Genomic DNA, 144,179 nt, shown 5'->3' on the forward strand with positions numbered 1-144,179 from the left:
CATTCCCCCTCCCCATATCCTCAAGTCCAATTTCTAAGTCTGGGTCTTTATTCTTGTCCTGCACCTAAGTTCTTCAAAACCTTATTTTAGATTGATATATATGTATTAGAATATGGTATTTGTTTTTATCTTCTGACTTACTTCAATCTGTGTGACAGATGCTACGTCCATCAACCTCACTAAAAATAATTCAATTTCATCTTTTTTATGGCCGAGTAATATTAGATTGTGTATATGTGCCACATCTTCTTTATCCATTCATTTGCCGATGGACACTTAGGTTGCTTCCACGTCCTGGATATTGTAAATAGAGCTGCAATGAACATTGTGGTACATGACTCTTTTTGAATTATGGTTTTCTCAGATATATCCCAGGAGTGGGATTGCTGGGTCGTATAGTAGTTCTATTTTTAGTTTTGAAGAAACCTCCATACTGTTCTCCATAGAGGCTGTACCAATTTACAGTCCCACCAACAGTACAAGAGGGATCCATTTTCTCCGTACCCTCTCCAGCGTTTATTGTTTGTAGATATTTTAATGACGGCCATTCTGACTGGTGTGAGGTGATACCTCACTGTAGTTTTGATTTGCAATTCTCTGATGATTAGTGCTGTTGAGCATCCTTTCATGTGTTTCCTGGCTATCTGTATGCCTTTGGAGAAATGTCTATTTAGGTCTTCTGCCCATTTTTTGATTGGGTTGTTTGTTTTTTTGTTATTGAGCTGCATGAGCTACTTGTAAATTTTAGAGATTAATCCTTTGTCAGTTGCTTCACTTGCAAATATTTTCTTCCATTCTGAGGGGTTTCTTTTTGCCTTGTTTATCATCTCCTTTGCTGTGCAAAAGCTTTTAGATTTCATTAGGTCCCATTTTTTTATTTTTGTTTTTATTTCCATTTCTCTAGGAGGTGGGTCAAAAAGGATCTTGCTGTGATTTATGTCATAGAGTGTTCTGCCTATGTTTTCCTCTAAGCGTTTTATAGTGTCTGGCCTTACATTTAGTTCTTTAATCAATTTTGAGTTTATTTTTCTGTATGGTGTAAAGGAGTGTTCTAATTTCATTCTATTACAGTAGCTGTCCAGTTTTCCCAGCACCAGATATTGAAGAGTCTGTCTTTTCTCCATTGTATATTTTGCCTCCTTTATCAAAGATAATGTGACCATATGTGCCTGGGTTTATCTCTGGGTTTTCTATCCTGTTCCATTGATCTATAGTTCTGTTTTTGTGCCAATACCATACTTTCTTGATTACTGTAGCTTTGTTGTATAGTTGAACTCAGGGAGCCTGATTCCTCCAACGCCATTTTTCTTTGTCAAGATTGCTAATAGGAGTCTTTTCCATTTCCATACAAATTGTGAAATATTTTGTTCTAGTTCTGTGAAAAAAGCCATTGGTACTTTGATAAGGTTTGCATTGAATCTGTAGATTGCTTTGTGTAGTATAGTTATTTTCACAATGTTGATTCTTCCAATCCAAGAACATGGTATATCTCTCCATCTATTTGTATCATCTTTCATTTCTTTCATCAGTTTCTTATAGTTTTCAGCATACAGATCTTTTGTCTCCTTAGGTAGGTTTTTTCCTAGGTATTTTATTCTTTTTGATGCGGTGGTAAATGGGAGTGTTTCCTTAATTTCTCTTTCAGATTTTTCATCACTAGTGTATAGGAATGCCAGAGATTTCTGTGCATTAATTTTGTATCCTGCTACTTTACCAAATTCAGTGACTAGCTCTATTAGTTTTCTGGTAGCATCTTTAGGATTCTGTGTGTATAGTATCATGTCATCAGTAAACAGTGACAGCTTTATTTCTTCTTTTCGGATTTGGATTCCGTTTATTTCTTTTTCTTCTCTGACTGCTGTGGCTAAAACTTCCAAAACTTATGTTGAATAAGAGTAGTGAGAGTGGGCAACCTTGTCTTGCTCCTTATCTTAGTGGAAATGGTTTCAGTTTTTCACCTTTGAAAACGATATTGGCTGTGGGTTAGTTATATATGACCTTTATCATGATGAGGTCTGTTCCCCGTATGCCTACTTTCTGTACGGTTTTTTATCATAAATGGGTGTTTAATTTTGTTGAAAGATTTTCTGCATCTATTGAGATGATCATATGGATTTTATCCTTCAGTTTGTTAATATGGTGTATCACATTGATTGATTTGCATATATTGAAGAATCCTTGCATTCCTGGGATAAACCCCACTTCACCATGTTGTATGATCCCTTTACTGTGCTGTCGGATTCTGTTTGATAGTATTTTGTTGTGGAATTTTGCATCTATGTTCATCAGTGATACTGGCCTGTAGTTTTCTTTTTTTGTGATATCTTTGTCTGGTTTTGGTATCAGGGTGATGGTGACCTTGTAGAATGTGTTTGCGAGTGTTACTCCCTCTGCTATATTTTGTAGGAGTTTGAGTAGGATTGGTGTTAGCTCTTCTCTAAATGTTTGATAGAATTCACCTGTGAAGCCATCTGGTCCTGGGCTTTTGTTTGTTGGAAGATTTTTAATCACAGTCTCAATTTCAGTGCTTGTGATTTGTCTGTTTATATTTTATCTTTCTTCCTGGTTCAGTCTTGGAAGGTTGTGCTTTTATAAGAATTTGTCCATTTCTTCCAGGTTGTCCATTTTATTGGCATATAGTTGCTTTTACTAATCTCTCATGATCCTTTGTATTTCTTCAGTGTCAGTTTTTACTTCTCCTTTTTCATTTCGAATTCTATTGATTTGAGTCCTCTCCCTTTTTTTCTTGATGAGTCTGGCTAATGGTTTATCAATTTTGTCTTTCTTCTCAAGTAACCAACTTTTAGTTTTATTGCTCTTTGCTATTGCTTCCTTAATTTCATTTTCATTTATTTCTGCTCTGATCATTATGATTTCTTTCCTTCTGTTAACTTTTGCTTTTTTTTTTTTTGTTCTTTCTCTAACTGCTTTAGTTACAAGGTTAAGTTTTTTATTTGAGATGTTTCTTGTTTATTGAGGTAGGATTGTATTGCTATAAACTTCCTTTTTTGAACTGCTTTTGTTGCATCCCATATGTTTTGGGTCATTGTGTTTACACAATGATTTGATTTCCACTTTGATTTCTTCAGTGATCTGTTGGTTATTTAGCAGTGTATATTTTAGCCTCCATGTATTTTTAATTTTTATAGATATTTTCCTGTAATTGATATCCACTCTTGTAGTGTTGTGGTCAGAAAAGATACTTGATATGATTTCAATTTTCTTAAATTTACCAAGGCCTGATTTGTGACCCACGATATGACTCCTCCTGGAGAATGTTCCATGAGCACTTGAGAAGAAATTTTATTCTGCTTTTTTTGGATGGAATGTCCTATAAATATCAATTGTCTATCTTGTTAAATGTATCATATAAAGCTTGTGTCCTTATTTATTTTCATTTTGGATGATCTGCCCTTTGGTTAAAGTGAGGTGTTAAAGTTCCCTACTATGATTGTGTTACTATCGAGTTCCCCTTTTATGGCTGTTATCATTTGCCTTTGTATTGTGGTGGTCCTATGTTGGGTGTATAAATATTTACAATTGTTCTATCTTCTTCTTGGTTTGACCCCTTGATCATTATGTAGTGTCCTTCTTTGTCTCTTTTAATAGTCTTTATTTTGAAGTCTATTTTGTCTGGTATGAGAATTGCTACTCCAGCTTTCTTTTGATTTCCATTTGCATGGAATATCTTTTTCCATCCCCTGACTTTCAGTCTGTATGTGTCCCTAGGTCTGATGTGGGTCTATTGTAAGCTGCATATATATACGGGCTTAGTTGTTGTATCCATTCAGCCAGTCTATGTCTTTTGGTTGGAGCAGTTAATCCATTTACATTTAAGGTAATTATCAATATGTATTTTCCTATTACCATTCTTAGTTGTTTGGGGTTTGTTATTGTAGGTCTTTTCCTTCTCTTCTGTTTCCTGCCTAGAGAAGTTCCTTTAGCTTTTGTTGTAAAGCTTGTTTGGTGGTGCTGAATTCTCTTAGCTTTTCCTTGTCTGTATAGGTTTTAATTTCTCTGATGAATCTGAATGAGATCCTTGCTGGTTAGAGTAATCTTGTAGGGTTTTCCTTTTCATCACTTTAAATATGTCCTGCCACTCCCTTCTGGCTTTCAGAATTTCTGCTGAAAGATCAGCTGTTAACTTTATGGGGATTCCCTTGTATGCTATTTCTTGCTTTCCCCTTGCTGCTTTTAAATTTTTTTCTTTGTATTTAATGTTTGATAGTTTGATTAATATGTGTCTTTGTTTGTTTCTCCTTGTTTCTGTCTTGTATGGGACTCTCTGTGCTTCCTGGACTTGACTGACTATTGTCTTGCCCATATTAAGGAAGTTTTCATCTTTAATCTTCAAATATTTTTCAGACCCTTTCTTTTCTCTTCTCTTCTGGGACCTCTATAATTCGAATATTGGTTTGTTTAATTTTGTCCTAGAAGTCTCTGATACTGTCCTCAATTCTTTTCATTCTTTTTTTCTTTATTCTGCTCTTCAGTAGTTATTTCCTCTATTTTATCTTCCAGGTTACTTATCCATTCTTCTACCTCAGTTATTCTGCTATTGATTCCTTCTAGAGAATTTTAAATTTCGTTTATTGTATTCTTCATCATTTTTTGTTTGCTCTTATTTCTTCTAGGTCCTTGTTGAACCTTTTTGTATTTTCTCCATTCTATTTCCAAGAGTTTGGATCATCTTTACTATCATTATTATGATTTTTTTTTCAGGTAGACTGCCTATTTCCTCTTCGTTTGTTTGGTCTGGTGGGTTTTAGCCTTTCTCCTTAATCTGCTGTGTGTTTGTCTGTATTCTCATTTTGCTTAAGTTACTGTGTTTGGGTTCTCCATTTTTCAGTCTGCAGGTTCGTAGTTCCAATTATTTTTGGTGTCTGCTCCCAGTGGCTATAGTTGGTTCAGTGGGTTGTCTAGCCTTCCTGGTGGCGGGCACTGCTGCCTCCTTTCTGGAGGATGAGGCTGGATCTTTTCTTTCTGGTGGTCAGGACCATGTCTGGTGGTGTGTTTTGGGGTGTCTGTGACCTTATAATGATTTTAGGCAGCCTCTCTGCTAATGGGTGTGTTTGCATTCCTGTCTTGCTAGTTGTTTGGCATAGGGTTTCCAGCAGTGTAGCTTGATGGTTGTTGAATGGAGCTTTGTCCTAGCATTGAGATGCAGATCTCTGTGAGAGCTTTTGCCGTTTGATATTACTTGGAGCTGGGATTTCTCTGGTGGACCAATTTCCTGAACTTCACTCTCCCTCTTCAGAGGCACATGCCTGACACACAGCTGGAGCACCAGGACCCTGTCAGCCACATAGCTCAGAAGAAAAGGGAGAAAAAAAGAAAGAAAGGAAGAAGAAAAATAAAACTATTAAAATAAAAAATTAAAAAAAATTAAAAGTAATAAAAAAAGAAAGAAAGAAGAGAGCAATGAAACCAAAAAACAAATCCACCAATGATAACAAGCACTAAAACCTATACTAAAACCAACAAAACAAACAAAAAGAACGGATGGAGGGAACCCTAGGACAAATGGTAAAAGCAATGCTATACAGACAAACTCACACAAAGAAGCATACACATACACACAAAAAGAGAAAAAGGAAAAATATATATGCATATCTATGTGTAAAAAAAAAAGGAAGAGAGCAATGAAATCAATAAACAAATCTACCAATGACAATGAACTCTAAATACTAAACTAAGATAAACTAAAACCAGAAAAAAATTAGAGGCAGAAAGCAAACCCTAAGCCTACAGTAGCTCCCAAAATTGACCGAATCAATTTTGGGATGATTCGTTTTCTTTCCAGGTATTCCAGAGATGCAGGATACATCAAGTTGACTGTGGAGACTTAATCCACTGCTCCTGAGGCTGCTGGGAGATATTTCCCTTTCTCTGTTTTGTTTGCACAGCTCCTGTGGTTCAGCTTTGGATTTGGCCCCACCTCTGCATGTAGGTTGCCTGAGACCATCTGTTCTTTGCTCAGACAGGACGGTGTTAAAGTAGCAGCTGATTAGGGGGCTCTGGCTCACTCAGGACGGGGGGGAGGGAGGGGTACAGAAGGTAGGGCGAGCCTGCGGCGGCAGAGCCCATCAAGATGTTGCAACAACCTGAAGCGTGCCATGTGTTCTCCCAGGGAAATTGTCCTTGCATCCCAGGACCCTGGCAGTGGCAGACTGCACAGGCTCCTGGGCAGGGAAGTGTGGTTAGAGACCTGTGCTTGCACACAGGCTTCTTGGTGGCTGCAGCAGCAGCCTTAACATTTAATGTCTGTCTCTGTGTTCCTCACTGATAGCCGCAGCTCATGCCAGTCTCTGGAGCTCGTTTAGGCGGTTCTCTGAATCCCCTCTCTTCATACACCCCCAAAACAATGATCTCTTGCCTCTTAGGAATCTCCAGGCATTTTCCTGGACAACCTCCTGGCTAGCTGTGGCACACTAGCCCACTTCAGGCTGTGTTCATGCAGCCAACCCCAGTCCTCTCCTTGGGATCTGACCTCTGAAGCCTGAGCCTCAGCTTCCAGTCCCACCCGCCCTGGCGGGTGAGAGACAAGCGTCTCAGGCTGGTGAGTGCTGGTCGGCACAGATCCTCTGTGCGGGAATGTCTCCGCTTTTCCCTATGTACCCCTGCTCTTGTGCTCTCCTCTGTGGCTCTGAAGCTTCCCCACCCCCATCTCTGCCAGTGAAGGAGCTTCCTAGTGTGTGGAAACTTTTCCTCTTTCACAGCTCCCTCCATGAGGTGCAGGTCCTGTCCCTATTCTTATGTCTCTGTTTTTCCTTTTTTATTCTTCCCTACCCAGGTATGTGGGGAGTTTTTTGCCTTTTGGGAAGTCTGAGGTTTTCTGCCAGCATTCAGTATGTGTTCTGTAGGAGTTGTTCCACATGTAGATGTATTTCTGATATATTTGTCAGGAGGAAGATGATCTCCATGTCTTACTACTTCACCATCTTGAAGGTCTCCTGAATGTGGCATTTCCTACCATAATTCTCTGGGAATGAAGAAAATATTGACATGAGAACAAAGAAAAGATGAGACCTGGGAGTCAGCACTGCATTGTACGTGCCCAAGAGAGGAAATATTGTCCACAAGACAGCTAGTTTTTTGCTGTTAAAAAGAGGTCAGATGACATTGACTAGAATTTTTGCTCAGGAGTCCTAAATTCAGTAGAAAAATGAACCAATAAACAGAAGGTAGAGGAAGGCAAATATTTAGCTATTTAATATAAGGAAAATAACTGGGAAGTTGAATGAGTTGTCTTGGGAGATCATGAGCTCTCAATTATTGGAGGCATCCAAACAGAGTTTGTATAGTCATAAGGAAAGATTGTTGTATTGGGAGTTTTCTGATTTATTTTGCTAAGAACAGTTTCTTTGAATGAAGGTCTACATGGCTGCTTAACCCAGAATATAAAACAGGTAAATGCAGCTCCTTTAAGAGCCCTGGGAAGCAACCTAATATGGAAGTAAACACCATCCATGCCTTCTGAGGCCTTTTTTGCTCACTATTCTTCTAACCCGAGGTACCCGAGGTGGATTTGGGGGTTAGGTGCTTAGAGGAACTGGGCCAGGCTCATTACAATGGGTCAATTCGAAAAGCATAGGGACTGGCAGTGACAGACACACAGGACGTTTTGGTAACAGACTTGTTGGTCAAATAGTGAAACTATCAAGTACAACTAAGCCAACCTTAAAACTGGAAAAGTCCCACCTAAGTCATCTTCCCAAATGAAGGTTATGAATGCAGCTGTTTTCTCTTAAGATTTTGCTGACCATGCCCAAAGAGTGTCTTATTGATTACTTTGTTCATCATTCATTCATCTAGCAAATGTTTATTGAGCACCAAGTCTATATGAAGTGTTGTGCTAGGCTCTGAGGCTACAATGGGAAGCAAGAAAGATGTGATCCCTGAACTCAGAGGGTTTCTATTATAAGCTGTGAAGACAGGCAGTTAAACAAGGAATTTCAATAAACTCTGGTTAAATACACATTGTGTTTCGGGAGCACATGGAAGGGCCACCTAACTGAGAAACACAGGAAGTCAGGGAAAACCACTTGGAGGAAGGGAATTCTAAACTGAGACCCAAAAGATGAGTGGTAAGAATAATAGAGTGAAGAGTGTTTGAGCCAGATAGAACAACATATAAAGTCTGGAGGTAAGAGAAAGCATGTAGTACCTTGGAAAACGGACAAACTGATAGAACTCCAGTATGGGTGGAACACAGAGTATGAGGTGAGGAACGACAAACAGTGAGCTAGAAAGATTAGGTAGGAGGAGCTAAATTACAAAGGGCCATATAAGCCATGCTAAAGAGTTTGACCTTTATCCTAGAGAAAATGAGAAGTCATTAATTTTCTCAATATAACAGTTATAATTTTCTTATACATAGGAATACAAAGAAAGAAACAAAAGTCAGTATATATTCACTTTCTAGATAATCTTTAAAAAAACAATTAATGTATGAGGTTTGAAAATTCAAACAGTTCAAAGTAAAAAATGAAATTCATGCTCCTCCCCAACTAGGTCACTCTCCCTGAAGGAAAACCACTGTTAAAAATATTTTTGTGATGATTTCCAGAAGAAAAATTCCTTATTCTCCTATATAAGTATATACATAGAAGTATGTGTGTGTGTGAATGAAGGAAACACAAAATGCTCATTGTTCTGTACCTTATCTTTTACTTAATGATATATCTTGGAGATATTTCCATATGTGCGCATACACACACACACACACACACACACACACACACACACGCGCGCGAGGAACATTTCACCAGTTTAAATGTTATCCTTACCCGAGAGCCCTGTTAATCTCCATATTACTCTAACTTCAATCAATAAGGCAAGCACTTTGGAGGATTTTAAGTAAGGGGAAAATATACATTTGTGTTTTGGACAAAATAGCTTTGGTTGTTATTTGAAGAGCAGATTTTGGGAGGCAAGAATGAAGACAAAAAGAACAATGAGGAGGTCATTACAGTGATTCAATTAAGAGATGAGCATGGCTCAGATCACGGCTATGGCAGTGGAGATGGAGAAAAGTGGGTGGATTCAAAAGATATTTAAAATATAAATATGTCAAGATTTGTCAATGAAATGGGTGTGGATAGTGATGGAGAAGGCAGGAATCTTGGATGACATTCAGATTTCTGGCTTGAGAAATGGGAGTGGGAGGGAAAATGATATCATTCAGTCATTTATGAAGCTTATCCTGACACACACCTATTGAAAATGACTTCTTCCTGAGATTCCCTGGTGGCGCAGTGGTTGAGAGTCCACCTGCCGATGCAGGGGACACGGGTTTGTGTCCTGGTCCAGGAAGATCCCACATGCCGCTGAGCGGCTGGGCCCATGAGCCATGACCGCTGAGCCTGAGTGTCCGGGGCCTGTGCTCCGCAACGGGAGAGGCCGCAACAGTGAGAGGTCCGTGTACCACAAAAAAAAAAGAAAAAAAAATGACTTCTTCCTTCTCTTAATTGTTGTAACACTTTGTATAGGCCCCCCTTCTCTCACTTACTATGTTATTTTATACTAATTAAAGGCTTTTTATTCCTTCATTGTTTTATCCTTCTTACTTGTTGCCAGCTCCTTAGTAGCAGAGGTGGTAGGCTGGAGTGAGAAAAGTAGAGAAAGTAAGGAAAAAGAGACTAACACTTACTGATATCTTACTATGTGACAGGTGTTGCACTAGGCCTTTTTATAGACATTTTTACATTTTATTTTCACAGCCTGATTTTACAGATGACAAACTGAGGCTTGTGGAACTCAGGTACCTTCCCACGATCACATACTTCAGGGAGAGGCAGAGCCAAGATTCACAGATTCACTGTCTGTGCCCATAGCCCACAATCAGGAAGCCACATGAGAATATAGAGGAGAGGTGGAAGGAGAAGCTGAGGCCATTTATAGAGCTGTTCAAAGATGGCAGCCAGAAAACAAGACATATTAACTGAGTGTGGAGGAGAAAGGGAAGTTTACTCAGGCAGGCAAGAAGGGTCTGAGGTAAAGGGAGTGGGCAAATAGGTGTTGGAAGGACACTCAGGGAGACTGCAGATGAATGAGGTACCAGAAAGCTAAAGGAAATATACTTTTTGACCTAGAGCCAAATATTGGATACCTGAGTACCAAGGCTGTTGAGAGCTGTCGAAATCAGTCTACAAGTGCAAGTTAGCTGGCAGGGGGGTAAGCTTCAGAGCCAGAGTCCCTTAGCCCTGAGCAGTGGTTCTTAAAGTGTGGTCTTCAGATGAACAGCATCAGAATCACCTGGGAACTTGTTAGAAATGCAAATTATTGGTCCTCACCCCAGATTTACTGAAGCAGAAATTCAGTTTCTTAACAAACACTCCAAGGGATTCTGGTGCATGCCCAAGTGTGAGATCCACTGCCTTAGAAGACTTAAGAAAGCAACAAGTCGAATTCAAGAACCACAGCTCAAGAACTAGACAGTGTGCCCTGAGGGAGCCAAGGAAACACATCACAGCAGTGTAGATCAATCCTTTCAAAGCATGATAGAGCCTGCTGGTGAGAAGTGGTGGTGGGTAATGAAAAGGGAGAATGGTGTCTTCAGAGGTGTGGTCTCTAGGGGAAAACCCCTTCCTCTCTTCCTCCCTGCATCCCTCAGTCTTTTCCCAGAGTCCCTCTTTTTAAAAACTGCTAAGGGCAAGTTCATCAGAGTCCTGAGATAAAATGGTAGACTGGCTATGCCAGGGCACTGCTCAAGGCTTTTTATTTTCACAAGGCAACTAATGCTGCCACTAAATTTCACTGTGGGGAAGATGGGAAGAAAAGGAATATCTATTGACAGTCCCTAAGTTATTGAGCACTGTTCCAAGGGTTCATGCAAATTGCAGCTTATTTAATCCTCACAATGTTTCAGTCATGGAAGTGTTATTGTTCCAGTTTTACAGATGAGGTACCAGAGAGCCGGAAAGGTTAAGTGACTTGCCCAATGTCACACAACTCAGAAGGAGCCAGCCAGGATACCAATCCTGGTGTTTTTGACTCCAAACCCCATGCTTCTCACACTGGATAGCCTTTCCTTAGCATGAAGTTCCCTGTGATCTTCTCATCTTTGTAGACATCCCAGGGCCATGCCCTTGTGATTGTCCATACACAGATAACATGGAAATATTGACTGAGTAAATGAAAAAATGAAGGGATGGGTTAGTGACAGAATTTAAGACTTGAAGAATGCTTAAGCACATTCTGGTCTTGTGCTACTCAAACATGCTTTTAGTGTTAATGAAGGTCCTTACTTGTGCTCCAGGGTTAACCACATTGTCTGCATGGGCAGGTATACAAATGAGTAGGTCCCTGGGTATCCTCATCCCTGCCCATTTCCTTTCTCCCTCCTAACTTGCCTGTAGTGCTCCACAGGAAAGATGAGACTTCCATAGATAGTGGAGGTTTACTATAAGATTCTCTTTGGGGAAATAGTTTTGCCACCAAAAATACTTTTGAAAAATGACAAGTCAAGACTATCTTCTCCATTTTACAGGTGATGGAACTGAGTCCCATAAAGGCAAAGTGACTTATCCAAGATCACTGTGTTTTCTTTTGTAGCATAACTAAAACTTAAAACTAGGATTCTTGAAACACTCTTCCTTTTCTCCCTGAATTAATACAACTTATTTTCTAAGAATCAGGACAGAAGAATTTAGATTTCTTTATTAAACATTTTAAAATGATAACTCATTTTTGAGCATTTACTATGTACCAGTCACTCTGTTAAATAGTTCACATGTAAACTTTTATTTCAGTCCTTATAACAGCCCTATAAAATAGGTACTATTATCCCTATTTTACAGATGTAAAACTGAAGTTTAGAAGAATTAGATGACTTTTCCAAGGTCACAGAATCAGGAAGTGTCAGAATTGGGATTTCAATCTAGGATGTCTGATTCTAGTTTCCACACTCTTAATAATGTTGTCTTATTGTAAATGTCTATATTACAGTGGTTTTCAAACTACAACTCATGGGCCAAATCTGGTCTGCTGCTTGTTTTTGTAAATTAGCTTTTATTGGAATATAGATATACCCCGCATGCTACAATGGCCTATTTTAATAGCTATGACAGACAGAGACTGTATGTTCTGCACATAAGATATTTACTAACTGGCCTTTGACAGAAATAGTTTACCATCCTAGTCTATAGGTATCAACTTAAACCATTTTTAGGTGATCCTTGAGGAAAGGCACTAGAAATATGCCCAGGATTTGCAGAAGTAGGTACTCTGTGCCCTTTCAGTGAATTGCTGAATGAATAATACAGGCTCAGAAACCTAGCCTAGCTGGCCTCCTGCAGTCTTCACTATGTTGACTCAAGTGTGTCCATAAGACCTGTTTATTGTTGTCTTTTGTGAGTCAGAACACAGGCCTTATCCCTACCCCTCCCTGTCATAAATGCCTTTAAGCCTGGACTTGGATCCCAGCTTAATGGGTTTGGTCTCCACATTCCCACTCTAGCTTCAAGGTCTACATCTGTGCTAAGTTGGGGGAGAGACAGATCGGGCTGCTGTGGCCTGATCCAGCTTCCCTTGATCACTGATAACTTCTGAAGGAGCTGAAGAAATGTGCTTCCTGCCTTCTCCCTATTGGTGCTTCTACTTGGGTTAGCCTGGGGTGCAGTCTGTGGGGGCAGCTCCTAAATGTCTAGGCACCTTTAAGCACCTTCATTGGTTTATGACCCAGACTTTGCCCCACTGGCTCAGTCTTTGAAACTCCTCCTCCCTGGACCCTGCTCCAGACACTTTAAATCCAGGAGAGAAAAATGTGTTGAGACTGCCTGGGGAACAACATCTGCTCCTAGCCAAGATTACCCCATCACAAAGTAAGGATACTAGGTGGTGGAACTGCCATCATACCTTTCTCCTTCCTATACCTGGTTCTGGTGGGTAGATGCAGTCCTTTCTAAAGAGGCATGGAGTTCTCTACCTTTTCTCCACGAATTACTCTGCACCCATTCTTTTCTTACACTTTGCATCTTTAAAATCTCTTTTTCTTCTACTCTTAATATCAAGAATGTGCCTTCTGGGCTTCCCTGGTGGCGCAGTGGCTGAGAGTCCGCCTGCCGATGCAGGGGACACGGGTTCATGCCCCGGTCCGGGAAGATCCCACGTGCCGCGGAGCGGCTGGGCCCGTGAGCCATGGCCGCTGAGCCTGCGCGTCCGGAGCCTGTGCTCCACAACGGGAGAGGCCACAACAGTGAGAGGCCCGCGTACCGCAAAAAAAAAAAAAAAAAAAAAAAAAAAAAGAATGTGCCTTCATGGAATCCTAGATATGTAAATTTATAGAGCTGAGAGGGTCCTTACCTAGTTTAAGGTCCTCATTGTACAAATGGAAAGACTGAGGCCCAAAGAAGAGAAGGGCCTGAGCCAATGCCACATATCTGATTACTGCAAGAGCAAGCGGGGGTTGGAACCTAGGTCACTTGACTCAGACCAGTGATTTTTCATTACTGTCTCTTTCTAACAGGAACAAAGATGGACTCTGGTTTTAAACAAATCCAGACTCCAGCTTCACCCAGAAATTTTGGGCCCCGTTTTGCTATTTTTATTAGTTCCTTTTTTATTAAATTTAATATTTCCAATTCTTCTGGGTCTTCTTAGTTTTTAGGATGTTGACTTATGTTAATCCAGGCTATCTTGTAGCTACATCCGGTCTCCTCGTTGGAAAATGTGAGTAATACAGCCCTGGGGTTTCACCCTAGCAGCTGATAAAAACGGCAGAGGCAGAGTTAATGTACATTTAAAAAAATCTAGCAGTGACTGGTGGACTGCAGGCACTCAATAACTGTGAAGTCACTTCCTTCCTTGCAAAAGGGCTCTCTGTGATTCTCCCTGAAGTAGCACAGTGTGGTCGTGTGGTGGCTAAGAGTCTAGACAGACCCAGTAAAATTCACCCCCCACCCCCCCACCCCCCATCCCCCACCCCACCCCACCCCGCCTTTTACTTCTTAATTGTTTGACTTTGAACTGTTACTTTCTCTCTCGGAGTCTGCTTTCCTTCAGCTGTAAAATAAGGAGAATTAGCATATTCATTTCACAGAATAATTGTGAAACTTAAATGAGAGAATGCATGAAAAGTGGTTAACATAGGGACTGGCATGTAGAAAGCTCTTTGTTTTATTACCAGTTTTATTTTTCTCTATTACCAAGCAACCATGGCCTCAGAATATTAGGAGGGCTGATAACTGTACTTCACAACAAGGGAAAATGTTGATGGGGATGGGGGCTCTTTTCACATCTTGTAACCCTTGCAGAGGGCCCTATCCCTTAAATGAGGCTGTTGGAATCCTGTGAGTTTTGACTGGCTACAGTGACAGTGCATTTCCTTCCCCCTCTCAGCAAATACCAACTAGCAAGCTGAGATAAGAGAAGTGCAGCCCACCCTCTTGTAATTCCTCTGGAGATCCTAACCGGGATTTGGAAAACACCGGATATGGTCAAAGAACCGTCCCGGGTTTTGTACCAAACCAGGCCCAGAACAAGACATTCCAGCAGTTTAGTTTCTGGAAAAGAGGTCACCTAGAACTGCCCCAGCCTCCATTCACCCCTCTCCAGTAATACCAGCCAAATTGGAGCCCCGGACTTTATTTATGAGAAAGGCTCTGTAACCCAGGATACAGACTGAGCAGGGCTGGCAGACTCATGCTGGGGTCTGCAGCTTAGCATCACTAGGCCACTGACATGAATATGGAAGTGTTTTCTGCAGCAAAGGTAAGCTTTTTTCCCCTCTCTTTCCAAACCCTACCTTGCCTCCCTTTCTTTGAAGAAAACCTTTATTCAGCTTGGTTTAGGGGAATCCTGGGCCACTAGAAGAGAAAGTCAGTGGCTGAGAAGTTGGAGGAAGCATGGCTTGGTGTGCAGGAAAGTTAAAGTGGACAATACGCTCTCTTTGTTCCTCTCACCAAAATGTCCAGGACCACACTGGCTCAGCTGTTTCAGAGACGATCCTGGAGTTGTAGAGAGTAGTTAATTTTCCTGTTGAAATAGTGTGCTCATTTTCTGTCTCACAGTTTGTGGGGTTTATTGAAGTAATGGATCTGAGGACTACATAAATGGGAAGCTCAAGCACTTAAAAATGATCATTTAGTTTCATACTTTGAGATCCAGATTGGCACAAAGTAAGGCAGTAAATTATAGCTGAACTAAGCTATCAGCTTAAAATCTGAATTATTTCTCACACTTAGTGCCTAAGTAGAAGAAATATTTTAGAAAATATGGGTTCAAATTCTGGCTTTGCCAGTAACTGGCTGCTTGACTTTGAGCAAGCCCCTTCATCTCTCTGGTCTCAGTTTTCTATATGTCACATCAGGGATTGAAAAAATATAGTTTCTAAAGGTCTTTGTGGATGTATGTATCTAAAATACATTCAGTTTTTTACTGAGCATCTACTGTATTCTAAGCCCTTTGCTAGGGGCTCATATATCCATTATTTTGTTTGAGCCTCAAAACAATCTTGTGAAATAAATATTACCCCCAACTGGATGAGAAAACTGAGGCTCAAATAGGTGAAAGTGACTTGTTGAAAGGTCACATAGCTATTACAGGCAAGAAAGAGAATTTGAATCCAGCCTTTCTAGTTTCAAATCAGTATACTTTCTATTATACCACAACTGGGGTGTGAGGAAATAAAGAAACCTCCTTAATACAAATGCAAATATGTAGTGAAATCATATTGTCCCAGGAACAGTATGGTGATAATATACTGGACATGATTGCCAGGCTAGAGGATCTTAGGTTCTAGTACTAGCTCTCAGGATTTCAGGTGAGTCTCTTCCTCTGTGGGCCTCCATTTTCCCATCTCTGACATACTAAGATACAGTGACAATGATTAAAAAATAATATAAATTGTACTTGTACTACTCTTTTGAGACTTTAAACACTCTCCCCATTTTCCCTTCCAGTAAAGTCCCATACCCTCTGAAGGTGAGAAAATCCCCTATTTTGAGTCACAAGGTAAATAAAAAACCACACAGCATTAAGAAAGTGGAGGACCAAAAGGTCAATCTTGATGGAGGGTTCTGTTAGTAAGACTTCTGAAATTGGAGATGAAACCTCAAGGATAGCTCAGCATTTCTGTGTCCAGCTGAGTGATCCTTTGTCTAGGATGAGAGTGTCCAGACCAGTCTATTCAAACTCAGAGTGAAGAGCATTGTCTCATTAAAGGATCAACTTGCAAATTCTAGGGAAAACAGTGATGAAAACTATCATGGATGATGGAGACCAGGCCCAGGTAACATTGGGATGCCAGGAAAGGAAGTTTTGACTAGTCTCAGTGTACACTGACTAAACTATGTCTAATTAGAAGTATCCCAGAAATCCCTTCTCTCTCTCTCTCTCTCTCTCTCTCTCTCTCTTTCTCTCTCCTCCTTTGAGCACCTCCTCCTTTTGCCCTCTTTTTTCACTTTCCTCCAGGATTCTTGCTCACTTTATTTCATTTCTCCTTTTACCTTTCCCTTTTATTTTTCCTCCTCAGTCTGGCCTTTCTATAAGACCTCCTCCTGTGGGCTCAGCTGAAAAAAAATAGCCCTGTCCAAGTGAAAAGTTTATATAGGGCTTTCAAATCCTTCATCTCATTTTATCTTCATAGCAAACTAATAGGGAGTCTGAAGCAGAGATTATTTCCATTTAAGAGATGATGAAATCAAGGCTCAAGAAACTAGGTGACTTTTTCCATGTCATACAACTAATAAATGATGAATTCATAACTAGAATCTATTTTCCTAGAGTCTAAAGACTTTCAATTTTACCATGAAATATCCAAGTGATTCTAAAAGAATGTTATGGGCTTTCCCTTTCTTCTGTTTTATAATGATAAACCAAGTTTAAAAAAACAACAATAAAAGTAGCAACAACAAATGCAGCTTTGGGAATAAAAAGGGAAGTTAGTGACTAGAAGAAGTGAAAACTTATACTTATCAGATACCTACTAAGTCCTTGGTGCTATTTCTTTCAAACGCAGCTGAAAACAGCACTCAAACCTAAGTTTATCTGACTCAAAAGTTCTGGTTCTTTTCATATATCATTTTCCTTCCAAAGAAATTAATCTCAGCCATATACATGTGCCTATATGCTTACAATGTGCTATTGTATATAGGAACTTATGAGTGTGTATGTGCTATGGCTATCCATAAAATGTTAAAGCTTTGTGAATCTGGCAATTTTCATTTCTAAAGCTATTTCCTTGTCTGTAATAATCATAGCCACTAATACTTTTTGATCTCTTGTGCACTTGAGTACTTATTTGTGTTCTATTCATTTACAGATCTTAATTCATTTAATCCTCACAACTACTCTGAGATGTAGCAAATAATATAAATTCTATTTCAAAGATCAAGACACTATGGCTTGAGAAGTGAAGCAGTTTATCAAGTCACAGAGCTAGGAAAAGCGAAGCCAGGATTTGTTTAGGCAATCTGATTCCAAAGCCTGTGTCCTCAATGCAAAATGGGGAAGAAAATCCTTATCTCACAAGAATGTGAGAATTAAATAATATGGAAGATATGAAAAACATACTGTACAGTGGAAAGTGCTAGGCAAATGCTAAGTTGCATTTTTTCCCAGGTTCTATTATCTAGTCCTTTTGGTCATTAGTCACCCTTTGAATGATTTTTCATTTATTGCTGAAGTTCTATACCAGTCTTTTCTGGGAATATTTCCAAGTTAACAATGTGCTTCTTCAATTGTGGAACTCTTACCTGGGACAGTTTTCTCTCTACGTTAGTTTAAGGCACAACAGCCTTGCTGACACCTCTTTGATAAGGAAGCTTGAAAGAGGTGCATGTTGCATTCAGATTCTCATTGAATCAAGGACACTCCCTCCTTGCTGAGGACATGATATTTGTGTATCCATATGTGGTACTATATGTTGGTGCATGTGAATGCACCTGTATTTCATCAGTGAATGTGAGAGCTAGAAAGACTCTTTGAGAGCTCTTTATATAAAACATTTTTGTAGTTCTGTGTTTTTGCATTTCATTATATTCCCGAAGATCCATGACCCCCCAAAAGTAAGTTATAGTCCAGCTCTATTATATTATAGATGAGAAAACTGGGGCTCACTAAGGTTACTCTTTGAACCAGTGGCGAACTTGACTAAAGTCAACTGGTGGGAAAATGTATGTCTATGTTGTTTTATGTCACTTTAGCAGTAGCTGTTTATGTTACACCTACAGGGCCCCCATCACCATATCTGCCAGTAGTTACACAAAGACCTCTAAGATGTGACATCCACGCTCAAGGAGTTTATAGTCCAATCTGGTAAATAAAGACAGTTCATGAGGCAGCTTATGAGACAAAGAAAATAATAATACAAAGTTTCACTTCATGTATTTGGGTGTTATAGAGAGTAAATAGTTCTTCAGAGAACAGTGATATGGAGAGGCTAGAGTGGGTCTTCTGGAGCAGTTAGGATTTAAGTTAGCCCTTAGAGTTGAAATATAGAACATAAGATGTGTGGGAGACAGTAAGGATAAATTAACAAACTGTCACCAGGATGGAGAAGGAAGAGGAAGAAAACCAACATTTACTGTCTGTTATGTTCTAAGCACTAATTGTACTGGGGAATTTACATGTAATTTTCTAATTTACTTCTCCAAGGCTTATATTATTAGATATATTTTATAGATAAGAAAACAGGTCCAGAGTGGCTAAATATCATCCAAGGCTACACAATTGGTCAGTAGGAAAGCCAGGTTTTAGGAAGAGGAATCCAAAAACAGGTCCTCCCACATATCAAGGGCTTTCTTCCAAATGTCATATGAAGACTGGGGATTACACACTTGGGCCACTACTTTGTGTGGAGGGGTCTGAGAATATGTAGGGAAATCTGTAGTTCTGTTTATCAATCAGGGTAAATATCTGGGGATTTCCTATCCACGTGTGAGTCTGTGCATATTTTTGATTTTCTATTTTTGATTAATTGTCCCTAATATCATGTGCTTAGGTTGAGGATTTAGTGAAATAATTTATATATAAAAAAGTGAGCATCACATTTAGTGTGTAGTAATTTCTGCATGAATGATAGTTACCATCATTATTATCATCATCATGAATTATATTGATTAGATGTATCTCTGCCCATATGAATATATGTGTCTGTTTCTGGAAGTGATCACAACTACATATGATTGCATGTTTCAGAATGTATGGGGTTTTCTCAGATATAACTATAGCTATAGGCATATACAAGCATATCTTGGAGATATTGTGGGTTTGGTTCCAAACTACAGCAATAAAGTTAATATCATAATAAATCTTCACACAATTATTTGGTTTCCTAGTGCATGTAAAAGTTATCTTTATATTATAATGTAGCCTATTAAGTGTGTAATAGTATTACATCTTTAAAAATGTACATACCTGAATTTTAAAATATTTTACTGCTAAAACATGCTAAACATCATCTGACAATACAGAATTGCCACAAACCTTCAATTTGTAAAAAACACAATGTCTGTGAAGTGAAATAAAGTGAAGCACAATAAAGCAAGATATGTCTGTACATGTTTTCTGTGTATGCAAGTATATTTTGTGAAAAGTAGTATAGTATGGTAATTACGAACATGTATACCTGAAACTAACGTAATATAGTAAGTCACCTATACTTCAATTAAAAAAAAAAAGCATAGACACTGGACCTATACTTCCCTGAGCTCACAACCCAACTCTACTGATTGTTAACTAGGTAAACTTGGACAAATTATCTTATACTGCTGTTCTGCGGTTTCTCCTTCTATAATATGGGGATAATAATGGCATCTGCTTCATAGTGTTGCTGTGAAGATTGAATGATTTAATCTGTAAAGCACTTAGAACAATGTCTGACATGTCATGCACACACTATAAATATTTATTTTTATTATTTTTTAATTGAAGCATAGTTGATTTACAATGTTGTGTTTCTGGTGTACAGTAAAGAGATTCAGTTATATATATATATATATATATATATATATATATATATACGTTTTCAGATTCTTTTCCATTGTAGGTTATTATTATTTTGAAAGTGACTAAGGTTCTGTGTGACACTGTGGTTCTAGTGTGGATGAAAGTGTCTGCATCTCTGCTTTTAGATAAGACTGCATGTGTCTATGTATATGCATGCAAGTGTATGTATATTTGTGTTTATGTTATGTCACCTGTGTTTCTGGGATTGACTGTGGCTGTGTATAGTATGACTGAGTGCTTCATATCAGCCCCCAAAAGTCTAACTGCCTGGCTGATGTATCAGAATGAAAGGTTAGAAGCTTAGTTCTAACTCTGACTCAAGATTGGACACATTAAATGGATTTGTGCATGGCAGAGAACCAGCAGAGAACATTTCTTCTGATAAATGTGCTAAGTTCACAGCTCAGTGTATTTTCACAAACTGAACGTACCCATGTAACCAGTAAGTAAATCAAGAAACAGAACATTTCCTAGAAGCCTTCCTCCTCTGCTTTACTAGTCACTGATCCCTACCTTAAGAGAAAACATTATCCTGGCTTCTAACAGCATAGATTAGTTTTGCCTGATTTTGTACTTTATATAAATGAAATCATACAATATGTACCCTTTGTGTCTCGTTTCTTTCTGCACCATTGTATTTGTGAGAGGCATCCATATTTTCATGTATAGTGTTAGTTTGCTCATTACCATTTATATAGAATTCCATTATATGAATAAAATATCATCTACTCATCCATTATAGTGTTCATGGACATATTGACTGTTTCCAGTTTGGGTCTATGAACATCCTAATAAATGTATTTTGGTGAATTCTCATTTGTTTTTAAACACAGTTCATAGAGGATGGAAAGTGACAATGGTGAAAACAGAGACACAGGGAGAATTAGTGACCTGATTTGGGTACCGAGTGAGTCAGTGGCTCATTCGGGCTACTGATGCCTGTTTCCTAATTTTTGGGCTAGAGTATATTCTTCTTTCTACATTGCTGAAGAAAATGGATCCAGATTTCTCTTCTGAAGAAAGTGATACACAATTGTCAGTACAAGTGATTTTTAACTTTGCCCTCCAAAGTCCAATGTGTAGAGATCCTTGAACACTTGTTGAAAGGAAAAAGGTAAGGCAGAGATTCTAGGCTAATCGGTTTTTGTTTTCTCAGTCACTCAGTCTGGCTCTTGCCTCTTTACTTTTCGAGACACATGCAAAGCCCCTTTGTTCTCTTTCTTCTATACCGACAGCTATTCATTTGCCTGTTTCCCAGAGTAATGTGGGCCATGGAGCCAGGCCATCTTCTATGGGCTCTGCTGTTCGTGCAACCCTTGTGGCCCCGACTGACTGATGGGGCCACTAGAGTCTACTATCTGGGCATCCAGGATGTGCAGTGGAACTATGCTCCTAAGGGAAGGAATGTCATCACGAACCAGCCTCTGGACAGTGACACGTAGGTTTAATCTCTTGTGGAATTAAAGGTGGAGTTAGGGAGGGGCACTCTTGAGGTCAATAGGTAGCTCTTGAAGACCTTTCCCCAGGGTGTGGTTGCAGCCAGCTCCTGATCTCTCTGGGCCATAAGCCCAGTGATACATTTCCTGAGAAGACAACTAGTTGACTCAGGAGCCAGTATCCCATATGGAGTTCGCTTTTCCACAGTGAGATGCCTAAGTATTTTTAGGGTCCTAAAGGTCATTCCACATTGCCTTGGTTCTAAGGTGATATCCACAATACTCTTTTAATAATAGGTATTTAGCTTTTAAGCAAGAAAAAACATGATATATATACAGTGTTTGTAAGATGTGTGTAGTATATGTATGCTGCCATAGTTCAGTGGAACTATACTGATTTAAGATATGTAAAAATGAGAAAAAATAAGATCAGCCTTACAATCAAGGAAATAACAGCAATAGCTATCACTTATGTAACACTTTGTGACAGGTACTGTACTAGAAATTTATATACTTTGTCCCACCTAATTCTTACAGAAACTTTAGGAGGTGAGTATGAATATTCTCATCTTATAGATGAAAAAACTGAGGCTCAGGGAGATCAAATGACTTGCTCAAGTCCAAGAGCTAGTAAACGGACAGCTAGGATTTGAACCTGGGTAATGTGGATGCAAAGCTGGTACTCTTCTCACCATTCTGCCTCTCACAGATCCTACAGGATTACCCTTTCTTTTTTTTTTTTTTTTTTTGCGGTACGCGGGCCTCTCACTGTTGTGGCCTCTCCCGTTGTAGAGCACAGGCTCTGGACGCGCAGGCTCAGCAGCCATGGCTCACGGGCCCAGCCGCTCCACAGCATGTGGGATCTTCCCGGACTGGGGCACGAACCGGTATCCCCTGCATCGGCAGGCAGACTCTCAACCACTGAGCCACCAGGGAAGCCCAGGATTAACCTTTCTTGATTTTAGAGCTTTGCAGGTGTTCCACAAATGCCCATTGAAAAAAATCGAATTTATGTATTAAAAAATCTTTTGTGATCATGAATTGATTTGTCTCTCCAAAGCCTCAAAGTTTTCCAAAGTTGACTGTAACATCTCAGAGCTCTCTAGGAAGAATTAGAGTAAGAAAAACAGCTCTCTTTTTTAACAAACCATTTTTCTACTCATCTAGTTTTGGCGTCACAGAGTCTGTATTAAAAGTATCTTTGAGGGATAACTTTGTTATCCCCTTCTCCAATACCTTGAAGTAATAGTTAACATTTATTAAGATTTTACTATTTTCCAGGTACTTTTCTAAATTCTTTATGTATTTTAATTATTTTAGTCACCAGTAATAAGTGGTACCATGGTTATCTCCTTTTACAGATGGAGAAAATATGCATAGAGAAGTTAAGTAACCTGCTCAAAGTCCTACAGATTTGGAAATGGCAATATTGGCATTTAATTGAAACTCCCTGGCTCCAGAGTTTGTGAACTTAACCACTATGTTATAAGACTTCCCATATACAGAAGGGCAGCACTAAGTTAGGCCACCTGGATAGGGAGTTGATCACTTAAAAAGAGTCTGTCCATAGTTGGTTGCCTCCACATTATTATATATTAGGATTTACTGAGTGAAATTGTCTATTTTGTAGGTTAAAATTGCTCAAATATCAGCAAATTCATATGGTTTAACTTAATACTTCTCATTGTCTAACAATTAGATTCTAACGTAAAGATTTCATGTTTTGATCAGTACAATCCCATTTCCTCTTGTTTTGCCCTAAACAAAGATGGACACATTTTGGTCAGCCACCTCTGGAAAAAGGCAAAATTGTGACTTTCCCTTTCCTTCCTTCCCAGAGTAGCTTCCAACTTCCTGAAGTCTGACAAGAACCGAATAGGGAGCAGCTACAAGAAGACCATCTACAAGGAATACAGGGATGGTTCATACATGGATGAAATGGTTCAGCCAGCCTGGCTGGGCTTCCTGGGGCCAGTGTTGAAGGCTGAGGTGGGAGATATTCTTCTTATCCACCTGAAGAATTTTGCCACTCGTCCCTACACAATCCACCCCCATGGTGTTTTCTATGAGAAAGACTCAGAAGGTAAATCAGCCCATCCTTTTTCTCCTACCTACAACAAATATCGCTTTTTCTTTACTGCCATGGGAGAGGAGCTGGGAATGAAGATAGTGTTCCTTTTTGATCTGAAATGGCAGGGACTCTCCTCAGAGAAAATATGGCTGGGTACTGTTATCAGTTCTGCTATTCACACACTGTCACTTTGGGCAAGTCACTGTCCCTCTCTGAACCTCAAATTCTTCATTAAGAATGTAGAGATTCAATTTACCTTTTATCACAAAGAATTACTTGAATGGCATTTCCGTAAAATATTTGACTGTGTTTTGAAAAGAGAGGGGTGTTCTGTGAATGTAAGGGAGCATTATTCTTGTGCCACAGTCTTCCAAAAGGCCCATTGTTTTTCTTAAGAGGGAGATCAGTTTACTCATCTGTATCTCCTACTATCCCAGGCCCAATGGCCTATAGTACTGACACAACGGTGAGTGAGGGGAATAGAGAGCAAACTCAGAAGGTCTTGACTTGACCATTAACTCCCTGTGGACAAGTTATTTTTCCTCTGTTTTCTCTTTCATAACGTGGGAATAGATCAATTGATCACTAAGTTGCTTTTAAATGGAAATTCTGTGATTGTCTGCTTTCTGTTTTTCAAAGTGAGTGCTTGAAGGAAGGGAATATTTTCTTCTCTCTTGCCTCCATTGGCTTTGCACTAGAGCCTTACTAGGTTAGGCTGTATAGCACTTTCTATGGTCATAGCTCCTTCCCCAAGGGCTGCTAGCATTCTACCCACTGTTGATTTGAGGTCTAGGTTTCTTGGCTAGATATTACCTGAATCTGTGCCTTCCTTAGGTTGTGAGGAACACTGTGCTGAACTTTAGAACTCTACCTTCCACAAGACTGGAACTAGGTATTCCATACGTCCCTCTCCTGGCTTCTACATCTGCCAGGCTCCTTCTCACTCACCCTGGGACTAAACATATGCAATTTCATTTTCTAGGATCCTTATATCCAGATGGTTCCTCTGGTTGGCTGAAAGCTGATGACTCTGTTCCCCCGGGAGGCAGCCACATCTACAACTGGACCATTCCAGAAGGCCATGCACCCACTGATGCTGACCCAGCGTGCCTCACCTGGATCTATCATTCTCACGTAGATGCTCCACGAGACATTGCTACTGGCCTTATTGGACCCCTTATAACCTGTAAAAGAGGTATAAGCCCCAAATGTGAGCTGTGAGATACAGTTTGGGATATCTAGGGGAAGCAGTGATATTGTTGACTCACCTACATATTAAGCAGCAGGCTGGGGAGTGTTAATTTAGCACCCTAGTTTATTAACAGGAATAAATCCTGCCAAACTCCCTTTTTCACTGTTTTTTCTATTTCACTACTTTTTTTCTAAAAACAAACAAAAAACAGAAACAAAATACTTAAAAACACTTTGCTACTTTCTTTTTTTCTTATTTTACTTAAAAAACTCGAATTAGTAATGATGGATGTCAAGTTACATAAGACTAAGGTATGTGTTAATAGCCTGTTGGATAGGATTGAAAGTGTAGTCATCAGAATTTGGGGAGGATTGTGGGTTTCGTTTGAAATATGGTATGTTTAAGGTGTAGTCAGGCCTGAAGACCTGTGTGTTACAGGAGTGTGGTTAGATCAAGGCCCTGAGTTGAAGACATAGGCAGGGATGGTGGGAAGGAATTATTCTAGATCCTATGTACCTCATCTTCAAGTCACAGGCTCAACTGAATTGGTGGTTTCATGTGGAGAATTCAGAAATACAAATTAGCAGCAGAAGTCTCTACCTACTTTTCTGTTGCTGATAGACTCTTAAGGCCCCTCTCTTTCTATCCTTTACTTATGAGTACCCCTTACAGCTAACTGTTGCTAAATAAAGGTTTTTTTAACATCTTTATTCTAGTATAACTGCTTTACAGTGGTGTGTTAGTTTCTGCTTCATAACAAAGTTAATCAGTTATACATATATATATGTTCACATATCTCTTCCCTCTTGCAACTCCCTCCCTCCCACCCTCCCTATCCTACCCCTCTAGGTTGTCACAAACGACCGAGCTGATCTCCCTGAGCTATGTGGCGGCTTCCCACTAGCTATCTATTTTACGTCTGGTAGTGTATATATGTCCATGCCATTCTCTTACTTTGTCACAGCTTCCCCTTCCCCTTCCCCATATCCTCAAGTCCATTCTCTAGTAGGTCTGGGTCTTTATTCCCAACTTACACCTAGGTTCTTCATGACTTTTTTTTCCTTAGATTCCATATATATGTGTTAGCATATGATATTTGTTTTTCTCTTTCTGACTTACTTCACTCTGTATGAGAGACTCCAGGTCCATCCACCTCACTACAAATAACTCAATTTCGTTTCTTTTTATGGCAGAGTAATATTCCATTGTATATATGTGCCACATCTTCTTTTTTTTTTTTTAACATATTTACTGGGGTATAATTGCTTTACAATGGTGTGTTACTTTCTGCTTTATAACAAAGTGAATCAGTTATACATATATATATGTTCACATATCTCTTCCCTCTTGCAACTCCCTGCCTCCCACCCTCCCTATCCTACCCCTCTAGGTTGTCACAAACGACCGAGCTGATCTCCCTGAGCTATGTGGCAGCTTCCCACTAGCTATCTATTTTATGTCCCGTAGTGTATATATGTCCATGCCATTCTCTTACTTTGTCACAGCTTACACTTCCCCTTCCCCATATCCTCAAGTCCATTCTCTAGGAGGTCTGGGTCTTTATTCCCAACTTACATCTAGGTTCTTCACGACTTTTTTTTTCCTTAAATTCCATATATATGTGTTAGCATACAGTATTTGTATTTCTCTTTCTGACTTACTTCACTCTGTATGACAGACTCTAGGTCTATCCACCTCATTACAAATAGCTCAATTTCATTTCTTTTTATGGCTGAGTAATATTCCATTGTATATATGTGACACATCTTCTTTATCCATTCATCTGTTGATGAGCACTTAGGTTGTTTCCATCTCTGGGCTGTTGTAAATAGAGCTGCAATAAACATTTTGGTACATCACTCTTTTCGAATTTTGGTTTTCTCAGGGTATATGCCCAGTAGTGGGATTGCTGGGTCATATGGTAGTGCTATTTGTAGTTTTATAAGGAACCTCCATACTGTTCTCCATAGTGGCTGAACCAATTCACATTCCCACCAGCAGTGCAAGAGTGTTCCCTTTTCTCCACACCCTCTCCAGCATTTATTGTTTCTAGATTTTTTGATGATGGCCATTCTGACTGGTGTGAGATGATATCTCATTGTAGTTTTGATTTGCATTTCTCTAATGATTAATGATGTTGAGCATTCTTTCATGTGTTTGTTGGCAATCTGTATATCTTCTTTGAAGAAATGTCTGTTTAGGTCTTCTGCCCATTTTTGTATTGGGTTTTTTTTTTGTTGTTATTGAGCTGCATGAGCTGCTTGTAAATTGTGGAGATTAATCCTTTGTCAGTTGCTTCATTAGCAAATATTTTCTCCCATTCTGAGGGTTGTCTTTTGGTCTTGTTTACCATTTCCTTTGCTGTGCAAAAGCTTGTAAGTTTCATTATATCCCATTTTTTTATTTTTGTTTTTATTTCCATTTCTCTAGGAGGTGGGTCAAAAAGGATCTTGCTGTGATTTGTGTCATAGAGTGTTCTGCCTATGTTTTCCTCTAAGAGTTTGATAGTTTCTGGCCTTATATTTAGGTCTTGAATCCATTTTTAGTTAATTTTTGTGTATGGTGTTAGGGAGTGTTCTAATTTCATACTTTTACATGTACCTGTCCAGTTTTCCCAGCACCACTTATTGAAGAGGCTGTCTTTTTTTTTTTTTTTTTTTGCTGTATGCGGGCCTCTCACCGTTGTGGTCTCTCCTGCTGTGGAGCACAGGCTCCGGACGCGCAGGCTCAGTGGCCATGGCTCACGGGAAGAGGCTGTCTATTATCCACTGTATATTCTTGCTTCCTTTATCAAAGATAAGGTGACCATATGTGCATGGGTTTATCTCTGGGTTTTCTATCCTGTTCCATTGATCTGTATTTCTGTTTATGTGACAGTACCATACTGTCTTGATTACTGTAGCTTTGTAGTATAGTATGAAGTGAGGGAGCCTGATTCCAGCATTTTTCATTCTCAAGATTGCTTTGGCTATATGGGGTCTTTTCTGTTTCCCTACAAATTGTGAAATTTTTTGTTCTAGTTCTGTGACAAATGCCAGTGGTAGTTTGATACGGATTGCATTGAATCTGTAGATTGCTTTGGGTAGTAGAGTCATTTTCACAATGTCGATTCTTCCAATCCAAGAACATGGTATATCTCTCCATATCTTTGTATCATCTTTAATTTCTTTCATCAGTGTCTTATAATTTTCTGCATAAAGGTCTTTTGTCTCCTGACGTAGGTTTATTCCTAGATATTTTATTCTATTTGTTGCAGTGGAAAATAGGAGTGTTTTCTTAATTTCACTTTCAGATATATCATCATTAGTGTATAGGAATGCAAGAGATTTCTGTGCATTAATTTTTTATCCTGCTACTTTACCAAATTCATTGATTAGCTCTAGTAGTTTTCTGGTAGCATCTTTAGGATTCTCTATGTAGAGTATCATGTCAGCTGCAAACAGTGACAGCTTTACTTCTTCTATCCTGATTTGGATTCATTGTATTTCTTTTTCTTCTCTGATTGCTGTGGCTAAAATTTCCAAAACTATGTTGAATAAGAGTGGTGAGAGTGAGCAGTCTTGTCTTGTTCCTGATCTTAGTGGAAATGGTTTCAGTTTTTCAACATTGAGGACGAAGTTGGCTGTGGGTTTGTCATATTTGGCCTTTATTATGTTGAGGAAAGTTCTCTCTGTTCCTACTTTTGCAGGGTTTTTATCATAAATTGGTGTTGAATTTTCTCAAAAGCTTTCTCTGCATCTATTGAGCTGATCATATTGTTGTTTTCCTTCACTTGTTAATATGGTGTATCACGTTGATTGTTATGTGTATGTTGAAAACTCCTTGCATTCCTGGAATAAATCCCACTTGATCATGGTGTATGATCATTTTAATGTGCTGTTGGATTCTGTTTGCTAGTATTTTGTTGAGGATTTTTGCATCTATGTTCATCAGTGATACTGGCCTGTAGATTTTTTTGTTTGTGACATCTTTGTCTGGTATTGGTATCAGTGTGATGGTGGCCTCATAGAATGGGTTTGGGACTGTTCCTCCATCTGCAATATTTTAGAAGAATTTGAGAAGGATAGGTGTTAGCTCTTCTATAAATGTTTGATAGAATTCGTCTATGAAGCCATCTGGTACTGGGCTTTTGTTTGTTGGAAGATTTTTAATCACAGTTTCAATTTCAGTGCTTGTGATTGATATGTTCATATTGTATATTTCTTCCTGGCTCACTCTCAGTAGGTTGTGCGTTTCTAAGAATTTGTCCATTTCTTCCAGGTCGTCCAGTTCATTGGCATACAGTTGCTTGTAGTAATCTCTCATGATCCTTTGTATTTCTGCAGTGTCAGTTGTTACTACTCCTTTTTCATTTCTATTTCTCTGTGTCTTCTCCCTGTTTTTCTTGATGAGTCTGCTAATGGTTTATCAATTTTGTTTATCTTCTCAAAGACCCAGCTTTTAGTTTTATTGATCTTTGCTATCATTTCCTTCATTTCTTTTTCATTTATTTCTGATCTGATCTTTATGATTTCTTTCCCTCTGCTAATTTTGTTGTTGTTGTTCTTCTTCTTCTTCTTTCTCTAATTTCTTTAGGTGTAAGGTTAGGTTGTTTCTTTGAGATGCTTCCTGTTTCTTAAGGTAGGAATGTATTGCTATAAACTTCCCTCTTAGAACTGCTTTTGCTGCATCACATAGGTTTTGGGTCGTTGTGTCTGCATTGTCAATTGTTTTTGATTTCCTCTTTGATTTCTTCAGTGATCTCTTGGTTATTAAGTAGTGTTTCATTTAGCCTCCAGGTACTTGTATTTTTTACAGATCTTTTCCAGTAATTTATATCTAGTCTCATAGCATTGGGATCAGAAAAGATTCTTCATACGATTTCAAATTTCTTAAATTTACCAAGGCTTGATTTGTGACCCAAGATATGATCTCTCCTGGAGAATGTTCCATGAGCACTTGAGAAAAGTGTGTATTCGGTTGCTTTTTGAATGAATGTCCTATAAATATCGCTTAAGTCCATCTTTTTAATATATCATTTAAAGCTTGTGTTTCCTTATTTATTTTCAGTTTGGATGATCTATCCATTGGTGACAGTGGGGTGTTAAAGTCCCCTACTATGATTGTTAACTGTCGATTTCCTCTTTTATGGCTGTTAGTATTTGCATTATGTATTGAGGTCCACCCATGTTGGGTGCATAAATATTTACAATTGTTATATCTTCTTCTTGGATCAATCCCTTGATCATTATGTACTGTCTTTCTTTGTCTCTTGTAATAGTCTTTATTTTAAACTCTATTTTGTCTGATATGAGAATTGCTACTCCAGCTTTCTTTTGATTTCCATTTGCATGGAATATCTTTTTCCATCCCCTCACTTTCAGTATGTATGTGTCCCTAGGTCTGAAGTGGGTCTCTTGTAGACAGCATATATATGGGTCATGTTTCTGTATCCATTCAGCCAGTCTGTGTCTTTTAGTGGGAGCATTTAGTCCATTTACATTTAAGGTAATTATCAATATGTATGTTCCTATTCCCATTTTCTTAATTGTTTTGGGTTTGTTATTGTAGGTCTTTTCCTTGTCTTGTGTTTCTTGCCTAGAGAAGTTCCTTTAGCATTTGTTCTAAAGCTGGTTTGTTGGTGCTGCACTCTCTCAGCTTTTGCTTGCTTGTAAAGCTTTTAATTTCTCCATCAAATCTGAATGAGATCCTTTCTTGGTAGAGTAATCTTGGTTGCAGGTTTTCTACTTCATCACTGTAAATATGTCCTGCCATTCCCTTCTGGCTTGCAGTGTTTCTGCTGAAAGATCAGCTGTTACCCTTATGGGGATTCCCTTGTGTGTTATTTGTTGTTTTTCCCTTGCTGATTTTAATATGTTTTCTGTGTATTTAATTTTTGATAGTTTGATTAATATGTGTGTTGGCGGGTTTCTCCTTGGATTTTTCCTGTATGGGACTCTCTGTGCTTCCTGGACTTGATTAACTATTTCCTTTCCCATGTTATGGAAATTTTCAACTATAATCTCTTCAAATATTTTCTCAGTCCCTTTCTTTTTCTCTTCTTCTTCTGAAACCCCTATAATTTGAATGTTGGTGCGTTTAGTGTTGTTCCAGCGGTCTCTGAGACTGTCCTCAGTTCTTTTCATTCTTTTTTCTTTATTCTGCTCTGCAGTAGTCATTTCCACTATTTTATCTTCCAGGTCACTTATCCGTTCTTCTGCCTCAGTTATTCTGCTATTGATCCCTTGTAGAGTATTTTTAATTTCATTTATTCCGTTGTTCATCGTTGCTTTTTTCCTCTTTAGTTCTTCTAGGTCCTGTTAAATGTTTCTTGTATTTTGTCTATTCTATTTCCAAGATTTTGGATCATCTTTACTATCAATATTCTGAATTTTTTTCAGGTAGACTGCTTATTTCCTCTTCAATTTTTATGTCTGGTGGGCTTTTACCTTGCTCCTTCATCTGCTGTGTGTTTTTCTGTCTTCTCATTTTGCTTATCTTACTGTGTTTGGGGTCTCCTTTTCACAGGCTGAAGGTTCGTAGTTCCTGTTGTTTTTGGTGTCTGTCCCCCATGGCTAAGGTTGGTTCAGTGGGTTGTGTAGGCTTCCTGATGGAGGGGAATAGTGCCTGTGTTCTGGTGGATGAGGCTGGATCTTTTCTTTCTGTTGGGCATGTCCGTGTCTGGTAGTGTGTTTGGGGATGTCTGTGGCCTTATTATGATTTTAGGCAGCCTCTCCGCTAATGGATGGGGTAGCGTTCCTGTCTTTCTAGTTGTTTGGCATAGGATGTCTAGCTCTGTAATTCGCTGGTCCTTGAGGGAAGCTTGGTCTTGGTGTTGAGATGGAGATCTCTGGGAGATTTTCGCCATTTGAGATTACATGGAGATGGGAGGTGTCTTGTGGACCAGTGTCCTGAAGCTGGCTCTCCCACCTCAGAGGCACAGCACTGACTCCTGGCTGGAGCACCAAGAGCCCTTCATCCACATGGCTCAGAATAAAAGTGAGAAAAAGTAGAAAGAAAGAAGGAGGATAAAATAAAATAAGATAAAATAAAGTAAATTTATTTAAAAAAACTAATTATTAAGGGAAATATTTTTTTAAAAAAGTAAAAAAAATATCATACAGAAGGATGGAATCCTAGGATAAATGGTGAAAGCAAAACTATACAGACAAAATCTCACACTGAAGCATACGCATACACACTCACAAAAAGAGGAAAAGGCGAAAACATAATGTAACTTGCTCTGAAAGTCCACTTTCTCGATATGGGATGATTCGTTGTCTATTCACATATTCCTCAGATGCAGGGTACATGAAGTTGATTGTGGCAGTTTAATCCGCTGCTCCTGAGGCTGCTGGGAGGGATTTCCCTTTCTCTTCTTTGTTCGCACAGCTCCTGGGGTTCAGCTTTGGATTTGGTCCCGCCTCTGCATGTAGGTCGCCTGAGGGCATCTGTTCTGTGCTTAGACAGGATGGGGTTAAGGGAGCAGCTGATACGGGGGCTCTGGCTCACTCAGGCCGGGGCAAGGGAGGGGTACGGCTGTGGCGTGAGCCTGCGGCGGCAGAGGCCAGCATGACGTTGCAGCAGCCTGAGGCGCTCCGTGCATTCTCCTGGGGAACTTGTCCCTGGATCACCGGACCCTGGCAGTGACGGGCTTCACAGGCTCCCAGGAGGGGAGGTGTAGTTAGTGACCTGTGCTTGCACACAGGCTTCTCGGTGGTGGTAGCAGCAGCCCTAGCGTCTCATGCCCATCTCTGGGGTCAGCGTTGATAGCCGCGGCTCACGCCTGTCTCTGAAGCTCCTTTAAGCAGCGTTCTTAATCCCCTCTCCTCGCATACCAGGAAACAAAGAGGGAAGAGAAAGTCTCTTGCCTCTTCGGCAGATCCAGACTTTTTCCCGGACTCCCTCCCGGCTAGCCGTTGTGCACTAACCCCTCCAGGCTGTGTTCACGCCGCCAACCCCAGTCCTGTCCCTGTGATCTGACCAAAGCCCGATCCTCAGCTCCCAGCCTCCGCCCTCCCCGGCGTGTGAGCAGACAAACCTCTGGGGCTGGTGAGTGCCGGTTGGCAACGATTCTCTCTGCGTGAATCTCTCCACTTTGCCCTTCACACCACTGTTGCTGTGCTCTCCTCCGTGGCTCCAAAGCTTTCCCCCTCAGCCACCCACAGTCTCTGCCCACGAAGGGGCTTCCTAGTGTGTGGAAACCTTTCCTCCTTCACAGCTCCCTCACACTGGTGCAGGTCCCGTCCCTATTCTTTTGTTTCTGTTTTTTCTTTTTTTTAAACCCACCTAGGTACATGGGGAGCTTCTTGCCATTTGGTAGGTCTGAGGTCTTCTGCCAGCGTTCAGTGGGTGGTCTATAGGAGCAGTTCCACGTGTAGATGTATTTCTGACTTATCTGTGGGGAGGAAGGTGATCTCCGCGTTTTACTCTTCTGCCATCTTCCTCCGCTTCCAAGAAAGAAGGTTCTTAAAGGCTCTTTTCTTACTTTCCCTAGGAACCCTGGATGGGAATTTCCCTCCTCAGCGGCAGGATGTGGACAATGATTTCTTCCTCCTCTTTAGTGTGATAGATGAGAACCTTAGCTGGCATATCAATGAGAACATTGCCACTTATTGCTCAGACCCTGCCTCAGTTGACATAGAAGATGAGACCTTTCAGGAGAGCAATAGGATGCATGGTAAGGTGGGAGTATGTGGCCACACTATGACAGTGAACATTGATGGAGGGTCTCCACTGGGCCTAGCATTTGGTGGATGTTTTCACATACCTTGTTCCTTTTAATTCTCACAAAGACCATGAGTAGTAGATGGTTTTCCCGTTTCACTCATGAGGAAACCGAGGCTCTAGGATTACACAGAAAATAAATGGCACAGCTAAAATTCCAACCCTGATATGTCTGACTGCGTAGGCTATGCTCTTGCCATTAGGTACCCTGCTTTCTAAAGTGGAATAGCCCAGGTTGTGGACTCCAAAGTCATATGCTATATGCTCAGGTCACTTTGGTGAGGATTGCCTACTGATATAATTAGTGAACATTTCTTTGTTCTAAAAAGGATGCAAACTGTTAAAATTACACATTTTGTAGAGAAAATAAATGATTTCCCATAAGGGAGTTGACCATCTTAATTAAATTTAAAACAAACTAAAGGCACGAAAGCCTGGGGCATGGACAGAGAACTGAGTTTAGAAATGAAAGTAAGTGATTTTGCTTTCATTTATTTTTGGGAGTGATTTACTTGGTGACAGAGGTGGGCGCAAAATGAGAGAGTCCCAAGGGGAGGTGAAAACTCAGAGGGAAGATGCAAAGTATGGCTTGGACAGCTCAAATTTCCCTTAGTTTTAAACCAATTGCTTGTAATAACTATGATAATTAGTTAGCTAACTTGACAGCTGTCCTGTGGAAATTTCAGAAGGAAATTGGTTTAGATGGACAGAAAGTTTGTAAAATAAACTCCATTTCTTAGAAAGCTTCCTCAGATTTCTGGGTTGGAATCCTGGCTCTACCACATAATAGATTTGTGGTCTTGGGAGAGAAGTAACTTTAGCTCTCTGAGCTTTGATTTTCACTTTTTTTTACATAATAACAGTGAATTCTGCCTCTTTCCCAGGGATGTTTGTGAGATTTATATAAGATAATACATATGGTCAGCACAGTGTGCTCTTTGAATCCTCATCTAAATGTTATCTATTATTATTGTCTGATGGTAAGGCCTCTCTCATTGGGCTGTCCTTTCCTAACTCTGATATTTTCTTTTGCAGCAATCAATGGCTTTGTCTTTGGAAACTTACCAGATCTGAGCATGTGTGCACAGAAGCGTGTGGCCTGGCACTTGTTTGGCATGGGCAACGAGGTAGATGTCCACACAGCTTTCTTCCATGGACAGATGCTGACCATCCGAGGCCACCGTACTGATGTGGCTCATATCTTTCCAGCCACTTTTGTGACTGCTGAGATGGTACCCCGGGAACCTGGCACCTGGTTAATTAGCTGTCAAGTGAATAGTCACTTGCAAGGTGAGATCCAACATCTCTGATCTTTCAGATACAGGACATAGGTGGCAGTGATGATTATCAGGAGGCTGGGTTTCTGACCTGGAGACATAAAATTGGTCTTTCAGGTGAGATAGTTGGATATAAATGATGAAACATTAGACTAGAATTCTGGGATTCCAGGTTCTTTCCTGGCTCAGCCATTAAATTGCAAGTTGACCTGGGGCATTACTCTCTGAGTTTCATCTTCCCCATCTCTAACATAAGGTGGTATAGGAATGGATGAGTGAACTTTTAAGCTGCCTTTTTTTTGCTCAGAATTCTAAGGAATTAAGACCTGATAGTATTTGCTGCTGATTGAACAGGGAGTGAAGGAGTAATTAGTTAAAGAAGAGTAAGGCTTTTTCAGGAGATCATGGAGTATTGTGGGCAAGTAGTGACACTCTAGTTAGAATCCAACAGCAATAGGTTTAGAAGGTTTGGTTTTTAGAAGAAGAATGGTTGAGGTAATGGCCCTGTGCAGTGAGAAACATCAGAGGACCAGAGGAACCTATGAGACAATGGAAAGAGCATTAGGTAGGTGATTAGAAGGTTCAAGTTGTCTCAGCTCTGTGGAAAACTGAAGAAATCTCTATGTGATTTTGGAAAAATCCCTTCCCACTTCTATGCTTCATTTGCTATATATATATATATATATATATATATATATATATATATAATGCGGGATTGGGTTTAAATAGTTTCTAAGATCTTCAGCTCTCACTTTCTAGAATTATTTGAAGTATGGTAAATCAAGTGAAAGTCATGAAAATGATATGTGAGTATGTGAAAGTCGATTTGAGTAGGTGAGGAATTATAGACTGGTGGGATATTGATTCTGGAATGGTAAGTTTGACCCAATAGGAGCCAGGTATTCATGTTCCATTGTCCAGGGTCTGCCCTCTGTACCAGATGTACCTGGATAAGAGAGTATGAATGTGGATGGAGGTTAGGGATGCAGTGCAATAGTGAAACAAACATAAGCCTTAGAGCCAGACAAGCCTGGATTCAAAACCTGGTTCCACCAGTTAGTTACCTTTGATAAGACATATCACTTTTTTGAGTCTATATTTCCTCATGAGGATTGCAATAATGATTCCTACCATATAAAGTTGTAATGAGGTTTCAGAGAGATAATGGGATTTTGAATCTTAGAGATGGGGGAATGATGAGACCAAGATCCTGGATACAAGAGAAGAAAATGAGTACTCAAATTTGCAGTTAAAAGATAGGCACTTAAATCTCAACTGTACCTCTGACTAGCTATGTAATCTTGGGCAATTTACTTAACCTCTCTGATCCTTAATTTTCTTAATCTTCAAAAAGGGACATTAAAAGTCTGCTTCATAGGCTAGTTATGAGGACTGAAGGAGATAACATATGTAAATCACCTGACACAGGGCCTGGCATATAGTACACATTCAACAAAAATGAATATCCTTACCTCCTCCTTCTTCATACCTCTGATTTCTGATTTCAAATTTCAAATCTCCTTGGGATGTTGTGAGACTCAGATGAGATAATGTACCTGAATGACCTCTATAATTAGCCAAGCAAATATAACACAGCATCATCCATTACCATTATGCCTCAATGTAACATCTTCCACATTTGGAAACACTACTTAGAATCTGAATTTTCCTGACAGTCCCAAGTGTGAAGCTTCATCTTCATGTGTAGATGATGTTCCATTACTTTGGGAGCTTCCCACTTTACAAATAACTTACTCCTCTTTTTAAAATTTGATGCTCCCATGGGCCTAGTGTGGTAGATTTCCCTATTCTCCCCATTTACAAATCAGGGGTTAAGCTCAGGTCTAGGAAGTGACTTGCCTAAGGTCCTATAGATAAGGATAAGTCTTGGACTTGAACTCAGGTATTTTGACTTCAAGCTCTGTGATGTTGCTACAATGTAAGCATTTTGCAGAGGCAAGAGCAAGGGTCTGGTAAATGAGTCAATGGTGGTGAGCAGGTGGAGATATTTGAATTCCCACATAGGCTTTCTCTCTCCCAGCTAGGCTCTTTAGGAGTGAGAGAAAGTAGCCCATTTGGAGGCAGGGGTAAAGAGCCTAGTGGAAGGTGGAAGGGGGAAACATTAGGAGAAGGAGAAAGCTGAGTCAACTGGGTAGAAGATGTTTTGGGTGGAATGGAGCTAGCCATGATGTTCTTCCTGCAGATGGCATGCAAGCACTCTACAAGATCAAGTCTTGCTCCATGGCACCTCCCATGAACCTACTCACAGGCAAAGTCCGGCAGTACTTCATTGAGGCCCATGAGATTCAATGGGACTACGGCCCAATGGGGCATGATGGGAGTACGGGGAAGAATTTGAGGGAGCCAGGCAGGTAAGAGGTAGTGTATTCCCTCTCCCTACTCCTGGGCCCAACAACACACACCTATTATTCCCTCTCAGAAATCTCTCACTTCACTTGGGGATCACAATCATTGTTTGTCTGAAGTTACATGGCACAACTGATAGCCAAATTCTTGTAGCCCCCAGAAGTGCTTGCTCTTGGGGAGCTATAAAACTTTTTGTATGGTTATGTCATATTCCCAGCAAAGAGTCCAAGCAAAGAGTCATATTCCCAGCAAAGAGTCCAAGCATTAAAAAGGTCCAGGTGGGACCGGATCATTTAAAATAATTTACTAATTATTTACGTCTTTGCTCCTTCCTTTCTTTACCATAGTCTGAAGGAGACATTTAAGTTGAAGTGTAAAATGCACTCTGAGAAGTGTAGGAAGAGGGGAAGCAACCTGCCTGTGGCCATTCCATGCTCATCCTTTTGGAGGAATTTCTCCAAATTCTCATGCCTCATCCATGACTCAGATGTGGGCAAGATAGAGTAGAAGGTTAGTGCCCTAATCAGTTGCTAAGCCTTAAGTTATACTTACTCACTGGTCTATCAGTGATTCAAGGTTTTTCAAAAGAGGCACTTGATAGATGACTAAGAGAGTTTATGGAGAAATATCCTAGGACACCCAATCATGTTTATTCTTCCAGTAGGACATAATGGAATGAATCTGCAGAAAACATAGGAAAGTAGGCACTTGGGTGTCAGCATGGCTTCTAAGAATCTGCAGCTCGTCTTGTTAAGTTAGTGGGTTTTCATTTTTGAAAGAAAGATATTATTGATTAAGGGAAGAAAGGATCTTGAGTACCTGAGGATGATTAAGGACAGATGTAAGACTACTTAACTCTGGAGAACAAAACTGATCCCAGTGTCTAGAACTTACAAGCAAGAAGATTTCAGCCTATTTCTATACAACAGTAAAAGGAATTGCTTTCTCTGAAAATAAGTTCCCTGATCTTGGAAAGGCTCAAGCAGAAGCTGTGTATTGTTAATTTGTGTTGTCACCAGAGGAAATACCTTCAGTGGGTGGAAGTTAACCTGGATGATCTCTGAGGTCCTTCCTAATCACAAAGATCCATAACTTGATGAGAAAAAGGGTGAGATGGAAACCTATTTGACACATGGCTAAATAATTTGAAATTTGCCTCCTTATATGCCAGTGGCTCAGATAAATTCTTCCAGAAGAGCTCCAGCCGAATCGGGGGTACTTACTGGAAAGTTCGATATGAAGCCTTCCAAGATGAGACATTCCAGGAAAAGGTGCAGCTGGAGGAAGATAAGCATCTTGGAATCCTGGGTGAGGAATCCTTAACTTGTGAATTTAATTGACTAGAGCCAGAGAATTGGGAAGGGCTTAGAAACTGGAGGCTGATGACAGCTCAGAAACACACTCTAGACCAACATTTCCCAAAGTGAGTCCCAAGAGATGAGTGTTTTGTGAGAAAGTGTTATAGGTCTGAATTTGTCTGCAAAACACTAAGTTAAACAGTTAAATAGTGTTCTTTGATGCAGGGCTTCCCAGAGCCTTGGATTTATTTTTGTTCATCATGAATCTCCAAGATGGGAGTAGAGTATATAGCATTTCTATATTTGCTTTGCTACTGAAACCTTTTTTCATTGAACATCTTCTGATAGCAGTGTTGTACATATCACACTTTTTTATTTTTATTTTTTTTTATTTTGCGGTACGCGGGCCTCTCACTACTGTGACCCCTCCCGTTGCGGAGCACAGGCTCCGGACGCGCAGGCTCAGCGGCCATGGCTCACGGGCCCAGCCACTCCGCGGCATGTGGGATCTTCCTGGACGGGGGCACGAACACGTGTCCCCTGCATCGGCAGGCAGACTCTCAACCACTGCGCCACCAGGGAAGCCCCATATCACACTTTTAAACGTTATTCTCTAGGTGTATTTCTGAAGGGCTATATAAGGCAGTAAGACTGTTCATGTTCTTGGCAATACGGGACCAGGAGCAGATTGGCATGACATGCAGACATGCTTGCTATGGTGAGGGATGTGGAACAAAGCTTAGGGCCTGACCTTAGAGAAGGTATCTAGAAGGCCTAAATCACAGTATAGCACTGAATTACTATAGGAAGGTTTGGTGTGGCTTAGTCACTTGGTAGAGCAGGAAATAAGATAGATCAGATGGGAAAAAACTTTGAAAATGAAATAAAGTAATGGACCATATTCTGGGGATAGGTTTGTGCCAGTTGATTTTAGGAGACCTGAACATGGACAATTGCTGTTTCATTAGCTGGATAGGGAGATATAAGGAGAAGAAACCCACCTGGGTTTGGGAAAGAGGGTGGGTGGCGAGTAGTAAGGAGCTATCATTAGCTGGTATTCAGTGTTGGTCCCCAGTCCTTGTTTTTCTTCAATATTTTATTGTGGTAAAATATGCATAACATAAAATTTACCATCTTAACCATTTTAAAGTACACTGTTCAATGGTAGTAAATGCATTCATAGCATTGCACAGCCATCACCACCATCCATCTCCATAACTCTTTTCATCTTGTAAAACTGAATCACTATACTCATTAAAAAATAACTACCCATTCTTCCCTCCCCCCAGTGCTTGGCAACCACCATTCTACTTTCTGTCTCTATGATTTTGACTACCTTAAGCACCTCATATAAGTGGAATTTTACAATATTTGTCTTTTTGTGACTAACATTTCACTTAGAATAATGTCCTCAAGGTCCATCCATGTTGTAGTATATTGCAGAATTTCCATTGTAGTTTTGCTTATCCACTCATCTATTAATGGACACTTGGTTTGCTTCCACGTTTTAGCTGTTTAGAATAATGTTGCTATGAATATGGGTGTACAAATGTCTCTTTGAGACATGCTTTCAATTACTTTGGGTATATACACAGAAGTGGAATTTCTGGGTCTTATGGTAATTCTAGTTTTAATTTTTTGAGGAACCACCATGCTGTTTTCCACAGTGACTGCACCATTTTACAATCCCACCAACAGTGCATAAGTGTTCCAATTTCTACACATCCTTGGCAACACTTATTTTCTGATTTTTTTCATAGTATCCATCCTAATGGGTGTGAGGAGTTGGCTTATTGTAGTTTTGATTTGCATTTCCCTGATGATTAGTGACGTTGAGCATCTTTCCATGTGCCCATTGGCCGTTTGTATATCTGCTTTGGAAAAATGTCTATTCAAGTCCTTTGCGCAACTTTAGTTGGATTATTTTTTTGTTGTTGAGTTTTAGGAGTTCTCTATATATTCTGGATATTAATCTCCTGTCAGATGTATGATTTGCAAATATTTTCTCCCATTCTGTGGGCTGCCTTTTCACTCTGCTGGTAGTGTCTTTTGATGCACACTTAAAATTTTTTTTCATGAAATACAATATGTTTATTTTTTTAGTTACCTGTGTCTTTGGTGTCATAGCCAAGAAATCATTGCCCAATCCAGTATCCTGAATATTTTGCCCTATGTTTACTGCCAAGAGTTTTATTGTTTTAGGTACATTTAGATCTTTGATCTACTTTTATTTAATTTTTGCATATGGTGTTAGGTAAGGGTTCAACTTCATTCTTTTGCATATCGAAATCCAGTTTTCCCAGCACCATTTGTTTAAAAGACTATCCTCATATGTGCAAGGGTTTATTTCTGGGCTCTCTATACTATTCCTTTGGTCTCTATGTCTGTCTTTATGCCAATATCACACTGTTTTGATTACCATAGCTCTGTAGTAAGTTTTAAAATCAGGAAATGTGATGTCTTCTAGTTTGTTCTTTTTTCCCCAAGATTATTTTGCTATTTGGAGTCCCTTGAGATTACATATGAATTTTAGAAGGGGTTTTTCCACTTCTTCAAAATCATCATTGAGATTTTGATAGAAATTTCACTGAATCTATAGGTAGTATTGACATTTTAACAATATTAAGTCTTTTGATCTATGAACATGCAATGTGTTTCCTTTTTTTGTGTGTGTGGTATGCGGGCCTCTCACTGTTGTGGCCGCTCCCGTTGCGGAGCACAGGCTCTGGATGCGCAGGCTTAGCGGCCATGGCTCACGGGCCTAGCCACTCCATGGCACGTGGGATCTTCCCAGACCAGTGCACGAACCCGCGTCCCCTGCATCGGCAGGCGGACTCTCAACCACTGTGCCACCAGGGAAGCCCTGTTTCCATTTTTTATATCTATTTTATTTCAGCAATGTTTTGTAGTTTTCATTCTACAAGTTTTTCACAACCTTGGTTAAATAAATTCTAAGTATTTTATTCTTTTCATGTTATTATAAATGGAATTCCTTTTGTAATTTCTTTTTCAGATTTTTCAATGTTAGTGCAACTGACTTTTGTGTGTTGATTTTGTATCTCACTACTTTGCTTAATTCATTGATTCTAACAGTTTTTTGTGGGCACTTTAGGATTTTCTAAATAAGTATGATAAAGATCTTATCATCTGCAAACAGATAATTTTACTTCTTCATTTCCAATTTGGATATCTTTTATTTCTTTTTCTTGACTAATTGATCTGGCTAGAAGCCCCAGTAATATGTTGAATACAAGTGGTAAAAGCAGGCATCCTTGTTCTTTCCTGATCTCAGAGGAAAACTTTTCAGTCTTTCAACATTGAGTATGATGTTTGCTGTGGGTTTTTCATATATGGCTTTTATTATATAGAAGTAGACTCCTTCTATTTCTAGTTTCTGGATTTTTTTTTAATTATTAAAAGGTGTTGAATTTTGTCAAGTGTTTTTTCTGCATCAATTAACATGATCATTATTTCCCTTCATTTTTAACATAATATATTACATTGATTAATTTTTGTAAGTTGAAACATTCCTGCATTCCAGGAATAAAACCGACTTAGTCATGGTGTGTAATGTTTTTGTTTTTTTTTTTTTTTTTTGCTTTTTTTAGAATTGAATGTATTTTTATTTTTTTTAACATCTTTACTGCAGTATAATTGCTTTACAGTGTAATATTTTTAATATGTGGCTGAGTTTGTTTTGCTAGTATTTCATTGAGGATTTTTGCATCAGTGTTCATAAGTAATATTGGTGCGTGGTGTTCTTGTAATATCTTTGCCTGGCTTTGATATCAGTGTAATGCTGACCTCATAGAATGATTTAGGAAGTATTCCCTCCTCTACAATTTTTTTGGGAATATTTGAGAATTGGTATTACTTCTTTAAATGTTTAGTAGAATTCACGAGTAAAGCCATCAGGTCCAGGGCTTTTCTTAATTCCCAGATTTTTGATGGCAGATTCAATCTCTTTATAGGTCTTTCAGATTTTCTATTACATTATGATTAATTCTTGGTTGGTTTTCTGTTTTAGGAATTGTCTATTTTATCTAGGTTTTCCAATTTGTTGGTTTACAAACAAATTATAATCTTTTTATAATCTTTTAAATAATATTTCTTATAATCTTTTTATATAATCTCTTATAAACATTTTTTTCTTTACTTCTGTAGAATCAGTAGTAATGTCCCCAATTTCATTTCTGATTTTAGTAATTTGAATCTCCTATACTTTTTTCTTACTCCATCTAACTAAAGATTTTTCAATTTTGTTGACCCTTTTGAAGAACCACTTGTGGTTTCATTGATTTTTTTAAATATGTTTATTGGAGTATAATTGCTTTACAATGTTGTGTTAGTTGCTGCTGTATAACAAATTGAATCAGCTATATGTATACATACATCCCCATATCCATTCGCTATTGCATCTCCCTCCCACCCTCCCTATCCAACCGCTCTACAGTGACACAAAGCACAGAGCTGATATCCCTGTGCTCTGCAGCTGCTTCCCACTAGCTATATATTTTACATTTGATAGTGTATAGATGTCCATGCTACTCTCTCACTTCACCCAGCTTACCCATCCACCTCCCCATGTCCTCAAGCCAATTATCTAGGTCTGTGTCTTTATTCCTCTCCTGCCCCTAAGTTGTTCAGAAGCATTTTCGTTAATTACACATATATTTGTTAGCATACGGTATTTGTTTTTCTCTTTCTGACTTATTTCACACTGTATGACAGTCTCTATGTCCATCCACCTCACTGCAAATATCTCAATTTCAATTATTTTTATGGCTGAGCATTATTCTATTGTATATATGTGTCACATCGTCTTTATCTATTTATCTATCAATGGATATTTAGGTTGATACCATGTCCTGGCTTTTGTAAATAGTGCTGCAATGAACATTGTGGTATATGACAATTTTTGAATTATGGTTTTCTCAGGGTATATGCTCAGTAGTGGGATGGCTGGGTCATATGATAGTTCTAGTTTTAGTTTCTTTAAGGAACCTCCATACTGTTCACCATAGTGGCTGTATCAACTTACATTCCCCCCAACAGTGCAAGAGGGTTCCCTTTTCTCCACACCCTCTTCAGCATTTATTGTTTGTAGATTTTTGATGATGGCCTTTCTGACTGTTGTGAGGTGATATCTCACTGTAGTTTTGATTTGCATTTCTCTAATGATTAGTGATGTTGAGCATCCTTTCATGTGTTTGTTGGCAATCTGTATCTCTTCTTTGGAGAAATGTCTATTTAGGTCTTCTACACATTTTTATATTGGATTGCTTTTTTTTTTTGCTGTTGAGCTGCATGAGTTGCTTGTATATTTTGGAGATTCATCCTTTGTCAGTTGCTTCATTTGCAAATATTTTCTCCCATTCTGAGGGTTGTCTTTTCATCTTGTTTATAGTTTCCTTTGCTGTGCAAAAGCTTTTAAGTTTCATTAGATCCCATTTGTTTATATTTATTTTTATTTCCATTTCTCTAGGAAGTGGATCAAAAAGGATCTGCTGCAATGCATGTCACAGAGTGTTATGCCTGTGTTTTCCTCTGAGGCTTTTATAGTGTCTGGCCTTACATTGAGGTCTTTAATCCATTTTGAGTTTATTTTTGTGTATGGTGATAAGGAGTGTTCTAATTTGATTCTTTTACATGTAGCTGTCCAGTTTTCCCAGCACCACTTATTGAAGAGGCTGTCTTTTCTCCATTGTATATTCTTGCCTCCTTTGTCAAAGATAAGGTGACCATAGTCCATTGGTTTATCTCTGGGCTTTCTATCCTCTTCCATTTATCTATATTTCTGCTTTTATGCCCGTACCATACTGTCTTGATTACTGTAGATTTGTAATATAGTCTGAAGTCAGGGAGTCAGATTCCTCCAGCTTGGTTTTTCTTTCTCAATATTGCTTTGGCTATTCGTGGTCTTGTGTGTTTCCATACAAATTGTGAAAAAAAAGTTCTACTTCTGTGAAAAATGTCATTGGTAGTTTGATAGGGATTACATTGAATCTGTAGATTGCTTTGGGCAGTAGAGTCATTTTCACAGTGTTGATTCTTCCAATCCAAGAATGTGGTATATCTCTCCATTTTACATCCTACTACTTTACCAAATCATTGATCAGCTCTAGTAGTTTTCTGGCGGCATTTTTAGGATACTCTATGTACAGTATTATGTCATCTGCAAACAGTGACAGTTTTACCTCTTCTTTTCTGATTTGGATTCGTTTTATTTCTTTTTCCTCTCTGATTGCTGTAGCTAAAACTTTGAAAACTATGTTAAATAATAGTGGTGAGAGTGGGCAAACTTGTCTCGTTCCTGATCTTAGTCAAAATTGTTTCAGTTTTTCACCATTGTGAATAATGTTGGCTGTGCGTATGTCATATATGGCCTTTATTTTGGTGAGGTAAGTTCCCTGTATGCCTACTTTCCAGAGGGTTTTTATCATAAATGCATGTTGATCTTAGTCAAAGATTTTTCTGCATCTATGGTGATGATCATATGATTTTTATCCTTCAGTTTGTTAATATGGTGTATCTCATTGATTGATTTGCATATATTGAAGAATCCTGCATTTCCAGGATAAACCCCACTTGATCATGGTGTGTGATCCCTTTAATGTGCTGTTGGATTCTGTTTGCTAGTATTTTGTTGAGGATTTTTGCATCTATGTTCATCAACAATATTGGCCTGTAGTTTTTGTTTGTGTGTGTGTGTGTGTGGCATCTTTGTCAGGTTTTGTATCAGGGTGATGGTGGCTTTGTAGAATTAGTTTGGGAGTGTTCCTCCCTCTGCTATATCTTGGAAGAATTTGAGAAGGATAGGTTAGTTCTTCTCTAAATATTTGATAGAATTCGCCTTTGAAGCTATCTGGTCTTGGACTTTGTTGGAAGATTTTAAATCATGGTTTCAATTTCAGTGCTTGTGATTGGTCTGTTTATATTTTCTATTTCTTTCTGGTTTAGTCTCGGAAGGTTGTGCTTTTCTCAGAATTTCTCCATTTCTTCCAGATTGTCCATTTTATTGGCATATAGTTGCTTTTCGTAATCTCTCATGATCCTTTGTATTTCTGCAGTGTCAGTTTTTTCTTGTCCTTTTTCTTTTCTACTTCTATTGATTTGAGTCCTCTCCCTTTTTTTCTTGATGAGTCTGGCTAATGGTTTATCAATTTTGTTTATCTTCCCAAAGAACCAGCTTTTAGTTTTATTGATCTTTGTTATCGTTTCCTTCATTTATTTTTCATTTATTTCTGATCTGCTAATTTTGGGTTTTTTTTTTTTTGTTCTCCTTTCTCTAATTGCTTTAGGTGTAAGGTTAGGTTGTTTATTTTTCTTGTTTCTTAAGGTAGGAATGTATTGCTATAAACTTCCCTCTTAGAACTGCTTGTGCTGCATACCATAGGTTTTGGGTCGGTTTGTTTTCATTGTCATTTGCTTCTAGGTATTTTTTGATTTCCTCTTTGATTTTTTCAGTGATCTCTTTGTTATTAAGTAGTGTATTGTTTAACCTCCATGTGTTTTTAATTTTTAGCCATTTTTCCTGTAATTTATATCTAGCCTCATAGAGTTGTGGTCATAAAAGATACTTAATATGTGTTCAGTTTTCTGAAATTTGACAAAGCTTGATTTGTGTCCCAAGATATGATCCATCCTGGAGAACGTTCAATGAGCAGTTGAGAAGAAAGTGTATTCTGTTGTTTTTGGATGAAATGTCCTATAAATATCAATGAAGTCCATCTTGTTAAATGTATCATTTAAAGCTTGTGATTCCTTATTTATTTTCATTTTGGTTGATCTGTCCATTGGTGAAAGTGGGGTGTTAAAGTCCCCTACTATTATTGGGTTACTGTCAATTTCCCCTTTTATGGTTATTAGCATTTCCCTTATGTATTGAGCTGTTCCTATGTTGGGTGTATAAATATTTCCAATTGTTATATCTTCTTCTTGGATTGATCCCTTGATCATTATATAGTGTCCTTCCTTGTCTCTTGTAGTAGTCTTTATTTTAGAGTGTATTTTGTCTGATATGACTATCAGTACTCCAACTTCCTTTTGATTTCCATTTTCATGTAATATATTTTTCCATCCCCTCGCTTTTAGTCTGTATGTGTGCCTAGGTCTGAAGTGGGTTTCTTGTAAACAGCATGTATATGGGTCTTGTTTTTGTATTCATGTAGCCAGTCTTTTGGTTGGAGCATTTAATCCATCTACATTTAATGTAATTATTGATATGTATGTCCCTATTATGATTTTCTTAATTGTGTTGGGTTTGTTTTTGCAAGTTTCTTCCTTTTCCTGTGTTTCCAGCCTAGAGAAGTTTCTTTAGCATTTGTTGTAAAGCTGGTAGGTTGTGCTGGATTCTCTTAACTTTTTATTGTCTGTAAAGCTTTTAATTTCTCCATCGAACCTGAATGAGATCCTTTCTGGGTAGAGGAATCTTGGTTGTAGTATTTTCCCTTTCATCACTTTTAATATATCCTGTCACTCCCTTCAGGCCTGCAGAGTTGTTGCTGAAAGATCAGTTGTTAACCTTATGGGGATTTTATTGTATGTTTTTTGTTGCTTTTCCCTTGCTGCTTTTAATATTTTTTCTGTGTATTTAATTTTCGATAGTTTGATTAATATATGTTTTGGTGTGTTTCTCCTTGGATTTATCCTGTATGGGACTCTCTGTACTTCCTGGAATTTATTGACTCTTTTCTTTTCCATATTAGGAAAGTTTTCAACTATAATTCTTCAAATATTTTCTCAGTGCCTTTCTTTTTCTCTTGTTCTTCTGGGACCCCTATCATTTGAATGTTGATGTGTTTAATATTGTCCCAGAAGTCTCTGAGACTGTCCTTAATTCTTTTTGTTCTTTTTTCTTTATTCTGCTCTATGGTAGTTATTTCCACTATTTTATCTTGCAGGCCACTTATCTATTCTTCTGTCTCAGTTATTCTGCTATTGATTCCTTCTACAGAACTTTTAATTTCATTTATTGTGCTGTTAATCATTGTTTGTTTGCTCTTTAGTATTCTAGGTCCTTGTTAAACATTTGTTGTATTTTCTCCATTGTATTTCCAAGATTTTGGATCATCTACTATCATTACTGTGAGTTGTTTTTCAGGCTGAGTGCTTACTTCCTCTTCATTTGTTTGGTCTGATGATTGGTTTCTATCTTGCTCTTTCATGTGCTGTGTATTTCTCTGTCTTCTCATTTTGCTTAACTTACTGTGTTTGGGGTCTCCATTTCACTGGCTGCAGGTTCGTAGTTCCCATTGTTTTTGGTGTCTGCCTTCAGTGGGTAAGGTTGTTTCAGTGGGTTGTGTAGGATTTCTGGTGGAGGGCACTGGTGCCTGTGTTCTGGTGGATGAGACAGGATCTTGTCTTTCTGCTGGGCAAGACCACATCCAGTGGTGTGTTTTGGGGTGTCTGTGAACTTATTATGATTTTAGGTGACCTCTCTGCTAATGGGTGGGGTTGTGTTTCTGTCCTGTTAATTATTTGGCCTATGGTTTCCAGCACTGCAGCTTGCTGTTTTTTTGAGTGGAGCTGGGTCTTAACATTGAGGTGGAGATCTATGTGAGAGCTTTCGCCTTTTGCTATTAGGTGCGGCCGGGAAGTCTCTGGTAGACTCATATCCTGAACTCAACTCTTCTGCCTCAGAGGCTCACGCTGGAACTCCAAGACCCTCTCAGCCAGTCAGCTCAAAAAAAGGGAGAAAAAAATAAAATAAAGAAAAATAAAATATTTAAAAGAAAAAAATATTAAAAATAAAAAGTAAAAAATATTTTTAAAAAAGAGGGAAAGAAGAGAGCAACCAAACCCAAAAACTAATCCACCAATGATAACAACCGCTAAAAACTATACAAAAAGAAAAAGAGAAACGGACAGAGAGAAGAACCTTAGGACACATGGTAAAAGCAAAGCTATACAGACAAACACACACAAAAAAGCATACACATACACACTCACAGAAAGAGAAAAAGGAAAAAATATATATGTTAAAAAAAGGAAGAGAGCAACCAAATCAATAAACAAATCTACCAATGATAATAAGCTCTAAATACTAAACTAAAATAAGCATAAAACCAGAAAAAAATTAGATGCAGAAAGCAAACCCCAAGTCTACAGTTGCTCCCAAAGTCCACTACCTCAGTTTTGGCATGATTAATTGTCTATTCAGGTATTCTGCAGATGCAGGGTACATTAAGGTGATTATGGAGATTTAATCCACTGCTCATGAAGCTGCTGGGAAAGATTTCCCTTTCTCTTATTTGTTCGCACAGCTCCAGCTTTCGTTTTGGCCTTGTCTCTGTATGTAGGTCTCCTGTGGCCATCTGTTCCCCACCCAGACAGAATGGGGTTAAAGGAGTGGCTGATTAGGGGGCTCTGGCTCACTCAGGCCAGGGGGAGGGAGGGGTCTGGAATGCAGGGTGAGCCTGAGGCGGCAGAAGTTGGTGTGATGTTGCAACAGCCTGAGGCACACTGTTTGTTCTCCCAGGGAAGTTGTCCCTGGATCTCGGGACCCTGGAAGTGGCGGGCTGCACAGGCTCCTGGGGGGAGAGGTGTGTGTGTGTGGATAGTGACCTGTGCTTGCACACATGCTTCTTTTTTTTAACATTTTTATTGGGGTATAATTGCTTTACAATGGTGTGTTAGTTTCTGTTTTATAACAAAGTGAATCAGTTATACATATACATATGCTCCCATATCTCTTCCCTCTTGTGTCTCCCTCCCTCCCACCCTCCCTATCCCACCCCTCCAGGTGGTCACAAAGCACCAAGCTGATCTCCTGTAGCAGCAACCTTAGTGTTTCATACCCGCCTCTGCTGTCCACACTGATAGCTGCAGCTCGCGCCCATCTCTGGAGTTCGTCTAGGCAGTGCTCTGAATCTCCTATCCTCGCACACCCCGAATCAATGGTCTCTTGCCTCTTAGGCAGTTCCAGACTTTTTCCCAACTCCTTTCTGGCTATCTGTGGTGCACTAGCCTCCTTTAGGCTGTGTTCATGCAGCCAACCTCAGTCCTCTCCCTGGGATCTGATCTCCAAAGCCAGAGCCTCAGCTCCCAGCCCCCTCCTGCTCCAGTGGGTGAGCAGACAAGCCTCTCTGGCTGGTGAGTGCTGGTCAGCACTGATCCTTGTGTGGGAATTTCTCTGCTTTGCCCTCTGTGCCCCTGTTGTTGTGCTCTCCTCCATGGATCCAAATCTTCCCCACTGTCCACCCACCATCTCTGCCAGTGAAGGGGCTTCCTAGTGTGTGGAAGCTTTCCCTCCTTCACAGCTCCCTCCCAGAAGTGCAGGTCCCATCCCTATTCTTTTGTCTTTTTTTCCACTTTTCTCTTTTGCCCTACCCAGGCACATGGGTAGTTTCTTGCCTTTTGGGAGGTCTGAGGTCTTCTGCCAGCATTCAGTAGGTGTTCTGTAGGAGTTGTTCTACATGTAGATGTATTTTTGATGTTTTGTGGGAAGGAAGGTGATCTCCACGTCTTACTCCTTCACCATCTTGAATGTTCTCGATATTCATTTTCATTGACTTTTAAAATTGTTTTTCTATTCTCTATTTTATTTATTTCTGCTCTAATCTTTATAATTTCCTTTCTTCTGCTAGCTTTGGGTTTTGTTAGCTTTTATTTTCCTAGTTCCTTAAGTTGTAAAGTTGGGTTGTTGGTTTGTGAACTTTCTTGTTTCTTAAATGTGTTTATAGGTATAAGTTTCCAGCTTAGCACTGCTTTTACTACCTCTCATCTTTTGGTATGTTGTGTGGTCATTTTCATTTTCCTCTACATATTTTGTAATTTCCCTTATGATCCCTTTTCTGATATTATGGTTGTTTAAAAGTGTGTTGCTTAATTTCCACAACTTTGTGAATTTTCCAGTTTTCCTTCTGTTATTGTTTTCTTACTTTATCCCATTGTGGATGGAGACAATACTTTGTATGATATATTTTTAAGTCTATTGAGATTAATCTGTGGCCTAACTTATGGTTTATCTTGGAATGTGTCCTCTGTGCACTTGAGAAGAATGTGTATTCTGTTCTTGTTGGGTAGAGTGTTCTGTATATATTATATCTAGTTGGTCTATCGTGTGTTTTGTCTTCATTTCATTGCTTATCTTTTGTATAGTTGTTTTTTCCATTATTGTAAGTGGGGTATAGGTTCCTAGTCTTTGAACAGAAGTGCAACATTAGGAGTAGCAATTGAGTAAAAACTAAGCCAGAAACCCTGAACTAGGGTTAGAGCCACCATAAGTACTCAAGGTATTGTCTTGGTATTTCTTGTTGATCTCAAAGTTGTTCCAGGCTAGGTTAGATGTGGTAGGTAATGGAAGAAAGGTAAGTGTAGAAGTGATGGCTAGACTACCTAGTCCAGGACCTGACTAGAAGTTATAATAATTTCATCTGTTTCAATTCAGTTTAGGATTGAGGCAAGCTCAGATTTTTAGTTGAGTTCTACCAGGAAATGCAGTTGTGGGAACTGGGGAAATGGGATTGGACCTGACAGTGGAGTAGGAGAAAACCCTGACTTCAGGACCTGGTTCTCTTCCTAATCAGTCATTTGAATTTGGGCAGATCAGTTCCAACTCTCTGAGCTGCAGTTTCCTCATCTGAAAAATGATGATATCATCTGCTTTTTATACCTTTGAATGGTGATTGAAGATCAAAATGAGGTGGTGGACTTTAAAGCGCTTTTTATAACTGTAAATTGCAATATACTTGAAAAAGATTATTCTTCTTATTGCAGAGGAAAAACTTCTCTATCTTTTTCACTTCTTTTTTACTTTTCTTCCCTCTCCTACTTCCATCCTACCTGATCATCCTGTTTACATTACCATTGTCTCTCCTTCCCATTTTCCAGGGCCAGTGATCCGGGCTGAGGTGGGTGACACCATCCAGGTGATCTTCTACAACCGTGCCTCCCAGCCATTCAGCATACAGCCTCATGGGGTCTTTTATGAGAAAGACTCCGAGGGAACTGTGTACAATGATGGTGAGCAGGCAGGGTTTCAAGTAATGTGGGCTACAGATAATAACAGGTACCTATAGAGTACAAATAAATAAAGGAGTGAAAGAGAGAAAAGAAGGCAGAATTACCTGCCATGGACGGATGTTGTTGAATGAATGTATGATATTTTAGTGAGACAGAGCTGGGATCAATAAGAGACAACTACTTTTAAATATATTTAAATATATTCTGATTATGAAAGTACATGTATTATGGAATTTTGATAAACATGGAAAATTATAAAATAAATAAAGTTCATTCATAAGTAAATTGCCAATATATTTTATATACCTTTTAACATTTTTCTGTGTTTATACAAATTTATATATTTAAAAATTTGTGATGATATATTTTGTATAGTTTGGTGTCTTACTATTTTCACTTACCATTATATTGTGTCCATTTTCTATGTCATTATAATCTTACAAACATTTTAATGACTATATAATACTCTAACACATAGATTTTACCTTATCTTCTATTATTTGGACATGTAGGTTGCTTTCATTATTTTTTAATATTGTAAATCATGTTGCAATGAATGAATATATATATTTGGTTTGGACTACTAGCTTAGGAAAAAATCCAAGAAGTGGGATTATTGGGTAGTTAATTTCTTGTTTTCCCTGAGAATAATATTAACACCTGCTAACCTCAAGCCAAAAATACCAAAAAATACTGAAAGCATAAAGGGCAAACTTACAGACAAATCTGGAATAAAAGAACATTCTACAATGCATCTGGTCTAGTATCTTCAAGAAATCAATGCCATAGGGAAAAGAATTAAAGAGACAACACCAAGGGCAATGTGCAAACCTTGTCTGGATGTTAGATGATATTAGGGTATTTTCTTAGGTCTGGTAATGTTATTATGGTAATATAGCAGATACTTACTGATGTATTTAGAAGTAAAATGTCATTATGTTTGCATTTCACTTCCAAATGATTTAGAAAAAGTAAGCATACACATAGATTTAGATAAATTAAAGATGACCAAGTCTGTGATAAAATAGATAACCAACAAGGACCTACTGTAAAAATAAATAAATAAATAAATAAATTTTAAAAAATACAAAGAGAAAAAAGGTGGCCAAATGTTAACAATCAACTCCAAGTGGTAGGGTAATTATCGCACTATCTTTTAAGGTTTTTTGTATGTTTAAAAATTTAAAGAGTTAGGAACAATGAATGAATAAGAAAAAATAAGTTAAAGCTATCCTAAATTATACCACCATATGATAAATTATACTACAAATATCCTTATGTATGCTTCTTTGCCTACTTTTATGATTATTTCATCAGAATATATATTTAAGATGTGGAATAATATCAGAGGGTGCACACATGAAAATTTCTGATACCTATGTCCAAATTGCTCTCTGGAAAAATTTGCAGTCACATCAATTTGGAATTCCATCAACAGTTACCAAGAGGGAGGACACATTTTCTTACAACCTCACCAGCAGAGGGCAGCCATTTTAATCATTGTCAAAATGTCAGTCTTGTAAGCAAACAACAAAACTCACTGTTATTTCTATTTGCATTAGGTTGAACATTCTTTTCAGTATTTATTTTGTATCTTACTTTTTTTGTGGACATAAACTTTTTAAGGCTTTTGATACATTCTGTCAACATTTTTTCTAAAATGGTTATTTTTATTTACACTTACCCTTTTAATAGGTGAGTGAGAGGAGTAAGTGCCATTTGAACCACTTATCACCAGAACTGATTATTATAATTTGTAAAATTTTGTTAATTTGACAGGCAAAAAAATTATATTTTCACTTGTACTAATTTGATTACTAATAGGTTTGAACATATAAAATAAAATTTCTGTGAATTGCCTGACCATGACTTGTGTCTATTTAAGGAATTACAGCCTTAGTATCATATATACACACACACGCACACACATACATACAAAACATATACACATCCATACATACATGAATACACATAGAGAGGAAAATATGTTCAACAGTTAGAACCATTCAAAGATTAAACAGGCTATGATGGTAGGTAGTGAGTCTTCTATCTCTGGATACTTTTAAGCAGAGGTAGGACTACAAGAGGAGATGAATGTATGTTTTTAAGTGAGGGATATTCCAAATAAGTTTTAAAAGTTCTTTCAATCCTTGGGTCCTATGAGTTTGGAAAACTGAAACCTAGGGAAATTTAAATTTCCCCAGTTCATATCACAAGTAGTGGCAGAACCAGAAACCAAACTCTAGTCTCTTGACTCCTACTCAGAACCTTTTTTAATATTCTATATTTTATGTTGCTGCTTCTCCTACTGCTACTCCAAAATGCATTTGTAGATTATGATCTTTACTTCACTGTTTGGAGATGATGATACTCACTCTAGCCAATGTGAGTAATGAATTCTATGTCTTTTCCTATAGGCTCATCCCACCCTGGGTTGGTGGCTAAGCCCTTTGAGAAAGTAACATACCGCTGGACAGTCCCTCCCAATGCTGGCCCCACTGCTCAGGATCCTGCCTGTCTCACCTGGATGTACTTCTCTGCTGCTGATCCCATAAGAGATACAAATTCTGGTCTGGTGGGCCCCCTGCTTGTGTGCAAGGCTGGTGCCTTGGGTGCAGATGGCAAGCAGGTATTGCCATGGTTTCTGGCTGGAAAGCCTGCTGGGAAGATGATGAGGTTGGGTTGCTGAATAGGAGTTAAGCATGGAACTGGGTTCTAGTAGTGAAGGAATAAAAACAAAAGTTATTGAATCAGAAATTAATAGTTGGTGACTTCATGCTATCTTGCATGCTATTCTTTTATTCACAAACACATATCTTCCTTAGTCTCTATTCCTTTCTATTTTATATTCTCCCAACATCTCCTCATTGTTTTAACCTCAGTGGCCCTTAAACCTTGCTCCTAATTCCTAACTCTGCCCTACTATTTTCTTGCCTTCTTTCATAACCAGCCCATAAATCTTAGCTGTTTAACCTTGGGCAAATTACTTAACCTCTCTTTGTCTCAGTTTCCTCATCTACAGTAAAGGGTTAACAATAGAAGAAGGTATCTTGAGTTTCTGTGAACACTAATTAAAATAATCCATATAAAGTGCTTGGCACAGTGTCTGATACCTAGTAAAGACTCAGTAAATGTTAGCAGTAATAATAATAATATTACTAAAATTAATAATAAAATAATAGTAAGTTAGTAATTAGTATAATTATTTTTTCTTTTATTTTCTAGCTTCTCCATTCCCATAGAATCCTCTGCCACCCCCTCCCCGATCTCCCAGCCGTCTTTCCCCACTCCTTCCCTTAATTGATTCCAGGCTCTCTTCTATCACACTCTGTACCTCTTCATCAATCTTGTGCACAATCTTGTGCCTCTTTCATACATCCCTCCCCTCCAGTCTTATCACTTTATTCTAACCCCCTTCACCCACCTGCAATTTGAAGTTACCTGAGGAAAAACTTTACAGCAAGCAACTGCAGCTCTAGGCAGGAGATATGGGCTTGGATCTGTGTTTGGAAAAGGAAATAGAAAATAATCAGGGATCATTGGGCTCTGGAGCTGCACAGTCCACAACTGCTGAAACTGTGGTTATTCCCACTCTGTTTTCTTCCACTGGGACTACAGAAAGGAGTGGATAAAGAATTCTTTCTCCTTTTCACTGTGTTGGATGAGAACAAGAGCTGGTACAGCAATGCCAATCAAGCAGCTGCTATGTTGGATTCCCGACTGATCTCAGAGGATTTCAAGGGTTTCCAAGACTCTAATCGGATGCATGGTATGGGGAGTGCTTTTACCCTAAGCTACAACTGAGAGATTATAAGTAAAATCTAGCCTAGATTTAATCATGATCCATTCCTGAAAACATTGATCCTATCGGTCATCTCTTCCCAAGAGACAAGCTACATCAAGGTATTAAACCTAAGACAACATATCTTATACTTAGTCCTTTCTTGTGCTTTGTTCTGTGTTACACAGTATGGGAGACACTAGAAAAAGATACTGTAAAATGAGGACTGCACACAAAGAATCCGCTAGAGAATGAGGAGAGTAAGCTGGGATGATACCTTTCCAGTCTTATCTTCTTCTTTCTTATCACCCGCTATTCTTGCTTCCCAACCCCATACTCCAGCCAAATAGGGATATTTTCTCTATATAGACATACCTTGTACTCTTCTGAGTCCATGCTTTTGTAATGATTTGTCCTCCACTTGAAATACCCCTCCTTACATTTTTGCTCTTAGCCAGTGGAAATTCTTCTCATTTTCTAAGGCCCTACTCAAAAGCTACCTCCTCCTCATTTCTTATTACCAAGTCCCAGGATGATGATACCCTCTTACTAACTACTATTGTATTTTTATCAGACTCTTTCAATAGCAAGTTCCATACACTCCAAAATATTGTAGTTATTTGTTACGTGCCTTTTGACTTCTGCTAGAGTGTAGTCTCCTTAAAGGTGAGTATTGTTTGTTGTTTATCTGTGTATCTTTTACATGGTCTAATATATAGTAAGTAGTTATTGAACTAGTGAACTACTAAATTAATGAATAGGTGGGTGGGTGAGTGAATTAATGGGGATTCATGGTCCAAGTTTGTAAGGAACTCTCAGCATTTTGCAATGAAATGAAACTAACACCCATGAAACAATTATAGAATATTCAAGACAGACTATAATTAAGTGCTAAATTGTGTGGAACAGCTTTTAAGTGACATAGCATTCAGAAAAGGAGAACATTAATGAGGAACAATCCAGTTAAAGGATTCCTGGAAGAAGGAAGTGCTTGACTGAGCCTTGAAGTCTGAATAACTTTGCAATCAAACATTATAGGTAGGGGAAGCAGAATCAAGCAGTTAGCGATGGTTCCATCAGCATCCCAGGGGATTATCAAATAAAGTTACTCATTAAAGCTGGTTCCAGTGGATGTAGGAACATTGAAAAGGGATCAGCTTCAAGCAGGTCTCCCTGTATTTTTGAGCGGAGTATGCAGGGTGGGAGAGGGTCAAGAACGAGTGTGTTGTCTTTTGGCTCTATCTCTTGCTTCTCATTACCAATCAGTTACATCAGTTGGAAAAAGTAATACAGTCTACAAACCAAGTTTATTCCAGTATGAATTTATTTGACAACTGATAAGTACTAGGTAACATGCGAGGTGCTTGGAAAAAATGATGTGCTTCATGCTAGGTCAATCTAGTGTGGGAGATAAATTTGTACTTAAATCACTGGACTCTGTGGTAAGTGACATTTCAGAATTTTGTGGGGAGAAAAGTTTCAAGGAAGCCAGAAAGAGTGCAAAAACTGCTTTACAGGGTAGATGATATTTGAGCTAGTGCATGATGGATATGTAGTAATTTGCTGTAGAGAGAAACCAGAGGGAAAGTTTATTCCAGGAAAAGGGAACAGCCTGTGAAAAATCAACAAGTATTTTCTACGTGCCTACCATGTTTAAGGTCCTGGGAATACAGAGGCAAATAGAGCTCACAGGATAAAGGTGTGTATGTGTGTGTGAAAGAGAGTGAGAGGATAAGATATAGGTAGGAGTACCAGGGAGGAGGCTTTCGTGTGGGAGTTCAGACCAGAGATGTTGAGAGCCAGAAATAAGGCAGTGGGAGTGAAGATGAAAAGGAAGAAACAGATTGAAAGCTGAGGAAGGAACCTTGGGGAACTCCAACACTTTACAGAGGCATGGAGAATGAGTATAAGATGGAGGAGGAACATTCAGAAAAGTTATAGGAGAACCAGGGACATTTGGTGCTATAGAATCCAAGGGAGAAGAGTTTCAAGAAAGTGGGAATAGGAAAGATTAATACGTGTGTGTGTGTGTGTGAGTGTGTGTGTGTGTGTGTGTGTGTGTGTGTGTGTGTGTAAGTGTGTGAAAGAGTTGTGGGAGTGGAGAGTAGTTCAGTTTTGCCAGGATGTGAAGTATGGTGGAGGAGGGGCAGCAGGTAAAGCCAGAAAGGACAATAGGGCCCTCGTCCCAAGAGGCAGATCTTCATAAGTAGAACTAAAGTGGCTTAGGGAAGAAGGCAGAGGAGTTGAGAATGACTCAGAAATTTCAAGTTGTGGGAAAACTTAGTACAGAGCTGATGCCATGCTGCTGGCTGGTGCCCAAGTAGTCTGGTCTCACCTCCCCATCCTGTCTTGTGTTTTTGTTTTCCAGCCATTAACGGGTTTCTGTTCTCTAACTTGCCCAGGCTGGACATGTGCAAGGGTGACACAGTGGCCTGGCACCTGGTTGGCCTGGGCACAGAGACTGATGTGCATGGGGTCACGTTCCAGGGCAACACTGTGCAGCTTCAGGGCATGAGAAAGAGTGCAGCCATGCTCTTTCCTCACACTTTTGTTATGGCCATCATGCAGCCTGACAACCCTGGTAAGTGCTTTAGCAGCTGGCCCTAGGCTGAGAAACTTTATTGGGCATTGGACTGGGTGAGGTGGGGGGCTGGTGAAGAGAAAAGGAAAGTCATGTTGAGGGTACTTGTGAACTTTTCAAAACAGTTGTGTCTTCTCCTTCCTCAATGTGTACTCCATGTTTTGGTTATTTGGATTCTCTTCTCAGTTGCAGGCAGAATAAAGAGCTGAGGAAGCTCTTTTCTGAAACAACAGGAGAGAAGTAGGGATGCTGCCCAGTATCAGGGCAATTCTTGTATAGGCAGAGGGTAGACTTGGTTGCATAGACCCTTGGCCATGTAGAGATTCTATAGATTTAACTCTTGCACTGGAAAAGAGGTCCATGAGATGTACCTATAAGTGCTTCCAACTCTGATATTCTGTGAGGAGTTTTGCAAACTTCTGGTGGGAGTGGGGGGCGAAGTGTGCTGTAACATTTGCAGCCTAGGAATCAGAACACAGGAACTTCTAGTCCAGGCTCTTTCATTAACTTGCTGTCCAAGTTTTGTCTAATTACTTCCCCTCTCTGTGGCTAGATTTCTTCCTTCTTTTTATTTTTTGTTCATTCTTCCCCCTCTCTCCCTCTCTTCCTTTCTTCTCTTTCTTCCTCTGTCCCTCCTTCCTTCCCTCTCCTCCTCCCTTTCCCTCTCCCTATCCTTCTTTCATGATGAAATTTGACTAGAATGTTTCTCCAGATTCCATCTGTGTCTGATATTTCATAACGTAGCAGTCATTTCTCTTTTTTGTATATTTTGATTATGTTTTTAGCATCTTTATTGGAGTTTAATTGGGTTACAATATTCTGTTAGTTTCTTCTGTGTAACAAAGTGAGTCAGCTATATGTGTACACATATCCCCAAAATCCCTCTCTCTTGAGACTCTCTCTCACGCCTCTACATGGTCACAAAACACCGAGCTGATCTCCCTGTACTATGCAGCTGCTTCCCACTAGCTATCTGTTTTACACTCGGTAGTGTAGATATGTCAATGCTACTCTCTCACTTCGTCCCAGCTTAACCTTCCCCCCTCCCCGTGTCCTCAAGTCGATTCTCAACGTCTGTGTCTTTATTCCTGTCCTGTCCCTAGGATAATCAGAACCTTTTTTTTTTCTTTTTAGATTCCATATATATGCGTTAGCATGTGGTAATTTTTTTCTCTTTATGACTTACTTCACTCTGTATGACAAAATCTAGGTCCATGCACCTCACTACAAATAACCCAATTTCGTTTCGTTTTATGGCTGAGTAATATTCCATTGTATATATGTGCCACATCTTCTTTATCCATTCATCTGTCGATGGACACTTAGTTTGCTTCCATGTCCTGGCTATTGTAAATAGTGCTGCAGTGAACATTGTGGTACACGATTATTTTTGAATTACGGTTTTCACACGGTATATACCCAGTAGTGGGATTGCTGGGTCGTATGGTAGTTCTATTTTTAGTTTTTTAAGAAACCTCCATACTGTTATCCATAGTGGTAGTATCAATTTACATTCCCACCAACAGTTCAAGAGTGTTCCCTTTACTCCATACCCTCTCCAGCATTTATTGTTTCTAGATTTTTTGATGATGGCCATCTGACCAGTGTGAGGTGATACCTCATTGTAGTTTTGATTTGCATTTCTCTAATAATTAGTGATGTTGAACATCTTTTCATGTGTTTCTTGGCAATCTATATATCTTTGGAGAAATGTATATTTAGGTCTTCTGCCCATTTTTGGATTGGGTTGTTGTTCTTTTGCTATTGAGCTGCATAAGCTGCTTGTATATTTTGGAGATTAACCCTTGTCAGTTGCTTCATTTGCAAATATTTTCTTCCATTCTGAGGGTTGTCTTTTCATCTTGTTTATGGTTTCCTTTGCTGTGAAAAAGCTTTTAAGTTTATTAGGTCCCATTTTTTTAATTTTGTTTTGTTTTTATTTCCATTTCTCTAGGAGGTTGGTCAAAAAGGATCTTGCTGTGATTTATGTCATAGAGTGTTCTGCCTGTTTTCTTCTAAGAGTTTTATAGTGTCTAGTCTTACATTTAGGTCTTTAACCCATTTTGAGTTTATTTTTGTGTATGGTGTTAGGAAGTGTTCTAATTTCATTCTTTTACATGTGGCTGTCCAGTTTTCCCAGCACCACTTATTGAAGAGGCTCTCTTTTCTCCATTGTATATTCTTGCCTCCTTTATCAAAGATAAGGTGACCATATGTGCATGGGTTTATCTCTGGGGTTTCTATCCCGTCTCATTGATCTATACTAAAAACAGAAATATAGTAATTTCTCTTTGCAGTGCCTGAGGTATATTCTTTTGTCCAGGCAGTAGGTGGCAATAGTGTTGGCAAGAAAAATCTGTCAGTTAAATGCAGTTCCCACGAAAGTTTTATTTTAGTTCTGTAAATTCCATTCATATTTGAGAAAAAAATCCTTAAACAAAGGAAGTTTCCTTGACAAATTAACAATTTCAGCCTGGCACTGGGTTTGACAAAAACTTGACAAAAAACATCACTTGGGTCCTCATTTCTCCCCATCTACCTAGGATACTTTCTTGGTCAAGAAGAGTTGTTGTTAGCAAATTAAAAATAACCATTAATGGGGCTGAAAGGGACAATAGAATTAAGTGCTTGTAGTGAGTGCTAGGGTGGGGAACTTCTGAGAAAGAAAGACCCATCTCTCTAGCCTTGGTCCCAAAGTCAAATCCTAGGTTTAATATCCTTCCTATGAAATTAGCCAGGCTACCCAGCCAGGTTTATATGCCTCTGTGGGGCTCATTCTTACTCTGGATGAGTGAAATTATTTTTGTGCCACACTAAGGCCCAAGGAGAGTGACTGTAGATGGCTTAAAAACATGGGAAGAGAGGCAGTGAATGGGTTTATAACAGTAAAGGCTTAAAAGGTTAATCTTGGTCAAGATTTCTGAGTTTTCTTATTAGAAAAAGCCCAGGCTCTTTTTACCTTTGCATTTTCCAGTCCTTTCAAACTCTCCTCTTTCTGAACAATCCTCGAGTCATAGAATGTTTGAACTGGTACAGCCCCTTTGAGATCATCTTTCACTTATTTTGCTAATGGGTGGAAGAGACAGAGATCTGGAGGGGGGAAAATGATTTTCTCATGTTAGGAACGTCAGCTCTAAATTTTTTTCCTCTTGCCCCTTCTTCATCAACCCCTGTTGATTCTTACTCCTAGGTAATCTCTTTAATCTGAAGTCTCCTTCATTCTACCTTGAGAGTTTAGTCTCTGATTAAGACTGAGAGAGGCCATTGTAAGTAGTTCCCCAAAGACAGGACAAAATTTCCAAGTTAATGGAAAAGCCAGAACCAGAATCTGGCTTTGGAATTCTAGAAAAAGGGGTAGCAATGAAGATTGGTAAATATAAATATGCAATTAAGCAGCTTTGCAGATGACTTAAAGCATTACCATGGAGATTCAACATGTTGTTTGCTGGATGCTTACAATTATGTTTAACAAAACAGAAGAATAAATTCCCAGAAAAAAATGCAGCAAAATGCTAGGAGTGTGAGTGTTGTGGGTTTATCGGTGACATTTTTAATCCTGTTTTTGCTTTGCTTTAAATTCTAATAATATTTTAATTTCAAATATTAATTACCTTTAATAGAAATGATGATTTTGCACTTAAAAATGTCCCGAATAATACACCTCAGCTTTTCCGAAAGAACCACTGATACTAGAGCTTTGATATCCAGGGAAAGTGGCAGAAAAAGAGGCTAGAGCTTGTAATGTGCTATTTTCCACCAACTTCATGTTAGATTTCTCAGCAGCAAAGAGAACATTTATTACTTCACATTATTACTTCACATTTCTTGTGAAGTCCAAGTGGTGTGGACTTTACAGCAGATAGCTGTGGGTAGAAATATAAACATTGGAGGAAAAGTCCAGGCTAGAGAGAGAGATTTGAGTATTTTCATAGTTGAAGTCCTTTAGCATGTAAAGTTATAGGAAATAAAACTTAAAGCAAAAATCAACATTTAAGTGGTAGAAGGGAGAAGACAAACCAGGTTAAGGAGACAGAAAAAAATTGGTCACAGAGGTAGGAGGAGACTCATATGCCAAAGGCAGAAAAGCGTTGAAAAAGAAGCAACTTGGGGACTTCCCTCATGGTCCAGTGACTAAGACTCAACACTCTCAATGCAGGGGGCCCGGGTTCAATCCCTGGTCAGGGAACTAGAACCCACATGGTGCAACTAAAGATCCCATGTGCTACAACTAAGACCTGGTGAAGCCAAATTAATAAATAAATTTTTTTTAAAAAAAGAATCACCTTGGACAACAATGTCCATATGAGATGATGTGATAGTCCTAGGTCATATGATTCTCCCAAAAAGGCTTCTATCTTTTCCCATTCCCTCCAGTGATCATCAGACTTTCTTCTCCATACCAACCCCTAAGCTATGATGTTTGGACAGTGTATGCAGTCATTCATTTGCACAGAAATTCATTCACTCAACACATATTTATTGCACACATTCCATGTGCTAAGACTGGGATAGAGAGGTGAAAAGATAGACATGATACTTACTCCCAGGGGAGATCTACAACAAACACACACACATAAAATAATAAGATAATTTCAGATCATGATATATGTCATGAAGGAAATAAAATACAATGGTGTGATGAACTGATTGGAGCTTTAGAGAAGTTATTTAGGGAAGACCACTCTGAGATTGTGACATTTAAGATCTAAGTAATGGGGAGGAAGGAGTTATATGAAGATCTCTGAGCAGAATATTCCGAGCAGAGGGACAAGCAAGTGTAAATGTCTCAAGGTGGGAATAAACGTGGTTTGTTCAAGGGTCAGAAAGCAGGCCAGTATGGTTGGAGTGTAGTGAGCAAGGAGAAGCCTGACATCATATGAAATCATAGAGGTTGGCAAGAGTCATATTATATAAGGCCTTATAGACCACAGTCAGGAACTTGAATTGTATTCTGAGTATGAATGGAGCATTTAAACAAGGCAGCAATGTGCTCTGGATCATATTTGTTAAAGAGGACCCTGTATCTTGTTTGGAGAATGTTTGAGGTGGGAGGGAGAAACAGAGAAGACAGTTGTGAGACCATTGAAGTTTTCCAGGTGAGAGACGATAGTGGCTTTGACTAAGGAAGTGAGAGTGGAAACAGAAGGATGACTGTGAGGGAAGAGATGATAGGATTTATTGATGGAATAGATTTGGGGTATAAGGGAAATTGAAAAGTCAGAAAGTAGATATGGAAAGAAAATATTAGATTTTTTCAAGAAGTCTATAAACTAGTGGAAAGGACTGTTTTTTAAAGAGAGGAGCACTTAGTCCTTAACCATGTGATTTATATGTAAAGTGTTTTAAGAGTAGAGAGGTCAAGAACATAAAGTCCAATGTGGGCCAGAGTAGTCAGCGAGGACTTTCTGGAAGAGATGAAGCATGAATTGGGTCTTGGAGAATGAGTGAACACTTATAGATATTTATGGGGAAGGGGATGGGCAGGTCTATTCCAGAAAAGTAAAAATAACATGAGTGAAAATTCCAAGATAAGAATGAGATATGTGAGAGGGGCAATCAGGGACAGATTTAGTTAAAGCACTGATGAGTTTGGGACAGAGTGGTAAGTGGGATTGCATCAATAGTTTTCAGCTAGCTCATAGAGGCCTTTAAAAGCTAGGAGGAATTTGTAGTGGTGGTATAGGCAGTCAGCAGTAAAGGAAGTAATACTGGGGAAAATGTAAAAAAGTTAGTTTCTCCTGATCAATAGTCTATGAGCCTATGTGTCCTTGACATAGAAATCTGGATCTTGAGATTAGATCCAGGCAGCTCTATAATTCAGACATTTAAGACTGATATCCAAATATTTCATTGTAAAAAACCTAGGGGAAGCCATTCCAAAGCTCTCTGATGTAAGAATTCTTGTGATCAAGAAATTCATATATATATATAAGCCCACATTTATTTCTTTGAGACTTGGTAGGAAGGGAGAAAATTGGTCAATTTCTTCCTTTAAATAATAATTACAGCTTTATTTACTTACTTATAGTTTCACTTATTGAACATTTACTCTATAATGTGCCAAGCAATATCTACATATTATTGTGTTTAATTCTAAAAAAATCCTATTAAGTAAAATGCTCCCCACTTTACCATGAGGAAACTGAAACATACAGAGGCTTAAAATTTTCCTGAAGGTTATATAGAAAATAAGTGTCAAATAGGGTGACTGACCATCCCGGTTTGCTCAGAACTGAGGAGTTTCCAGGGGCATGGGACTTTCAGTGCTAAAACTAGAGAAGCCCTTGGTAAACAGGGAGGAGCTGGTCATCCTAGTGGCAGGTTTAGTTTTAAACCCAGACAATGTAGCTTTGGCACCAGAGCTCTTAAACTCTGTGCTCATTGCTCTCAATAAACTTGTAATAATCTTTTATCTAATGCATGGAAAAACCTTATCTAAAACTACCCACTCTCTGCAATATGCCTAGAGAGAAGTAGGAACTCCCTCAGACACTATACAGGGGTGTTTTGATTCAGGTTTTTCTCTCTGTTCCTACCTCAGGGACATTTGAAATTTACTGCCAGGCAGGCAGCCATAGAGAAGCAGGAATGAGGGCAATCTATAATGTCTCCCAGTGTCCTGGCCACCAAGCCAACTCTCGTCAACATTACCAAGCTGCAAGGATCTACTACATCATGGCAGAAGAGATGGAGTGGGACTATTGCCCTGACAGGAGCTGGGAACTAGAATGGCACAACCAGTCTGAGAAGGACAGGTAAGGCTTCAGAAAAGAAGTGATCACACTTTCAAAGACTCTGGACCATTTTACTGAAATGGAGGAGGATACTGAAATTCTGAGCTGTGGAGGCACTTATCTGAAGTCAACTAATAAGATACCAACAAATCTAGAGGAAGAACTAGAACACAGGTAAGCTGGTACTCAGTGCTTTGTCTATGTTGTTATACTGTAGAGCTGAAGTAAAACCTTGCCCACATCCTCATGCTCTCAGTCTTGGCATCCTTTCCTCTGGTTAGCCAGAAGCACTGATATTGGGACTTAAACTTTATAGGGAATATACTCAAGGGACTGAATGTCCCCAAGCTCAGATGTCCCTTGACAAAATGTCATTAAGATAGAGGCTAAGCTGTATAGAAGAAAAAGGCCAAAATAGAGTGGCTTAAATATGTTAGAATTTTATTTCTTGCTTAAGTACAAATATGAGCAGTTCGGGACCAATAGGTTAACTAGTTACCCATAACACTTGCTTTCATCTCTGGAACTAAGACATCTCTTCCAGTTGTAGTCACTCCCAGCTATCAAGAAATGGACACTAAATCCATGGCAAGCAGCATTGTCTGTGAGGCAATGACCTGAAGTTGTAATACATTACTTTCTCTGAAACCCCATTTTCCTGAACTTATTCATATGGCCATACCTAGCTGCAAGAAAGTCCAGGAAGTGTAATCTCTGGTTAGGCAGCCATGTGCTCAGCTAAAACCTAGGTGATTCTATTACTAAAAAGGAAGGAGTGGAGAATGGAAATTATGGTACAGTTTAGCAATTTCAACTATAGTTTATTTTTGGTGTTCTCACTACCCTTTGCCAATCTTTCTGTTGGTTTTTGAAGGTTGAAGCCTTCTTGCTAACTTGTACTGCAAGCTAGAAAAAATTAAGTCCCTTTTCTGGACTCTGGCTTACTCATCTTTAAAGTGATGTGGTATAGTTGAAAGAACTTGAGCAGCCTTTAATCCAAGCCCTGGCTCCCTTTCTGGCTGATAGTATCAATGAAGATAAGCCCTGTCACCTCTAGATCACTGGATTCCACCTCTAGGACATACATACCTCATCAGCCTATTGGGACGATCAAATGATAAAATGAATAGTAAAGTTCTCTGTAAACAGGAAAACATCCCATAATGAGAAATCTGTAAGATTTCATTTTCTTCCTACCTCTCCCTACCCCTTATCCACCAACAACAGAAGCAGTTAGTATTCTCCATTCTCCTACCACCTGTACCTTGTTCTTTGTCAGACTAATTCCATCTAATACATCATTAAGGCTTGAGCTAGAGTTCAGGGCTCTGATTCTTACCAGATTAATTTTACTATAAATTCATAACTGGATGATGGCAAACAAGGAAATATAAATAAATATTGAAATATGCCATCTTTAACTGCAGATATGCATCCAAAGTGTGTAATCTGATATTAGAATGAATAGGCCTCACCTTCTTATACCTGTGACATGAGGTTGGGTCTGACATAGATTTCCCATACTTGAAAATGAGGGGTTAAGGGCAAGGTGCTGATGCCACTCTTTGGATTCCTCTAGTTATGGTCACATCTTCCTGAGCAACAAAGATGGACTCCTGGGTTCCAGATACAAGAAAGCTGTATTCAGGGAATACACTGATGGTACATTCAGGGTCCGACGGCCAAGGACTGGATCAGAGGAACACTTGGGAATCTTAGGTAAGGGAATTCCACTTCCCTCCTAGTGTCTAGAAACCTGTTATGCTCTTAGGGAGGTCATGTCATATCAGGAAGGCCTCTCCATTCCCCATTATCAGTTTTCCTTACAGTGGAACTATGGTCATATTTTATAAATCATCCATGAAAATAAGCAATCATATGGGGGTAATTCATGAATTCTGCTGCAACCTAAACCAGGTATTTCCAGGCCTCTATATCTAGGGATCTGTAAGGGTGATGATTTTTTTTTTCAATGCTAAAAGCAAGGGAACTTAGGAACATCGAAGAGTAGGAAAAATGGTACAGGGAACTAGTATGACACTTACACCCTTGCAATTATTGCTGTAGTTTTTTCACTTTCATAGGAGCCAATGAGTTTCATCATTCTTATCTTCACACAGAAGGGACCCACTGGTCCTTGAAGGGAACCCAGCAATTCTGTACTCTGTGTCAAACTCTCACTCCTTACCAACAATTATTCCACAGAGCCCTGAATATCTAGAAACTTGGGCTGTTATACAGAGTTGGAGTGGGAAAAGTAGGGATAATTGGAGGCATAATCTTGTTGAAGTACCTTTATCCTGTGGGTAGCAGTATCAACTCAAGGACTTCTGAATTTAAAAATGGAGTCAGTCATGACTTTCAGTTTTGGGACCCTTTCTCCGGGCAAACTCCTAAATCTAGGGAGCTCCTATGTATATCCCTTTTTTAATGTCTTTAATGTCCCTGTTCCACTATTCTACTAATGAGACTTTTTCTTCTTTTGTGTATACTAGGTCCACTTATCAGAGGAGAGGTTGGTGATATTCTAACTGTGGTATTCAAGAACAATGCCAGCCGGCCCTACTCTGTGCATGCCCATGGAGTGCTAGAATCTAGCACCGGCTGGCCACTGGCTGCTGAGCCTGGTGAGTGGGAACACTTAGTGAAGGAACACGTGAAGCATCTCTGTTTCAACTCTCTGGCTTGTTCCTTTAAAAACTATATATATATATATATATATATATATATATATATGTCCTTAGCGAACAGAAACAGGAATATTAACCAGAACTAAGCCCCAGTCTGAATCTGTCCCTATGAAACACTCATTTTTTCAATCTCAGAACAGACTGTTCACCTAAGGTCTTGTGTGTGTGTGTGTGTGTGGCTTAAAATAATACAAATTTATTATCTTCTGGTTCTGTAGGTCAGAGGTCTGACATAGGTCTTCCTGGACTAGAATCAAGGTTTTGGCAGGGCCTGTGTTTTTTCTAGAGAATCTAGGGGAGAATCCATTTCCTTGTCCTTTCCAGCTTCTAGAGGTCACCCACATTCCTTGGCTCACACCCAATTCCCCCAGATTCAAGCCAGCAGCAGTGGGATGAATCTTTTTCACATTGTGTCACTATAACACTGATTTTCTGCCTGCTTTTTCCATTTAAAATATTTGTGGCAAAACAAACATAAAATTTGCTATCATAACCATTTTAAGTGTACAGTTCAGTGGCATTAAGTACATTCACATTGTTGTGTAGCCATCACTGTCATCCAGCCATAGAACTGTTTTCATCTTGCAAAACTGAAACTCTATACCCATTAAATAGTAACTTGCCATTCCTCCTTCCCCAGCTCATGGCAACCAACATTCTACTTTCTTGTCTTTATGGATTTGACCTAGGTAGCTCATGTAAGTAAAATCATACAGTACTTGACCTTTTCTGACTAGATAACTTCACTTGGCATAATGTTCTCATGGTTCATCCATGTTGTATTTTGTGACAGGGTTTCCTTCCTTTTTAAGGCTGAATAATATTACACTATATATATACCCCACATATATATGTGTGTATATATATATATATATATATATACACAAAACATTGTTTTTTAAGGTATGTAAATTTTATTTTACTTTTTTATTCTTTTTTTAACATCTTTATTGGAGTATAATTGCTTTACAATGGTGTGTTAGTTTCTGCTTTAAAACAAAGTGAATCAGTTATACATATACATATGTTCCCATACCTCTTCCTCTTGTGTCTCGCTCCCCCCACACTCCCTATCCCACCCCTCTAGGTGGTCACAAACCACCGAGCTGATCTCCCTGGGCTATACAGCTGCTTCCCACTAGCTATCTATTTTACGTTTGGTAGTGTATATATGTCCATGCCACGCTCTCACTTTGTCACAGCTTACCATGCCCCTCCCCATATCCTCAACTACATGCTGTAGTAGGTCTGTGTCTTTATTCCCAGCTTACCCATAGGTACTTCATGGCCTTTTGATTTATTTTTTTTCTTAGATTGCATATATATGTGTTAGCATACGGTATTTTTTTTCTCTTTCTAACGTACTTCACTCTGTATGACAGATTGGAGGTCCATCCACCTCACTACAAAAAGCTCAATTTCATTTCTTTTTATGGCTGAGTATTATTCCATTGTATATATGTGCCACAACTTCTTTATCCATTCATCTGATGATGGACACAGGTTGCTTCCATGTCTTGGCTATTGTAAATAGAGCTGCAATGAACATTTTGGTACATGAATCTTTTTTTTTTTTCGGTACGCGGGCCTCTCACCGCTGCGGCCCCTCCCGCTGCGGAGCACAGGCTCCGGACGCGCAGGGCCAGCGGCCATGGCTCACGGGCCCAGCCGCTCCGCTACATGCGGGATCCTCCCGGACCGAGGCACGAACCCGTGGACCCTGCATCGGCAGGCAGACTCTCAACCACTGCGCCACCAGGGAAGCCCCATGAATCTTTTTGAATTACGGTTTTCTAAGGGTATATGCCCAGTAGTGGGATTGCTGGGTCGTATGGTAATTCTATTTTTAGTTTTTTTTTTTTTACATCTTTATTGGAGTATAATTGCTTTACAATGGTGTGTTAGTTTCTGCTTTATAATAAAGTGAATCAGTTATACATATACATATGTTCCCATACCTCTTCCCTCTTGCGTCTCCCTCCCTCCCACCCTCCCTATCCCACCCCTCCATGCGGTGACAAAGCGCCGACCTGATCTCCCTGTGCTATGCGGCTGCTTCCCACTAGCTATATACCTTACGTTTGGTAGTGTATATATGTCCATGCCTCTCTCTCGCTTTGTCACAGCTTACACTTCCCCCTCCCTATATCCTCAAGTCCATTCTCTAGTAGGTCTGTGTCTTTATTCCTGTCTTACCCATAGGTTCTTCATGACATATTTTTTCTTAAATTCCATATATATATATATATATATGTTAGCATACAGTATTTGTCTTTCTCTTTCTGACTTACTTCACTCTGTATGACAGACTCGAGGTCTATCCACCTCATTACAAATAGCTCAATTTCGTTTCTTTTCATGGCTGACTAATATTCCATTGTATATATGTGCCACATCTTCTTTATCCATTCATCTGATGATGGACACTTAGGTTGTTTCCATCTCTGGGCTATTGTAAATAGAGCTGCAATGAACATTTTGGTACATGACTCTTTTAGAATTATGGTTTTCTCAGGGTATATGCCCAGTAGTGGGATTGCTGGGTCATATGGTAGTTCTATTTGTAGTTTTTTAAGGAACTTCCATACTGTTCTCCATAGTGGCTGAACCAATTCACATTCCCACCAGCAGTGCAAGAGTGTTCCCATTTCTCCACACCCTCTCCAGAATTAATTGTTTCTAGATTTTTTGATGATGGCCATTCTGACTGGTGTGAGATGATATCTCATTGTAGTTTTGATTTGCATTTCTCTAATGATTAAAGATGTCGAGCATTCTTTCATGTGTTTGTTGGCAATCTGTATATCTTCTTTGGAGAAATGTCTATTTAGGTCTTTTGCCCATTTGTGGATTGGGTTGTTTGTATTTTTGATATTGAGCTGCATGAGCGGCTTGTACATTTTGGAGATGAATCCTTTGTCAGGGACTGCATTTGCAAATATTTATCCCATTCTGAGGGTTGTCTTTTGGTCTTCTTTATGGTTTCCTTTGCTGTGTAAAAGTTTTAAGTTGCATTAGGTCTCATTTGTTTATATTTGTTTTTATTTTCTTTTCTCTAGGAGGTGGGTCTAAAGGATCTTGCTGTGATTTATGTCATAGAGTATTCTGCCTATGTTTTCCTCTAAGATTATGATAGTGCCTGGTCTTACATTTAGGTCTTTAATCCATTTTGAGTATATTTTTGTGTAAGGTGTTAGGGAGTGTTCTAATTTCATACTTTTACATGTACCTGTCCAGTTTTCCCAGCACCACTTATTGAAGAGGCTGTCTTTTCTCCACTATATATTCTTGCATCCTTTATCAAAGATAAGGAGGCTATATGTGCGTGGGTTTATCTCTGGGCTTTCTACCCTGTTCCATTTGTCTATATTTCTGTTTTTGTGCCAGTATCATACTGTCTTGATGAATGTAGATTTGTAGTATAGTCTGAAGACAGGGAGGCTGATTCCTCCAGCTCCATTTTATTTTTCTTTCTCAAGATTGCTTTGGTATTCAGGTTCTTTGTGTTCCCATGTAAATTGTGAAATTTTTTGTTCTAGTTCTGTGAAAAATGCCAGTGGTAGTTTGATAGGGATTGCATTAAATCTGTAGATTGCTTTGGGTAGTAGAGTCATTTCCACAATATTGATTCTTCTAATCCAAGAACATTGTATATCTCTCCATCTGTTTGTATCATCTTTAATTTCTTTATTCAGTGTGTTATAATTTTCTGTGTACAGGTATTTTGACTCCTTACGTAGGTTTATTCCTAGATATTTTATTCTTTTTGTTGCAATGGTAAATGGGATTGATTTCTTAATTTCACTTTCAGATTTTTCATCATTAGTGTATAGGAATGCAAGAGATTTCTGTGCATTAATTTTGTATCCTGCTACTTTACCAAATTCATTGATTAGCTCTACTAGTTTTCTGCTAGCATCTTTAGGATTCTCTATGTATACTATCATGTGATATTCAAACAGTGACAGCTTTACTTCTTCTTTTCCGATTTGAATTCCTTTTATTTCTTTTTCTCCTCTGAGAGCTGTGGCTAAAACTTCCAAAACTATGTTGAATAATAGTGGTGAGAGTGGGCAACCTTGTCTTGTTCCTGAACTTAGTGAAAATGGTTTCAGTTTTTCACCATTGAGGACGAAGTTGGCTGTGGGTTTGTCATATATGGCCTTTATTATGTTGAGGAAATTTTCCCTGCTTTCCCTGAGGAAGGCAGGGCTTTTATCATAAATGGGGGTTGAATTTTGTCAAAAGCTTTCTCTGCGTCTATTGAGATGATCATATGGTTTTTCTCCTCTTTTTGTTAATATGGTGTATCACATTGATTGATTTGTGTATATTGAAGAATCCTTGCATTCCTGGAATAAACCCCACTTGACCATGCTGTATGATCCTTTTAATGTGCTGCTGGATTCTGTTTGCTAGTATTTTGTTGAGGATTTTTGCATCCATATTCATCAGTGATATTGACCTGTAGTTTTCTTTCTTTGTGACATCCTTGTGTGGTTTTGGTATCAGGGTGATGGTGGTCTCGTAGAATGTGTTTGGGAGTGTTCCTCCCTCTGCTATATTTTGGAAGAGTTTGAGAAGGATAGGTGTTAGCTCTTCTCTAAATGTTTGTTAGTATTCGCCTGTGAAGCCCTCTGATCCTGGGCTTTTGTTTGTTGGAAGATTTTTAATCACAGTTTCAATTTCAGGGCTTGTGATTGGTCTGTTCATATTTTCTATTTCTTCCAGGTTCAGTCTCAGCAGGTTGTGCATATCTAAGAATTTGTCCATTTCTTCCAGGTTGTCCATTTTATTGTCATAGAGTTGCTAGTAGTAATCTCTCATGATCCTTTGTATTTCTGCAGCGTCAGTTGTTCCTTCTCCTTTTTCATTTCTAATTCTATTGATTTGAGTCTTCTCCCTGTTTTTCTTGATGAGTCTGGCTAATGGTTTATCAATTTTGTTTATCTTCACAAAGAACCAGTTTTTAGTTTTATTGATTTTTGATATCGTTTCCTTCATTTCTTTCTCATTTATTTCTGATCTGATCTTTATGATTTCTTTCCTTCTGCTAACTTTTGGGTTTTTTTGTTCTTCTTTCTCTAATTGCTTTAGGTGCAAGGTTAGGTTGTTTATTTGAGATGTTTCCTGTTTCTTAAGGTAGGACTGTATTGCTATAATCTTCACTCTTAGAACTACTTTTGCTGCATCCCATAGGTTTTGGGTCATTGGGTCTCCATTGTTATTTGCTTCTAGGTATTTTTTGATTGCCTCTTTGATTTCTTCAGTGATCACTTTGTTATTAAGTAGTGTATTTTTTAGCCTCCTTGTGTTTGTATTTTTTACAGATCTTTTCCTGTAATTGATATCTAATCTCATAGTGTTGTAGTCAGAAAAGATAATTGATACAATTTCAATTTTCTTAAATTTACCAAGGCTTGATTTGTGACCCAAGATATGATCTATCCTGGAGAATGTTCCATGAGCATTTGAGAAAAATATGTATTCTGTTGTTTTTGGATGGAATGTACTGTAAATATCAATTAAGTCCATCTTGTTTAATGTATCATTTAAAGCTTTTGTTTACTTATTTATTTTCATTTTGGATGATCTGTCCATTGGTGAAAGTGGTGTGTTAATGTCCCCTACTATGATTATGCTAATGTCTTTTATGGCTGTTAGTATTTGCCTTATGTATTGAGGTGCTCCTATGTTGGGTGCATTAATATTTACAATTGTTATATCTTCTCCTTGGATCGATCCCGTAATCATTATGTAGTGTCCTTCTTTATCTCTTTTAATAGTCTTTTTTTAAAGTCTATTTTGTCTGATATGAGAATTGCTATTCCAGCTTTCTTTTGATTTCCATTTGCATGGAATATCATTTTCCATCCCCTCACTTTCTGTCTCTATGTGTCCCTAAGTCTGAAGTCGGTCTCTTGTAGACAGCATATATGTGGGTCTTGTTTTTGTATCCTTTCACCCAGTCTCTGTCTTTTGGTGTGAGTATTTAATCCATTTACCTTTAAGGTAATAATTGATATATATGTTCCTATTCCCATTTTATAATTGTTTTGTGTTTGTAATTGTAGGCCTTTCCCTTCTCTTGTGTTTCTTGACTAGAGAAGTTCCTTTAGCATTTGTTGTAAAGCTGGTTTGGTGGTGCTGAACTCTCTCAGCTTTTGTTTGTCTGTAAGTGTTTTAATTTCTCCATCAAATCTGAATGAGATCATTGCTGGGTAGAGTATTCTTGGTTGTAGGTTTTTCTCCTTCATCACTTAAGTATGTTCTGCCACTCCCTTCTGGCTTGCAGAGTTTCTGCTGAAAGATCAGCTGTTACCCTTATGGGGATTCCCTTGTGTGTTATTTGTTGTTTTTGCTTTGCTGCTTTTAATATGTTTTCTTTGTCTTTAATTTTTGTCAATTTGCTTAGTATGTGTCTTGGCGTGTTTCTCCTTGGATTTATCCTGTATGGGTCTCTCTGTGCTTTCTGGACTTGATTATTTCCTTTCCCATATTAGGGAAGTTTTCAACTATAATCTCTTCAAATATTTTCTCAGTCCCTTTCTTTTTCTCTTCTTTTTCTGGCAACCCTATAATTTGAATGTTGGTGTGTTTAATGTTGTCCTAGTGGTCTCTGAGTCTGTCCTCAGTTCTTTACAGTCTTTTTCATTTATTCTCCTCTGCAGTAATTATTTCTACTATTTTATCTTCCAGGTTACTTATCTGTTCTTTTGCCTCATTTATTCTGCTATTGATCCCTTCTAGAGTATTTTTAATTTCATTTATTGTGTTGTTCATCGTTGCTTGTTTCCTCTTTAGTTCTTCTAGGTCCTTGTTAAATGTTTCTTGCATTTTCTCACTTCTGTTTGCAAGATTTTGGATCATCTTTACTATCATTATTCTGAATTCTTTTTCAGGTAGACTGCCTATTTCCTCTTCATTTGTTACGTCTGGTGGGTTTTTACCTTACTCCTTCATCTGCTGTGTATTTTTCTGTCCTCTCATTTTGCTTATCCCACTGTGTTTGGGGTCTCCTGTTTTCATTCTGCAGGTTCGTAGTTCCCATTGTTTTTGGTGTCTGTCCCCAGTGGCTAAGGTTTTTTCAATGTGTTGTGTAGACTTTCTGTTGGAGGGGACTAGTGCCTGTGTTCTCTTGGCTGAGGTAAGATCTTGTCTTTCTGGTGGGCAGGTCCACGTCTGGTGGTGTATTTTGTGGTATCTGTGGCCTTATTATGATTTTAGGCAGCCTCTCTGCTATGGGTGGGGTTGTGTTCCTTTCTTTCTAGTTGTTTTGCATAGGGTGTCCAGCACTGTAGCTTGCTGGTCGTTGAGTGAAGCTGCGTCTTGGTCTTGAGATGGAGATCTCTGGGAGATTTTCACCATTTGATATTATGTGGAACTGGGAGGTCTCTTGTGGATCAGTGTCCTAAAGTTGGCTCTCCCACCTCAGAGGCACAGCACTGACTCCTGGCTGGAGCACCAAGATCCTTTCATCCATATGGCTCAGAAGAAAAGGGAGAAAAAATAGAAAGAAAGAAGAAAGAAAGAAAGAAAGAAAGAAAGAAAGAAAGAAAGAAAGAAAGAAAGAAAGAGGATAAAATAGAATAAAATAAAGTTATTAAAATAAAAAGTAATTATTAAGAAATTTTTTTAAAAAAATAAAAAATGAATAAATAAAATGGATGGACAGAACCCTCAGACAAATGGTGAAAGCAAAGTTTTGCAGACAAAATCTCACAGAGAAGCATACATGTACACCCTTACAAAAAGTGGAAAAAGGGAAAAAATAATATATCTTGCTCTCAAAGTCCATCTCCTCAATTTGGGATGATTCGTTGTCTAATCAGGTTTTCCACAGTTGCAGGGTACATCAAGTTGATTGTGGAGATTTAATCCGCTGCTCCTGAGGCTGCTGGGATAAATTTCCCTTTCTCTTCTTTTTTCGTACAGCTCTCGGGTTTCAGCTTTGGATTTGGCCCTGCCTCTCCATGTAGGTCACCTGAGGGCGTCTGTTCTTCCCTCAGACAGGAAGGGGTTAAAGGAGCAACTGATTTGTGGGCTCTGGCTCACTGAGGTTGGTGGAAAGGAGGGGTACAGATGCGGGGCGAACCTGTGGCCGCAGAGGCTGGCATGATGTTGCAACAGCCTGAGGCGTGCTGTGTGTTCTCCTGGGGAAGTTGTCCCTGGATAACGGGACCCTGGCAGTAGCGTGCTACACAGGCTCCCAGGAGGAGTGGTGTGGATAGTGACCTGTGCTCGCTCACAGGCTTCTTGATGGTGACAGCAGCAGCCTTAGCATCTCATCTCTGTCTCTGTGGTCCGCACTGTTAGCTGCGGATTGCGCCCGTCTCTGGAGCTCCTTTAAGCAGTGCTCTTAATCCCCTCTCCTCATGCACCAGGAAACAAAGAGGGAAGAAAAAGTCTCTTGCCTCTTTGGCAGGTCCAGACATTTTCCTGGACTCCCTCCTGGCTAGCTGTGGTGCACTAACCTCTTCAGGCTGTGTTCACACCGCCAACCCTCATCCTCTCCCTGCGATCCAACCAAAGCCCAAACCTCAGCTCCCAGCCCCCACCTGCCCTGGCGGGTGAGCAGACAAGCCTCTCGGGCTGGTGCTGGTTGGCACCAATCCTCTGTGCAGGAATCTCTCCACTTTGCCCTCTGCACCGCTGTTGCTGTGCTCTCCTGCATGTATCTGAAGCTTCCCCCCTCCGCCACCCACAGTCTCTGGCCACGATGGGGCTTCCTAGTGTGTGGAAACCTTTCCTCCTTCACAGCTCCCTCCCACTGGTGCAGGTACCATCCCTATTCTTTTGTCTCTGTTTTTTCTTTTTTCTTTTGTCCTACCCAGGTACGTGGGGAGTTTCTTGCCTTTTGGGAGGTCTGAAGTCTTTTGATAGCATTCAGTGGGTGTTCTATAGGAGCAGTTCCACGTGTAGATGTTTTTCTGATATATCTGTGGGGAGGAATGTGATCTCCGCATCTTACTCTTCTGCCATCTTCCACCACCTTAGGTCTTTTGTTTAATCAAAGACATGCTCAACACTTGCCACACATGGAGCCTTATACTGTCATTAGCACTGAGTACAGATTGAGCTTCTAACCCTCTCTAGATCTGAAGTTGAACTTGGTTATAGTCTGAGCTCCTAATCATGACTAGAGAGTGACCTGTACCAGACCACAAACTGATCCTTAAACCCAGCCATAGATAAAGTTCTTGTCCTCTTAGTACAGACTAAATCCTAACTTCAGTCATATACTAAACTTCTAATACTAAATGTAGTGTTACCATATTCCTGACCACATTATCTTCCATGCATTCATTCATTGAATTAACACTTACTGGAGCCTTACTGGGTGCAGGAGAAATTTTAGAAATTATAGAAAGAGTGGGGAATAATACTTTTTCATACCCTAAAAAAAAAACTTGGGCTAATAGGATAGATAAGTAAACCAGTAATTATAATCCCAGTTTTAACTGTTAAATCGGGGCTTTAAAAATGTGCCATGGAAGTGTAGAATAGGGTACCTAATCTAAAGTTTGGATGGTCAAGGATTGTTTCCCAGAGTAGGTGATAGCTGAGATCTAAATCAGTAGTTCTCAAACTTTAACATGCACCAGAATCACCTGGAAAGTCTGTTAAATCATAGATTTCTGGGAATATCCCCAGATCCTCTGATTCAGTAGGTCTGGGATAGGGTTCAAGAATTTTCTTATTCAAACAATTTCCTAGGTGATTCTGATGTTGCTGGATCAGGATCTACACCTTAAGAACCACTAATCTAAAAAATGAGAAGTAAGTATACAGGTAAATTGGTAAATTGATAGTGTGGAAGAAAAGAAGAAATTTGATGTTGAGGAATGGGTTCTAAAAAGATCAAGTAAGTAGAATCAACAGGATTTGATTAATTGGATATGGAAGGTGAGAAGGAGGATTCTTGAATGACAGCCAGATATTTGGAGGAAAATCCTGGAATGATTCCCACATTTTTGGCCTGGACAACCAGATATATGGTAATGTCATTCACCACTATAGGGAACATGGGCAGAAACTGATTTGGGATGGGGAAGAATGGATGATGGTGAGTTCACATTGGAATTTCTTGAATTTGTGATGTCTGTAAGACAACGAAATAGAGATATCTAATAGACATAAAGGTCCAAAGCTCAAAAGAAATGTAGGATCTGAAGGAATAGGTGTGAAAGACATCAACATTTAAGTAGTAATTGAAGGCAAAGAAATAAGCACAGTCACCCTGGAAGAGTATATTCATTGGGACAGTAGGAATCCTAGAATGATACCCTGAGGAAAACCAACTTTTAAGGGAGGTACTAATTGAAAGGTAAGCGTGAGAAAAAGTGAGCAAGATGTTAGAAGAAAAACCATGATAAGATTGTATCGAAAATGTTTAAAAGATCATTTCAAAAATGAAGAGGTCAACAGTTTCAGCTTCCTCAGAGGGATTAAATGAGATAACATAAAATTTCCCATTGGATATAGCAACAGAGGAATGGCTGGTGCTTTTCATAAATTGGTGGGAAAAGAAGCCAGATTATAATGGAATAAAGAGTAATTGGGAGAGTTGGGAGTAGAAACAGTGAGTGTGGATTGATTCTAAGACTTAAGAAGAGCAATTTCAGGTGACGAGATGGTCTGGGGTTTGACCAGGGGCTAAAGTAAAGTGGAAGTGAAAGTTAATGGAATTGAGATCAAGGGACTGAAAGGCTAGAGTGTTGGATGAGTCATACATATAGACTTCAAAGTTACTCAGAAGAGTGGTAGAGATTGGGGTGGAAAGGAAGATGGTGATCCAGGTACTAAAATCATCAATAAATGAGTAAAAGGAGAAAGGAAATACATTGGAAGCAGGGAAAACATTTAGAAGGTTGTTGTACATACAAGTGATGATGATGACTTTAACAAAAATGGTAGGAAATGAGGATTGAGAGAATTAGTTGGGTTTGAGGGATGTTAATGGATAATCAATAGGACACGATGATTGTACAGGTGTTAGGGGATAAGAGAGAGTTAAGGATTACAAACTGATTTTTTGGATTAAGCACCTAGATGGTGGTACCACTCACAAAAGAAGATAAAAAAGCACGAAGTATGGGGTGTTTTTGTTTGTTTATTTAGAGGGGGAAGATATTAAGTTTATTTATTTATTTTATTATTATTTTTTTGCAGTACACAGACCTCTCACTGTTGTGGCCTCTCCTGTTGTGGAGCACAGGCTCTGGATGCGTAGATTCAGCGGCCATGGCTCACGGGCCCAGCCGCTCAACAGCATGTGGGATCTTCCTGGACTGGGGCACGAACGTGTGTCCCCTGCATCAGCAGGCGGACTCTCAACTACTGTGTCACCAGAGAAGCCCATTAAGTTTTTTTTTTGATTGTCTTGAATATAAGGTACCTGTAAGACATCCAGGTGGAAAAGAGAGCACTGAAAAGAATAGGAGGTTGGGCTTCCCTGGTGGTGCAGTGGTTGAGAGTCCGCCTGCCGATGCAGGGGATGCAGGTTTGCGCCCTGGTCCGGGAAGATCCCACATGCCGCGGAGCAGCTGGGCCCGTGAGCCATGGCTGCTGAGCCTGTGCGTCCGGAGCTTGTGCTCCACAATGGGAGAGGCCACAACAGTGAGAGGCCTGCATACCGCAAAAAAAAAAAAAAAAAAAAAATAGGAGGCTGTACTCAATTTGAGTATGGGTTTGTAATTTGGAAGAAATATCTGTAAAAATGTGGAGTTTTAACAGTCACCAGTAACTACAATAAATGATAGTTGAAATCATCGTCATATGTGAGATCACCTAGTGAGATAGTGTGTAAAGCGACAATAACATTGAGCTGAGAATGGAACTTTGCAAATACCATTATTTAATAGGAGGTGATATACCTTAAATAATTTATAGATTTGAAGCAGTTCTAATCAAAAGCACAATTGGACATTTTTATACTTAAATGAAATGATTGTATATAAAGTTCATTTGGAAGAATAAGGAATGCCTGGACAAGAAGATCCAAGAAGTATTTTAAAAGATGAATGAGATGAATGGACCTAGAGAATATAATACATAGTGAAGTCAGTCAGACAGAGAAAGACAAATACTATATGATAACACTTATATGTGGAAATTAAAAAAATAATACAATAATATAAAATGAGTCTATATACAAAGCAGAATCAGACTCACAGACATAGAAAACAAACTTATGGTTACCAAAGGGGAGAGGAAAGGAAGAAGGGACAAATTAGCAGTATGGAATTAACAGATACAAACTACTATACATAAAATAGATAAACAACAAAGATATACTGCATAACACAGGGATTTATATTCAATATCTGTGATAACCTATAATGGAATATAATCAGAAAAAAACCTGAATCATTATGCTGTACACCTGAAACTAACACAATATTGTAAATCAACTACTCTTTAATAAAAAAGATTAATGAGAGAAGACTAGCACAACCCAATATTACAGCATATTATAAAGGTACAATAATTAAAGCAGCATGGTACTGTTAAAAAATAATTAATAGGACAAAAAAATCCCTGAAACAGACTCAAAGTTCTACCTTTGTCAACAGCTGTGGGAATACAATTATTCCAATACTAGCCCACATTTCTTCTTTCTACCTCCCTCCTTAGGTCTCCTCACTAAGGAAATGTTATTAACGTGATTAGTCAGAACCCAGGATATTTGTTGGACAATGCCTTACTAGTGGGCAGGGTTACTCTTTCTCTCATCTCAGCACTCTCTATTTCACTCTTCCATGTGGTAAGTTGATCTGTGACTGCAAATGGGTAAACTGGTTATATGAGTTAAGACTCATATAACTGGTTTTCTGTGTTATGCCTGCACTGCAGATCAAGCTATCTGTTTCAAGGGGCTGGAATGAGGAAGCTTTCTTTAGGACTTTAAGTCAAAGTTTTTCAGAAGCCTCAAGGAGAGGAGTAATTAATAAAAGTCAGACATTCTTGTGGTCCTGTATTAATATTATCACAAGCGCATAGAAATCTTGCCTCTTGCCTCTAATGCTGAGTGTATATAAAAGTTTAATATTAGAAAAATCTAGCATTTCAGTGGCAGAAAGGAAAAATTGATCAATACAGTCAGCCCTCCATATCCACTGGTTCAACCAACTACATCCATGGATTCAACCAACTACAGACTGAAAATATAGTTGATCCTTGAACAACATGGATTTGAACTGCACAGGTCCTCTTATATACAGATTTTTTCAATAAATATGTACTAAAGTACTACCCAGTCTGTGGTTGGTTGAATCCACAGATGAGGAACCGTGAATATGGAGAGCCAACCATAAAGTTATATGTGGATTTTCATTTTTTATATAATTTTTAAAACATATTTATTTATTTATTTGGTTGCACCAGGTCTTAGTTGCAGCAAGCGGGCTCCTTAGTTGTGGATTGTGGGCTCCTTAGTTGTGGCATGCATACTCTTATTTGCAGCATGCATGTGGGATCTAGTTCCTTGACGACGGATCAAACCTGGGCCCCCTGCATTGAGAGCACAGAGTCTTAACCATTGCACCACCAGGGAAGTCCTTATATGTGGATTTTCAGTTGTGTGGAAGGTTGGCATCCTTAACCCTGTGTTGTTCATGGGTCAACTGTATTCAGAAAAAAATTCCAGAAAGTTTCAAAAACCAAAACTTTAATTTGCCATGGGCCAGGAACTATTTACATAACATTTACATTGTATTTACAACTATTTACATAGTATTTACATTGTATTAGATATTAAAAGTAATCTAGAGATGATTTAATGTATATGAGAGGATGTGTGTAGATTATATGCAAATAGTGTACCATTTATATAAGAGACTTAAGCATGGATTTTTTATCTATGGTGGTTCCTGGAACCAATCCCCCATGGATACCGAGAGAGGACTATATGGCTTTAGGACAAGTTGTCTCTTGCCAAAAACAAAATTAGATCTCTGTTTATTACCATATGCTAAAATAAATTACAGATTAAAGGTAAAATAGTTTAAAAATAAAAGAATTAAAAGAAAATATATCTGAATTCTGGGTGGAGATAGATTTTTCTAAGTTTGAGACCCTAAAAAGATGTTTAACACATAAGATATTGTTACTACAGGTAGGAAACTTATTTTTTTTAAAGAGTAGCAAAAGAAAAATGAGTATATAGACAGGAAATTTATGAAGGAAGAAATACAAATGTCTAATGAAAAAAATTGGGGGGTCACTAATAAATATTGCAGTGCAAATTGGTTAGTAAAACCAATGTGACCTCTGCCTTCATAAATTTTACAGTCTAGGGGAGAAAGCAGGTAGTAAGTGAGAAACCAATAGATACATACATATTTACAAAATTTGGTAAGTTCTATGAAGGAAGCAGAAGAAGATAATGTGACAGGGTGGAGGGAGAAGTGTATAAATCTTCCTGAGGCCATGACGTTTAATTTGAGACCTGATGGATATAAGGAGATAGGGAGACAACTATGAAAAGAGTATTTGAGGAAGGGGAGAAAATTCCAAGAAAAAGGAACAGCAAGGGTAAGGACCCTGAAGCAAGAGTGTATTCGTTCTGATCAAGAAGAGCAAGACTGCTAGTATTCTGGAATTGAGTAGGCCACAGGGAGAAGGGTAGGCGAAAAGGTCAGAAAGTTAAAAGTGGAAGAAGAGCAGGAAGCAGATTATGTTGGGTCTTACAGGCCATAATAGGAACTTTGAGTGGATTGGGAAACCATTGGAAGATTTTAAGCAGAGGAGCGACATGATCTGACTTACATTTTAACAGGATCAATCCGATTGCTGTGTTGAGGAGAGATTATATGTAGGCAAGGGAGGAATTAGGGAGATGATCTAGGAAGCAATGCAGTAATTCTGTTTAGAGATGATGAGATGATGGTAGCTTGGAAGTGATGAGCAGTGGTCATATTTAGGATGGGTTTTTAAGGTAGATCCAATGAGATATTTTGATGGTCTAGATGTGAGATGGGAGGGGGAAAGCAGAAAAAGATAATTTCAAGGTTTTTGGTCTGGACCAATGGAAATAGTTGTCATTCAATGAAATGGAGAAGTTTGAAATAAAGTTTAAGATGTGGAAATATCAAGTAGGTATTTGGCTACACGTGTAGCCAAATTAGAGAAGAGGTGTGAACTCGAGATAGAAATTTAAGGGTCATCAGCATGTAGATGATATTTAAAGATATAATATGCATGAGATCACTTAGGGAGTTAGTTAGACAATAAAGAGTGACCGAGATAATTAGATTAATCCAGGTATGAAATGATGGCAGCTCAGGCCAGCCAAATACAGTGAAAGGAGTAAGAAGTGTTCTGATTCTGGGGTTTCTAGATAGATTGGGGTTTCTAGATAGATTTTTCTTTTTGATTTTCAAGAGTTTCTATATTTTACTTATTAGTTCCTTGTCTGTTTTATACATTGCAGGTATCTTTTCCCAATTTGTCATTCATCTGTTCATTTTGTTCATGGTGTTGTTTGTTGAACAGAACATCATTTGTAATCAAATTTTGGCCTCATGATTTGTGCTTTTTAAGTTTTGTTTATAAGGTCCTTTTCACCTCTGGTCACAAGGATATTGGGCTATATTATCTTCTATTTATAATTTTGTCACATTCAGATATTTAATAATGCCAGAATCTACCTTTCTATGTGCCATTAGCTAGGGATCCATTTAATTTTTTTCTCCATATAGTGAGCAAGTTTTCTCAATACCATGTCTTAAACAACTCAACTCTTCCCCATTTTACTTGTTTTTGCCACCTTTATAGTTTACTTTCTTTTTTTATGAATTTTTATTGGAGTATGGTTGCTTTACAACGTTGTGTTAGCCTCCACTGCACAACAAAATGAATCAGCCATACACATACAGATATCCCCTCCCTTTTAGCCTTCCCTCCCATTTAGGTTGCTACAGTGCATTAGATAGAGTTCCCTGTGCTATATTGTATGTTCCCATCAGTTGTCTTTTTTATACATAATATCAATAATGTATATGTGTCAGTCCCAGTCTTCCAATTCCTCCCAACCCACCCCTTTCCCCCTTGGTATCCATACATTTGTTCTCTATGTCTGTGTCTCTATTTCTGCTTTGCAAATAATATCATCTATACCATTTTTCTAGATTCCACATATATGCAAGCATATATCACATATTATTATATGATATTTGCTTTCCTCTTTCTGACTTACTTCACTCTGTATGGCACTCTCTAGGTCCATCCACATCTCTACAAATGACCCAATTTCATTCCTTTCTATGGCTGAGTAATATTCCATTGTATATAGGTACCACATCTTCTTTATCCATTCCTCTGTTGATAGACATTCATTGTTTACTTTCTTTAAATAAATAGATCTGACTCCAAGTTTTTATTCTGCTGTATTTGTATGTTATTATGTTATTGCAAAAATATCATACTATTTTTATTATTATAAGTTTGAAATTTGTCTTAATATTTGGAGGATAGGCCTCCTTTGTTCAAGATTGACTGAAGTGTGTGTTATTTTTTCATATAAATTTTAGAGTAAGTTTATCAAGTTCAACAACAAAATCCAACTATGATTTTGATTTGTATTGTGTTGAATTTATAGATTATTTTAGAGAAAATTGGCATTTTTATATTATTCACTTGTTGGAATAACTTTCCGTTTATTCAGATAGTCTTCTCTGTGAAGACACATAACACTTTTTTCATAGTGTTATGAAATTTTCCCCATTAAGGTTTTACATATGCCTAATTAAGTTAATCTGTAGATGTTTTATTGCTTTTGTTGCTAATTTTAAATTATATTTCTAATTGATTATTGCTAATGTAGTTAAATGCTATTGATTTTTATAATTTAATCTTTTATCTGGTAGGCTTCCTGAATTTCCTTATTAATTCTGTAGTTTGTTGATTCTGCAAAAAATGAGTATTTTATCCTTCTACTCATTATTTCCTTTTTGACATATGTGTTTGCCAGGATCTCTAATATTAGTGATAGTGGTGGTAACCTTTAGCTTTTTCCTAATCTCAAGGGGGATACAACTAACTTTTCTCACCCTTTGCTATGGATCATTTTTGGAGGAAGATGATAAATTTATTTAAATTTTAGTCAATGTAAATGACTAAAACCTTTAATAGAAGGATCATTTTAAAACCACTTTGAAGGATCATTTTAAAACCACTTTCCAAGATGGTTATACCAGACATGCCCTAATCCCCAAACCATATTAAATGATATAGGTTCTGATAAGCTTGGAATTTGTACACCTCCCCCTCTTCCCCAAATAAATTTAAAGGTTTTATAATACATACTCCCACATGGCGTACAAATTTTCCTGTATTCAGTAAATTTCTTCTTAGTAGAGAGGAAAAACCTAACCCAATTATGAGACCAATCACACCACTGTTGAAAAACTGTACTTACTACTTCAGAATACTGGCATGAACAACTTGTATTTTAACCTAAAATCTTTATTAAATCCTAGTTTAGTGTCTGTATTATAAGTTAGAGTGTTGGTTAACTTGTGGTGAAATGAGGATTATGCAAGTAATAATGCAGCATAATATTTTACTACTATAAAAACAAGTATCATGTAGTTAGAGTTGTAAATGTACACACACCTTAAAAATGTTTTCCCACATATCTATGTAAAACATGTAATTTAAAAATACTTACACCATAATATATAAATAGTTGTTATAAATACACATAGCACATTCTACAGACACCATATATATTTTTTAAAGAGACTGTAAATTATACATGGAAAAATTACACCCTTGGAAAAGCTTATATTCTAATAGTGTTAAACATCTAGATTAAATAATAAATTGTATTTCAGAAGCATGCTATATTACATGTATATCAATTCTATTACCTTGAGTGCTCACCAACAAATCATTAACATATAGAGACATTCATCACAAGAATCAAGAACTATCATCTATCTCTTCCGCATATTAACAGGTGGTCAACTCCAAATCAACAATGCTCACATACTTATGTCTGTAAACAACTATCTTAAGTGAAAGATGGGCTGAGTTAAGTACAGTTACAACATATTATGAACAATTCATTACAAAAAGATCGCAAGTTAAAACCGGAACACTTTACAAAGTTGATCACAAAACATCATAAAAACTGTCTTCAGTAAAACTCTGTAACAGATTGGTCAACTGGATATATCTGGATATGATAGAGACTTCTTATTGAATATGCACACAAGTTAGGATTTTGAGAAAAAAACAACCATCAGGTCTGCTTCACCAGGCTCCTGAAAGGTACCCATCACTGCATTACAGAACCTCAAGTCTGTTTTGAAGCCCCAGACAACAGATTTCCCAGAGACACTGTTCATCTACGGTAATGACAACAGCAATCTTGGATTTGCATGATGAGGCTTCTTTTTTATTGAAGTATAATTGCCATTTGACATTATATTCATTTCAGATGTACAATATAATAATTCAATAATTGTATACATTATGAAATGATCACCGTAATAAGTGTAGTTAATATCCGTCACCATGCATAGTTACAATTTTTTTCTTGTGATGAGAACTTTGAACGTCTACTCTCATAACAACTTTCAAATATGCAATACAGTATTATAAACTATAGTCACCATGTTTTACATTGCATCCCCATGACATTTATTTTACAACTGGAAGTTTGTACCTTTTGACTGCCTTTACCCATTTTGCCCAACTCCTAACCCATGCCTCTGGCAACCACCAATCTGCTCTCTGTATCTATGACCTTGGGTTTTTTGTTGTTTATTTTTTGCTTGTTTTTTTCTAATTTAAGATATAAGTGAGAACATATGGTATTGAACTTTTTCTGACTTATTTCACTTAGCATAATGCCCTAACGGTCCATTCATTTGTCACAAATGGAAGGATTTTATTTTTTTATGGCTGAATAGAATTCCATTTTGTGCGTGTGTGTGTGTGTGTGTGTGTGTGTGTGTGTGTGTGTGTGTATACACACACATGTATATATCACATCAACTTTATCCACTGAAGGACACTCAGGTTGTTCCCATGTCTTGGATATTGTAAATAATGCTGCAATAAATGTGGGAGTGCATATATCTTTTTGAATTAGGAGTTTTGTTTTCTCTGGATAAACACCCAGAATTGGAATTGCTTGATCATATGGTAGTTCTATTTTTAATTTTTTGAGGAACTGCCATACTATTTTCCATATGGCTGCACCAATTTACATTTCCATCAACAATGCACAAGGGTTCCCTTTTTCCCACATCCTTGCCAACACTTATTTCTTGCCTTTTTGATAATAGCCATTCTAATGGCTATGAGTTGCTAACATGGTTTTGATTTGCATTTCCCTAATAATTAATGATGTTGAGCATCTTTTCAGGTACCTGTTGGCCATTTTGATGTCTTCTTTGGAAAAATGACTATTCAGATCCTCTGCCCATTTTTTAGTCAGGTTGTTCATTTTTCTGAATGTTGAGTTGTATGAGTTCTTTGTATATGTTGTATATTAATCCCTTATTGGATCTACTGTTTGCAAATATATTCTCCTATTCAGTAGGTGGCTTTTTCGAAAAATGGGTTTTTTATTCAAAAGCTTTTTAGTTTTATGTAGTCCCATTTGCTTATTTTTTTGTTGTTGCTTTTGCCTGATGAAACAGATCCAAAAAATGTTAAGACCAACATCAAAGAGTGTAGTACCTATGTTTTCTTCTAGGATTTTTATGGTTTCAGGTCTTACATTTAAGTCTATATCCATTTTGAGTTTATTTTTGTATATGGTGTGAAAAGTAGTTTAGTTAGATTCTTTTACATGTAGCTGTCCAGTTCTCCCAACACCGTTTATTGAAGAGGCTGTCTTTTCACCATTGTATATTCTTGTCTCCTTTGTTGTAGATCAATTGCCCATATAAGTGTGGATTTATTTCTGGGCTGTCTATTCTATTTCATTGATCTATGTATCTGTTTTTATGCCAGTACCATAATGTTTTGATTACTGTAGTTGTGTAATATAATTTGAAACCAGGGAGCATGATGCCTCCAGCTTTGTTTTTCTTTCTTAAGATTGCTTTGGCTATTCAGATTCTTTTGTGATTCTGAACAAATTTTAGAATTGTTCTATTTCTGTGAAAAATGCCATTGAAATTTTGATAGCAATTGCATTAAATCTGCATATTGCTTTGGGTAGTATGAGCATTATAACAATATTAATTCTTCCCAATCTGTGAAGATCTTTCCATTTATTTGTGTATTCTTCAATTTTTTTCCTCACTGTCTTATGGTTTTTATTTTTCAGGTCGTTCATCTCCTTGGTTAATTTTATTCCTAAGTATTTTATTCTTATTGAGGAATTATAACTGGGAATTATTTTATTAATTTTTCTTTCTGACAGTTTGTTATTAGTGTATGGAAACACAACGGATTTCTGTATGTTGATTTTGTGTCCTGCAACTTTGCTGAGTTTGTTTATTAGTTCTAAAAGTTTTTTGGTGGCGTCTTTAGAGTATTCTATATATAAGATCATGTCATCCTCAAATAGTGGCCGTTTTACTTTTTCCTTTATAGTTTGAGTACCTTTTATTTTTTCTTCTTGCCTAATTGCCCTGGGTAGGACTCAATGCTATGTTGAATAAAAATTGTGAGAGTGGGCATCCTTGTTTTGTTCCTGATCATAAAGGAAAAACTTTCATCTTTCCATCGTTGAATATGATGTTATATGTGGGCTTGTCATATATGGCCTTTATTATGTTGACTTATATTCCGTCTCTTCTCAGTTTGTTGAGCTTTTTTTTATCAGGAATGGATGTTGAATTTTGCAAACGCTTTTTCTGCATTTATTGAGATGATTATATGATTTTTATCTTTCATTGTGTTAATGTGGTGTATAATTATGTTGACTGATTTGTGGATACTGAACCATTCTTGCATCCCTGGAATAAATCTCACTTTATCATGGTGTATGATCCTTTTAATGTATTGTTGATGTTGGTTTGCTAATATTTTGTTGAGGATTTTTGCATCTATGTTCATGATAAACCTATGTTTATCATGTACTTATTGCCATTTTGTTTATTTTCTGGCTGTTTTATAGTTCCTCTGTTTCTTCTTCTCATGCTCACTTTTGTGGTTTGGTGACTTTCTTTAGTGATATGCTTGGATTCCTTTCTCATTATCTTTTGTGTGTTTACTATAGGTCTTCCTTTGCAGTTACTACGACACATATAACAACCTCTATTTATAACCATCTATTTTAAGTTGATAACAACTTATGTTTGAATGCATTCTCAAACTCTACATTTTTACTCTTCCCCCCCAAATTATATGTTTTTGATGTCACATTTTATATCTTTTTATTTTGCATATCCCTTAACTAATTATTGTAGTTATTGTTATTTTAACTACTTTTGTCTTTTATCCACCATACTAGTTTTCTTGTTTAGTACTGATGAACTTCTTAAGATTTTTGCTTGTCTGGAAAACTCTTTATCTTACCTGAAGACAGCCCTCCCCTCCACACAAAAAGCTAAAACTCCAGGACAAACAAAGAGGCCTCTTTCAAGGAAAGACTGGGGGTTTGTTTCAGTCTGCTCTGTGTGCAGTACCCCAGGGATGGTAGCCTTCCAGGAACTGTCTCTCCAATTGTGACAATCCCATGTGACCCAGGAACACAAGCCCCCCCTAGTCACCAGAGCCAGGCATTTAAGGGGAAACTCCTGGGCTGCAGCCACATAAACCACGGCACCAGATATAAAAACTGGGGCACCAGACATGTATAAAAGCTTCCCTCTGGGAGATACTGGCATTCTGGACAGTAGCAGAGGGCAACAGTGAAGGTGGCACTTACTGAGGGAAAAAAGACTTAGTGCCTGCCAGCTTTATCAAGGCAGAGAGAGAGAGAGAGAGAGGGAGCACAGAGATGGTGCCCACCAATTGGTGGGTAGAGGTGGCGCCCATTGAGAAAAAATAGCTCTTGTCAGCTTTAGCATTTTAGAGCGAGAGTGTGAAAATGGTGTCCACCAGCATCTTCATCCATGGAGATTATCCAAACATGCCCCTGCTCCTCAGGTCAGTGCTTTAAGATTAGCAATGAATTGCTTTGACATAAAGTCTGAGTGCTTTTCGAATGGTTACGTCTGTGCTGGGCCCTGGGGCGAGTGAGTCTGCATATGAGCCATTTAGAAGGTATTTCTTAGTTCACTACATCGCTTTGGATCTCATGAACATGAGCCCCATTGGTTTAAAAAGCCAGATATTTTACAGCTTCATATTTCAGGTTCAGGTATTAAAGGGGGAGGGTGCTGATATGAGGTATGAACACTTTGCTCCTCAGGGAGAAGCTTCGGTTGTGTGAGTTCCCTCCTAATTCTGGATTGTTGAGCTGGGGCGGGATTTATGGTAAGCCCATGTCTCAGCCCCTCCTACTGCCTCGATGTGATCCTTTTCTCATTTGCCAATATGAAGGAACCACTCAGCCAGTTTTCAGGTCTCTTTTCAGAGGAAATTTTCCCATAAGTAGATTTAGATTTGGTGTTTTCCTGAAAGGAACTGTGTTCAGAATATTCCTACATTGTGTCTTAGACTGCCTCCTGAGAACCCTGTGATGATGAGGCTTCTTTATCCTCTGGTAAAGAGGGTCGCTTTTTGTGTCTGCTTTAATAGCCAGATGTTTGCAAGCAGTTTTCCAACAGCAGATATAAGCGATCTAGTTGTTGAGAATTCTTTTTGGGCAATCCATTTTCTTTTGGCCAATGTTCAACTCTTAGGCTACTTCTGTATCCTTCACTGTCACTCCCATCAGCATTAAAAAGCTTCAGTAGCTCAGGGAAAAAATTGCTTCTTCAACAGTGACTGAAGTGATCTGTTTTCCATGCTATAAGAATTTTTTTAGCTTTTTAAAGAAAGTATATATTATACATTAATGAATATATTTTACAGTGAAATTAAAATGAAATCATACTCTTTTAAAAAGCCTAAAATGGAAATCAAGGCATTTATCAAATTTCCATGATGCACCAAAATCCTGACTTTCAGAATTCAGCAATCATGATTGTAGATGAGGTCCATTAATCCATGTTTTTAAATAACTAAGGATCTTGTCCATACTTGGAGCAGAATTCTGTGTATAAGTGACAATCATTTCAAATATAAATATTTTAGGGGCCCCAGATATTTTAATTGTTCAGCCATACATGTGTTGTACTTCATCATCTGATAACTTGCATGACTCTCAGCCAAAGAAAAATATGTTACCCATCAGAGTTTAAGGCCTGACCACACAGATCATGGCCTAATCAAGACCCATGGTTCTAACAGAGGGAAGGACTAATACTTCTGTTTTAGAATTTTTTTAATTAAAAATAACTTTATATTTAGTAAAATTCACTCATACTGTAGAATTTCATGGATTTTGAAAATGCATACAGTTGTGTATTCACCACCATAACTGAGATACAGAACAGTTCCATTACCCCAAAACAACTTCTTCAGGCTGCCTCTTTGTAGTCAAGCCTTTCCCCCAATCCCACCACTTTTGTCAACCACTTTCCTTATGTTCTACATCCCTATGGTTTTCCGTTGTACAATGTCATAAAAGTTGAATCATACAGTTTAGCTTTTGACTTCTAGATTCTTTTCACTTAAAAAAAGAATTTGGAGGATAGCAAAATTTGCAGATTAGGGAACACCAGCTTCCTGTTCCTTGACAGCCCATACTTCTAAGAAACAAAGAAAACAACAAACCAAATTCAAATATAACATAGATGTTGGAACTGCCTGACAGGAATTTTTAAATATCTACAATTAATATGTTAAAGGCCCTAATGGAAAAGGTGACAAACATGCAAAATGGGATGATAATTTCAGTGGAGAAATTAAAAACTATAAGAGAGAATCAAATGAAAATGCTAGAAATGAAAAATAGAGAGAGAGAGAGGCTTCTCTGGTCTCTTCAGTAGACTTCACACAACTGAGAAAATGACTACTGACCTTGAAGATAGGTCAGTAAAAATTACCAAAACTGAAACACTAGGAGACAAAAAAGAGGAAAAAGAAACAGAATGAAGCATGTAAGATCTGCGTGATAATATCGAACACTCTAACATAAATGAAATTGAAATCATAAGAGAAGAAAGAGAGATAGGACAAGCAAAAGATTTAAAGAAATAATAGCTGAAACTTTTCCAAAATCAACCATAGACATAGAACTACAGAATCAAGAAGCTCTGAGAAGACCAACGGGGATAATTACCAAAAGCAAACAAATAAATACACACACATACACACACATGCACACACACACACTTGCAAACACCCTTAGTCATGCCATGTAAAGTCTACTAAAACCAAAGACAATCAGAAAAATCTTGAAAACAGCCAGAAAAATAGAACAAAAGCACATTACATACAAAGGAACAAAGATAAAACTTATGGCAGATTTCTCATCAGAAACTATAAAAGCAAGAAAGAGTAATGAAACATTTTTAAAGTGCTGAAATAAAAATGCTGTCAATGAAGAATTATATATTCTGTGAAACTAATAAGGAAAAATAAAAACATTCTCAGAAAAAAAGGCTATAAGAATTCATTGCTAGTATATCTATATTACAAGAAATTTTAAAGAAAGCACTTCAGGAAGAACTGACATGACACCAGAAAGCAAGTGGTAACTATACAGTGAAATAAAGAGTGCTGGAAATAGAATAAATAAAGATAATTTTTTTCATTTTTAGTGCTCAAAAGACTGTCTAAAAGAAAACTTTATCAATGTAGTATATTTTTGTATATGCAAATATAAAATATATGACAAAAAATGCCACAATGATTGGAAGTGATGTATTGGGAATATACAGTTGCAAAGATCTCTTTCTAGATAGTAACCAATATAATATTATTTGAAGATAGATTCTAATATATGTTATAAATTCTAGAGCAATAAGTAAAATTATTTTTAAAGGGATAGAGTGAATTAATAATAGAGAAAAAATGGAATCACATAAAATGCTCAATTAATGCAAAAGAAAGCAAGAAAGAAGGAAAAAACAAAAAGAAATAGAAAAATAGAAAAAAAAATCTACCAATATGATAGATTTTATTTCAACAATAGCAATAATAATTTTAAATTTAAACAAATATAAATACACCAATAAAAACAGATGTATATTGTGATACTGGATTTTAGAAGATTACCCAACTATATGTTATATAAAATAAATTCACTGTAAACGTAAAGGCAAAAATAGGATAAAAGTGAAAGAATGGACAAAGATGTACCATGTAAACTCTAACATGGCTAATACTACTGACAGGGAAAGTACACTTTAGACTAAGGAATCTACCAAGGATAAGAAAGATATTACAATATAATAAAGAGATCAATTCTCAAAAATAAAATAAAAACTGTCCTAAATATGCACACATTGAACAACAGAACTCCAACATACATGAAATCAAAAACTGATAGTATTGAAAGGTAATTTGTATATTTCTAGGAATTTGTGTATTTCATCTAGGTTATATAATTGGTGGATATATAATTGTTTTGGTGTTTTCTTATAATCCTTTTTATTTCTGTGAGGTTGGTAAAATATCCCTACATTCACTTGTGATTTTAGTTTTTTTATTTCTGATTTTTTTATTGAAGTATAATTGATTTACAATATTGTACAGAAAAGTGATTCAGTTATATATAGATAGATAGCTATAGATATATTTCCCTGTGCTATACAGTAAACCCTTGTTCATAATCTATTTTATGTACAGTAGCTTGCATCTGTTAATACCATACTCCAAATTTATCACTTCCCCTCTCCCTTTCCCCTTTGGTAACCATAAGTTTGTTTTCTATATCTGTGAGTCTATTTCTGTTTTGTATATAGATTCATTTGTATTATATTTTAGATTCCACATATAAATGACATCATATAGTATTTGTCTTTCTCTGTCTGACTTACTTCACTGAGTGTAATATTCTCTAGTCCATCCATGTTTTTCCAAATGACAATATTTCATTCTTTTTTATGGCTGAGTAATATTCCATTGTATATCTATACCACATCTTCTTAAACCAATCATCTGTGATGGGCAATTTGGTGTTTTCTATGTCTTGGCTACTATAAATAATGCTACTATGAATGTTGGGGTGAACATATCTTTTGAAGTAGAATTTTCACCTTTTCTGAATATATGCCCAGCATCATGTTGTAGCTCCATTTTTAGTTTTCTAAGGAAACTACTGTTTTCCATAGAGAGAGAACCAATTTACATTGCCACCAACAGGGTACAAGGGTTCCCTTTTCTCTGCACCCTCTCCAGCATTGGTTGTTTGTAGACTTTTTGATGGTAGCCATTCTGACCAGTGTGTGGTGATACCTCATTGTGATTTTGATTTGCACTTCAGTAATGATTAACGATGTTGAGCATCTTTTCATGTGACTGTTGGCCATCTGTATGTCTACTTTGGAGAAATGTCTATTTGGGTCTTCTGCCCATTTTTTGATTGTGTTCTTTCTTTTTTCAATATTGCATTGTATGAACTGTTTATATATTTTGGATATTAATCTCTTGTTTGTTCCATTGTTTGCAAATATTTCCTCCCATTCCACAGGTTGTCTTATTGTTTTATTGATGGTTTCCTTTGCTGTGCAAAAGCTTTTAGATTTTATTAGGTACCATTTGTTTATTTTTGCTTTTATTACTTTTGCCTTGGGAGACCGAACTAAGAAAATATTGCTATGATTTATGTCAGAGAATGTTTTGTCTCTGTTCTCTTCTAGGAGTTTTATGCTTTCATGTCTTAGATCTAAGTCTTTAAACCAGTTTGAGTAATTTTTGAATATGGTATGAGGAAGTGTTCGAGTGTTCTATTTTCATTGATTTACATGTGGCCATCTGGCTTTCCCAACACCACTAGTTGAAGAGACTTCTTTCTTTCCATTGTACAGTCTTGATTCCTTTGTTAAAGATTAATTGACTGTAGGTGTGTGGGTTTATTTCTTGACTCTCTATTCTGTTCCATCGATCCATATGTCTGTTTTTGTGCCAATACCATGCTGTTTTGATAACTGTAGCTTTGTAGTATTGTCTGAAGTCTGGAAGTATAGCTTTGTTCTTTTTTATTAGGATTGTTTTGAAATTTTTGGGTCTTTTTTCGTTCCATATAAATTTTAAGATTATTTGTTCTAGTTCTGTGAAAAATATCATGGGTGTTTTGATAGGGATTGCATTAAATCTGTAGATTGCTTTCGGTAGTATGGACATTTTAACAATATTAATTCTTCCAATCTAAAAGCATGGGATATCTTTCAATTTCCTTGAATTATCTCCAATTACTGTTTTCAATGTTTTATAACTTTTAGTGTATAGGTCTTTCGCTTCCTTGGTTAAGTTTATTCCTAGGTATTTTTTGGCACCATTTTAAACAGGATTACTTTTTACTTTCTCTTTCTGATATTTCATTGTTAGTGTAAAGAAATGCAACAAATTTCTGTATATTAACCTTGTACCATGCAACCTTGCTGAATTTCTTTATTAGTTCTAATAGTTTTTGTGTGGAGACTATAGAGTTCTCTATATAGAGTATTATGTCAACTAGAAATAGTGAGAATTTTACCTCTTCTCTTCTAACTTGGATACATTTTGTTTCTTTTTCTTACCTGATTTCTGTGGCTAGGATTTCCAATACTGTGCTGAACAGAAATGGTGAGAGTGGGTATCCTTGTCTTGTTCTGTGTCTCCATTCTATTTCTGAGATTTTGGATCATATTTACTATCATTACTCTGAATTCTTTTTCAGGTAGGTTGCCTATTTCCTCTTCATTTATTTGGTCTTGTAGGTTTTTACCTTGCTCCTTCATCTGTAACATATTTCTCTGTCATCTCATTTTTGTTGATGTGTGGAGCTGTTTTCCTCTCTTGCTGGTTGTTTGGCCTGAGGCGTCCAGCACTGGAGCTTGCAGGCAGTTAGGTGGAGCCAGGTCTTGGTGCTGAGATGAGGACTTCTTCGAGACCTCACAGTGATGAATATTTCCTGGGACCTGTAGTTCTCTGATAGCCCAGCAGTTTGAATTTGGTGCTCCCACCACAGGGGCTCAGGCCTAACCCCTGGCCTGGGAAACAAGATCCTGCAAGTTGCACAATGTGACAAAAACAAATAAACAAACAAAAAGCAGACAAACAAAGCCCAAGGCAAATAATAAAAACAAAACCGAACCAACAAAAATAAGAAGTAACAATCACACAAACAAAAGAAAACAAACAGACAAATAAAACCAAAGACAACAAAAAAATCAAAATAAACAAAAGACAAAACAACAAACAAACAACAACCGAAAAAAAACCCAAGGAAAGCAAAAAAACAAGAAGACACCAAAATGAACAAGAGAGCCCCCAAACCAAAACCAATAATAAAAACAAAACTAACCCAAACAGAAAACTGAAAACAAAAGAAAATCAAAAAACAAACTAAAAGAAAAGCTGAGTGAACAAAAGACAAACACACAAAAATGACACACACACAAAAAATCAAAACTAGAAAAAAAGGATAAAAACAAAAGAAAATAATAAACAAAGCAAAACAAAACTAAACAAAAATATCAAAATAACAAACCAACAGGAAGAAAGGGACAACAAATAACAAAGAGCAGGACAGTAACAAAGAATAAAAAGAAAAATAAAAAATATTTTAGAAAAAATAAAAATGAAATAACAAAGCAAAATAGAACAACAGCAAAAAGATAAAATAAAATAAAATAATTTTAAAAGTTTAAAAAATAAAGTTAAAGATAAAAATATAAAAAATTTTAAAATGGAAACTTCTGTGATGCCTCCACTATCAATGTCCCTGCACCCACGGTGAGCTACAGCCAACCCCCACCTCCCCAGGAGTTCCTCCAAGACCTCTTGGTAGGTCTCTGGACCAGCTGTGTCATCCCCACCTCTGCTTGTGTTCCTCTCACCAGCATCTGCTCCTGAAGCTGGCCTGGAGCACACATGCTTGCATAGGCCAGCCAGGGTGCAGACTTCCATGGGCATGGCTTCAGGGGCTGGCACAGATGGAGGAGACTTTGGAGAAAGGTGGCGCTCAGCCTGCCAGGACCTCCGTGGACAAAGGAAGATTTGTCAGGGGTGGTGGCAGGCTGCCAAGACCCACACAGCCCATGGATGCTTTGGGGGAGTTGTGCTCAGGTCCACCTGAACCCATGTGGCCAGAGGAGGTTTTGGCAGGGGTAGGGCTCAGGCCTGGGTCCCTAGCAGGCTTGCCAAGGCCTGAGCAGGTGAGGGGAACCCTGGTTTTCAGGGTGGGTGAGCCTGCTCAGGCATGCACAACTTACGTTGCCCAAGGAGGCCAGCCAAACGGGTGGGAAAGGACATTCCAATGGCAGTCCTGCTCTTTGCACACCACTCAACAATTGCATCTCACCTCCATAGTGGCCTGGGCTTCCTCTGCAAACTTTTCTGGCCATGGAGCCCTTCCCTCCTGCTGCCTCAGGCTGTCTCCTCACAACCAACAGCTACCCCCTCCCTGGGTCCACTCTCCAAACCTCACTCTCCAGCACCCAGCCCTCCTACACACAACTCAGGCTGGGGTGTGCAGGGCTGTGGCACAGACTATGTGAATAGGTATTACTCTGTCCTGCCTTACACATACTGGTTGCTGCATTCCCCTCCAATCTCCCAATCCCCTGAAAGTCCCTCTCTGTCACCACTGTTCCCCTTGCTGTAAGTGAGCTTTTCTGAGTGTAGGAACCTCTGCTCTCCTTTAGCTACCCCTCAGGGGCACTGGTCTCATCCTGTTTCCACTTTTCTTCCCCCTTTCCTTCATCCTACCTGGTTGCTCGGGGATTTTTTTGTCCCCTTAGGTGTCCGAGGTCCTCCACTAGTGTTCAGTAGGTGCTCTCTGAGAATTGTTCCAATGTATTCTTGATGTATTTGTGAGGAGATGCAAACTCCACATCCTCCTATTCTGCCATCTTGACTCTGTCCCCAATGTTCAGTCGTTGATTTACAATATTATGTTAATTTTAGTTATACAGCATCATGATTCAATATTTTTGCAGATTACACTCCATTATAAGATATTTTAAGATAATTGCTATAATTCCCTGTACTATACAGTATATCCTCTTTGCATATCTATTTTATATAAAGTAGTTTGTTTCTGTTAATCCCATCAAACAAACAAACAAACAAACAAATAAATAGTCTGAAGTCAGGGAGTCTGATTCCTCCAGCTCCGTTTTTTTCCCTCAAGACTGCTTTGGCTATTCGGGGTCTTTTGTGTCTCAGTACAAATTTTAAGATTGTTTGTTCTAGTTCTGTAAAAAATGCCATTGGTAATTTGATAGGGATTGCATTGAACCTGTAGATTGCTTTGGGTAATAGAGTCATTTGCACAATATTGACTCTTCCAAAAAAAAACATGGTATATCTCTCCATCTGTTGTTATCATCTTAAATTTCTTTCATCAGTGTCTTACAGTTTTCTGCATACAATTCTTTTGTGTCCTGAGGTAGGTTTATTCCTAGGTATTTTATTCTTTTTGTTGCAATGGTAAATGGCAGTGTTTCCTTAATTTCTCTTTCAGATTTTTCATCATTAATGTATAGGAATGCAAGAGATTTCTGTGCATTAATTTTGTATCCTGCAACTTTCCCAAATTCATTGATTAGATCTAGTAGTTTTCTGGTAGCATTTTTAGGATTCTCTATGTATAGTATCATGTCATCTGCAAAGAGTGACAGTTTTACTTCTTCTTTTCCAACTTGTATTCCTTTTATTTCTTTTTATTCTCTGATTGCCATGGCTAGAACTTCCAAAACTATGATGAATAATAGTGGTGAGAGTGGACATCCTTGTCTTGTTCCTGATCTTAGAGGAAATGCTTTAGGTTTTCACCATTGAGTGTGATGCCTACTGTGGATTTGTCATATATAGCCTTTATTATGTTGAGGTATGTTCTCTCTATGCCCATTTTGGATTGGAGCTTAATGACAAGGAAAGTCTGGCTAAGTATTTGAGGCATCAATACACGCAGATTAATTGACATCAGAAAGATGGCTTAAATCTTCCATGGAGACAGTATGGAAAAAGAGGAGAAGAGGACTAGAGACAGAGCCTTGAAGAAACAGCTGCATTTAGGAGGCAGCAGCAGGATAGGGAGACCAAAACAGAGCCAAAGAAGGAAGGTCATTATAAGCAGGGAGAATAGTAGCAGAACTGCCTTACTAGAGTATTGGACCTGAATATTTAAAGATAGGGACAGTAGAAGAGATGTTGAGGGTGTCCCAGGAGGGATAAGAATAAAGTCACAAAAATAAAATGAAGACTGATATGGAAATGATGGAGAAATATCTTAAAGGTCCTGGGACTCACCTGCCACAGCCTCTTAGGGATACCCGGGAACTGGGAGAAATTTCTGATCTGGTCTAACTGGAGACTCCTGTTACCACTTCTAGGTGAGGTTCTCACTTACCAGTGGAACATCCCAGAGAGATCTGGCCCTGGGCCCAATGATTCTACTTGTGTTTCCTGGATCTATTATTCTGCAGTGGATCCCATCAAGGTAAAGACAATATTGGCTTCCTGGAGTTGTCTCAGAATTGGGCAGGCTGCCTAGTAAAAAGAAGTTATTAAACAGATGTAGTAAGAAGCCCAGCACTAAAGTCCAGGGTTCAGGTGAAATTCCTCAAATGCTGGGCTTATTCTAGTAGTTAGGAGGAGGGATGAAAGGAATAGGTAGCATCACATGTTAGTTCTGAGGATTTTCTTCCTTATTTCTTCTTCTTGGATAATATAAGGCAGTATGTTATCATTCAAGAAGCCTAGAATTTGTTGTCAAGAGATTGGGTTTCTAGCCCAAATTTTGTTCTGTCTTGCTTTTGAAGTGACTTTAGGCAAGTCATTCTGCCTCTGTTTCCTGGAAAATGGGCTTATCTATGTAGCCACCCATCCACAGGCAGATGTCAGCTATCATTTATTGAGAGCCTACTACATTTTACCTGGTGCTTTGGATGATACAAATGTAAGATACAGTTCCCATTTTCAAAGAGTATGATCTAGTTGTGGGAGACAGATGAATATAAACATAACGTTGACATTAAATATATAAAATATAACTATATATATATATACACAGAATAAAATTTAAATATAGCATAGTATTAGCAGCTCTATAAAACCATTTAATAGAAACTGCTGTGGGGGTCCATGAGAGAGTGATTACTTCTGCTTGGAGGAGAGGATGAATGAGGGGGAAACTGGCGAAGGCAACATAATGATAGGTAGACATACATTGAGCCTTGAAAGCTGAATAGCAGTATGATAAAAGATAGGGATATGGTGGTGGGGGGCATTACAGGAAGAAGAAACAGCCTGAGAAAAGGCATTGTGTTGTGAAAATGATTGGTGAGTTTGGAGATCAACGAATAGTCCAGCAGAGGTAAATCATAAGTGAGATAGCATATCTTTCCTATGTCCCAAGATTGTTGTGAGGATGAATTCAGATAATATAGATGAGGTACTTATAAATACAAGACATTATGATGAAGTGCTGAGGGCACAATGGGCTTGGATGTTAGCCTGTCTCTCTGTAGAGCACTACCACCCAGAAACAACTCCATCTAGTTCACTCTCTCCCTCTTCCTCCTATCCTTAGGACATGTACAGTGGTCTGGTGGGACCCTTGGCTATCTGCCGAAAGGGCATCCTAGAGCCCAATGGAGGACGGCATGACATGGACCGAGAATTTGCCTTGTTATTCTTGATTTTTGATGAGAACCAGTCTTGGTATCTGGAAGAGAATGTGGAAACTTATGGGCCCCAGGATCCAGGCCATGTTAACCTACAGGATGAGACTTTCTTGGAGAGCAATAAAATGCATGGTCTGTAGAAAAGAACCTAACCCTCTTCCAAAGAAGTCCCTACTGGCTGCATGGGGGTATCTGATAGGCCCATCACAACCCAAGGGAGCATATTTTCTGAAAGGATAGGAAAGTGGAATGGGGACAAATTAGAAGAAATGTCTCCTACTACAGTATTATATATTTCATACATAAAATAGGTAATGTGGTCTACGTTAGTTCAAGTGCCCAGAAAGCAGGAAGCTGACTCTGTAAAGTTGCTGTGGTGACACTAGCACATTTTAACATATTAGAGAAGGCAAGATGGACATTTATGACCCTCAATGTACCTGGTGCACTGGCTGATTAGGGCCTCTCTACTTAAAAATTCTGAGTTTAGTTTCTCAATATTATCTTATTTCCTTACCACTCTGAATCTGAGATCTGTTTTCTCAATATATTCTAATATAGTCAAATGAAGGACAGCTTATCTTTTAATCTATTTTTAAAACAAAGGTTCAATTTACAGATGGAAGGATTGGAGAGAGAGCTTCAGAGAGCAGCATACTGGGTTATATTACATACAAATAAGAGCTTCTTGATGCTCAAATGGATTTTGGAGGTAAATTGTGCACTCAAGCCTTCCTTTGTTCTAGAGATTTGTGTATCTTTAAAAAAAATAGAGAAAATCTCAAAGAAGAGGGAGAATTTAAGTGCAGCAGAATGTATGAAGTGATTTCTCACTATCTCTTCTAGTGTAGTATTTCTTTGATTTGAGGATAAGTTGCAGCTTTTATAGTGACTCTACTGGAACTCAAAAGTAGTATCTCATAGTCACACAGATTCTAGCTATTTCCCCTTGATGGAAATATGAGTGATTCACATTGAATCCAGTGATTCACAAACTTTACAAAATGAATTTTTTTAGCTCCTTTCAAATCAGAGAAATAAATTGCCCAAAACCAAAATGAAAAGAGGACACAGATCTTGCTAGTGCAGGGGTTTAGATAATGCTCATTTCCATCTTTTTGTTTATGTGTTTATTCATCCAAACTCTTCAGGTATCAATCTATCTACCTATCAAATATTTGTTGAAAACTCTCTGAGTGCTGACACTAGAGAAAAAAAATAATGTTGGTGTCTGAGGGCAAACAAATAATACCCTTTCTCTCACTTCCAGATTCCTGAACCAATTGAGCAAGAGGCAGAGATGCTTAAGATCAAATGTGAACTTACTGAGAAAGCTAATTTGCAAACTGAATTTAGTTCTGCAACAAAATGGGCTTACTAATACTACCCCAACAATGGATAGATTTTTCATCCTGTCATTGACGTAGAGGGACAACAATACCCTCCTCCTTCACAGGGATAAAATCTTCCCCATGATGGAATAACAAATCCATCTGCACCACTTTCTATGGTCAGACTGAGTTAAGCGTATTTAGTCCCTTCTCTCAAATACAAAATTTGGCCAGAGTAAATAGGCTATAAATGTTCCTTCCATTATTTCCTCTCTTGGGATGTAGAGTATAAATCATCTTCCCTCTGTGAGAACATGAAAAGTGGGGGTGTGTATCCTGGGCATAGTCTTGACAGTGTGAATTAACATGGTGATGAGTGGTTTGTTGTTTTTAAAGCATAGGATGTGGCCTGGGAAGAGGCAGATGATGAGTCCCATGTGTTAATATCATTATAAATTCCAAGAATGTGACAGGTATTTTTTTAAACATTTATTGTAGGCTCAGGTGTCTGCTGGGTGTTCTGAAGAATACAAGGAATATAGTATATACATTTATGTCCTGCCTAATAGAAACCTACAACCTAGTTGGGGATATAAAATTCCACAAATTAAAAGATAGGTAAATGTATAAGGCAGTTTCTAGTGAGTTCCAAAGGGTGGTACAGACAGTATTGGAGGAGTTTAGTTGTGGAAAGGAATGCAGGCAATGAGAGGTGCTGAGAGGCGCTAGATCAGGGAAGTATTATTAGAAGAGGTGAAGGTATGACTGGGCTTTGAAAAGATGGATAAAAGTAGGGAAAATTTCTGGGAGGGAAGATCAGAAACATAAGCAAGAACACAGAGAACATGAATATGGGACCATATGGGGGGATGGTGAAAAAATCACCTTAATTGAAATAAATATGTTAGATAATGGTAGATGAGTTTGGGAAGGTAGTTTGGGGCTGTATTTTGAAGGACCTTGTTGGCTGAGCTAAGGAGGCATGGACTTGATATTTTTGGCAGGAGGGAGCTATTAAAGTATTTTAAGCAGCAGAATAACATGATCATATTAGTTATTTAGAAAGACCACTCTTGTAACACCAATGTGGAAGATAGACTGGAGAGGGACAAATGGAATAAAAATGAGAGAATTTAGGAGGGTATTGCTATCATCAGAGATGATAGGGATTAGCTCTAGGGTAGTGGCAGTGGTAAGTCAAAATGAGAGATATAAAATAGTTTTCTTCTCTTACAGCCATTAATGGAAAACTCTATGCCAACCTCAGGGGCCTTACCATGTACCAAGGAGAACGAGTGGCTTGGTACATGCTGGCCATGGGACAAGATATTGACCTACACACTGTCCATTTCCATGCAGAAAGCTTTCTCTATCGGGTGAGCTGGAAAAGAGGCTGAGTCCCTCAGAGTGCTTTGATATCCATTAAGAAAGAAGAGAATAAAAAGAAACATGATAATAATCAGTTAAAAGAAGAAAGGTCTTGTACATGGAGTATTGATCAGGGAATTCTAGTTTGGCTTTGTATCCCAAGGTCAGTCATTGCCCTCCAGGCCTTAGCTTTCCCCTATGATATAGAAGAAATGAATGGCTCATTTATGTGATAAGGAGATTGAAGGAATAAATGTAATTGGGTCTCAGTCAGGGACTTGAGGTCCAGTAAGCAGTCATCCTGAGTAAGAAATTTCAGAGTAGTGTCTCACAATCTCTGAAAGTCCTTAATCCATTCCTGAACTTCAATTCAGGACCTACATGGGACTACATGTGGGTTTTGAAGAAGAAATTTTGTCTTAGGAAAAGGGGTCAGAGTTGTAGGCATTAATGTGGACTTAAAGACTTAGAAGTCCTGATAAAGGTGGTGGCATAGAGGAGAAACTAAATTGAGTTTCATTTCTAAAGTAAATATGTGGATCCTTCCTAGGGATCAAGGCTTAAGCCTGCTAAAATGTATGGATATACTAGTTTTTATCCCCCTAATGAAAGACTAAATGAACTTTACTTTGGGACACTTTAAGAAAAAGTAGGAGGAGAGAGAGTCTCCTCTGTTGAGTCAGTTTGTATGGGTGGGTTCACAGAAGAGATGGATAAGATGGAATCTTTAAGCTGTTCTCTGGTCTGTGAATCTTGAAATTCCATGTCTCTGGTGTGGATACCCAAGCCTTTTAATTCCTATAAGTTCTGAGACTATCTCTACCCTTCACTTTCTCTCTCTCACCCACAATCTCTCTTGCAGAGTGGAGAGAGTTACCGGGCAGACGTGGTGGATCTGTTCCCAGGGACCTTTGAGGTTGTGGAGATGGTGACCAGCAACCCTGGGACATGGCTGCTTCACTGTCATGTTACAGACCATGTCCATGCTGGCATGGAGACTGTCTTTATGGTTTTGTCCCAAAGAGGTAAAGCCTAATTAGGATATCTTCTGGCACTGTATCTAGCCTGTAAGAACCAGATAATCCAAGAAGTGACTTGCATCCATCTTCTGATCCCAAGAAGACAGAACAGACCCCTTCTAGTGTTCTCCCAACCAATATTTCTCATTCCCTGTTGCTCCCCTGCTCATGCCCCCTCCTAATTTCTTTGATACTTGTTGAGCTCACATGAATTGACTCAGCCTGGCTGGGCTGTATGCATTGATGCTTAGTGTAGATTTGCTTCCTTTGAATACATTTAATTTGTATGTAAATTTATTATTTTAGAGTTTATTAGAGGTATTAACTATTTCAAAGGAATCTTATTAATGAGTTCTTTTTTTATAAAAAGGAAAAATATAATTCCAACAGTCACCCCTTAATTAGTTTGTTTTGTGGGGATTGTCTAAGGCTGGAAAGAGATATTAGCCTTCAATTACAACTAATCCCAGACAGATGCTAACAAGGATGGAAAAAACTTTTTCCTTGTATTTGTTATATGGAGACGTAATAGCCAGGGTATTTTCTTTACCAATAAATCTTTGTTCACCACCAATAACATAGAAGAGTAGGCTGTGTTGAATTTTGTGTCCTTGGGTCATCAAAGCATTGAGTCTCACTTCTTAAGTCTCTTAACCTGAATCCAGTACTCATCATTATCCCCCTTGCAAGAGGCTCAATAGAAACTCTAGGGACCCACATGAATCCAGAGAGGTATTTTTTCTCCTGTTCTTTTTTTTTTTTTTAAAGTCATGCTGTTTTGAAAACTGGTTATATTGAGGTAGGTATTCTGGGATTCCCAGCCATTGACATTCTGTCAGCAGGAATAGAAAGTGGGAAAATGTCTTTAGACATTTAAACAGGGCTAGCAAACCAGGGTAGAAAATACAACTCTGCTATTTACCCCCAGGGAGGAAGACGAATAATTGTACATTATGATTTCCTATATCTTTGGAAAACTTTGTTCTCTGGTAACACATACTGCTAGAATGTGTCTTCCAGTTACTACTGTGGTACTATTCCCTACCACCCAGACAGGCACACATAATTCTTTGTTGTATCCTGTCAGTCCTTAGAATCAAACTCTAGTGGTGAATTGATATATCATCAAGATGCTATAGATCCAAAGCAATAGATTTTCTCCATGTGTAGTAACGGGTCATGTCAAATATGGACCATCTAATAGATAAGAGACTGCATCAATACATATCATCAAGGAACTTCCATGAATAAGAATAACTTACCTCTCTCTATAATAATGAGCCAGTCCATAAATTTTACCTATTTACCTTTTGTTTGTTTGACAGACTATGGTCTAATTTGATATTGTTCCAATCACATATAAGCTAACAGGCCAACCAGAGGGAAGAGTTGAAGACAGATAGGGAATAAAAGACTAATTGTTGGAAAGGGCTTCCCAGGGAAGAAGCAGGGGATGAAAGTCAGAGCTACAAAAAAATATTAGAGTGGGGTAAGGTCATTTTTTTCTACTAAAAGAAGAAAGAAAACAGAAAAGACCAATGTGTAGGTTTGGGTGAGAGGCTTGACAAAAAGGTAGATATTTCTGTCTGATGGTCTGTGTTTCATCTGTGATGGAGGAGACAGAGTCATCTACTAAGAATGAAAGATAGATGGTAGTGTAAGGGGCTTTAGAAGAGTGGGCAAAGTGGTTATGAAATAACCACTCTGGGTGGTGGGGGAAAAGTTACTCTGAGTGATGGGAAATAAATTAATTATTGCCAAGCAGCACTGAGGACTTAGTTGAAGTTGGACCCAAAGAATACTGATCTTTACAATTGTGTGATGTTTCTCCACCAGCATTCATCATAATACCAGAAAAAAATACAATGAAAGTATAGTTACTGGGGTTTCAGCAAATGATTATAATATTCCTGGTAAGTTAGTAGTTGAAGTGATAGACAATGGAGTCCAGCCTGGCCAGGAATGGAAGAAAAAAACAGGATGAAACTGGTGAGGTGAGAAAAATGGAAGTGTCCAGGAGCTAGAGGTCTTCATGAGAGGAGAAAATAACAGGTGAAATAGAATAAATAGCATTAGAACATGGAGAGAATAGGAGGCTGTTGTTAGATTTTAGACTTATGAGATGGAGCAAGTCTGCATAATTAGCCCAATGTAACCATAAGAGTGGTTGATAGAGTTGGAGTATATTTGAAATTTGTTAGAGTTAAGAGGTCTAAAAACTGTGAGGCTTAAGTGTTGGATAGGTCGACACTTATGATGGGAATTGAAGACAAGAAAGACTGAGCCACGTACCAAAGACTTCCATGAATGAAAACTGCTAGGTAACAGTGACAAGAAGTGGTTGTGATTTTTTAGCCAAGTAATATAAGCCTCAAAAGAGATGGATCTTTGCAAAAAGGGGAGGAATAATAAATAATCTCAAAACAGTATTGAGAAGATATAAAGGAAGTATAGTTCTCAGAAAAGAGCTCAGCCTCATTAAAGCAAGAAGAGGAAGAAGTATTCTAAAAAGGTTGAATATGTAGGGATGCAGGTTTGACAAAGAACAGGGGCTTCCTGAAGGAAGGCTGGGAAAAGGTGGCAAAAAGAGCAATAATGAGGATAAAGTGTCAATAAATATGTAAATTTTGGCAGAGGGGTGACTTACCTTTTGGACTCCTAAGACTATGCTCTTGCTTATATTTTGTGTCACTGCTCAAAATCAAATCCACATACCAATACTGACTTTGATCACAAGACAGTTAATTCCAGTCACCTCCATTTTGCTTACTATATCACAGAGAGTCCTCCAACCATTGCTAACCTCCTACAACAAGCCTGTGGATAAGTAGGAAGAATAATAGGACTAACTTCTTTTCTCTTTTTCCTCCAGAACACTTAAGCACTACCACCATCATCTCTGAAGAGACTGGAAAAGGTAGGGAGAAGGATACACAGATTGGGTAGTTATATATGTTGTGCATTTGGGGAAAAGTTCAGTGCCTCTAGAAGATGAGTTTCATATGGCTGAAATGTGGACCTCAATACTAGCAGAAAACATCCTGAGATTTATTTAAGATTTCAGAAGCCAGGAATCTAAGGTTAAGCTTCCAGTTAAGCTTCCCTCAGCAGGTTTATTCTCTCTGACCCCCATGCCCAACCTCCTGAGTTGAGGAAAATTGCCTCATCCTCAGTGAAGGCTGCTGTCTTATCCTCTTACTAATGTATGAGGGGAAATAAAATTCAAGGTCTTGCTGAGTTGTGAATGAAGGTGCTATAGTACAGATATGAATTCCCCACAAGGACAGTGTGAAACTAGGACAAATGTCATTCAGTCTGCACCAGGTAATTAATCTTTCATCTATAGAATACTAAATAGTTGACACTTTAGAACCATCTATTTCTGTACTTCCAGAAAATAGAGCTTCTTGTTCTATCCAGGCTGGGTTCAAATAATGCTTTCACTCTCTACCTCATTTGTACCTGAACTGAGAAAGATTCATAAAGTTGTGAGAGGCTAGAATAGATGTTAGAGATTTTCAGTTTAGTCTGGAGGTTTTTCAGCTCTGTTTGGAAAGGTCCTAATGATCTAAGTATCTTATAAACAGTCAACCAGGGGACTAGGGTATGTCCTGGAGGATTAGGGAGAGGTAAGGTGAAGCAGAGAGAGCAGAGTGACATACATATATGTATATGTATTTGTATATATATATACATATATATATATACACACATATATTTTTATATATACATATTTTGTGCATACATTTGTATATGCATTTTTACATATCAGTGTGTACATACATACATACATCCTCATAAGCTCTTGTTTGTTAAAAACGTTAAACAGTGAGGAAAACCCCTCAAAACTGGTGGTCTACTAAAGCCCAATATTTTCTGAGAGATGGAAAGTGATTTTTCCAAGGTCACAAGGGAAGTAAGTGGTAGAATGTAAACTCAAAACCAGAATGTTTCCCAGCTTCCATTTGAACTCATTATATTTCATCTTCTCTCAGTTCTGTAAGAATATTGATTCATCCAGTTATACATTCATCAAACACATACTAACTGCCAGAGACACCAAAAAAGTAAGACATAGTCACTATTTTCCAAGAGATTCATGTCTAAAAGTGGAATGAGACACAGAGACAATAATTGCAGTGCTGGATACTATGTTATTTTTTTAAAGTGGGGAAACAATAATAACAACGGATCAATTATTGTGCATTTGATGTCTTCCAGGAGCTATGTTAAATATTTTATAAATATCAACTCACTCAAGCCTCACAATAAACCACTGAATTAAGTATGGTTATTATCCCCATTTTATAAAAGAGGAGACTGAAATCCAGAAGTGAGGGTGGATTAGGTCACTTAGCCCAAGGAAGTAAATTGTGGGAGTACAAACAGTACAGGTACTTTGGGCACACAAAAGAAAGACCATTGTTAGTTATACAGCTGAATTGAAGAAAGCTTTGCTGAGACATATAATGTTTAAGCTAGGGATAGAATGGTGAGGAAGAAGAAAGGGTGTTCAGGCAATGGGAGCAGCATGAGAAAGTCTTGGAAGCCTGAAGAGGCTCACCCATTCTGTAGAACAAAGAATGAGTTGCTATCCCTGAAGATAGTAAATAAGAGTAGGCTAAGTTAGAACCTGATCGTGAGAGTTGCAATGTCTGACTTGAGTCTGAGCTTTATTCCATAGGCTGATTGGAGATCATCAAAAGTTTGTATGCCAGGAACTAAGAAAATTAGATATTTCACCTAGAAAGATCAATGTGACATCAGTGTTACAATGACGCAAAGATGTGAGAGACCAGACAGCACAGAGACAGGCTCTTGTCATGGTCCAATGGTCAAAGTGAGTATTGATAAGCTAGATAATTGAGTCAAACTGCTTCTCAGGAGTTTCTACTTACTGCTCCCAGTTCTACCCTCTGGAACCACGCAAACCAAATTCAATTCTTTTTTTTTTTTCTACATCACAGGTTTTTATATATTTAAAGAAATATGTCAAGGCCCTTCTCACTCTGAGTGTTAGCTCTTTCCATGGGGGGACTGGTGCCTCAATGCTTCCTAATAATTTTCTCAGCTATGACATTTTGTTACACTGGTTCTCTGTAACCTCCGTATCTGTCATCATTGGCTGATCTTTTGAGGGCTAAGGATAGTTCCTCTGTCCTATTTGGATGACCTTATTTCTCCTCTCCCAGAGTTGACTATAAAATAAGACATTTTAGAATATTCTCCATCGCAGGGTTCCCACTTGCCTCTTGTTCCATTTCAGTAGCAATTCCCAGAGACATTGGAGAAAGCAATGTGAGGATGCTGGGCATGCAGATCCCTGTAAAGGATATCGAGATACTGACTTCTGTCTTGATTGCCATGGGTGTCACTCTCCTGCTCATTGCTCTGGCTCTTGGTGGTGTGGTGTGGTACCAGCATCGGCAGAGAAAGCTACGGCGCAACAGGAGGTCCATCCTGGATGACAGCTTCAAGCTTCTGTCTCTCAAGCAATAACAGCTGGATCCTGGAACTGCACATCTGGGACACACTCCCAGCAGGTCATGGACTAGCAGCTGACCTCATTGTCATTGTCAAAGGGGAATGGGTTTTAGAGAGGCAGAGGAGGGAATCAAACTCAAAAGAGTATTTCTTCACTAATTTATTTACATGGAAATGATATGCTTTCTTTTTCTTTAGTTTCTTTACTCCACTTGGGCACCTGGGGCTGAGTCCCCTAGTATCTAATATCACAAATTTCAACAGCTATATTATATCATCCACTGACACTTGGAAGGTCTGGAAATTTCTAAAAACTGACTCCTCTCACAAAGTAGATACCAAGAGTAAGGTTCACTGATTAGGTTTCTACTGCTTTCCAGGACTTAGGCAAGTTCAGTTTGAACTGAGGCTAAGTGAGCTGTGATGATAATCCAAATCTAAACTAGGACTAAGAACATAGTCTTGATGGGGAATGGGTGGGGTGGGATTTTAAGATCCAACTTGTATTTTGATTCTTCTTGGCAGTGGACTGTTTTGGTTAAGTGGGTAGATGGAATATTGTTGTCATGAGCAACTACAACCTTTGGAGGCAAAAGCTCCTCAGGAAGGCAGTACTCCAAGTTCTTGGTGCATTTGCACTGAAGGGAATGTTGAGTGTCCTCTCCATGTTTTAGTCAGAAAATCCTACACATTAAAGTGCTTGTTAGAACACCATAAGAGTGAACTTGGTGAATTTGATTGTCTCTGTGGCCTCTGGGAAGTTGTGACTGTTATTGAAAAAGAGAGCACTCAGCGAGACTGGTGGGGGTGACTAGTGTTGGTCATAGAATGGGTCTGCCTATCCTTTGTGGACCCTGCAGGTTTGTGTTTTGGAAGTGAAGAAGCTGCCCAAGAGGAAGCCTCAGAATCAGAGTGGTAGGTACCATCTTTTGACCCATAAGTGCCAAAAGTATTCTGAATGCAAAGAAAAGTTGCCAGAGGGAAATAAAGGGCTGAAACTAAGCTCAAACCTTTACACTGGGCAAGGAGAGGTGGGCACAGATCTAATGGGCTCTTTTGGTAGTTGGGGGTATGAGAGGTCTACTTGCAATTTTGGGGGCCTCTTTATAGGGTAGAGTCCTTCCTCTGGTAATTTAAAGCAATATTCCTTTGTCACTTACAAGTTCAAGCCTCTCTAAAACCTTGGTCAGAGAGCACAGACAAGACACAGATTAGGGATGAGATAAGATGGCCCATTCTTACTATAGTATCCATAATACCATTTTACATGGCAAGTGGAAAATGGAAGAGGCATCAGGGACAGTTAAAATAATAACTGAAATGCATAGTGCTTTACACTTTACAAAGCATCTAATACCTGATTGCATTTTACTTCCCTTAGTTCTATCAGGGTGATACTTTGTTTTACCTTTTAGTAAACAAATTATTATAGAGAGTAAGTGATTTTACCCCAGGTCATTCAGCTAAAAATTGAGTAGGGATTCAAGCCTTCATCTATTCGACTCCAAATACCTGCTTCATCCTTCTATATCATGGAAACTCCACTAATCTCCATCATTTGTTACCCATATTGAATCCAACTTTCCTTTTCCTGTCTTTCCAGCAAAACTGTCTGCCTAGTTAGCAACACTTTGCAGATTAACTGTAGAAACCCACAAAGCTGGTGTTCAGGTGCTAAATAATGTTGAAAGTTGGAGGGTAAAACACAGGCCAGAGCCCATCACTCATCTTGGTTTACTGTGGTCAATGGCTCTGTGGAGAGCTTTACTGGAAGTCTCAGAAACATAACAGGGTGTGGAGTAGGGAGAAGATTTGGATTTTTAGTGATAAAATCAAATGAAAGTATTTAAACCATTGCATAATCAATGCACTTAACAGCAGAACTCTGTTGGTGTATTGTTAACGTGAAGGTTATTGAAAACTCAGTGCACTCTGGGGACTCTACTCAATTATTGTAATCTGTATGCAAATGGAAGGTGGTCTCAGTCACGAATCTGAGACAAGGAGAAGTAGGTGGGATGGGGATACGTTTTTTCTGAATGTGTAACTCTGCTCCTGATTGGGGAATGTAAGCTCAAGCCCATGTATTACAGAAAAGTATGCATTTTTGTAATGGGTGTTCTCCCTGTGGGGATGTAGGAGATGTTTTTGACAATTAAGTGGCACTTCCATCCATTCAATTGCTCAAGTCAGAAATCGCAAAGTAAGCCTTGTTTGCTTTTCCTCCAAAATATCTTTAATTTATTCATCTGTTTCTATCTTCATTGCTACCACCCCAGACTAAAGCACAACCATCTGTTACCAGGATTTGTGTGGTAGCCTCCTGCTTATAACCTTACATTCACTCCAGCCTCCTACAATTGATTCTCCATGCAGAAAAGTGGTGTTTGAAAAACATAAATTGGACTTCCAGTTTAGATGAGATGCCATAGGTTCACCTCTCTCTGGAGATAAATAAACCTTGGAAATAATAAAAAAAAGACAACAATAGAAGGGCTCAAAAAGATAGAGAAGAGGAAGGCAGCCTGAAGAAGAATAGAGAAACATAGCAACAAATCATCTTCCTAACACCTAACCTAGAGGAATGCAGCCCAAAGTCAAAAAGGAGTCCTAGGGACAGCCCAGGTGGGCCTGGGACTCTGGAACGAGGGACTGGGGAGGAGCCTTGCTTACATCAAGTAACCATGGAAGCTGCTCTTCATCTCTGTTGACCAGAGACTCTCCTCCCCCAGTTAGACATTAGGAAGCAACTGCAAGGAGAATCCCAACATAGTAAGCTGCAGCCCAAGAAGCACTCTTTGTGCCTGTAAGCTGGAGAATCCCTTTTCCTACCCAGAGACAATAATGGTTCTGGCAGAGGTCAACAGGAACCTCAGTGACACCAGAGAGACCAAGCAAAACTGAAGAGCACAGCAAAGTCTCTGAAAGTTACATTGCCATTGGAACACAAAGTTATGCCAGGACTTATGCTAAACATAAACAGGGTTACTGCCTCCTAAAATAGATTGTTTTAATATGATTCAGAGTTCCATCATACCAAGAATCAGTAAAATCACAACTTGAATGAGAAAAGACAGTATACTTTCTGGGTTCCCTCTATGTGGGCTGTGTGGGTCCTTCTGTTGTGGTGGGCTGATTACTGTGAGGACACTGGTAGGTGGGACTGTACCCCTGTCCAGTTGGTTGCCAGACACTGCCTTGTGCAGAGGCTGTGAGCCACAGGTGATCAAGACCATGTCCTGGTATGGCTGCTTTCACAGTCAGGGGATTCCAGGTCCTGGTGCCAAGCCACAGATGGTTGTGGCCATGTCATAGGTTGACTGGCTACTGAGCCCAGAGGGATCTCAGGGCTAGTGCTGGTCCACCAGTGCGTATAGCCAGGTCCCATGGTGGCTGGCTCTGGTGCCAGGGATCTCAGAGCAAGTGTCGACCTGCTGTTGGGTGGGGCCCCAAGACGTCCTGGGGTGGTGTTGGCCTGCTAGAGGACAGGCTGGTTCTTGCCACAGCTGGATGCAAGGCTGCCGTGGTCCCAGGGCTGGTGCTCACACAGAAGCAGCTGAAGCTCGGTCCTGGGTGTCAACTGACTTGAAGAGTTAGGTCCTGGGGTACCTGGCTGTGGGGCACAGGTTCCCAGAGCTGGTGTTGGCCCACTGGTGTCCAGCTCCAGGGCCAAGGATGACCCAGGGCTAATGCCAACACACTGGTGGGTCTCTGCAGGACCCTGGGTACCCTAGAGTTGGTATAGGTAGGTGGATAGGGCAAGGGACAAGGGAATCCTGGGGCTGGTGCCAGGCTGCTGGTGTTTACACTGTGTGTTGACACAGCTGCCTACAGGGCCTTGATGATCCTGGGGCTGGAGTCTGCCTGCTGGTGGGTGAGGCCTGGTGCCAGAGCTAGTGCCAGCCAACAGGATGGCAAAGCCAGGTCTTAGGGTCTCTGGCTATGGGACCCAGAGTTTCTGGATCTGAAGTTGTCCTACTGGTGGGTGGTGCCAGGGCCCAGGAAGTCCTGGGGCTAATGAGAGCCCACTGGTGGGTGGAGCTGGGTCCCAGCATCTTTGGCTGCATGACCTTGGTGGTCCCAGAGTACAAGGGTGGGTAGGAACTAGGCTCAGGGGATCCTGGGGCTCTTGCCCATGCCCTGGTGGGCGATGCTGGGTTCCAGGGTTAGTAACGATCCACTAGTGGGTGGGGTTGGTTCCTGGGTCCTCTGGTGGGCGGGTCCAATCCCGGGAGGGCTTGGGTCTCGGGGTGGGGGGTCCTACAGAAGCTGGCCTGCTGGTGAGTAGGGCTGTGTCCCTGCTCTGCTAGCTGACTGACATGGAGCATCCCAGAACTGGTGCCAAATGGCTGATGGGTGGGGCCAGGTTCCAGCACTAATAAGCAACAATGGTGCTTACCAGCACCAGTGTACTCTTGGTGGGATGAGCTCCCACAAATGGCTACTGCCAGTGTCTGTGTCCCCAGGGTGAGTTTCAATTGCCTCCTGCCTCTCCAGGAGGTTCTCCAAAATCAGTAAGCAGGTCTGACCCAGGTTTCTTTTAAATTACTGATTCTGCTCTGAGTCTCAGAGCATGTTAAATTTTGTGTGTGCCTTTTAAGGGTGGAGTCTCTGTTTCCCACAGTCTTCTGTCTCTCCAAAAAGCCCCATTGGCCTTCAATGTCAAATGTTCTGGAGGCTCATCTTACTGGTGCAGGACCACATGGCTGGAGAGCCCAATGTGGGAAGAACCAGTGCAATTGGGATTATTCTCCCTTTGTGGTCATATACCAGGGAATATGGGTCTCAACTATACGGAAGCTCTGTCTCTCCTACTCATCTTGTGATTCCTTATTTATATCTTTAGCTGTAGCATGTCATTTCTGCTAGTCTTCAGGTTGCTGTCATGGATAGTTGCTCTTTGAATAGTTGCAGTTTCATTGTGCCCATGGGAGGAGGTGAGTTCAGGGTCTACCTAGTCAGCCGTCTTGTCCATACCTACATCCAGTCTCATGTTACAATTAAAAAATAAAATTCAGACATTATGTTAGACACTAAGGATACAGGGATAAACTGTTCAAGCTCATTTTCCAGTACAGAAGACAGTTATAAGTAAAGTGCTCTGAAAGCAGATGGAAGAACCAGATAACTGGGAGGGATCAGGAGGAATAACAAAGAGAGTATACTTCAGCTGAACCTTGAAGGATGAGGAGAAACTTGGTAGATAGGTGAAAAAACATTCTATGCCAGACTAACAGCATATATGACAGCAGGGAGCTTGAGAATGTATTGTGTCTTTAGGATGTAGAAAAGGAAATTCATATTTTAATATGTCTAATGGAGAAATATTGCTTTTTCCCACTAAATGTGCTGCTCCTCCATTCTAGCCCATTTCAGCAAATGGTATCACCATCTGTTAAGCTATTCAAGATGGAAACGTAAGAGTCATCCTTCAGCCCTCCCTTTCCCTCACCCTAACTTCCAATACAACCATAATTTCTACCAGTAGTATATTCAAAATGTATCCAAAATCAATCTATTTTTAACATTTGTACACCCCCAGCCAAGTACAGGCCACTATCAACTTTCAACTCAACAAAAGCAATAACCTCCTCCCTGTTCATACTTTTACCCTTGCCTTCCCACTACACATCCTTTCCACTGCAAATTGTGAGAACTTTTAAAAACATAGATTGGGAGAGGAGCTTCAAGATGGCAGAATAGTAAGACGTGGAGATCACCTTCCTCCCCAAAAATACATCAGAAATACATCTACATGTGGAACAACTCTTATAGAATACATACTGAACGCTGGCAGAAGACCTCAGACCTCCCAAAAGGCAAGAAACTCCCCCGTACCTGGGTAGGGCAAAAGAGAAAAAAGAAAAAACAGAGACAAAGGAATAGGGATAGGACCTGCACCAGCGGGAGAGAGCTGTGAAGGAGGAAATGTCTCCACACATGAGAAGCCCCTTTGTGGGTGCAGACTGTGTGGCAGAGGGGGGAAGCTTCAGAGCCATGGAGGAGAGTGCAGCAACAGGGGTGTGGAGGGCAAAGCGGAGAGATTCCTGCACAGCGGATCGGTGCTGACCAGCACTCACCAGCCAGAGAGGCTTCTCTGATCACCCGCCGGGGCAGGCGGGGGCTGGGAGTTGAGGCCCGGGCTTCGGAGGTTGGATCCCAGGGAGAGGACTGGGGTTGGTTACCTGAACACAGCCTGAAGGGGGTTAGTGCGCCACGGCTAGCTGGGAGGGAGTCCGGGGAAAAGTCTGGAGCTGTCACAGTGGCAAGAGACTTTTTCTTTCCTCTTTGTTTCCTGGTGCATGAGGGGAGAGGATTAAGAGTGCCGCTTAAAGGAGGTCCAGGGACGGGTGCGAGCCGCGGCTATCAGTGCGGACCCCAGAGACGGGAATGAGATGCTAAGGCTGCTGCTGCAGCCACCAAGAAGCCTGTCTGCAAGCACAGGTCACGCTCCACACCTCCGCTCCCAAGAGCCTGTGTAGCCCGCCAGAGCCAAGGTCCCATTATCCAGGGACAACTTCCCAGGGAGAACACACGGCGTGCTTCAGGCTGGTGCAATTTCACACTGGCCTCTGCCGCCGCAGGCTCGCCCTGCATTGTGTGCAACTCCCTCACCCCCAGCCTGAGTGAGCCAGAGTCCCTGAATCAGCTGATCGTTTAACCCCAACCTGTCTGAGCAAAGAAAAGATGCCCTCAGGGGACATACATGCAGAGGAGGGGCCAAATCCAATGCTGAACCCCAGGAGCTATGCAAACAAAGGAGAGAAAGGGAAATCCCACCCAGCAACCACAGGAGCAGCAGATTAAATCGCCACAATCAACTTGATGTACCCTGAATCTGTGGAATACCTGAATAGACAATGAATCATCCCAAATTGAGGAGGTGGACTTTGGGAGCAATGATATATATATATATATATATATATATATATATATATATATATATATATATATATATATATATATATATATATATATATATATATAATTTTTCCTTTTCTCTCTTTTTGTGAGTGTGTATGTGTACACTTCTGTGTATGAATTTGTCTGTATAGCTTTGCTTTTACCATTTGTCATAGGGTTCTGTCTCTCCGTTTTTTTTTAGTATAGTTTTTTGCACTTGTTATCATCGGTGAATTTGTCTTTTGGTTTCGTTGCTCTCTTCCTTCTTTCTCTTTTTATTACTTAAACATTTTTTAATTATTAATTTTTATTTTAATAACATTCTTTTATTTTATTTTATTGTCTTATTCCTTTCTTTATTGTTCTTGTCCCTTTTATTGTGAGCTGTGTGGATGACAGGCTCTTGGTGCTCCAACCAGGCATCAGGGCTGTGCCTCTGAGGTGGGAGAGCCAAGTTCAGAACACTGGTCCACAACAGACATCCCAGCTGCATGGATTTTCAAACGGCAAAAATCTCCCAGAGATCTCAATCTCAACATCAAGACCCAGTTCCACTCAATGACCAGCAAGCTACAGTGCTGGACACCCTAGGCCAAACAACTAGCAAGACAGGAACACAACACCATCCATTAGAAGTGAGGCTGCCTAAAATTATAATAAGGCAACAGACACCACAAAACACAACACCAGAAGTGGACCTGCCCACAAGAAAGACAAGATCCAGCCTCCACCACCAGAAAACAGGCACTAGTCCCCTCCACCAGGGATCCTACAGAACCCACTGAACCAACCTTAGGCACTGGGGACAGAAAACAAAAAAAAAATGGGAACTACGAACATGCAGCCTGCGAAAAGGAGACACCAAACCCAGTAAGTTAAGCAAAATGAGAAGACAGAGAAACACACAACAGATGAAGAAGCAAGGCAAAAACCATCCAGACCTAACAAATGAAGAGGAAGTAGGCAGTCTACCTGAAAAGCAATTCAGCATAATGATAGTAAAGATGATCAGAAATCTTGGAAATAGAATAGAGAAGATACAAGAAACGTTTAACATGGACCTAGAAGAACTAAAGAGCAAACAAACAGTGATGAAAAACACAACAACTGAAATTAAAAATTCTCTAGAAAGGGTAAATAGCAGAATAAATAAGGCAGCAGAACGGATGAGTGACCTGGAAGATAAAATAGTGGAAATAACTACTGCAGAGCAGAATAAAGAAAAAAGAAAGAACAGAATTGAAGACAGTCTCAGAGACCTCCAGGGACAACATTAAATGCACCAACATTTGAACTATAGGGCTCCCAGAAGAAGAAGAGAAAAAGAAAGGAACTGAGAAATATTTGAAGAGATTATAGTTAAAAATTTGCCTAATATGGGAAAGGAAATAAGTAATAAAGTCCAGGAAGTACAGAGTCCCATAGAGGATAAATAAAATGAGAAAAATGCCAGTGGTAATTTGATAGGGATTGCACTGAATCTGTAGATTGTAGACCATATATATATATATATATAAAATATATGGTCATGAAGAGCCTAGGGGCAAGACGGGAAAAAAGACTCAGAACTTCTAGAGAATGGACTTGAGGATACGGGGAAGGCTAAGGGTAAGCTGGGACAAAGTCAGAGAGTGGCATGGACATATATACACTACCAAACATAAAATAGCTAGTGGGGAGCAGCCGCATAGCACAGGGTGATCAGCTCGGTGATTTGTGGCCGCCTAGAGGGGTGGGAAAGGGAGGGTGGGAAGGAGGGAGACGCAAGTGGGAAGAGATATGGGGACATATGTATATGTATAACTGATTCACTTTGTTATAAAGCAGAAACTAACACACCATTTTAAAGCAATTATACTCCAATAATGATGTTAAAATACATATACAGATAGATAGATGATAGATAGATAGATAGATAGATAGATAGATAGATAGATAGATAGATAGAAAGATAGATAGAGTGGGTAATATCACTCCTATTCTTAAAACTCCTCATCATAGTTATAATAAAATTGAAACTTCTTACACTGCCCTCTAAAACTGTATATCAACTGGCTCCTGCCTATCACATTGACTTATTTCCCAACAGTCTTACAACCCCACTGACCTTCTTTCTATTCTTCACACTTGGTAAGCTTATTTTCTTCTCAAGGTCTTTGTAGGTGATGTTTGCTCTGCCTGAAACACCCTTATTCCAGATATTGGCATAGCTGGCATAGCTTCCTGTTACTCAAACCCAAATTAAAATGTTATATTCTCATAGAAGTCTTGTCTAGCAAGGCCACATATGCATTCACACATCCCCAATGAAATTACTATCCCTATACCTTCTCTTAATTTATTCATAGCACATAAAACTATTTGAAATACTATTTTTAATGTATTTGTTTATGTATTTATTGTCTTTCTCTTCCCCATTAAGATGTTTTATTCATGAGAGCAGAAACGATACCAGTCCCCAGTATCTAACAGTTTGTGTAGTAGATAGTAAATAATAATTTTTTTTGTGTGGTATGCAGGCCTCTCACTGTTGTGGCCTCTCCTGTTGTGGAGCACAGGCTCCGGACGTGCAGGCCCAGCAGCCATGGCTCATGGGCCCAGCCGCTCCGTGGCATGTGGGATCTTCCCGGACCGGGGCACAAACCTGTGTCCCCTGCATCGGCAGATGGACTCTCAACCACTGCGCCACCAGGGAAGCCCAATAAATGTTTTTGAATTAGTAAATGAATACCTGAATTAAAAATAACTGCAGAGATTTACAGTTCTGCCAAGATGCAAGAGCCTCATTCCCCTCAGGTTTACCCCTTACAACTAAAATACCCTGGATATAATCCAAAAATCAAGCATAGAAAATCTCTTAAAGGTGGAAAGATAAAGCCTGGCTGCCTAGAGAATTTGAGATTTGAAGAACAACATGTTAGTGAGTTCCCTTGTTGTCTCTTATATATACCAGACATGGTGCTGCAGAAAAATCCAACCTGGAACTGCTAACAGTCACAGACAGAAAACTCCAGAAAGAGATTATTTCTCCTAGAAAGGACAGGGGAAAATGTGGCCTAACAACAGAAACTGTTTTGAGCAATACTCATCCTACTCCAGCCAAACACCTATGGAAAATTACATGCCCACCACCTCCACAGTTTCAGTAGAGACAGGCGAGAAATTGATCTTCTAAACCCCTCACCTGCAGAAGTCAGTAGTACACTGAGTCCCTCATTGGGTGGTTTTGGGGATGGAGCAGGCAATTGATTTTATATCTCCCTCCCACCAGAATTAGACAGTGCTCCAATTCTTGAACCAGGGTAGTGTCAGTGAAGCTGAGTGGGGAGCTGATCTACCCTCACCCAGAAAAATCAGGTGATGTTCTGTTTCCCTTGCCAAGGTAGAGTCAGTTGGATCCAGCAGAAAGCTGGATCTGTATCCCCATCCAACAGTAATATGAATTAATGAGGTAATATGAGTCAAAGCTAATTACCGCTAGACTTCATGCCCATCTCCATGTCAGTGGGGCCCAGTGGGGAGCTGAGGATGGAGCTCAGCTGGAAGCAATATGAATAAACCTGGAGGTGCATGGTGAGGCATTCTTGCCTATTCTTATATCATCAGAGTCCAGTAAGGAGCTGAGTTTCCACATCTGTCCTGTAGCAACAAAGCAGTATGAATCAGTCCTCAACTTCCCCTTTCCCTGCTGGCAGTGTTGCCTAAAAAGAAGCTGATCTTACACCTCCACATGGAGGCAATGAGAAACTGTTAGATGGAGCCCCACTTTCAGCAAGAAAATGTCATCAGGGTTACAGGAGTAACTGAGCATCCACTCTACCCATCTGCAAAGACATAGTGTAAATCAGCACCCCACGTTTTCTGGGTTGGTGTCAGTAAGGTCAAGCAGGAAGGTAACCATACAAACCAACCCAGATCTCATACTACCTCAAAAAAAGGATGTCTTACTAAAAAACAGAATGAAATAGGTTTCTAAGTGTAATAATACAATATCCAAAATATGCAGGATACAACAGAAAATCACTCATCATACCAGGAACCAGGAAAATCACAACATGAATGAGAAAAGACAACAGATGCTAACACTGAGAAGAATCAGAACTGGGACTGTCTGACACATATTTTACAGCAGCCATCACAACAGTGCTTCAACAAACCACTTCAAAATATCTGAATCAAATTTTCAAACTAGAAAATATGGCAAAGAAATAATCATTATTAAAAAGGTCCACATGGCAAATAAAGAACTGAAAAATAAAATAACAAATAATAATAACAATAAAACCCTCACTGGGGTGCTGGGAAGATGGCAGAAGAGTAAGACGTGGAGATCACCTTCCTCCCCAAGATACAACAGAAATACATCTACATGTGGAACAACTCCTACAGAACACCTATTGAATGCCGGCAGAAGACCTCAGACCTCCCAAAAGGCAAGAAACTCCCCACGTACCTGGGTAGGGAAAAAGAAAACAAAGAAAAAACAGAGACAAAAGAATAGGGATGGCACCTGCACCAGTGGAAGGGAGCTGTGAAGCAGGAAAGGTTTCCACACACTAGGAAGCCCCTTCGCGGGCAGAGACTGCGGGAGGTGGAGGGGGGAGCTTCGGAGCCACGGAGGAGAGCACAGCAACAGGGATGCGGAGGGCAAAGCGGGGAGATTCCTGCACAGAGGATCGGTGCCGACCGGCACTCACCAGGCCGAGATGCTTGTCTGCTCACCCGCCGAGGCGGGCAGGGCTGGGAGCTGAGGCTTGGGCTTCGGTCGGAGCTCAGGGAGAGGACTGGGGTTGGCAGCTTGAACACAGCCTGAAGGGGTTAGTGCACCACAGCTAGCCGGGAGGGAGTTCGGGGAAAAGTCTGCACCTGCCAAAGAGGCAAGAGACTTTTTCTTCCCTCTTTTTTTCCTGGTGCGCGAGGAGAGGGGTTTAAGAGTGGTGCTAAAAGGAACTCCAGAGACGGGCGCGAGCCGCGGCTAAAAGCGCGGACCCCAGAGACGGGCGGGAGATGCTAAGGCTGCTGCTGCCGCCACCAAGGGGCCTGTGTGCGAGCACAGGTCACTATCCACACCACTCTTCTGGGGAGCCTGTGCAGCCCGCCACTGCCAGGTTCCCGGGATCCAGGGACAACTTCCCCGGGACAACGCACGGCAGGCCTCAGGCTGGTGCAACGTCACGCCAGCCTCTGCCCCCGAGGCTCGCCCCGCACATCATGCCCCTCCCTCCCCCCCGGGCTGAGTGCGCCAGAGCCCCTGAATCAGCGGTTCCTTTAACCCCATCCTGTCTGAGCAAAAAACAGACGCCCTCCAGCGACCTACATGCAGAGGCAGGGCCAAATCCAAAGCTGAGCCCCTGTGAGCTGTGAGAACAAGGAAGAGAAAGGGAAATCTCTCCCAGCAGCCTCAGAAACAGCGGATTAAAGCTCCACAGTCAACTTGATGTACCCTGCATCTGTGGAATACATGAATAGACAACGAATCATCCCAAATTGAGGAGGTGGACTTTGAGAGCAAGATCTATGATTTTTTCCCCTTTTCCTCTTTTTGGGAATGTATATGTGTATGCTTCTGTGTACGATCTTGTCTGTATAGCTTTGCTTCCACCATTTGTCCTAAGGTTCTATCCGTCCATTGTTGTTTTTTTTTAAATTTTTTTCTTAATAATTAATTTTAATTTTATTAACTTTATTATACTTTCTTTCTTTCTTTGTTTCTTTGTTTCTTTCTTTCTTTTTTCTTTCTTTCCTTCCTTCCTTCCCTCCTTTAGACAATGAATCATCCCAAATTGAGGAGGTGGAATTTGAGAGCAAGATTTATGATTTTTACCCCTTTACCTCTTTTTGTGAGGGTGTATGAGTATGATTCTGTGTAAGATTTTGTCTGTATCGCTTTACTTCCATCATTTGTCCTAAGGTTCTATAAGTCCCTTTTTTTCCTAAATAATTATTTTTTAATTCAATAAATTTATTATACTTTATTTTATTTTACTATATCTTCTTTCTTTGTCTTTTTTCCTTCCTTCCCTCCTTCCATTCTTCCTTCCTTCCTCCCTCCCTCCCTCCCTCCTTTCTTTCCTTCTTGCCTTCTTTCCTTCTTTTCTTCTTTCTTTCTTTCTTTCTTTCTTTCTTTCTTTCTTTCTCTCCTCTTCCTTCCTTCCTTCCCTCCTTCCTTTCTTTCTTTCTTTCTTCCTACTTCTAGTAATTCTCTCTACTATTTCTCCCTTTTATTCTGAGCTGTGAGGATGAAATGCTCTTGGTGTTCCAGCCAGGAGTCAGTGCTCTGCCTCTGAGGTGGGAGAGCCAACTTCAGGACACTGGTCAACAAGAGACCTCCCAGCTCCACATAATATCAAATGGCGAAAATCTCCCAGAGACCTGCATCTTCACACCAGCACCCAGCTTCACTCAACGACCAGCAAGCTACAGTGCAGGACAACATTTTCCAAACAACTAGTGAAACAAGAACACAACCACACCCATTAACAGAGAGGCTGCCTAAAATCTTAACAAGTCCACAGACACCCCAAAACACACCACCAGACGTGGACCTGCCCACCAGAAAGACAAGATCCAGCCTCATCCACCAGAACACAGGCACTAGTCCCCTCAACGAGGAAGCCTACACAACCCACTGAACCAACCTTAGCCACTAGAGACAGACACCAAAAACAACGGGAACTATGAACCTGCAGCCTGCAAAAAGGAGACCCCAAACACAGTAAGAAAAGCAAAATGTGAAGACAGAAAAACACACAGCAGATGAAGGAGCAAGATAAAAATGCACCAGACCTAACAAAGGAAGAGGAAAGAGGCAGTCTAGCTGAAAAAGAATTCAGAATAATGATAGTACAGACGATCCAAAATCTTGGAAATAAAATGGATAAAATGCAAGAAACATTTAACAAGGACCTAGAAGAAATAAAGATGAAACAAGCAATGATGAACAACACAATAAATGAAATTAACAATACTCTAGATGGGATCAATAGCAGAATAACTGAGGCAGAAGAACGGATAAGTGACCTGGAATATAAAATAGTGGAAATAACTAGTGCAGAGCAGAATAAAGAGAAAAGAATGAAAAGAACTGAGGACAGTCTCAGAGACCGCTGGAACAACACTAAACGCACCAACATTCAAATTATAGGGGTTTCAGAAGAAGAAGAGAAAAAGAAAGGGACTGAGAAAATATTTGAAGAAATTATAGTTGAAAACTTCCCTAATATGGAAAAGGAAATAGTTAATGAAGTACAGCAAGCACAGAGAGTCCCATACAGGATAAATCAAAGTAGAAATATGCCAAGACACATTTTAATCAAACTGTCAAAAATTAAATACAAAGAAAGCATATTAAAAGCAGCAAGGGAAAAATAACACACAAGGGAATCCCCATAAGGTTAACAGCTGATCTCTCAGTAGAAACTCTGCAAGCCAGAAGGGAGTGGCAGGACATACTGAAAGTGATGAAGGAGAAAAACCTGCAGCCAAGACTACTCTACCCAGCAAGGATATCATTCAGATTTGATGGAGAAATTAAAACCTTTACAGGCAAGCAAAAGCTGAGAGAGTTCAGCACCACAAAACCAGCTTTACAACAAATGCTAAAGGAACTTCTCTAGACAAGAAACACAAGAGAAGGAAATGACCTATAATAACGAACCCAAAACAATTTAGAAAATAGGAATAGGAACATACATATCGATAATTACCTTAAATGTAAATGGACTAAATGCTCCCACCAAAAGACACAGATTGGCTGAATGGATACAAAAACAAGACCCATATATATGCTGTCTACAAGAGACCCACTTCAGACCTAGAGACACATACAGACTGAAAGTAAGGGGATGGAGAAAGATATTCCATGCAAATGGAAACCAAAAGAAAGCTGGAGTAGCAATTCTCATATCAGACAAAATAGACTTTAAAATAAACACTATTACAAGAGACAAAGAAGGACACTACATAATGATCAAGGGATCGATCCAAGAAGAAAATATAACAATTGTAAATATTTATGCACCCACCATAGGAGCACCTCAATACATATGGCAAAAACTATCAGCCATAAAAGGGGAAATCAACAGTAACACATTCATAGTAGGGGACTTTAACACCCCACTTTCACCAATGGACAGATCATCCAAAATGAAAATAAATAAGGAAACACAAGCTTTAAATGATACATTAAACAAGATGGACTTAATTGATATTTATAGGACACTCCATCCAAAAACAACAGAATACACATTTTTCTCAAGGGCTCATGGAACATTCTCCAGGATAGATCATATCTTGGGTCACAAATCAAGCCTTGGTAAATATAAGAAAATTGAAATTGTATCAAGTATCTTTTCCGACCACAACGCCATGAGACTAGATATCAATTACAGGAAAAGATCTGTAAAAAAATACAAACACATGGAGGCTAAAAAATACACTACTTAATAATAAAGTGATCACTGAAGAAATCAAAGAGGAAATAAAAAACTACCTAGAAACAAATGACAATGGAGACACAACGACCCAAAACCTATGGGATGAAGCAAAAGCAGTTCTAAAGGGAAAGTTTATAGCAATACAGGCCCACCTTAAGAAGAAGGAAACATCTCGAATAAACAACCTAACCTTGCAACTTAAGCAATTAGAGGAAGAAGAACAAAAAAAACCCCAAAGTTAGCAGAAGGAAAGAAATCATAAAAATCAAAACAGAAATAAATGAAAAAGAAATGAAGGAAACAATAGCAAAGATCAATAAAACTAAAAGCTGTTTCTTTGAGAAGATAAACAAAATAGATAAACCATTAGCCAGACTCATCAAGAAAAAAAGGGAGAAGACTCAAATCAATAGAATTAGACATGAAAAAGGAGAAGTAACAACTGACACTGCAGAAATAAAAAAGATCATGAGAGATTACTACAAGCAACTGTATGCCAATAAACTGGACAATCTGGAAGAAATGGACAAATTCTTAGAAATGCACCACCTGCCAAGACTGAATCAGGAAGAAACAGAAAATATGAACAGACCAATCACAAGCACTGAAATTGAAACTGTGATTAAAATTCTTCCAACAAACAAAAGCTCAGGACCAGATGGTTTCACAGGCGAATTCTTTCAAACATTTAGAGAAGAGCTAACACCTATCCTTCTCAAACTCTTCCAAAATATAGCAGAGGGAGGAACACTCCCAAATTCCTTCTACAAGGCCACCATCACCTTGATACCAAAACCAGACAAGGATGTCACAAAGAAAGAAAACTACAGGCCAATATCACTGATGAACATAGATGCAAAAATCCTCAACAAAATACTAGCAAACAGAATCCAACAGCACATTAAAAGGACCATACACCATGATCAAGTGGGGTTTATTCCAGGAATGCAAGGATTCTTCACTATACGCAAATCTATCAATGTGATAAACCATATTAACAAATTGAAGGAGAAAAACCGTATGATCATCTCAATAGATGCAGAGAAAGCTTTTGACAAAATTCAACACCCATTTATGATAAAAACCCTGCAGAAAGTAGGCACAGAGGGAACTTTCCTCAACATAATAAAGGCCATATATGGCAAGCCGACAGCCAACATCATCCTCAATGGTGAAAAACTGAACGCATTTCCACTAAGATCAGGAACAAGACAAGGTTGCCCACTCTAACCACTCTTATTCAACATAGTTTTGGAAGTTTTAGCCACAGCAATCAGAGAAGAAAAGGAAATAAAATGAATCCAAATCGGAAAAGAAGAAGTAAAGCTGTCACTGTTTGCAGATGACATGATAATATACATAGAGAATCCTAAAGATACTACCAGAAAACTACTAGAGCTAATCAATGAATTTGGTAAAGTAACAGGATACAAAATTAATGCACAGAAATCTTTGGCATTCCTATATACTAATGATGAAAAATCTGAAAGTGAAATCAAGAAAACACTCCCATTAACCATTGCAACTAAAAGAATAAAATATCTACGAATAAACCTACCTAAGGAGACAAAAGACCTGTACGCAGAAAATTATAAGACACTGATGAAAGAAATTAAAGATGATACAAATAGATGGAGAGATATACCATGTTCTTGGATTGGAAGAATCAACATTCTGAAAATGACTGTACTACCCAAAGCAATCTATAGATTCAATGCAATCTCTATCAAAATACCACTGGCATTTTTCACAGAACTAGAACAAAAAATTTCACAATTTGTATGGAAACACAAAAGACCCCGAATAGCCAATGCAATCTTGAGAACGAAAAATGGAGCTGGAGGAATCAGGCTCCCTGACTTCAGACTATACTACAAAGCTACAGTAATCAAGGCAGTATGGCACTGGCACAAAAACAGAAAGATAGATCAATGGAACAGGATAGAAAGCCCAGAGGTAAACCCACGCACATATGGACTCCTTATCTTTGATAAAGGTGGCAGGAATGTACAGTGGAGAAAGGACAGCCTCTTCAATAAGTGGTGCTGGGAAAACTGGACAGGTACATGTAAAAGTATGAGATTAGATCACTCCCTAACACCATACACAAAAATAAGCTCAAAATGGATTAATGACGTAAATGTAAGCTCAAAATGGATTAATGACGTAAATGTAAGGCTAGAAACTATCAAACTCTTAGAGGGAAACATAGGCAGAACACTCTATTACATAAATCACAGGAAGATCCTTTTTGCCCCACCTCCTAGAGAAATGGAAATAAAAACAAAAATAAACAAATGGAACCTAATGAAACTTCAAAGCTTTTGCACAGCAAAGGAAACCATAAACAAGACCAAAAGACAACCCTCAGAATGGGAGAAAATATTTGCAAATGAAGCAACTGACAAAGTATTAATTTCCAAAATTTACAAGCAGCTCATGCAGCTCAATAACAAAAAACAAACAGCCCAATCCAAAAATGGGCAGAAGACCTAAGTAGACCTTTCTCCAAAGAAGATATACAGACTGCCAACAAACACATGAAAGAATGCTCAACATCATTAATCAGTAGAGAAATGCAAATCAAAACTACAATGAGATATCATCTCACACAAGTCAGAATGGCCATCATCAAAAAATCTAGAAACAATAAATGCTGGAGAGCATGTGGAGAAAAGGGAACACTCTTTCACTGCTTGTGGGAATGTGAATTGGTTTAGCCACTATGGAGAACAGTATGGAGGTTCCTTAAAAAACTACAAATAGAACTACCATATGACCCAGCAATTCCACTACTGGGCAGATACCCTGAGAAAACCAAAATTCAAAAAGAGTCATGTACCAAAATGTTCATTGTAGCTCTATTTACAAGAGCCCCGAGATGGAAACAACCTAAGTGCCCATCATCGGATGAATGGATAAAGATGTGGCACATATATACAGTGGAATATTACTGAGCCATAAAAAGAAATGAAATTTAGCTATTTGTAATGAGGTGGATAGACCTAGAGTCTGTCATAGAGTGCAGTCAGAAAGAGAAAGACAAATACCGTATACTAACACATATATGTGGAATTTAAGGAAAAAAATGTTATGAAGAACCTAGGGGTAAGACAGGAATAAAGACACAGACCTACTGGAGAATGGACTTGAGGATATGGGGAGGGGGAAGGGTGAGCTGTGAAAGGGTGAGAGAGAGGCATGGACATATATACACTAACAAACGTAAGGTAGATAGCTAGTGGGAAGCAGCTGCATGGCACAGGGATATCGGCTCGGTGCTTTGTGACCGCCTGGAGTGGTGGGATAGGGAGGGTGGGAGGGAGGGAGACACAAGAGGGAAGAGATATGGGAACATATGTATATGTATAACTGATTCACTTTGCTGTAAAGCAGAAACTAACACACAATTGTAAAGCAATTACACCCCAATAAAGATGTTAAAAAAAAGGAAATAAATTTACAACCTGAAAAATAAATTTAAAAAAATAAAATCATACTAAGTTCATAGACACCCAAAAACACACAACTGGATATGGCCCTGCCCAGCAGAAAGACAAGATACAGCCCCACCCACCAAAACACAGGCACCAGTCCCCTCCACCAGGAAGCCTAAAGAAGCCAGTCACTAGCACTGAAATTGAAACTGTGATTAAAAATCTTACTAACGAAAAAAAAGCCCAGGACCAGATGGCTTCACAGGTGAATTCTATCAAACATTTAGAGAGGAGCTAACACCTATCCTTCTCAAACTCTTCCAAAATATAGCAGAGGGAGGAAGACTCCCAAACTCATTCAACGAGGCCACCATCACCCTGATACCAAAACCAGGCAAAGATGTCACAAGGAAAGAAAAGTACAGGCCAATATCACTGATGAACATAGATGCAAAAATCCTCAACAAAATAATAGCAAACAGAATCCAACAGCACATTAACAGTTGTAGATTTTAATGATGGCCATTCTGACAGGTGTGAGGTGATACCTCATTGTAGTTTTGATTTGCATTTCTCTAATGGTTAGTGATGTTGAGCATCCTTTCATGTGTTTTTTGGCCATCTGTATATCTTCTTTGGAGAAATGTGTATTTAGATCTTCTGTCCAATTTTGGATTGGGTTGTCTGTTTTTTTGATATTGAGTTGCATGAGCTGTTTCTATAATTGGAGATTAATCCTTTGTAAATATTTTCTCCCATTCTGTCTGAGGGTTGTCTTTTCCACTTGTTTATGCTTTTCCTTGCTGTGAAAAACATTTAAGTTTACTTAGGTTCCAGTTGTTTATTTTTGTTTTTATTTTCATTACTCTAGGAGGTAGGTCAAAAAGGATCCTGCTGCAATTTATGACAAAGAGTGTTCTGCCTATGTTTTTCTCTAAGTGTTTATAGAGTCTGGCTGTACATCCAGGTCCTTAATCCATTTTGAGTTTAGTTTTGTGTATGGTGTTAACAAGTGTTCTAATTTCATTCTTTTACGTGTAGCAGTCCAGTTTTCTCAGCACCATTAATTGAAGTTACTGTCTTTTCTCCATTGTATACTCCTTCCTTTGCCATAGATTAGGTGATCATATGAGCGTGGGTTTATCTCTGGGGTTTTTATCCTGATCCATTGGTCTATATTTCTGTTTCTTTGTGCCAGTACTGTACTGTCTTGATTACAGTAGCTTTGTAGTATAATCTTAAACCAGGGAGCTTGATTCCATCAGCTCCATTTTTCTTTCTCAAAATTGCTTTGTCTCTTTGTGGTCTTTAGTGTTTCCATACAAATTGTAAAATTTCCTTTTCTAGTTCTGTGAAAAATGTCATTGATATTTTGATAGGGATTTCATTGAATCTGTAGATTGCTTTGGGTAGTATAGTTATTTTCACAATGTTGATTCTTCCAATCCAAGAACATGGTATGTCTCTCCATCTGATTGTATCATCTTTGATTTATTTCATCAGCCTCTTATAGTTTTCTGCATACAGGTCTTTTGCCTCCTTAGGTAGTTTTATTCCTAAGTATTTTATTCTTTTGTTGCAATGGTGAATGGGATTGTTTCCTTATTTTCTCTTTCTGATCTTTCGTTGTTAGTGTATAGGAATGCAAGTGATTTCGGTGTATTAATTTTGTATCCTGTAACTTTACCAAATTCATTGATTAGCTCTAGTAGTTTTCTGGTGGCAACTTTAGGATTTGCTATGTATAGTATCATGTCATCTGCAAACAGTGGCAGTTGTAATTTTCTTTTCCAATTTGGATTCCTTTTATTTCTTTTTATTCTCTGATTTCTGTGGGTAGGACTTACAATACTATGTTGAATAATAGTGGTGAGAGTGAACACCGTTGCTTCTTTCTGATCTTAGAGGAAATGCTTTCATTTTTTCACCACTGAGAATGTTTGTTGTGGGTTTGTTTTATATTACCTTTATTATGATGAGTTAGGTTCCCTCTATGCTCACTATCTGGAGAGTTTTTATCATAAATGGGTTTTGAATTTTGTCAAAAGCTTCTTCTGCATCTATTGAGATGATCATGTGTTTTTTTTCTTCAATTTATTATTATGGTGTATCACAATGATTGATTTGCATTTATTGAAGGATGCTTTCATGCCTGGGATAAATCCCACTTGATCATGGTGTATGATGCTTTTAATGTGTTGTTGGATTCGGATTCCTAGTGTCTTGTTGAGGATTTTTGTGTCTGTATTCATCAGTGATATTGGACTGCAATTTTCTTTTTTTGTGATATTTTTGTCTGGTTTTGGTATCAGCCTGATGATGGACTCATAGAACGAGTTTGGAAGTGTTCCTTCCTCTGCAGTTTTTTGGAAGAGTTTGAGAAGGATAGGTGTTATCTCTTCTCTAATGTTTGACAGAATTTGCCTGTAAAGCCATCTGTTCCTCTACTTTTTATTTTTTTGGAAGATTTTTAATCATAGTTTGAATTTCATTACTTGTGATTGGTCTATTTATATTTTCTACTTCTTTCTGGCTCAGTCTTGGCAGGTTGTACTTTTCTAAGAATTTGCCCATTTTATTGGTATAGAGCTGCTTGTAGTAGTCTATTATAACCTATTGTATTTCTGCAATGTCAGTTTTAATATCTCCTTTTTCATTTCTAATTTTATTGATTTGAATTCTCTCCTTTTTTATCTTGATGAGTCTGGCTAAAGTTTTATCAGTTCTGTTTATCTTCTCAAAGAACTAGCTTTTAGTTTTTTTGATCTTTGCTGAATTGATCTTTTTGTTTGTTTATGTATATATAATTTATTTGAAATATAAATGAATTATTATTTTATTTATTTCTGCTCTGATCTTTACGATTTCTCTCCTTTTACTAACTTTTTTTGTTATTGTTTTTGTTGTTCTTTCTCTATTTGCTTTAGTGGTAAAATTAGGTTGCTATTTGAGACTTCTTTTGTTTCTTGAGGTAGGATTATATTGCTGTAAACTTCCCTCTTGGAATTATTTTGCTGAATCCAATAGATTTTGGGTAGTCGTGTTATCATTGACATTTGTTTCTAGGTATTTTTTGATTTCCTCTTTGATTTTTTCAGTGATCTGTTGGTTGTTAAGTATCATATTGTTTAGCCTCCATGTGCTTTTGTTTTTTTAGCTTTTTTCCTGTAACTAATTTCTCATCTGATTGCATTGTGGTCAGAAAAGATGCTTGGTACTCTTTCAATTTTCTTCAATTTACGGAGGCTTGATTTGTGACCCACTATATGATATATCCAGGAGAATGTTCTGTGTGCATTTGAAAAGAAAATTTATTATGCTGTTTTCGCATGGAATGTCCTATAAATATCAATTAAATCTATCTGGTCTAATGTTCCACTAAAGTGTTGTGTTTCCTTGATAATTTTCTGTCTGGATGATCTGTCCATTGTTGTAAATGGGGTGTTAAAGTTCCCCGCTATTATTGTGTTATTGTCAATTTCCATTTTTTACGGGTGTCAGAAGTTTCCTCATATATTTAGGTACTCCTACGTTGGGTGCATAAATATTTACAAGTGTCATATCTTCGTGAATTGATCCCTTGATCATTATGCAGTGTCCTTCCTGTCTTGTAACAGTCTTTATTTATTTATTTTTTAACATCTTTATTGGGGTATAATTGCTTTACAATGGTGTGTTAGTTTCTGATTTATAACAAAGTGAATCAGTTATACATACACATATGTTCCCATATCTCCTCCCTCTTGCATCTCCCTCCCTCCCACCCTCCCTATCCCACCTCTCCAGGCGGTCACAAAGCACTGAGCCGATATCCCTGTGCCATGGGGCTGCTTCCCACTAGCTATCTACCTTACGTTTGTTAGTGTATATATGTCCATGCCTCTCTCTGGCCCTGTCAAAGCTCACCCTTGCCCCCCCCATACCCTCAAGTCCGTTCTCCAGTAGGTCTGTGTCTTTATTCCTGTCTTACCCATAGGTTCTTCATGACATTTTTTCTCTTACATTCCATATATATGTGTTAGTATATGGTATTTGTCTTTCTCTTTCTGACTTACTTCACTCTGTATGACAGACTCGAGGTCTATCCACCTCATTACAAATAGCTCAATGTCATTATTTTATATGGCTGAGTATTATTCCATTGTATATACGTGCCACATCTTCTTTATCCATTCATACGATGATGGGCACTTAGGTTCTTTCCGTCTCCGGGCTATTGTAAATAGAGCTGCAATGAACATTTTGGTACATGACTCTTTTTGAATTTTGGTTTTCTCAGGGTATATGCCCAGTAGTAGGATTGCTGGGTCATATGGTAGTTCTATTTGTAGTTTTTTAAGGAACCTCCATACTGTTCTCCACAGTGGCTGAACCATTTCACATTCCCACAAGCAGTGAAAGAGTGTTCCCTTTTCTACACACCCTCTCCAGCATTTATTGTTTCTAGATTTTCGGATGACGGCCATTCTGACTGGTGTGAGATGATATCTCATTGTAGTTTTGATTTGAATTTCTCTACTGATTAATGATGTCGAGCATTCTTTCATGTGTTTGTTGGCAGTCTGTATATCTTCTTTGGAGGAAAGTCTATTTAGGTCTTCCGCCCATTTTTGGATTGGGTTTTTGTTTTTTGTTATTGAGCTGCATGAGCTGCTTGTAAATTTTGGAGATTAATACTTTGTCAGTTGCTTCATTTGCAAATATTTTCTCCCATTCTGAGGGTTGTCTTTTGGTCTTGTTTATGGTTTCCTTTACTGTGCAAAAGCTTTGAAGTTTCATTAGGTCCCATTTGTTTATTTTTGTTTTTATTTCCATATCCCTAGGAGGTGGGTCAAAAAGGATCTTGCTGTGATTTATGTCATAGCGTGTTCTGCCTATGTTTTCCTCTAAGAGTTTGATAGTTTCTAGCCTTACATTTAGGTCATTAATCCATTTTGAGTTTATTTTTGTGTATGGTGTTAGGGACTGATCTAATCTCATACCTTTACATGTATCTGTCCAGTTTTCCCAGCACCACTTATTGAAGAGGCTGTCCTTTCTCCACTGTACATTCCTGCCACCTTTATCAAAGATAAGGTGTCCATATGTGCGTGGGTTTATCTCTGGGCTTTCTATCCTGTTCCATTCATCTGTCTTTCTCTTTATGTGCCAGTACCATACTGTCTTAATTACTGTACCTTTGTAGTATAGTCTGAAGTCAGGGAGCCTGATTCCTCCAGCTCCGTTTTTCGTTCTCAAGATTGCTTTGGCTATTCGGGGTCTTTTGTGTTTCCATACAAATTGTGAAATTTTTTGTTCTAGTTCTGTGAAAAATGCCAGTGATAGTTTGATAGGGATTGCATTGAATCTATAGATTGCTTTGGGTAGTACAGTCATTTTGACATGTTGATTGTTCCAATACAAGAACATTCTATATCTCTCCATCTATTTGTATCATCTTTAATTTCTTTCATCAGTGTCTTATAATTTTCTGCGTACAGGTCTTTTGTCTCCTTAGGTAGGTTTATTCGTAGATATTTTATTCTTTTTGTTGCAATGGTTAATGGGAGTGTTTTCTTGATTTCACTTTCAGATTTTTCAGCATTATTGTATAGAAATGTCAGAGATTTCTGTGCATTAATTTTGTATCCTGCTACTTTACCAAATTCGTTGATTAGCTCTAGTAGTTTTCTGGTAGCATCTTTAGGATTCTCTGTGTATAGTATCATGTCATCTGCAAACAGTGACAGCTTTACTTCTTCTTTGCCGATTTGGATTTCTTCTCAGATTGCTGTGGCTAAAACTTCCAAAACTATGTTGAATAAGAGTAGTGAGAGTGGGCAACCTTGTCTTTTTCCTGATCTTAGTGGAAATGCGTTCAGTTTTTCACCATTGAGGATGATGTTGGCTGTGGGCTTGTCATATATGGTCTTTATTATGTTGAGGAAAGTTCCCTCTATGCTTACTTTCTGCAGGGTTTTTATCATAAATGGGTGTTGAATTTTGTCAAAAGTTTTCTCTGCATCTATTGAGATGATCATATGGTTTTTCTCCTTCAATTTGTTAATATGGTTTATCACATTGATAGATTTGCGTATATTGAAGAATCCTTGCATTCCAGGAATAAATCCCACTTGTTCATGGTGTACGATTCTTTTAATGTGCTGTTGGATTCTGTTTGCTAGTATTTTCTTGAAGATTTTTTCACCTATGTTCATCAGTGATATTGGCCTGTAGTTTTCTTTGTTTGTGACATCCTTGTTTGGTTTTGGTATCAAGGTGATGGGTGCTTCGTAGAAGGAATTTGGGAGTGTTCCTCCCTCTGCTGTATTTTGGAAGAGTTTGAGAAGGATAGGTATTAGCTCTTCTCTAAATGTTTGATAGATTTCGCCTGTGAAGCCATCTGGTCCTGGGCTTTTGTTTGTTAGAAGATTTTTAATCTCAATTTCAGTGCTTGTGATTGGTCTGTTCATATTTTCCATTTCTTCCTGATTCAGTCCTGGCAGTTGTGCATTTCTAAGAATTTGTCCATTTCTTCCAGTTTGTCCAGTTTATTGGCATACAGTTGCTTGTAGTAATCTCTCATGATCTTTTTTATTTCTGCAGTGTCAATTGTTACTTCTTTTTCATTTCTAATTCTATTGATTTGAGTCTTCTCCCTTTTTTTCTTGATGAGTCTGGCTAATGGTTTATCTATTTTGTTTATCTTCTCAAAGAACCAGCTTTTAGTGTTATTAATCTTTGCTATTCTTTCCTTCTTTCTTTTATTTCTGATCGTATTTTTATGATTTCTTTCCTTCTGTTAACTTTGGGGTTTTTTTGTTCTTCTTTCTCTAATTGTTTTAGGTGCAAGCTTAGGTTGTTTATTCGAGATGTTTCCTACTTCTTAAGGTGGGCTTGTATTGCTATAAACTTCCCTCTTGGAACTGCTTTTCTGCATCCCATAGGTTTTGGGTCGTTGTGTCTCCATTGTCATTTGTTTCTAGGTATTTTTTGATTTCCTCTTTGATTTCTTCAGTGATCACTTTGTTATTAAGTAATGTATTTTTTAGCCTCCATGTGTTTGTATTTTTTTACAGATCTTTTCCTGTAATTGATATCTAGTCTCATGGCGTTGTGGTCGGAAAAGATACTTGATACAATTTCAATTTTCTTAAATTTACCAAGGCTTGATTTGTGACCCAAGATATGATTTATCCTGGAGAATGTTCCATAAGCCCTTGAGAAAAATGTGTATTCTGTTGTTTTTGGATGGAGTGTCCTATAAATATCAATTAAGTCCATCTTGTTTAATGTATCATTTAAAGCTTGTGTTTCCTTATTTATTTTCAATTTGGATGATCTGTCCATTGGTGAAAGTGGGGTGTTAAAGTTCCCTACTATGAATGTGTTACTGCCGATTTCCCCTTCTTTGGCTGTTACTTTTTGCCATATGTATTGAGGTGCTCCTATGGTGGGTGCATAAATATTTACAATTGTTATATCTTCTTCTTGGATCGATCCCTTGATCATTATGTAGTGTCCTTCTTTGTCTCTTTTAATAGTCCTTATTTTAAAGTCTATTTTGTCTGATATGAGAATTGCTACTCCAGCTTTCTTTTGGTTTCCATTTGCATGGAATATCTTTCTCCATCCCCTTACTTTCAGTCTGTATGTGTCTCTAGGTCTGAAGTGGGTCTCTTGTAGACAGCATATATATGGGTCTTGTTTTTGTATCCATTCAGCCAATCTGTGTCTTTTGGTGGGAGTATTTAGTCCATTTACATTTAAGGTAATTATCGATATGTATGTTCCTATTCCCATTTTCTAAATTATTTTGGGTTCATTATTATAGGTCTTTTCCTTCTCTTGTGTTTCTTGTCTAGAGAAGTTCCTTTAGCATTTGTTGTAAAGCTGGTTTTGTGGTGCTGAACTCTCTCAGCTTTTGCTTGTCTGTAAAGATTTTAATTTCTCCATCAAATCTGAATGATATCCTTGCTGGGTAGAGTAATCTTGGTTGCAGGTTTTTCTCCTTCATCACTTTCAGTATGTCCTGCCACTCCCTTCTGGCTTGCAGAGTTTCTGCTGAGAGATCGGTTGTTAACCTTATGGGGATTCATTTGTGTGTTATTTGTTGTTTTTCCCTTGCTGCTTTTAATATGCTTTCTTTGTATTTAATTTTTGACAGTTTGATTAAAATGTGTCTTGGCATATTTCTACTTTGATTTATCCTGTATGGGACTCTCTGTGCTTGCTGTACTTGATTAACTATTTCCTTTTCCATATTAGGGAAGTTTTCCACTATAATCTCTTCAATTATTTTCTCAGTCCCTTTCTTTTTCTCTTCTTCATCTGGAACCCCTATAATTCGAATGTTGGTGTGTTTAATGTTGTCCCAGAGGTCTCTGAGACTGTCCTCAGTTCTTGTCATTCTTTTATCTTTATTCTGCTCTGCAGTATTTATTTCCACACTATTTTATCTTCCAGGTCACTTATCCGTTCTTCTGCTTCAGTTATTCTGCTATTGATCCCATCTAGGGTATTTTTCATTTCATTTATTTTGTTGTTCATCATTGTTTGTTTCATCTTTAGTTCTTCTAGTTCCCTGTTAAATGTTTCTTGCATTTTATCCATTCTATTTCCAAGATTTTGGATCATCTTTACTATCATTATTCTGAATTCTTTTTCAGCTAGACTGCCTCTTTCCTCTTCCTTTGTTAGGTCTGGTGCATTTTTATCTTGCTCCTTCATCTGCTGTGTGTTTTTCTGTCTTCTCATTTTGCTTATCTTACTGTGTTTGGGGTCTCCTTTTTGCAGGCTGCAGGTCCGTAGTTCCCGTTGTTTTTGATGTCTGTCCCCAGTGGCTAAGGTTGTTTCAGTGGGTTGTGTAGGCTTCCTGGTGGAGGGGACTAGTGCCTGTGTTCTGCTGGATTAGGCTGGATTTTGTCTCTCTAGTGGGCAGGTCCACGTCTGGTGGTGTGTTTTGGGGTGTCTGTAGACTTATTATGATTTTAGGCAGCCTCTCTGCTAATGGGTGGGGTTGTGTTCCTGTTTTGCTAGTTGTTTGGCATAGATTGTCCTGCACTGTAGCTTGCTGGTCGTTGAGTGAAGCTGGGTTCTGGTGTTGAGATGAAGATCTCTGGGAGTTTTTTGCCTTTTGATATTATGTGGAGCTGGGATGTCTCTTGTTGACTAGTGTCCTGAATTTGGCTCTCCCACCTTGAGGCACAGCACTGAGTCCTGGCTGCAGCACCAAGAGCCTTTCATCCACATGGCTCAGAATAAAAGGGAGAAAAAGTAGCGAGATAGAAGTACTAGAAGTAGGAAGAAAGAAAGAAAGGAAGGAGGGAAGGAAGGAAGGAAGGAAGCAAGAAAGAAGGAAAGAAGCAATGGAAGCAGGGAGGGAGGGAGGGAGGAAGGAAGGCAGGAACGAGGGAAGGAAGGAAAATAGAAAGAAAGAAAGAAGATAGTAAAATAAAATAAAGTATAATAAAGTTATTAAATTAAAAATAATCATTTAGGAAAAATAAAGGGACGGATAGAACCTTAGGACAAATGGTGGAAGCAAAGCTATGCAGACAAAATCTTACACAGAAGCATACACATAAACCCTCACAAAAAGAGGTAAAGGGGGATAAATCTTGCTCTCAAAGTCCACCTCCTCAATTTGGGATGATTCGTTGTCTAAAGGAGCTAAGGAAGGAAGGAAGTAGGAAGGAAGGAAGGAGAGAAAGAAAGAAAGAAGGTAAATTATAATAAAGTTATTAAAATTAAAATTATTATTAAGAAAAATATTTTTTTTAAAAAAACAGACAGATAGAACTCTAGGACAAATGGTGGAAGCAAAGCTTTACAGACAAAATCTCACAGAGAAGTATATACACATACACACTCACAAAAAGAGGAAAAGAGGAAAAAATCATAGACCTTGTTCTCGAAGTCCACCTCCTCAATTTGGGATGATTCGTTGTCTATTCATGTATTCCACAGATGCAGGGTACATCAAGTTGATTGTGGAGCTTTAATCCACTGCTTCTGAAGCTGCTGGGAGAGATATCCCTTTCTCTTCTTTGTTCTCACAGCTCACAGGGGCTCAGCTTTGGATTTGGCCCCACCTCTGTGTGTATGTCGCCGGAGGGCAACTCTTCTTCGCTCAGACAGGACGGGGTTAAAGGAGCCGCTGCTTTGGGGGTTCTGGCTCACTCAAGCTGGGGGGAGGGAGGAGCATGGATTGCGGGGTGAGCCTGCGGTGGCAGAGGCCAGCATGACGTTGCACCAGCCTGAGGCACACCGTGCGTTCTCCCAGAGGAGTTGACCCTGGATCCCGGGACCCTGGCAGTGGCGGGCTACACAGGCTTCCCGGAAGGGGGTGTGGATAGTGACCTGTGCTTGCACACAGGCTTCTTGGTGGTGGCAGCAGCAGCCTTAGCATCTCATGTCTGTCTCTGGGGTCCGCGCTTTTAGCCGCGGCTCGTGCCCGTCTCTGGAGCTCCTTTAAGCAGTGCTCTTAATCCCCTCTCCTCGCGCACCAGGAAAAAAAGAGGGAAGAAAATGTCTCTTGCCTCTTCGGCAGCTCCGGAACTTTTCCCGGACTCCCTCCGGGCTAGCCGTGGTGCACTAACCCCTTCAGGCTGTGTTCACGCAGCCAACCCCAGTCCTCTCCCTGTGCTCCAACCGAAGCCCGAGCCTCAGCTCGCAGCCCCGCCTGCCTGGGCGGGTGAGCAGACAAGCCTCTCGGTGGTGAGTGCCGGTCGGCACCAATCCTCTGTGCGGGAATGTCCCCGATTTGCCCTCCACACCCCTTTTGCTGTGCTCTCCTCAGTGGCTCCGAAGCTCCCCCATGCGCCTCCCGCAGTCTCTGCCCACGAAGGGGCTTCCTAGTGTGTGGAAACCTTTCCTCCTTCACAGCTCCCTCCCACTGGTGCAGGTGCCGTCCCTATTCTTTTGTCTCTGTTTTTTCTTTTTTTCTTTTGCCCTACCCAGGTACATGGGGAGTTTCTTGCCTTTTGGGAGATCTGAGGTCTTCTGCCAGCATTCAGTAGGTGTTCTGTAGGAGTTGCTCCACGTGTAGATGCATTTCTGGTGTATCTGTGGGGAGGAAGGTGATCTCCGCATCTTACTCTTCCACCATCTTCCCCCACATCTGTAACAGTCTTTATTTTAAAGTCTATCGTGTCTGTTATGAGTAATGCAACTCCAGCTTTCTTTTGATTTACATTTGCATGGAATATCTTTTTCCATCCCCTCACTTTCAGTCTGTATGTGTCCCTAGGTCTGAAGTGGGTCTGTTCTAGACAGCATATATTGGGGTCTTCTTTTTTATCCATTCATGCGGTCTGTGCCTTTCATTTGGAGCATTTTAGCCTTTTACAATAAAGGTAATTATCAATATGTATGTTCCTGTTGCCCTTTTCTTAATTACTTTGGGTTTGTGTGTGTAGGTATCTTTTCTTCTCTTGTGTTTCCCTCCTAGAGAAGCTCCTTCAGCATTTGTTGTAAACTGGGTTTTGCAGTGCTGAATTCTCTTAGCTTTTGCTTGTCTGTAAAGCTTTTGATTTTTCCGTCAAATCTGAATGAGATTCTTGCTGGGTAAATGATCTTTGTTGTAGGTTTTTCCCTTTCATCACTTAAACTATATCCTTACACTCCTTTCTGGCCTAGTTTCTGCTGAAAAATCAGATGATAACCTTATGGGTATTCCGTTGTATATTATTTTTTGCTTTTCCCTTGCTGCTTTTAATATTTTTTCTTTGTATTTAATTTTTGTTAGTTTGATTAACATGCATATCAGCATGTTTCTCTTTTGGTTTATCCTGTATGGGACTCCGTGCTTCCTGGACTTGGGTGGCTCTTTCCTTTCCCATATTAGGGAAGTTTTCAACTATAATATCTTCAAATATTTTCTCAGGCCATTTCTCTTTCTCTTCTTCCTTGGGGCCCCTATAATTTCAATGTTGATGTGTTTAATGTTGTCCTAGAGGTTTCTGAGACTGTCTCATTTCTTTTCATTCTTTTTTCTTGATTCTGCTCTGTGGCGGTTATTTACAACATTCTATCTTTCAGCTCACTTATCCGTTTTTCTGCCTCAGTTATTCTGCTATTAATTTTTTCTAGTATATATTTAATTTCAGTTATTGTGCTCTTCATCACTGTTATGTTCTTTAGTTCTTCTAAGGGCTTGTTAAACATTTCTTGTATTTTCTCAATCCATTCCTCCATTCAATTTCTGAGATTTTGGATCTTTACTATAATTATGCTGAATCTTGTTTCAGTTAGAATGAGTATTTCCTCTACATTTATTTTGTCTTGTGGATTTTTACCTTGCTCCTTCATCTGCAATACATTTCTCTGTCTTCTCATTTTGTCTAACTTACTGTGTTTGAGGCCTCTTTTCCACAGGCTGCAATGTTGTTGTTTCTCTTGCTTTTTGTTTCTGCCTCCAGTGAGTGAGGTTGGTCCACTGGCTTGTGTAGACTTTCTGGTGGGAGGGACTGGTGCCTGTGCTCTGGTCAGTGGAGCTGGATCTCTTCCTTCTTTTGGAATTGTCTGTGTCAGGTGGTGTGTTTGGGAGTATCTCTGAGCTTAGTATGCTTTAGGTAGCCTGTATGCTGATGGGTGGATTTTTTTCCTGTCTTGCTTGTTGTTTTGCATGAGGCATCCAGCACTGGAGCCTGCAGGTAGTTGGTCTTGGCCAGGTCTTGGAGTTGAGATGGAGACTTCCTGTGGGGCTCTTGCCAATTAGTATTCCCTTGGACTGGAAATTCTCTGGTGGTCCAGCATCCTGGAGTCGGCACTCCCACCCCAGAGGCTCTGGCTCAAGCCCTGGCTGGGGAACCAAGACCCTGCAAGCTGCACAGTGTGGCAAAAAAAAAAAAAATTGGGAAGGGGGAAGCAAACAAATAGACTAACAAAACCTAAGACAAATAACAAAAACAAACAGTAACAACAACAGTTTAAAAACAGAAAACAAATGAATAGATATTAACCAAAACAAATGGTAAAAGCAAATCCATGAAAGGAAAAGCAAAACCTAACAAAGAAACACACACACATACAAAAAAAGAAACAGAAACAAAAATAAAGAAAACAAAAAACAGGAGAAGAACCAGACAAATAAAATAACTAAAAAATGAAATCAAACAATTAAAAAACAGAACAAAAACAAAAAAATCGAGAAACAAAAGAAAAGCATAATGCAAACTAAAAAAAGCAAAGAAAACATAAAATAAACACACAAAAGCTATTAAAAAAATAGAAAAAGGATTAAAAACAAACATAACAAAAGAAGGAGAAAACACAAAACACCAAAAATAAAAATAGAAAAATAAAAAATACAATAAAAATATATTAATTTTTTTAATTTATAAAAATAATAAATAAAACAATAATAATAATAGAAACAACAACAGAAGTAAAACATTAAAAAATAATAATATTTTCTTGGGGTCTCTGCTTTCAGTGTCCTTGCCCCCACAGTGAGTCACAGCCAACCTCTGCCTCCCCAGGAGGCCCTCCAATACCTCTAGGTAAGTTTCTGGACCTGCTGTGGGCACTGTGGGGACAGCTCAGACTCTGATGTGGCCCAGCTTTCAGGTGTACTTGCCCCCATATATCTGGCTCCATTGTGGGAATATTCAGTGTCAATTCAGATGGAAGCATTTACCAAGCCAATCACAGGCATTTAATCTGCAGCTTGTGCAGCTGCACAGAAAGATTTTCATTATTCTTCCTTAGTCACCTGCCCCTGGGACCCAGCTGTGGTTTTAGCCCCATCTCTGTGTGTGGGCCACCCACAGTGGTGTGCTCCTGAGGCTGCCCTAGAGCACTCAGGTCTGCCCCTGTGAGGACAGGGCACGAAGTTGGCATGGCACTGGGGCCACAGGAGCTCTGGTTGTTACAGGTGTGGGGGGGGGGCTGGCAGCTGCGAGACATCCAGTCCTGCCAGTGAGGAGGTGTGCTGGTAAGACGGCAGCCATGGGCATGAGAGATCCGGCCCTAGTGGGAACCTTTCCTGGGGCCCAGCGGACATTGTGAGAGGATCAGCCCTTTTGTAGTGCCTGGTGGCAGGTGTGCAAGGGCCATCCCTGGTGCAGCCTTGACGGGGACCTTTCCTAGTGCTGGGTGACAGGTGTGAGAAGGTCAGCCCCAGTAGGGATTTTTCCTAGCGCCTGGTGGCAGGCACATGTGTGACAGCCTCAGCAGGGGCTTTTCACAGTGTCCAGCAGCAGGCACATGAGGGCCAGCCCTATTGGAGGACTTTGCTAGTGCCTGCTGGCAGGGACAAGAAGAGCAGCCCCAGTAGGGGCTTTTCCTAGTGCCTGGCAGCAGGCACGTGTGTGCCAGCCTTGGTGGGAACCTTTCTTAGCACCTGGGGTGCAGGGGCTGGCATGTGGAGAGAGAGAGACTGCAATGGTGGCTTCAGCCCCTGAACATCATTCAACAGTTGTACCTTGCTTCTCTGGCAGTCTGTGTTTCCTCCATAAGCGTTCCTCATTGCAGATTACCTTCTTCCCATTCCTTCAGGCTGTTTCCTTGCAGCAAACAGCAGTCTTCTCCCCAGGTTTGCTCTCCAATCCCTACCTTTCAGTTCCCAGCCCTCATGCAGACCAGCAGACACACACCCCAGTCTAGCGTGTGCAAGGCCGTGCCATGGACCATCTGTGTAGGTAACACTCTGTCTTGTCTGCCACTGACTGGCTATTTCACCATCCTCTGACAACCTATGCTCTCCTTCTGTCCCAACTAATTTCCCTATCAGTGAGGGAGCTTCCCAAGATGTGGGAACCTCTCCTCTTCCTTGGCTCCACACTAGTGGTGCAGGTCTTGTCCCACATCCACTTCTCTTCTTTTTCCTTTCTTCTTTATTTCATCCTGCCCAGTTATGTGGGGATCTTTCCTGTCTTTTCTGGTGTCCAAGGTCTTCTGCTAGTGTTCAGCTGGTGCTCTGTGAGAATTGTTCCATCTGTAGATGTATTAATGCATTTGTGAAGAGAGATAAACTCCACGTCCTCCCAGTCCTCTGTCACCTTAAAAACTGTCTCTTAAGTTTCTTAAATTATATGTGATGATTGAAATAAAAATTATAAAAACGTTGGATATAGCATTTAATGTATGTAGAGAATATTCTCAGTAATATTATACCTAAATGGCAATACCATTTCTATACTTCAATGTGATGAAATGTGAATATCAACATGCTTCAATAAAGAACATACATACTTATTGTGTATATACATTATAATAGCTAGAACAGCCACTAAGAACATTATACAAAGCAATACTCTGGAAAATACTATAAACAAATCAACATGGAGTCTTAAACCATGTACATTTAACCCACATCAATATTAGAAAAAAGAAACAGAAGAATGAAAAACAAAGGAAACAAACAAAAAAATAACAAAATGGCAGACTCAAGCCTTAACATATCAATAATTGCCTGAAATGTAAATGATCTAAGAGCACCAAATAAAGACAGAGATTGCTAGAATAAAATTTAAAACACAATCCAGCAATGTGCTGTCTACAAGAAATTTGCTTTAGATATAATTATATAGATAGGTTGAGGGGACTTCCTTGGTGGTTCAGTTGTTAAGAATATGCCTTCCAATGCAGGGGACAGGGTTTGATCTCTTGTCGGGGAAATAAGATCCCACATACCATAGGGGCAACTAAGCCTGTGCACTGCAACTACTGAGCCTGCACACTCTAGAGCACACTTGCCTCAACTAGAGAGCCCCCATGCCACAAATACTGAGCCCAAATGTTCTGCAGCCTATGCACCACGATGAAGAGCCTGCACATCACAACAAAAGATCCCACAGGCCACAAATAAGACCTAATGCAGCCAAATAAATAAATAAAAATAAAAGCCAGAATCAAAAAAAAAAACATATAGGTTGTTTGAAAGTAAATGATGGAAAAAGATATGCTATGCAGGAGGATATAACAATTCTAAATGTAAGCACACCAAACAACAGAGACTCAAAATACCTGAGGCAAAAAATGACAAAACTACAGAGATTGGTTCAAGATGGCAGAGTAGAAGGACGTGCACTCACTCCCTCTTGTGAGAGCATCGGAATCACAACTAACTGCTGAACAATCATCTACAGGAACACACTGGAACTCACCAAAAAAGATACCCCACATCCAAAGACAGAGAAGCCACAATGAGATGGTAGGAGGGGCACAATCACAATAAAATCAAATCCCATAAACACTGGTTGGGTGACTCACAAACTGGAGAACAATTATACCACAAAAGTCCAGCCACTGGAGTGAAGGGTCTGAGCCCCACATCACGCTTCCCAAACTGGAGGTCCAGCAATGGGGGGTGGGGGGAATTCCCAGAGAATCACACTTTGAAGACTAGTGAGATTTAACTGCAGAACTTCGACAAGTCTGAGAGAAGCAGAGACTCCACTCTTGGAAGGCACACACAAAGTAGTGTGTGC

The 144,179-nt window shown here is 39.1% G+C and overlaps 1 protein-coding gene across 2 annotated transcripts; it reads left to right on the forward strand.

The window, feature by feature from the left end:
• Positions 1-21,191: 21,191 nt before the first annotated feature.
• HEPH (hephaestin) lies at positions 21,192-109,595 on the forward strand (the record flags this gene model as incomplete). Of its 2 annotated transcripts, none has more annotated exons than XM_082681110.1 (20): positions 21,192-21,388; positions 23,225-23,469; positions 24,440-24,652; positions 33,126-33,308; positions 34,391-34,645; positions 36,836-37,004; positions 38,171-38,307; positions 51,132-51,263; positions 53,681-53,892; positions 54,882-55,032; positions 57,413-57,625; positions 64,167-64,380; positions 65,939-66,078; positions 66,855-66,986; positions 98,495-98,601; positions 99,694-99,919; positions 102,355-102,494; positions 103,349-103,511; positions 106,378-106,422; positions 108,775-109,595. In XM_082681110.1, 20 exons carry the CDS (start codon positions 21,213-21,215, stop codon positions 109,002-109,004), a joined length of 3,483 nt encoding a protein of 1,160 aa, XP_082537236.1. In that variant the 3' UTR covers positions 109,005-109,595. The 2 variants fall into 2 exon arrangements, with proteins under 2 accessions (XP_082537236.1, XP_082537235.1); XM_082681109.1 differs by having other exon boundaries at positions 21,213-21,388; positions 108,772-109,595.
• Positions 109,596-144,179: the final 34,584 nt, after the last annotated feature.

This window comes from Grampus griseus (assembly GCF_964374135.1).
Source record: "Grampus griseus genome assembly, chromosome: X".
Classification (NCBI taxonomy): domain Eukaryota; kingdom Metazoa; phylum Chordata; class Mammalia; order Artiodactyla; family Delphinidae; genus Grampus; species Grampus griseus.